A 131,634-nucleotide genomic window follows, 5' to 3' on the forward strand; every position below is an offset into this window, starting at 1 on the left:
AAAAGTCAATCCTAGTACTATTTACTTTACCCTTTATTTTATCCTTAGTGTTAAAACTCAAAATTTTCAAGCTATTTTCATTAGTTTTCCTTAAAATTAAAGTACACAAGGCTGAAATTCGAAAACATAGAGAAAAACAACCGGAATTTCAATCTCTGCTCCACAGCAAAGCTTGAATTGTCCAATTAATTCCTTCCTCATGCTCTCAGCTTCTCTCCCTCCCTGTATGTGTGTTGCGCAGGGAGATTCTCCGCAATTTGTGCCGCATATCCCTTTTTATATTATCTTCTTCTCTTCCTTTTGTCTCACGCAACAAGGAGATTAAACCAATTAATCCACACCAATTAAACCAATTCGCACCGCTTGACTGGGAACGGACCAGCCCAATTAGAGTAGGAAACATACAACCGTAGTGTGTTTTTCATATTTTCCCGTAAAATACATGTTTTTTTCTCTCAAATTATAATTTCTACCAAAATCGCACAAAACGCATTAAACCTAACAAAATTATGACTAAAATTAGGTAAAAGAGATACAACAAATATGTAAATATCAACCTAACAATATGCCATTAGGTTTGTAATTAGGATCGAAGAAGTTAACTACTTTTTTTCTTTTAATGGCTCTATTAAAGGTCTAGCAAGGCATTATGTTTAATCATTTCTAACTATGAAGAACTAAATTCATGAGCCCACTGATCGTGATGCAATAAAATTCAGTTCCATTTTACTTTTATTGTTCCGCATGATTAATCAAATTTCACATAAATGTGTGGAGTTAAATATTTGGTCTTTATGTTTTATGGAAGTTTGTACAACAAAATTTTTAAGATTGCACATGAGTTACATGTATGTAAATAGTATTGCTTACCGTATGTGTGTGTGTGTGTGTATTTATTTAGAATTTTCTACATGTTTCATACGGCTTTAAACTTCGCATCATCACGTGGACACCTTCGCTAGTAAAACATATGTCACAATGACAGATTATGTTAAGTCACCACATTAATATTTAATAATAAAGTAATAATCAATTTCAACATATCACAGCCCGTCCCGAAATAATTAGTTTCGACAGTGTGAAATGACGACTTTACCCTTAGACGTTGAGATTGTGATGTGTGTGTGGCATACTTTTGGGACATAGACTATTATGTTGAGTTCCTAAGTTTTGGACTCAATTAAAAGTTAAACTTTTGTTTGTTTTGGTTGGTGACCAAGTAAGGACACACACACACACACAAAAGCACCCCGTGCACTCTCTCTCTCTCTCCTTCTCTCGACCTTCCTACCATTTCGGTACAAAACGTATGGACGAACACCCAACTCACATTTCACGCACGGATCAACGTCAAGAAGGTAAGATTCGAACTCCTTGCAAGTCTCTAAGTTCATATATGCCATTTTTAGATTGTGAAACCCTCAAAACCTTGAGAAACCATCACCCCCGAGTTGAGTAATGTTCATGTGGTCATAATTATGGATGTTTTAGGGGATTTTAAGCTAGTAGGAAGCTTTAGGACGTTCTTACGAAGCTTGGAGAAGAAAAACCAAGCAAATTGGACATCGGGAAGTCGAGTTCAGAGAGTTTGAAATTTGGCCGGAATTATCGTGCCATCTCCAGCGAGATCCCATGATTTTTGGAGCTTGAAATTGGTAAGAATATGTTCTAATCGTTGTAAGCTTCAATTTGATTTAAGTTTCATGAATTTTGGTGCAAAAATGAAGAAGTTATAAGGATTTTTCGGTTTTCCATTTTCCGGGCGACGGTCGCCGGAGTTCGAAGGTAGGAGATGACGGAATATTCGGTCAATAACGGTGTTAGTTAATTTTAACGGAATATTCCTAACGGCCGTTAGGCCTCAGTTAAGGTTTGGCCGCGCGTGGGGGCGCGTAAGACCGTGTCCTTGCAGGCGCGTGATGGCGTGTGAGGGTTCCAAAAATTATTTTAAAATTTTGGGCGTGTTCGTGGAGTTGTGTAGGTCACGATAGTATATTTATATACCTCATTTGAGCAATGTATGAGAAGTTATTAGCTAGTATTGGTTATGTGCTTTAAATTAACGTTTTTATAGTTGTTTCGCATATAGGGGAGACTATCCTGAGGACGAGCGCAGTCAAGGACGACTCGGGGGCTACGACCCTTCGACCTACCAGTGAGTGGGCTTTTGGTTTTCAGTATATAATTATATACTTGATATTTTTCCCATAAAATGTGTTTAAATGAAAGTATGCTTTGAAATGTCATGCTAAATTTATATTCAGCATATGAATTAGTATATGATGCATAATATGAATTGGTGTTGTGGACGCTCAGGTAAGTTATGTTTGTTATATGAGATATTGATAATGTGATACATGATTGAGAGCTCATAAACTTGCACCCCGGGTGATTGTGATTTAGCCAGAGATATAGTACAAGCATATTTATAATGTCACCTCCCGCACCATATGCTCACATTGGATCCAATTTAGGTGCACAGTCTTGTCGTACAGACGATTATAGGTGGTTCCGACTTGTAGGTGACTAGCGATTTATTGCACAGCTATCATGAGAACATAGCATTGAGCATAACTATATTACACCCAGTCTTGTCATTCAGACCTTTGCAGTGGTTCCGACTCATGTGCAGTGTAGTGCCGTTTAGGTCACTTACAGTGACTCTGGTTAGATTGACTAATGAGCTATGAATTCAGCCGTACAGACTTCTGCAAGGGTTCCAGCTAATATGTTATTTATCCATGAATTTATTTTCACCTGAGTTAATTATTATGTGTTATGTTTTGGCATGGCATACTTATGAATATGGATATGTGAAGCATGATTTGAATATATATATATATATATATATATGTTTATATTCCATTTCTGGGAAAGTTATACATGTTTTACGGCGAGGGGTTAGAGCTTTTGATAAATGAAATGGTTTTGAAAAGCTTTATTTTTGCCCACTCACACTTTCTGTTTTGCGCCCCTCCAGGTTTTAGATAAGTTTGTTCGTTGGTGGCTCACGAGGATTAGTGGAGGTTCTGACAGACTATCACAATTGTAGGGCATCTTTGGGTGTCGTTTAATTAGTACTTATTTTTTGGATTGAACTTAGGCTACTTACGCTCTGATTGTGTATTCACACATATTCTAGCACTTGTCTTAACTAGTACTCTTATGGATTTGACTTTTATTTATTCGTATTCTCTATTATCATTATTGCTTCCACACTGTGCACATGGCTACGTCACTCTCACGTGACTGTCGGCATGCCACGATTTCAGTCGGGGTGTGTCACAACATGTTTAAAGTATGATCATTGTTGCATGTGGAAAAATTCACAAGTAGTAAATCCACCACCGGTTCGTTTTATTTTGAATTTATTATTATCAAAGGAAGGCAGATACTTTTCTTGTTTGCATATGGTGCAATATTATGCTGAATAGGGTGTTGGATTTCTACCCATGCGTCTCAGATTTGACCCCTCCCCTAAAATATTATAGTAGTCTTGAACTCTCTCCACATCCTAAAAAAGAAGAGGAAGAGGGTTTGACACTCTTACAATAATTTAGAAGATAAAGAAATTCTAAACCTAAAACACATGATGAGAACATTCTATCCATATAGTGAATTGCAACTGCATGTTTCTTTTGCTTGCGTGGTGTGCACTAGCTCCAATAGCAAATGCTTAGAGAATATGATAACATTATTTAAATTTGAATGTATTTACTTAACCACTTTATTACCAAGTAAATATGGATGACTTAATTCTACAAGTTTCATGTAACCCCTGCAATGTTTGACATGCTTCCCCTGAAATTCTACAAGTTTTATGTAACCCCTGCAATAATTGAATTGTTCCCCGAGCCAATAATTGATACGTTTGGTTAATCTAGAGTCTAAAGGTTTCAAATTCTGGAATAATTGACATGTTCACGATCTGCAATAATTGACATGTTTTTCTCGAGCCAATAATTGATAAACTTGGCCACTCTATAGGTTTCAAATTCTAGACCCTAACTTGCCACTTAGTACTACGGTCTAATAGTATTCATCTTTATTTGTACGTAAGAGGTCTTAGGTTTGATTCTATTCAAAGACGAATTTGAACCAATTTATGGCTAGCCAATTGTGAGGCTAAGATGTTCAATTCTAGTCAAAGACGAATTTGAAATATTTTATTGCTAGTCAATTATGAGGCTAAGCTCACTTCCTCCCCTTTAATCCCCTTTAATGTAAAAAAATATCATCTTATATATATATATATATATATATATATTCTAAACCCAACTTATTTTTATCCGTCATCCAACTCACTTTCACCACCTGCAATTATTGACATGTTTTCCCCGAGCCAATAATTGATAAGTTGGTTGCTCTAGAGGTTTTTCCAACTAATTTTTTCCATCGTCCAACTCACTTTCACCATTAGATTAACCAGAGTGGTTTGCACTGTGTACATGTATTAATTTATAAAGAGATATTTGTCGATTTCCTCCCAAACTTGTAAAGAGTTGCTAATTTTCTTTATGAATTTAATTTTAGCATATTACTCTCTCAACTTTTATAATTAGCTAATTTATTTTGGAATTTTCTATTCAATTTTCTATCTGTTTTGGTCATATGGCAAACGTTTGAGGGCAATAAAGTAACTTTATTCCTAACAGCATATTGCTTTTTTTATTCTTATTCTTAGTCAATTTTAGCCAATTACTCTCTCAACTTTTATAATTAGCTAATTTCCCCTGACAGATTTTGGAATTTTCTACCGATTTGGTCATATGACAAATGTTTGAGGGCAATAAACTAACTATATATGTTGATGCACAAAATCAACAAGGACCTTGGTACAATAGAAAGTGTTAAGTTTATGACCTTCGCTAGATTGCTCCGGTCACTAGTCTGGATAAGTATGTAACTGGATAGGGATAGGGAGGCAAACACAAGATGTACGTGGTTCACCCAAATTGGCTACGTCCACGGATTAGAGGAGTTCTCATTAATTATGAAGGGTTTACACAAGTACATAGGTTCAAGCTCTCCTTTAGTGAGTACTAGTGAATGATTTAGTACAAATGACATTAGGAAATATTGTGGGAGAATGATATCCTTTTATAGAAGAGTTTCTAGCTTTGTTCTGACATTGACACGTGTCGTGTTGTGATTGGCTTCTGATGTTGACACGTGTCGCACTGAGATTGGCTTCTGATGTCGACACGTGTCGCATTGTGATTGGCCTCCTAGTTGGAGGGAAACTCTTCTGGGTCATTGACGGTATAACGTTGACCGGTGCTCAGTAGTTTCGGGATTGGTCAAGTATGGTACAAACAGTGCTCCCCTAAGTTCCCGAGTGAGGGAAGCTCCTCGGTTGGGGACTTGCAAGATCCAAGCCGCTGAGTAATCACGAAACTTCTAAGTACCGAAATGTGGTATCGTCTTCACTTGCCTTATCTGTCTCATAGGTAGATGTGGCATCTTCTGTAGAAGTATTCTTTCTCCATCCAGGGGTGGTATCTTTAACCGGTGGAGATGCACAAGGTAATGTATCAATTTCACTTGAAGCTTACTTGTAGTTTCAGGCTTGGTCAAGCGCGATACAAACCATGTAGTAGGAGTCCCCCAAGTTGCCGAGCTAAGAGCTCTGTCGAAAAAGGTGATAGATAAGGTAAGCAATCAGAACTCTAAGCAATCAGTCCCAGATCAAAAGTTTGATTTCGAGTTCCGGCTGATTATTCTCATTCTCCCTATCTTGCAGGCAGCATGAATGATAAAGAGAAGAAAAAGGAGAATAGATTATATGAGGTACTTTTGCTTTTGAAAAAGTAACTTTCCACAAGCTTATTCTTGAACTGGGTTGGAGGGTTTTCTGGTTTCCTCCAGAGTATATGGCCGACTCAAGAATTTGAAGGTCAAAATAAGTCCATCAAATCTAAAGTACGTTCGACCATGATGATATGGGATACGTTTGATGTTGACAAAGTAGTGGATGTATCGGCACGTGTTCTGTTACGCTTGTCTCCACATGTTTCCTTGTATCATTCTCACTTGCCCTATCTGTTCCTCAAGCAGATGTGGTATCTTATCTGGAAGCATAAGATGTTGAAGATAAGTACTCGAGAGCAATGCCAAGTAAGTAATCAGGCAAGGGGTTCTAGGCAGTCAGTTCCTTACTAGAAGCTTGATTCCAAATGCTGACTGATTGCTCTCTTTCTCATTGTCTTGCAGGTAAGAACAAGGGTAAAGGAAAAGACAGGGAAAAAGCATGATATGGGATACTCTTGCTTTTAACCCTAATGATATGAGATACTCTTGCTTTGGTGTGGCTGGTTTGCATAGGTATTATTGGAGGGGGGGAAGAAAGTTGAGTATTTCGAAAGGTTTCGTTGGGAGTGCCCTCTCAGATATGAGGAAGGGTTGAGCATTTTTACAGGTCTGCCTGTCCGTGGAGGATGGAGATCGATATATATAGGAGTCTCTCTAACAACAAGTAGTAATGATATTCCTTTACCCTTCTTGGTCATAGCAATGTAGTGGGAGCTGCAAGCTTCACGTGTTTTAACTTTGTCAGAGCACTTTGAAAAAGTAGTATGTGGTATTTGGAAATCTGATGTTGCGTGTGAAGATTGCAGACAAGCTTTATCCAAGGAAATCTGGCTCTCGAAGTTCGGAGAGCGGTGCTTCTTCGGTTTTCAAACAAGCAATCCTGTCGGGGATCTGGCTTTCGAGATTCGGAGAACGGTGCCTCTTTGAGTTTTGAGAAAGCAATCCTGTTGGAAGTCTGGCTCTTGATATTCGGAAAGCGGTGTCTCTTTGATTTTTGAGAAAGTAATCATGTTGGGAGTCTGGCTCTTGAGATCCGGAGGGTGGTGCCTCTTCGATTTTTGAGCAAGTAATCTTGTTGGGAGTCTAGCTTTTGAGATTCGGAGAGCGGTGTCTCTTCGATTTTTGAGAAAGTAATCCTGTTGGGAGTCTGGCTCTTGAGATTCGAAGAGCGGTGTCTCTTCGATTTTTGAGTTGTTGGGAGTCTGGCTCTTGAGATTCGTAGGGCGGTGCCTCTTCGATTTTTGAGCAAGTAATCTTGCTGGGAGTCTGGCTCTCGAGATTCGAAGAGCGGTGCCTCTTCGATTTTTGAGCAAGCAATCTTGTTGGGAGTGTTTTCTCGAATGTGAGTAAAGGTTGGGCATTTTTTCCAATCTGCCTTGCCACGGAGCACAGAGGTTAACACACATAAGGACTTTCTAGTTATCAAGCAGTGGTGTTGTTCCTTTACCCTTGTGGGTAATAGTAGGGTAGTTGGACCTTTAAAATTTACATGTCTAAACTTTGTCAGAGATCTTTGGCAAAGTTATTTGTGGTACCCGAGGAGCTGATGTTGCATGTGGAAAGTGGTGCCTCCTCGAAATCCGGAGAGTGGTGCCTCTTCGATTTTTGAACCAACGGCCATGTTGCCTTTTCTTTTATAAGGGCACCAATTGTGTGCAAGAAGTACATTCAGAGAGTTATTGCTTGTAGGAATTTTCCCCTTATTTTTGTAATTCAGAGATTTATTAGACCTCATTTCTCCTTCATCATTTCTGAAAATGTCTGGCCCATCCGACAGTCGTTTTGACTTGAACTTTGGTGAAGAGGCAACTATGTCTCCTCAAGACAACATATGGCGCCCATCCTTCTTATCCCTTGCTGGTCCTATTACCGTTGGAGACTCTGTGATGAAGAATGATATGACCGCTACGGTGGTGACCAGGAACCTTCTCACTTCTAAAGATAACAGACTACTTTTCAAACGGTCTGATGAGTTGGCTATAAAAGATTCCCTGGCTTTCAGTGTTCAGTGTGCAGGTTCTATGTCTAATATGGCCCAACGCTTATTTGCTCGAACCTGCCAAGTTGAATCATTGGCGGCTGAAGTGATAAGTCTCAAATAGGAGATAAGAGGGCTCAAGCATGAGAATGAACAGTTGCACAGGCTTGCACATGACTATACTACAAACATGAAGAGGAAGTTTGACCAGATGCAGGAATCTGATGGTCAGATTTTACTTGATCATCAGAGGTTTGTGGGTTTGTTCCAAAGGCATTTATTGCCTTCGTCTTCTGGGGCTGTACCGCGTAATGAAGCTCCAAATGATCAACCTCTGATGCCTCCTCCTTCTGGGGTTCTGTCCAGTATTAAGGCTCCGAATGATGACCTTTCGGTGCCTTCTCTTTCTAGGACTCTGTCGATTGCTGAGATTTCTTCTAAGCAACCTTTGTGAATGCTCTCTCTTGTTTGTTTATTTTGACTCATGTATATGTACATATTTGTAACTTATCGGAGATATCAATAAATAAGTTTTGCTTCATTTCAACGTATTGTGTTAAATGCACCAAAGTTTTCTTCACTAAGTTCTTTGAATTTTTTTCTTTTGTTGAAGCATGTATGTTAAGCTTTGTGAGTGAAGCATGTAGGTTGAGGTAGTGTTCCCTTAATTTCCCGAGTGAGGAAAATTTCTCGGTTGGAGACTTGAAAAATCCAAGTCACTGAGTGGTCGTGAGACTTCCAAGTATCAAGATGTAGTAGCATATGGTAGGAGTCCCCCAAGTCTCCGGTCGAGGGAGTTGACAAAGGAGGTGTCTTGCTAGTAGCCAAGCTTCTAAAGTAACAAAACTTCACCATTTTCCTTTCTAAGTGGTAGCCCAAAACTCCTCCTTCATATATATTTGTTATGAAAGTTGTTAGGCCCAAAGAAAAGGAGGCCTAGGCAAATTATTTTTTTTTCGATTTTTCAAATTTTTGAATTTCTGAATTTTTGAATTTTTGAATTTTCGAATTTCCGAAAAAAAATATATATATATATTAAGCTTTGTAAGTGAAGCTTTGGTATTGAAGCTTTGTTGGGTACCATGAATTGATTTTGCTTCACATTATCTTGATCAAGAGTGTGTGAAGCTTTTGTGGGTGAAGTTTTTGTGAGTGAAGCTTTTGTAGGTGAAGCTTTTGTGGGTTAAGCTTTTGTGGGTTTTGTGGGTGAAGCTTTTGTGGGTTAAGCTTTGGAGTTGAAACTTTTGTTGGGTACCATGAATTGATTTTGCTTCACACTATCTTGATCAAGATAGTGTGAAGCTTTTGAGAATTTGTAGTTGTCCACCATTGATGAAGCTTTTGTGTTGAAGCTTTGTAGGGTACCATGAATTGATTTTGTTTCACACTATCTTGATCAAGATAGTGTGAAGCTTTTGAGAATTTGTAGTTGTCCTCCATTGATGAAGCTTTGTTGAATTTCCCTTTTTTTGTTTTTTTTTTGGGAAAATTAGAAATTTGAAAATGGGAGGGAGACAACATATACAAATTTTGCTTCCACATTGTTGAGCAAGAGATTGTAATGCAAGCCACAGTAGTCGAAGGTTTGAATGAACCATATAAATTGAATTTGCTTCGAACATTCATAATCAAGAGTGTGTGAAGCTTTCTACGAGTTGTAGTTGCCCTCTATTGATGAAGCTTTTGTTGGTGAAGCTTTTATGTTGAAGCTTTGTAGGGTACCATGAATTGATTTTGCTTCACACTATCTTGATCAAGATAGTGTGAAGCTTTTGTGTTGAAGCTTTGTAAGGTACCGTGAATTGATTTTGCTTCACACTATCTTGATCAAGATAATGTGAAGCCTTTGAGAATTTGTAGTTGTCCTCCATTGATGAAGCTTTGTTGAATTTCCCAATTTCCTTTTTTTTTTTTTTTGTTTGGGAAAATTAGAAATTTGAAAATGTGGGAGAGACAACATATACAAATTTTGTTTCCACATTATTGAGCAAGAGATTATGATGCAAGCCACACCTTATAATAGTCGAAGGTTTGGATGAACTATATAAATTAAATTTTCTTCGAACAGTCTTGATCAAGAGTGTGTGAAGCTTTCTACGATTTGTAGTTGTCCTCCATTGATGAAGCTTTTGTTGGCACCATAAATTGGTTTTGCTTCACACTGTCTTGATCAAGAGTGTGTGAAGCTTTTGAGAATTGTGGTTGAACTCCATTGATGAAGCTCTTGTTGACACCATAAATTGGTTTTGCTTCACACTGTCTTGATCAAGAATGTGTGAAGCTTTCTACGAGTTGTAGTGTTTGCATTGTTACAGATGAGAAATGTCTGAAGCAGATGCAAGAGGGCTGAATAGCTTGATCTTCGTATGCCATGCACTGAAGTTGTTGTTGGCTTACAATAAGACTTTGTTGGTGACTATAACTCTTGTTGGGCATAAGTGCTCCCCTAGTTAAGTTGTCAAGCTTGAAGGTTTTTGATTATTTGTGAATGCTAGGAGTTCACATGTACAAGTTGTACCATTCATCTTTTGGTAGGTGGAATGAATGGTGAGTTACTTTCATCACTTGGTTGGTGGTACGAAGGTGAGTTCCTTCATCACCTTTCATCACATTTCATCAATTGGTTGGTGGCACGAAAATGAGTTCCTTCTTCACTTAGTTGGTGGCATGAGTGGCAAGTTGCCAAATAATATTAGAGTACGGGTTGTATATTTCACCACTTGGTTGGTGGCATAAAGGAGAGTACGGGTTGTACATTTCATTACCTGGTTGGTGGCATGAAGATAAGTTCCTTCTTCACCTGGCTGGTGGCATGAGTGGCAAGTTGCCAAATAATGTTAGAGTACGGGTTGTACATTTCATCACCTTGTTGGTGCTATGAAGAAGAGTACGGGTTATACATTTCATCACCTGGTTTGTGGCATGAAGATGAGTTTTTTCTTCACATTTCATCACCTGGTTGGTGAGAATAAGGGCAAGGTGTCGAGGCACATTGTAGCAAGTGTCGAATGACACAAAGTATGTTGAACCCTTTCGAAGCACAGTTGGCTTATGTATGGATGTGTTGGAATGTATGATGTTTATGTATGAATGTGTTGAAATGTATGATGTTTATGTTGATTGATATGAGTAATGCTTATGAATGTTTTGCTATGCATGAAGGGATCCATGCTTTTGATATGTGAACCATGTTGGTTATAACACTTAGTATCACATAATTTGTGTCAAAGTACGCATGTTGAATCTCTGAGTTGGAGTATAAGGGTAGGTCAGCGTAGACCAAGTGTTCCAGTGCTAGGAACGCAAAAGACTCAAAAGAAGTTGTCTGAATTCCCTTTTCTTTAAATATTTTCCGAATGGCTTGTGTGACAAAAGATCTCAAACGGTTGAGAGTCAAAACATTTGTAATGTGTATGCCTTCTTATAATAGTATTTCCTTCAGTACCTAGTCCTCCACTTTGAAAGAGTGAGGCTTGGCCCCATAGTCATAATAGTCGACGGTACGTTCACCCCTGGTTGTCTTGATACGAACTTTTATCCCTATTATTGTAATGGGTTTGCTGAGAGTAAAAATCCTTCCTCTTACCAAGAGACAGATACGTTTGGTGACTTAGTGAGTAGCTAAATGAGGCAGGAGATGATGCAATGGGTGTCTGAATGGCCAAGATCTCCTCACTTGGTAGAACTTGACTTCCACTTCCCACTTGTTGATAGGGGTTAACCATATGGGGGTTCCTTTCGTATGTCCTTGCTTCGGCGGAGGTGTGGTTGTAAGCCTGTGCCATCACCTCAGAGTAAGTCTTCCAACTGTTGGCATTGATCATGTATTTGAAGAAACAATCATGTACGCCTGCCATGAAGGCCTTGAGGGCGGTCTTGTCATCTGCCTCAGCGCAACGAGAATACTCATGGCTAAAGCGACCGGCATACTCTCATAGTGACTCGTCCGGCTTCTGGCGAATAGTGTACAAGTCATCTGCAGAATGCAAGTGATCAGTCTGAAAGATGTGTTGAGAGACAAACAGTTTCCTCAGTTCCTCAAATGAGTCTACTGTCTCGCGTGTTTGAGTATGCCTAGTTTCATGGAGCTTCTCAAAGAGCTTCACACACTGCTCCTGGAGGACCTCATTCTTCATTGCTATCTTGTTGTTCTGAGCTTCTGGCTCATCAACTTTAGCTTGAAGAGCAACCCTCTTTCCTTCCTTCTTTCATTGCTTCGTACTAGGTGCAAAAGGGGTGTCATTCTGTGTGCTGTGGCTTCCTTCGCTCCCCATGTTGGAGAGGGATGCATGGTCAAAAGAGAGTGTATGAATGGTGGAAACCAGCTTGGCAAAGCTGAAGAGAGTAGGAATAAGTGTTGTTCCCACAGACGGCGTCAAATGTTGATGCATAAAATCAGTGAGGACTTTGGTACAACAGAAAGTGTTAAGCTTGTGACCTTCGCTAGATTGCTCCAGTCACTAGTGTGGATAAGTATGTAAATGGATAGGGACAGGGAAGCAAACACAAGATGTACGTGGTTCACCCAGATTGGCTACGTCCACGGAATAGAGAAGTTCTCATTAATTATGAAGGGTTTACACAAGTACATAGGTTCAAGCTCTCCTTTAGTGAGTACTAGTGAATGATTTAGTACAAATGACATTAGGAAATATTGTGGGAGAATGATCTCCTTTTATAGAAAAGTTTCTAGCTTTGTTCTGACATTGACACGTGTCGTGTTGTGATTGGCTTCTGATGTTGACACGTGTCGCGCTGTGATTGGCTTCTGATGTCGACACGTGTCGCATTGTGATTGGCCTCCTGGTTGGAGGGAAACTCTTCTGGGTCTTGACGGCATAACGTTGACCGATGTTCAGTAGTTTCAGGATTGGTCAAGTATGTTACAAACAATATATATACCCATGTTAACTTGGAATGAACCTATATCAATTTAAAATGTACCAACAGTAACTTGAAATGTACAATGTTATCCATTTCAACTTAAAACGTATAAATATATCGGCTTAAAACGTACCAAATACAAACTATCATTTAAAAGGAAATGTACCACTAAATTCTATTTTCCAAAGGTACCATGGTATGTGAAAAAAATGGAAAGGTGGGTAAAATATGTGCAAAAACAAAAAGCTCACCCTTAATTTGGTATCGATATTGATCAAAAGGTGTGTATAAAATAATGGTTAAACTGCTATTTGACCCCTTGAACTATTATCCCAGTTAGAATTGTCTCCTGAACCATTTTTTTTGGTAAATTAACCCCCTAAACTATTTGAAATTGGCCAATTACCCCCATGTCGGTAGATTCCATCAATTATTTCGTCAAATTCAAGGGCAACTTAGTCTTTCCATCAGCAATTCTTACTTGTCAACCATAACCACCAATAAAATTATGACATATGGACACAAAATAATGTGTAATGACAATGTGATGTAAACATTTTGTTTTTTTTTTTTTTATGTTTTACACATTATTTTGTGTCTATTTGTCATAATTTTATTAGTGGTTATCAATAACAAGAATTGATGATGAAATGACTAATTTGCCCTTGAATTTGACGGAATGGTGGACAAAATTTAACGGCAAGGGGTTAATTGACTGATTTTAAGTAGTGCAGAAGGTTAATTTACCAAAAAAAATATATAGTTCAAAGGGTCAGATTTAACTGAGGTAATAGTTTAGAGGTCAAACTGCATTTTATCCTAAAATAAAATATGAAAGAAATGAATACGACCGATAAGGGAGGATGGAAGAGGGTCAACTGACCGATTAATTGAGGAAAGCAATAGGGGCATTATAAAATTGCTAATGGTTGCAAAAGAAGATAGCAGAAACATATATCACGTTGGTTTGTAGGGCCCGACAATTAAAAAAAAAAGTCGCCAGACCAATTAAACGGCATGGACGGTTTGGTTTAGTTGGTTTTTTATTTTTCGGTGAGTAAACTGAACTGCACCGACTAAAGTCAGTTTGACAAGCGGTTCCTATAATTCTTGAACATTAGTTAACCAAACCGACCTGTGGTATAGTCATAACGTGTGGTACAGTGATTCATAATTAAAAATAATAATAAAGAAGGCGGGACACCAAATTTTACAAAATTTTAAACATCTTTGAAATTTGACAAATCCACTTCCTTCTCCATGCCCTCATCTCTTCCACTTTATCTTCCTTTCCCCTTTTTCAGTTCCTTAATTTTTGTCCTCTATTTTTCTCTCTCTCACAGTGACTTCCATATCTACTCTAATCCTATGTCCTCACAAGCACCCCTGTTTATACTTCCTCTCAAACCTTCTTCACGTTTCCCCATTCGTCCCTCTACTTATGCCAAAAGAACCCTTCTTCCTCCTCTAAGCCAACTTAGTGGAGATGGGACTCTATGCACCAGAATCTCTTCAAACCTGCCATCTAAAGCTTTGTTTTTGTAGCAATTTACCCCAATTTCGTTAAAAAGCCTTATAAATTCGGCCTTGGTTTCGCCCTCTTTCTCACCTCCGCCGCTCACTCCATTGATCTGTCTGTCCATTGCTCCGCTGTCACTCCATTGATCTGTCCGTCGCTCTGTCGAATCTTATCGCTTCGCCAACCAATAGGAAGAGTTTACATTTGGATGAATATTCCTTTTTTTTTTTTGTTGGGTAAGTTTGATTTTCATTTGTATCATTTTTTTTTTTTTGGATATTCCTTTATTAACGAGCCTTTGATAATAACTTGTCACAGTAATGTTTTTCTTGTTCAAAAACTACCCCTATGCTTATTCTCTCTTATGAATGATGGTGGATGACGATTGGGTTGCAGGGCAGTTTGCATTTGCTAGCCCTTCTCACTTTATGGCTTAGAAATTCGTATGCAAATTTTTGGACGGATTTTTAGGTTAGAGTTTTGAATTTGATTCTCTATATTCTCACTCAAATTTTGGAACTTTGCTCTTGTATTTTAATTTTGTATTATATTTGTTCTAATACTGTTGTAGTTGTTTTGTTGGTTTGATTGCGGCTTCCATTTTCTCCACTTAACTAGTTCAGGGGCCATCATATGGTTAGTAAATTGAAGATGTTTCCCTCAATTTCATTAAATAACTTAAGCTTGAATAAATCTTGGTAACCAATATATTTGAAATATGTCCATTGTGATAAAAAATCAGTGGGATTATCCACTTTGTTTCTTAGGTATGTGCATGAGTATGTCTTGTTTTGATTGAGATGTTAAGGGAAAAGCTCCAGTGTAATAAAGAATAGTTTGTACAAAGGTCTCTCTGTCTCTTGCCCGCTCTATCTATAATTGCATCAAATTACTTTGATGTAAATAAATGGCACTCCTAATTTCAAGTTGTTTTCTTATATGTTTTGGTTGTGGGTGTTTAATGAATGGAGACACAAATGGTGGCTATAAATGGTGCGACTCATGTTCATGGCTTCTCAGAAAATGTATTTGCCTTATCCATGTTCTTTGCCTATTCATTATATATTTTTTTGTTTTCTTCCTTTATGTGTATTTTGATGTGCACTCGAGTCTTTTCTCACACTATATTTTATTGCTTTATTTCAATCTTTTCTGCAATAATGATAGATTCCCTTGTTCAAGAAACTTGGTTGAAATGGTAATTCCCAACTTCAAGTAATTGTTTATTTAGTACAATGATTGCAAATATATTGACCGATAGGAGAATTCAGGTAATGCTTTTTCGTTAGTTTTGAGTATGTTTGTTGTTGTCGGTGCTTATTGATTTTCAATACTACTGAATGTTTGTGATTTACGTTGTTTATAATTTCAATTGTTCATAGGTTAACAACATGTTCATAGTATTAACTTTCAAAGACATTTGAAGGTGTTCAAGGAAAAGTGAAGCCTTTCAACCGACTTTCCTTGTTATTTGAGGCCTAGTTAATGATTCATGTGTAATTTGACATTTCATAGTATAAAATTAAATCAATGGTAGTGTTGTTAGCTTTGTACAATTTGTAATTCCTTATTAATATGTGATTATTTAGAAAAAAATTGTATATATAGTAAATTTCCAATTTTGTGGGTTTATATATATATATATATATATTTTTAGATTTTTTTTTAATAACGGGCATTACTTGTGGTAAATTAATAATCCACAACGACCATAGTACCCGTGGTGTTAAATTCCAATCTACAACGGGCACTGTCGGTGGTTACATTATATTTGACAACGGGCATAGCCCGTGGTCGAAACTGAGACTTTTTATCACATCCAGATTACTAACGGGTACGATGTCCGTGATGGATTGCAATCTATCATGAACATTCACCGTGGTAGATGAGCATTTTTCTTCTAGTGATCGTGAATCTCTCCAAGTGACAACTCTCTCTCCCACTCCGACGTCATCCACAAACCAAAAATTGATCCAAACCAACCCGCCATTATTGGTTAACCGACATGATTGGTTTTAGACCCAACTTGATCAGTTTTGGTTTGGAATTTTAGCTCCACTGACTAGGTCGGTTTGCTTTTGATTTTAGCCCAAAGCTGACCCAACCCAACCCAACCCGCACCCACCCCAAGTTAATTGTATGGTGTGGAGTTAGGAAGAAAATGTATGTTACAAGAGTAACTATATCAGGTTTGATGTGGTTTAAGATATTTAAAACTTTATTATATTTTAGGAGATTTAGGATATTAATATGTAGTTATTAATTAAGGGAATTGTTATTAGCACTTTAAAATTTTCATTCTACACTTGTTGACTCTAGAAACTACCAAGCCTACGTGGTGCGCAGGCCGAGTAATTAATAAGCTAACTACGTCCTTCGGTTGTGTGCGGGGCGTGCCAACTCGTCGGCCAGGGAGTAAAATGTGTTGACATAGCATTGGGCGCGTTGCTAACTTCTTGATCTTGCGACTGCGGCCCAGGAAGGAACACGTCTCGGCCTTCGGGTTCTAGAACCTGAAGACAAGGTTGCTAGTTCTACGAAGTTCAATATCAAATTCAGCTTCCAATGTGCCAAATATAGTAACATATAACACCTCACTTCGTCGAGAATGCTAATGAGATGACCTTTGCCAATAAAGATTCGAAAATCCTTCTCGACCGAGACTTGGATAGATAACCAGTCAACCTCGATGCAATGCTGTTTATCCAAACTGAAGGTGCTCCGCGGTTGGCTGATTATACGGCAACAGTGTTGTTTATCCAAACTGAAGATGTCACCGGTTGCCTTCACAATGCTGTTTATCCAAACTAAAGATGTGTTGGCGGAAAAAGACAATAAAAATCTCAAGGTTGTTGAGAGGTTTCGTGTAGAGCGAGGATTTGCGTAGGGCAATTTGTGTGTTGAATAGGAGGGGGCCTGAAATGTTGCACGGTGTCCTGTATTTATAGGGATGAGTATGCAGTTGATAATTTTGTGGACTCCAATTGCAACTCTACCACCTCCTCCCCGTGCTAATACGCGATATCACCGCCACATTTTAACTCTTGATAAGCCAATCCCTTTGCTAATAATTATCACAACCTAAATCGGTGCTAGCCAGGCTCAAAATTTCAAATACTTGACCACGTGCATGCATGATAATGACTCTGGGAAACAATTCCAATAATTCATTGTATGCCATCCTTATCTCCTACTCATCCCATGCATGATATAACTCACGTGGCATATCCCCATTTGACCGGCCAAGTGAAAATATTACAGACGCCTCCTCAAGTTGAACCCCATCGAGTCTATCATTAGTGAAATTTGACGGTTGGGAGATATGTCCACCTAAAGGCCTTGATTGCACGGGCCGATGATGTAATTTTGGGTCCAAACAACACTATTCACAAGTTTATTTTTCTTTCTAGTTATAGAGTTTAAAGTGCAAAATATAATTTTTGGAGTGCCAATAACAATTTCTTTAATTAATTGGTAATCTTGGATATAATAGCTTATGTTTGGCACGCTCAAAGTGTGTGAGAATAATTAGAAAGCAAATGACAGGCTTAAAGTGTGCGAGAAAGTATATAAACCGATCCACATGCCCCATGTATTCAAAATTAGTATAGCAAGAGAAGAATCAATTAAAACAATCACGAAACAGCATATTTACATATACATATGAGTTTGAGTAATGAAGTGGGTGCTACTAGCCATGAGCTTCTCGGAGCTCAAGCTCAGCTTTGGAACCACATATTCCAGTTCATAAACTCCATGTCACTCAAATGTGCAGTTCAACTAGGCATCGCAGACGTGATTCACAACCACGGCCAACCCATCTCTCTTTCCGAGCTCATGGCCGGGCTCAAGGTCCACCCTTCTAAAGCTCATTTTGTCTCACGCCTCATGCGCATCCTCGTTCACTCTAATTTCTTTGCACAACATCATCATGTTCATCATGATCGTGCCGATGTGGAGGAAGAAGAAACAGTTGTATTGTATAGCCTAACACCAGCTTCCAGGCTTCTTCTCAAAGACGGGTCATTAAACACCACACCATTTTTACTCATGATACTCGATCCGGTATGTAGTGTATATTCAATTTGGTAGATAACATTTATAGGGTAAATATTCTTTATGTATACATCACAAGTCCTGGGATTCAATGACAATGAATATAGAATTTCTAGGAAAGTATGAAAAACTAATTCACAATTAATTACAACAATGATCCTAACTAGGCTTTTATTCTATCAGGTAGTGACAACCCCATTTCACTTGATGGGAGCTTGGTTGAAGATAAACGGTGGTGATGATCCAGCTGCTACATGTACACCATTTGAAATGGAAAATGGAATGCCCTTTTGGGAATTGGGAGCTAGGGAACCAAGGTTCGGTAACTTGTTTAATGAAGCAATGGAGGCTGACTCCAAGCTTATCGGAAGGGTTGTGGTGGAAGAGTGTGGAGGAGTTTTTGAGGGTTTGAAGTCCCTAATGGATGTTGGAGGGGGATCAGGAACAATGGCCAAGGCCATTGCCAATGCATTCCCCAACATCAACTGCACTGTGTTTGACCAGCCACATGTGGTGGCTGGCTTGCAGGGGACGACCCACAATTTGGGTTTTATGGGAGGAGACATGTTTGAGGAAATACCTCCAGCCGATGCAATTTTGCTTAAGGTACGTAATATATATCACTCAATTGTTTATCTTATCTTGTTTTTGGTTCAATTTCCTAACTAATACCCTTTTGTTAGTAAAAACATCTCATCCATGTCTTTGCAAGTTCCAGCGAGCATAGTTTGTCCCATGTACATGGTAGGGTCCACCTCTATTAAAGAAAATAGAGTGAGTGTGTTTAAATAGAATATTGAATATAAAAGGCTCCGACTAGTAAGTGCATTTAAAGTAAATTGTAGCAATGGTTCCTCAACTTTAATTAAATTTGAGTAATGGTCCATCAACTAAAAATCTATTACCATTGGTCCCTCAACTTATCAAAATGTGTAACTATGGTCCTTTTCATCAATTTCGTTAGAATTTTGTCTAAATAAGTTATGTTTGAATGACCATTGCTACAATTGGGGTCCCTCAACTCATTAAAACATGTAGCTATAGTCTTTTTCGTCAACTTCGTCAGAATTTTGTCAAAATGAGTTATGTTGGAAGGATCATTGCTACAATTGGGTTAAAGTTGAGAAACCATTACTCTAATTGGGTTAAAGTTGATGGACTATTTCTCCAGTTGGATTAAAGTTGAGGGACCAATGGTAATGAATTTTTAGTGAGAGATCATAGCTGCACGTTTTGATGAGTTGAGGGACCAATAGTAATGGATTTTTAGTTCAAGAATTATTGCTCTAATTGAGTTAAAATTAAGGGACCATTGCTACAATTTACTCATGCATTTATATGCGTACATACATTGTTCATGTAGTTGTGTGTACCTCTCCTCCTTATATATATAGATTAAAGGCTCATTTGGAAGTGTTTTTAAAATGATGAAAAACGTTTTTGTTGAGAGTGCTTTTGAAACCAATCATCATTATAAAAAAAATGCAATTGTATCATGGAAAAGCACTGTTAAAAAAAACACATAACTAGTATTTCTTGTAGGAAGCACTTCAAGTATTTTTGGGAATCCAAAATTACTTTCATCACCAGCACTTTCAATCATTTAAAAAACACTTCCAAACGAGCCCTAATTATAGAAATATTGTGACAAATTGAGTAACGTATGAAATCAATTAATGATCTGTATCTCAGTGGATTATGCATGATTGGAACGATGAAGAAAGCGTGACAATATTGAAGAAGTGTAGAGAAGCAATATCTCTTAGCAAAAACGAGGGTGGGAATAAGAAGATTATCATCATAGACATAGTTGTGGGATATGTGGATAACAAGAAGAAGATGATGGATAAGAAATCAATTGAAACTCAGCTCATGTTCGATATGTTGATGATGTCCATCCTCCCTGGCAAAGAGCGTAGCAAATCAGAATGGGAGAAGATCTTTTTCGCTGCTGGATTCACTCACTATAACATCACTCATACACTCGGTTTTAGGTCTCTTATTGAAGTTTACCCTTGAACATAAACCTTCCTACTAGTAGTGTATCAATAAAATTATGTGGATACACGCTCTAGCTAATATAGGTGGCTGCACTATTATATTCCATATATCTAAAATAAAGAGTGTCATCAAGCGTCAATTTTATGTGACAAATAAATAACAAGTTAAGTGTGTTGGTATAAATGTTTTTATATTGTGTCTTCAAATAATATCACTTAATTATGCGCCATATGCATCTAATTTACAATATATACAATCAACTAGATGAATTGTCTTTTTTATCTGTTTCTTTGGGTGTGTTTGTGTGTGTGTGTTATTTTGGATGGATTTAGAATACAAGCTGGATGGATGAAGTGGAAGAGTGCATCTGGCGTGTTGTGTGACCGTCGTATGCCACTGAAGCTCAAGGGAAAATTTTATAGGACGGCAATAAGGCCGGCGATGCTGTATGGCACAGAATGTTGGGCGGTGAAGCATCAACACGTACACAAAATGGGTGTAGCGGAGATGAGGATGCTTCGTTGGATGTGTGGGCACACAAGAAAGGATAAGATTAGGAATGAGGATATCCGGGGTAAAGTAGGAGTAACCGAAATTGAAGGAAAGATGAGAGAAAATCGGTTACGGTGGTTTGGACATGTGTAAAGAAGGCCTACTGACGCTCCGATTAGAATATGCGACTATGGGACAGAGGTTCAGGGCCGAAAGGGTAGAGGAAGACCTAGGAAAACTTTGGAAGAGACTCTAAGAAAAGACTTAGAGTACTTGGATCTAACGGAGGACATGACACAGGACCGAGCACAATTGCGTTCAAAGATTCATATAGCCGATCTCACTCAGTGACTTGGATTTTCCAAGTCTCCAACCGAGAAGTTTTCCTCACTCGGGAAATTAAGGGAATACTACCTCAACCTACATGCTCCACTCACAAAGCTTCAACATACAAGCTTCAACAAAAGAAAATTCAGAGAACTTAGCGAAGAAGGCTTTGGTGTATTCAACACAATACGTTGAAATGAAGGAAAGCTATTTATTGATATCCCCGATAAGTCACAAATATGTACATATACATGAGTCAAAATAAACAAACAAGAGGGAGCCTTCACAAAGGTTGCTTAGGAGAAGTCTCAGCAGTCGGTAGAGTCCCAGAAAGAGCAGGCACTGGAGGGGGATCATTTGGAGCCTCAGTACTCGACAGAACCCTAGAATGAGGAGGCAGCAGAGGTTGATCATTTGGAGCTTCATTACGCGGTACAGCCCCAGAAGACGAAGGCAATAAATGCCTTTGGAACAAACCCATAAATCTCTGATGATCAAGTAAAACCTGACCATCAGATTCCTTCATCTGGTCAAGCTTCCTCTTCATGTTTGTAGCATAGTCATGTGCGAGCCGGTGCAACTGTTTATTCTCATGCTTGAGCCATCTAATCTCCTGTTTGAGACTCATCACTTCAGCCGCCAATGATTCAACTTGGCGGGTTCGAGCAAATAGGCGTTGGGCCATGTTAGACACAGAACCTGCACACTGAACACTGAGAGCCAGAGAATCCTTAACAGCCAACTCATCAGACCGTTTGGAAAGTAGTCTGTTATCTTTGGGAGTGAGAAGGTTCCTGGCCACTACCGCAGCGGTCATATCATTCTTCATCACGGAATCCCCAACAGTAAGAGGACCAGTAGGGGAGACGAAGGATGGGCGCCATATGTTATCTAGAGAAGGCGTGGTTGCCTCTTCAACAAGGTTCAAGTCAAAACGACGGTCGGAGGGGCCAGACATTTTCAAAGGTGTTGAAGAGTGAAGAGGTCGGACAAATCAAGATCTTAGAAGTGCAAGAATGGAGCTTCTACTGGTGGAGATTCAAGTGTGCTTTGGAACTTAATGCCAGGCTCTATAAAAATCTGCACTCGACGAAGCTTCAGAAATCGAAGAGGCGTTTGCTTTCTCAAAAGCTGGGCTGCTCAGAGACCACGAGGCGTTTGCTTTCTCAAAAGTTAGGCTGCTCAAAGACCACGAAGGCCGATCTCAGAAATCGAAGAGGCGCTTGCTTTCTCAAAAGCTAGGCTGCTCAGAGACCACGAGGGCCGATCTCAGAAATTGAAGAGGCACCTACTTTTCCAGCCTTGTCAGCACCTGTCAGCTTTGCGGAAATTATGGGCATTATGTCGAAGATTTCTGGTGAAGTAGAAAACACATGAATCTTAGTGTTCAATCACCCACTTCTCACACGCAACATTAGCTCATGGGTACCACAGATAACTTTGCCAAAGTTCTCTGACAAAGTTGAGACACGTGAAGCTTGCAACTCCCACTACACCGCTCTGACCAAGAAGGGTAAAAGAATAGCAAAGAAACAGCACTAACAAAGTTTAGACACATAAATTTTGAAGGTCTAGCTACCATATTATTACCCACAAGGGTAAAGGAACAGTACCACTGTTGGATAATTGGAAAGTCCCTGTGTGTCAACCTCTGTGCTTCGTGGCAAGATAGACTAGCAAACATGCCCAACCTTTTCTCACATTCGAGAAAACACTCCAACAAGATTGCTTGCTCCAAAATCGAAGAGGCACCGCCCTCCGAATCTCGAGAGCCAGACTCCCAACATGATTACTTTCTCAAAAATTAAAGAGACACCGCTCTCCGAATCTCGAGAGCCAGACCCCTAGCAGGATGGCTTTCTCAAAAATCGAAAAGGCATCGTTCTCCGAATCTCGAGAGCCAGATCTCCGACTGGATTGCTTGTTCGAAAACCGAAGAGGCACCACTTTCCCAACTTCAAGAGCCGGATCTCCTTGGATAAAGCTTGTCTGTAATCTTTACACGCAACATCAGCTTTCCAGATACCATAGACCACTTTTTCAAAGTGCTCTGACAAAGTTAAAACATGTGAAGCTGGCAGCTCCCACTATCGTGTTATGACCAAGCAGGGTAAAGGAATAGCATTACTACTTCTTGTTAGGGAGACTCCTATATATGTTGACCTCCATCCCCAACAGACAGGCAGACCTGCAAAAATGCTCAACCCTTCCTCATATCTGAGAGGGCACTCCCAAAGAAGCCTTTCGAAATATTCAGCTTTCTTTCCCCCCGATAATACCTCTGCAAACAAGCTATACTAGAGCAAGAATATCTCATATCATCAGGGTTAAAAGCAAGAGTATCCCATATCATGTTTTTTCCCTGTCTTTTCCTTTGGCCTTGTTCTTACCTACAAGACAAGGAGAAAGAGAGCAATCAGTCAGCACTTGGAATCAAGCTTCCAGTCAGGAACTGACTGCCTGGAACCCCTTACTTTATTACTTACCTGGCATTGCTCTCGAGTACTCATCTTCAACATCTTATGCTTCCAGGGAAGATACCGCATCTACCTGAGGAACATATAGGGCAAGTGAGAAGGATACAAGGAAGCATGTGGAGACAAGCGTAACAGCACACGTGCCGATACATCCACTACTCTGTCAAAAGCAAAAGTATCCCATATCAGCAGGGTCGAACGTACTATAGATTTGATGGACTTGTTTTGACCCTCAAATTCTTCAGTCGGCCTTATACTCTGGAGGAAACCAGAAAACCCTCCAGCCCAGTTCAAGAATAAGCCTGTGGAAAGTTACTTCTTCAAAAGCAAAAGTATCCCATATCATCTCTTCTCATTTTTCTTCTCTTTATCCTTCATACTGCCTGCAAGATAGGGAGAATGTGAACAATCAGCCGGAACTCGAAATCAAAGTTCTGATCTGGGACTGATTGCTTGGAGCTCTGATTGCTTACCTTGTCTGTCACCTCTTTCAGCAGATCCCCTAGCTCGGCGACTTGGAGGACTCCTACTACATGGTTTGTATCGCGCTTGACCAAGCCCGAAACTACAAGTAAGCTTCAAGTGAAATTGATACATTACCTTGTGCATCTCCACCAGTTAAAGATACCACCCCTGGATGGAGGAAGAGTACTTCCAGAGAAGATGCCACATCTACCTACGAGACAGATAAGGCAAGTCAAGACGATACCACACTCCGGAACTTAGAAGTTTCGTGATTACGAGATCATTCTCCCACAATATTTCCTAATGTCATTTGTACTAAATCATTCACTTGTACTCACTAAAAGAGAGCTTGAACCTATGTACTTGTGTAAACCCTTCACAATTAATGAGAACTCCTCTATTTCGTGGACGTAGCCAATATGGGTGAACCACGTACATCTGGTGTTTACTTTCCTATCTCTATCCATTTATATACTTATCCACACTAATGACCGGAGCAATCTAGCGACGATCACAAAAAGCGATCGTTTTCGCTACCTAGGATCTATCTTGCAAGAGAACGGAGAATTAGATGGAGATCTCAACCATAGAATACAAGCTGGATGGATGAAGTGTAAGAGTGCATCCGGCGTGTTGTGTGATCGTCGTAGGTCACTGAAGCTCAAGGGAAAATTTTATAGGACGGCAATAAGGTCAGCGATGTTGTATGGCACAGAATGTTGGGCGGTGAAGCATCAACACGTACACAAAATGGGTGTAGCGGAGATAAGGATGCTTCGTGGGATGTGTGGGCACACGAGAAAGGAGAAGATTATGAATGAGGATATCCGAGGTAAAGTAGGAGTAGCCAAAGTTGAAGGAAAGATGAGAGAAAATCGGTTACGGTGGTTTGGACATGTGCAAAGAAGGCCTACTGACGCTCCGGTTCGAAGATGTGACTACGGAACAGAGGTTCGGGGCCGAAGGGGTAGAGGAAGACCTAGGAAAACTTTGGAAGAGACCCTAAGAAAAGACTTAGAGTACTTGGATCTAACGGAAGACATGACACAAAACCGAGCGCAATGGCGTTCTAGGATTCATATAGCCGACCCCACTTAGTGGGAAAAGGCTTTGTTGTTGTTGTTGTTGTTTGTTCGTAACTTTTTAATTCATGTTTGATCCACCTCTTATGAAATGGTAAATTTAAACTTGAGGGGTGAGATTTGAATATTATAAATTTGTAAAACTAGTACCGTTAAACCGAGAAAATTTGTCCCAATTCGTCACACTTAACCATTGATCATATATGACACACCTTGTGATCCAAACATTAAAAAAATAAAAATAAAAATAAAAAAGCCTCAATGTCCTTTAATTATTTGGACAACTTCTGATTTTTTTTTCAAAAAGGTTTTGATTGCTAGACTTTTTGGTCAAGTTGAGGTGTGGGAAAGCAGTAGTGTGAGAACGTTAATTTAAAACTAAACTTCGAACGTAGCTTTGATTTCATATTCTACGCAAACAAAATTGGAAAGAGGCGGAGGGGTTCATGAATTTTTTTGATATAAAGACCTGATGATTCTCGAAATTACAAAGCCTTTGTGGGACCATGATTTTCCAGGGTCGGTGTAAGGCTGATCCGAATACTGTTATTTCAAAAGTCAAGTCATGGACTCACCAGTTTCGGGTAGAGTTGTATCAGACAGAGCAAGGTGCCATCATCACTCTACTTTGGGGCACTAGGCGGAGTCCTAGCGACTCTGCTTGATGACCATACTTGTTCTGCAAGACACATGATCTGATCCGGATATGGACACAATCAAATCGTAGAAGTCTTGGAGTCCCTACAATCAAGAGAGAGGCGTGTGCCGCAAGTAATCACAATTCTAAGAGGATGAAATATCTACTTATTAGATATCCTCTAGGACTCTCCCAGCTTAGAACGAGGATTATATTCTAAAAAAGTCTCTCTCCCATCTAATATTCATCTACGGTAACACAATCTATACAATTGATTTCTCTTGCCCACTGCTTAAGTCTCAAATCGTTCAATAACTTGACCATTGAAGAGCTTTTGGCCGGCACACCCACCCACCCCCCCCCACACACACAACACCCCAACCTAAGGTTTGCTTATAGTTGTTTGACTGTTTTGCAAGTTGCTCATGATTACACGAATTTGTGCTCAACTACCGCTCGTGGAGGTGCCTAAATTTGGTTCCAAGAATTGGTTCTTTCATTGGAAGAGAACCCATATTCTTTCCGACCAAACCACTCGACCAACAAACATGTGAGCTGAAGAAAGCTTGGTTAACGTCAACGTTAACCCATCTAACGAGGGGGCTTACCCTCTGATGCATCAAATTCACTTCCGTTTTTCTTTTGTTATTCCACATGATTTATTAAATTCCTCTTAAATGTGTGGAATTAAATATTTGCTCTTTATTTTTTATGGAAGTTTGTACGATTGACAACATCTTTTAAGCTTCCACATGAATTACATGTAGGGCTGGTTCGGTATGGGATACCGAACCAAAAATGGCATATCAAATCCCGAACCGAAAATTTTCGGGACGTAAATCTCATGACCGATCCCGAACCGAAATTTCAGGATTCCCGAAATATTTTCGGTATTTCGGAATTTCCCGAAACCGAACATCATCAGAATCCAAATCGTCTTAGATTAATATTGAAATCATCCGAACTTGCATTAAAAATCCAAATTGAAATCAGAGACATAGTGATAGTGAATCAGTGAAAGATTTATGGTCGAGAAAGAAGCAGAGTGAAGAGAGGGACCTCCTCCTGACCCGAGCCCCCAATTCGAAACCCTAAGCCCTAATTCAAAACCCTAACCTCAATTCGAAATCCCACACACACAGAGAATCACTGGAGAGAACCGGAGGTGGGGATGAAGCCATGAGGTGTGGTGGTGGCCGGAGTGGAGATAGTTCGTCGGAGTCAGATTGCTAGACGGTGGGTGGTTGCTAAGCTTCAAATCCGAGAAAGATAGGGAGAGTCTGAGACTGAGTGAAGGCAGATGAGAGGCGAAATGAAATGAGAGAGAGTGAGTAGGGATGTTTGGCTTGGTTTTGGATTGGGTGGAAGGAAAGGTTAGGTGGTTTCTGGGTTGTAGAGAGAGAGAGAGAGAGAGAATACGAGAGAGATGAGACAGAAAAAATGAGAGGGATAAAGGATTAGGTAGGTTATGAGTTGTAGAGAGAGACGAGACAGAAAAATAAGAGAGAGATGAAGGGTTAGGTTATGGGTTGTAGAGAAAGGGAGTCTGGGAAATAATCAAGAAGAGAGATGACTGATGAGACATAAAATAGGGAAGAGAAGAAAGCAAGCACCCTTGCCTTGCGTGACCCATCCTTTCCCATGTGCTTGATGCAACGTTTGTCAGCACCACACCACACACACACTGACACATATACATATATATATACACACACACACACACCGACACATATACATATATATACACACACACACACTGACGCATATACATATACACACACACACACACCGACACATATACATATATGGTTTTTGGGCAGGCCTTCTGGACCTCTCTGTGTGTGCAGAGAAATAGAGAGTCTGAGAGGGATGAAGATGAGAGTTGAGAGGATTAGAGGGAAAGGATGAGCTGGCAGCCAATGAGTGATGGAAGTGAGGTGAAGGAATATTTTAAAAAATAAAGTGAGATTGTCCCAAGAGATAAGGGACACGAGAGAGACGAGAAGGAATGGGGTGTTGGCCCCACGTGATACACAGCCCAAGGCCAAAAGACAAAATCAAATTATTTCCCTAAACATGAAATTACCAAAACGCCTTTTACAACCGTAGTTTCCTAAAATTTTAACCGTAGCTACAAATTCAATTCCACTTTCACCCACGCATTTGTAGTGATGAGCACTTGGAGGATACGCTAAAGGAATGTTTCATACGTCTCACAATACGTTGGTCAATGAAAGTCAACGTCCTTGCCTCTAGGGCATTTTTGTCAATTCCCTCATTTAAAATTAATATAATTGTCAAATTAGGGACGAGTTGTCACAATCTACCCACCTTAAAAAAAATTTCGTCCTCGAAATTTGAAATATTTTGTTATGCAAAAAATAGTGAAAAGACGGCATAAATATAAATATGTAAAGTAGATATCGAGTTAGAGAGGTTGCATGAAAGAGAATGCCATTACGTCGCGATCGAAGTGCAATGATTCCTCTTTCATGCCTCCAGACTTATACTTTCCTTCTCCATCAGTACAATACTATAAATAATACTTTTTATAAAAACATAACGTAAAAATACGTATATACAATAATGTAGAATTAAAATAGTTGTATTGAAATCAAAACTAAACATAGAAAAGTTTCACCTATGCAATTGTAGCGTCACGTACTCTAAAAATAAGTGTAGTATCTTAGTTCAAGCCCAAACAATTAATAGATAAATAAATAACTAAAATACTAACGTAGACGGGCCTACCTATCCACTTGCTTAACGACCCCAATGAACAAGTTATCAATATTATGGTCTGCAGCCTGCAATACCGACAACTCACTGTTGTCACAATATGCAAGCAATTAATTCCCAAGGGTGCAATATTACCATCATGCCCCTCATTGGGAAATACACATACAATGTCTGATCAAAGCCTTGATTGTACTCATGCACTTCCCTTTCGGGCAACATTGTCAATATCATAAAATTTTCCATATCATAATCTCGATCATTCAAATACCTGTTCGCAATACTCATTTGTCAAACATGTATTGCGCGTAAAATCTTTATACAACATCCCAAATGGTGCCAAACCAAGAATTGAAATAATACTTGCAGTTACATGCAACACTAATGGAGATAAGTGTTTATTACCATCATGCTAAAATTATAGAACGAATAAACACCACATGTCCACGAAAGTTTGGATATTTCATTTCGATTGGCTGTTAGTCTGAAGATGAAGTGTGGTATTGGACAACAACTTAGTACTCATAGCCTTCAAAAAGACTTCCCAAAACTTGGAAGTGAAATGCGCATCACAATAAAACACGGTAGTGACATGCACACCATGTAGTTGAATAATGTATCTCATAAATACCTTGGAGAGCAGATTCATTGTGAAATTCCCTTGGATTTAGCGAAAACTATGTCGAGAAGACTACCAGAACAATTAAGAATTTGAGGGTCAAAACATGTCCATCGAATCTAGGATACAAGGTAACTGGAATGAATGCATGATATCTCGTTACAACGGTAGCTTCTGAAATATTTAATCACCAACAATAACAATTCTTTTAGAAAAGTATTTGTTGGGAGATTGAGGAATTAATGTTCACAATTAAAATTTGAATATTCTAGTGATACTCCTAAACGGTTTGCCTACTTCAAAATTAATACAAAGTGCAGTAGGGTAGACATGTACTCAAGGTTCATTGGAATGCCTTCCAGCACAAGAAGTGAGTATGGAATCGCAATCAAAGTAGATGTTGATCGACACGTCAAAAAATTAGATAATTTCAAGAATGAGGAATTTTTACCAAATGGTCCAAAACGTAGTTCTTCTGGACCGACAAAAGGTGAGTTAACTTGTCAAGTTGATCAGTAATCATCAAAACATCATCATAATCTCCACATGTATAAGATATCTCGTATCGGGAGTTTACGGTGATATTTCCCCATCTCTATTTGGATACAAGAAGTGACTATAACCACTCAAACGATTTCTTGATAATTCAAAAATAACGTCAAATCGATGCATGTGAAGTCGGGCTAGAATGGGATAGGAAAGGCTGGAAATGTTCAAAGGTAGTTATATTTTTTGTAGTGGTAAACAATAACTATGTTTGCACAACTAGGATGATACACGATAGTGCAATCGTAGGCATTGATTTGGTTCTTCCATGATTGCTGTCAAAAATTTAGTTCCCTTCAAATGAAGATGTATTTGAGAGGTCTAAGGTTGATAAAGATTTTGAACACACTTCTCCACAGAGAAGTGTCACTCGGTTTCCAAATGAAGATGACAACTGTTAACTCTAGGTCATGAATAAGACGGTTCATTTCCAACGATTCTAACTGTTGGAAAATATAAGCGATTCTTCGTCATGCTGCCTCAGCACAGTTGAAACATCCAAAGAACACACCATCATGGATTTCCAAAATGATCAATGTCATCGAAAGGTGTAAAACAAAGGTAAGGTAAGACAACAGTCCAGTTGTCAGAAACTTTACTCATACTCAACATCGCAGCTAAACTAACTTTCCTCGGTCGTAAGTGAGGAAGGACACTATAGCTGAAAAATCACTAACAAAGTGTCGATAAATCGACAAGATCAAAGACATCTCGAATTTCACAACACCTTGTGAGAATTTCAACCTTCTTCCACTAAACCCTTTATTTGTATTTTTTTTGTTTTTTTTTTTGTTTTTTTTGGAAAAAGAAAATAATATCGTTTACTGAGATCACGTCTCCCAAGAAGAGTACCTATTTAAAGAAAACTAACGTTTGAGAAATTTGGTATAAAGCTGATTGTTGGGGTTTAAAGAATCTGGTCTTATTACCAAAGTGGATGAGAAAGTCAATGATAAGACTACTATGAATTCAATTGGCTACGAAAGAAAACTCAGGCTCAAGAAGTTGGTCGGAAAGACCATCAATTCAAAATAGGGGCTAACGATTTTTCGTCGTCACCTGATTGAGTCGCTAAAATCTAGATACGATCCCAAGGTTCGGCCTTTCGTCTTCACAGATAGGTCTGAGGTTCCCTAGATAAGGTGTTTGTTGGATAAATTCCTAATCCGTAAAATTTTGTAACTAAGTTCTCTCATTGATGTAGAAGTTGTTTGAAAAGATGCAAGGAAAGTTAGTGTGGTACGAGAAAGTGGATCGATGGTGTAACCAACTTCCCGCTTCAGTGGTACCTCAAGTAAAATTCTAAGAAATGACGCCAGAGATATGCATCCTCAAAACATACGATACTATTTCCTTCTCTACGACACGTGCTAATAGGTCTTCACAGCTTTCTCAATTTTCAATTCACTATAACAGTGAGAAACTAACCCGTACTTCGATTCTACTGTCTACCTGCGGAAGTGATCGAAGAGGTGGCTAGTCGGAAAGGTTCTGTTTATCTAGATAGGTGATAAGGTAAAAACAACTGTGAGTTTATCATCCTAATACAAAACCTGCTCCTAAGTTTCCACGATTTAGTTTCTTCGGCTCAAGTAGTCACTGTTAATAAATCTATTAGTCATGTCGCTAATAATGCATATATGATACTTTTGATATTTTTGATATTGTTCTTTACCTTCAAACTATGAACTGGTGTTCTGGCATAAGGGTATCACTCCCAGATACTAGTACATGTGCCCGGTATCAGAAATCATAACGCCTGAATACTAGTTGATAGTTTCTGGATATCAAACAGTATCGTCAATTAGTAATGCCACCATAGGTTGATTACAGATTAGAGCCCACTCGGGGTAGGTGGTTTCAGATGATTGGTAAGTAACGGGTCATGTGAGGTGGTTTCCTTGATTCTAGGGGAATTTGATGACTGCTTTTAGGATTTCTGCTACCCGAAAGTATAACAACTCAAACACATGTGCCTATGCTCGTCAAAATGATGAGTACATCACCAAAAGAAATTATGAAAACTAGTATTGGTTGGAACGTTCTAAAGCCGAAAAAATGAAGTTGCTATTAATCTACTTCAGAACAAACTTTAAACGAAAATCGATCTTTCTCCAGAAGATCTGAAATGATTACCAATGTGATTGAAAAGATTAGTGCTATTGGGGACCAAAAGTGGCTGTCCCCCAGATATTCTCCTATCAAGTGCTACCACTTTAGCACCAGTTTGTCGCTCAAGACAATTCTGGAATCTTGACGAAGTAAACTTCGTAGGAATTCTAATAGATGATATACTAACAGGTACTACCAAGGAAGCAAAACCATTTCTGGTTTCCTAACTCGAAAGGGTTGGAAGAAATCATTAAATGGTAGTGGGATTGATCAGTAGATCTTTAGTGGCACACAATTATTGATACATTAGCCCTGTTTTAAGGTCATCAACTTCTCTTCGTTCGAGATATTTTTTTCCTCGGTAGGGAGGTTCTTCATTTAAATCTAGAGGCGTCCACCAAAATGATGTTCTAAAATGTCGATAAGTCGTCTAAGTCACTCAAAACTTAGAAAAAGTTAACACATTTTCATATTCGACAAGGTGGTAAGATTCGATACTTAGGTTCAAGAACCAAGAATGCTTGCATCACGCGTGTGATGAATGCAATACTACTCAAACTTATCCTCTGATACCAAACTAACACACGCCAACGCAAAATGTCCATTACGACTCCAAATCAAGTTGTGTTGGTCAACACTTGGAAGATGACGAAGCCATAAAGTGTAGCGATGTGGAAAATGTGTATAAACTTAAACCTAAAAGTGCCTAGATGCATTGTGAGAGGGAACACGTGATGTCAGAGCATAAGTACAGTACAATAAGATAGGGTGAGAATTACACCATCAGGGGTAATCGCCTACACCAAGATTTGCCAAGAATCTTTGTTGACACAAAAGCTAAGATGCTAAAACCTGGAGGGGCACAAAACAAAGGTGAATGGGCCTGAAAATAAAGTTTTAATAAAAACCTTTTGAAAACATTATAACCCCTTGCCGTAAAACAAGTATAGTTTCCAAAATATACATACTATGTATAGTATAAAAATGCTTACCATAACCAACAATATTTCAAGGATGCCATACGTCACATTTTTTTGCCTAAATAAAAATATCACATCGAATGCTCATTGCTAAGTCATTTTCAGAGTTCTATATATGGATTTGAATCTAGGAATGAGAAGGAATGAAATGTACCAATTTGAGGTCTAAATGAGGCCTAAAGCAACCGAAAAAATGGCCTGATGGCCACGGTTCGATTTCTGGAAATCTGGGGAAAAACTTCCCCGAGGTATTTCTGCATCAATCTTTCTCCAAATCAATTACAAGGCTATAAAAGACATCAGATCATGATTAAAAAGAGAACATGAGGAATCCTAAGGTTTACCTTGGTCGAAATCTTGAAAAATCTCGCCGGAGTTGGCCTAGTTAGGTGACTATGCACTGTTGCTTTCTCCATACCAGTGGAGGTAGAAAGGATGAGAAAGCGACTGAGAGTTTGGAGAAAGGCTTAAGAGGAACAAGGATGTGGTGGTGGTCGAGTGAAACATCATCATTAGGGTTTGGTTTTTGGGCAAACCTTCTAGACCTCTCTGCGTGTGCAAAGGAAGAGAGAGTTTGAGAGGGATAAAGATGAGAGCTGAGAGGGTTAGAGGGAAAGGATGAGGTGGCAGCTAATGAGTGGTGGAAGTGAGGTGAGGGAATATTTAAAATAAAAATAAAGTGAGATTGTCCAGAAAGATAGGGGACACAGGTAAGAGGTAGAGGAATGAAGTGTGGGCCTCACGTATTACACAGCCCAAGGTCAAAAGATAAAATTAAATTATCTCCCGTAAACCTGAAATTACTAAAATGCCTTTTAGGACCGTAGTTCAATAAAATTTTAACCGTAGCTCTAAATTCGATTTCGTTTGTGCCCACCCGTTCATAGTGACGAGCACTATGAGGATACGCTAAAGGAATGTTTCATATGTCTTACTATACGCTGGTCAACGAAAGTCAACGTCCTTACCTCTAGGCATTTTTGTCAATTTCCTCCTTTGAAATTGATAAAATTGTCAAATTAGGGACGGGTTGTCACATACTTCAATTTCTGATGTTTACCAGTGGAGTGGAGCTGAGCAAAGGAATAACAAGTCGTCGAAAAAAAATGACTACTTTCGATTGATGCTCTACCAAAGGAATAATAATAATGTAGTTAATCAATCTCTTGGATTACGTGGAATTTCACGATATCCAACAAGATAAGGTTAACTAGCAATATTTGATTGGTAATGATAATAGTGCAATCATTGCACTCACGCAGGACATAACAGACTTGTCTTGTGGCACTGGAATTGTCGAGATGTTCCCGACTAAGGTACCATGTGATTGAAGTATTTGAACAAACAAAGATAATATGACTAACTGGTGGTTAATGTCGTTGTCCTAACTACAGGTTTGCTATTCTCTTACATGGCTTGCTCCTAAGTTTCTATGATTGTGGTTGTGTTGGCTCTAATTGTCTTGATAAGTGTGTATGTCAGTGGTGCCACTACCTAATGTTTTTATGGTATTCTAGTAATGTCTATCTCCAGGGAACAATGAACTAGTGTCCTGGCAATGGTATGATATCCATATACCACATTATATTTTCAATATAGAGAAATCATACTGCCTGAATACTAGATGATAGCTCCCAAATACAAGACAATCTCGTTTTGGTGACAATTACGTCACCTAGGTTGGCTACTACCTAGGGCACAGTCAGAAGAATAAGTAAGATTTTCTAGGAAGGCTGCTCCTATGAGGTGAAACTAGCCTAAGCTTGAGAATGGGAAATGTGGTTAACTTTATCTTAGAATGAGATTTATCGAAATTCGATCTTCCTCCAAAAGACCCGAAATCATAACTGCTATGTTTGAAAGATTGATGTTGTCGGGGACCAAATGTAACTATCCCCCAGATGTTCTCCCGTTAATTGCAACCAATTCTGCACTAAGATTGTCACTCAAGACATTTTCGGAAACATCAAGGTGAAGCAAAATCTCAAGGAAATTTTGGGAGGTGGCACAAAAATAAAAATTGCTAAGGATGAAAGAATTTGCAGTTTCCTAAAAAGAAGGGTTGGTAACGATGGTTAGGTTGTAGTTGGGATTGGTCAGTAAAATCTTCGGTGGTACACAATTATCAATATGGCTACCCTACTTCAGGGTCAACAAAACATCTCCATTTTAGGTCTTTCTTAGGCAAAGAGGTTCTTCACATAAAGTCTAGTCGTGGTCGCCCAAGTGTTCTTCTAAAAGGTCGATAAGTCGTCAGAAAAATGTCAACAATAGTCATTCCAAGTTGCCTAAAATTCGTGAAAAGCTGGCATATTTCGTGCCTGACGAGGTAGCATAATTATGACGTTAGAATTCAAGAACCAAGAATGCTTACATCACGTGTGTGATGATAGCGATACTACCTAACCTATGCTCTGATATCAAACTGACACACCTCAACCCGAAATGTCCACCTGGACACCCAAATTGCAATGTGTTAACCGACACCTGGAAGGTAACGAAGCCATAAAGTGTAGTGATGTGGAAATTTTGAATAAATTAAAACCTAAAAGTGACTAATTTAGAGTGCGCATGTGAGCGGGATTGAACCCATATCACACAAGTGATGTCAGAGCATAGATAAATTGCAATAAAATGAGAGTAAAGACATTTATACAGAAAGGAGAAGTCTCCTACATAACAGCTTTTACCATCAATATTCTTCACCATGAAACCTCTGCCACTAAAATCCTAGAAGGGCAAAAAATAAAGGTGAGTGGGCTTGAAAACAAAGTTTTGTAAAACCTTTTCGAAAAGTGTAACCCACTGTAAAACAAGTATATGGTTTCCCAAGAATATTATAATACTAGTATGTAATACGGTACCCTGCAACAAAAGTGAGTTGAAAGATGTATGGTATAACGACAGGTCTCCTTAACATTAAATCTCAAATCAATATCATAAGAAATCAAAGCTCATTAATTTATGTAGGCACACAAGTCCATTGCATAGATATTCAGACAATGGAACATGCTGGGTGTAGGTTTTACACTCTAGTACTACATCATGTGAGCTACGCTAGTTACATCACATACGAGTCCAACACATCAATGCAAATGGACAGGCTGGCACCTAACTCTGGATCCAAAGCGAATGTAAACAGTGCATGCGAAGCTAGTGCTTGGCCCAAGATAGTACAAATAACTAAAAGACACCATGCAAACATGTAATAATGAGCTAATAAAATGCAAGGATGTCATGCCAAAAGTTTATGCTCACAAATAATATTAAAAACATGTAGTGTACGAAACGTCTATTTGTAAAGCTAAACATGGCATGTCACATCACAATATATAAAAGCAGTTGTTGGAAAAAAATCACATATACATATATATCCGTAAAAACAAAAAAACTCACTCATGTAACCGTAACGCACTCGCCGTCAATGAGCCTTGTCATTTGTCGAATAAGCTTGTACCTATATCCAGTCACATTGACTTTAGCAAGGTACTTAAACATAAATCATACAAATGATGGACAGATTAACTATAATCTGTCCAAATTTTGCATTTTACAAAATTACCTCTAAAACTAGAGGTAATTGCAAAAATGCCCCCAACTTCTTAGAATTACCATACAACACTAAAGCTTTAACAAGTTTTTGCAGTTTGGTCCTTGTTGCAAAAAGAGTACAGCGACATCAATCTTTTCTAAAATTTCCTACCAAACAAGCATGTACTATATGAATTAGAAGTTGGGACAAGAGAAACATAAGTATACCAGAGGGTCTCAAGGTGGCCGGCGAAATCGAATTTGGCCAGAATCTCACGGACCTAAGAGGGTATTTCGTCGGACTTCGGTTAAATCGAGAACGATTTGAGCATGCAAGCTCGAATTCTGCTCCTTGTGATGATGGAGGTTAGAAACCAGAGCCTAGCTTCGCCTGAAATGGAGTATAATATGATTTTTCATTTATGTATGTAGGCAGTGCTATATACATCGATCCGCATACCCATGCATTCAAAATTAAAATAGCAAGAGAAGAATCAATCCAAATATTCTCGGAGCCACATACTTACATACACATATATACACACACATGGGTTTGAGTACTGGTGAAGTACGGGCTACTGGCCATGAGCTTCTCGAAGCTCAAGCTCAGATTTGGAACCACATATTCCAGTTCATAAACTCCATGTCACTCACATGTGCAGTTCAACTGGGCATCCCAAACATGATTCACAGCCACGGCCAACCCATCTCTCTTTCCGAGCTCATGGCGGGGCTCAATGCCCCCCTTCAAAAGCCCATTTCGTCGCACGCCTCATGCGCATACTTGTTCACTCCAATTTCTTTGCACAACATCATCATGTTCATCGTACGACCAGAAATCATTTCAAAATTTTGAAAATTAAAATTAAATATAAATTGTACCTAACAATTTCTGACCGAACGATGTACGATGAACGGTCACGATCACGGGATCCCTATGATTGGCAAAAAAGGATTTGACAATGATCATTTTCCAATTATTTGTACAATTTTTCAAAAAGGTTTCTATTGTAAGACTCTTTGGTAAGGACAAGGATTGTCTGCTCTCCCTTTTTCCATGTCCTTCCATGCCCTCTTGTTTTGTGTGGTCACAGTTAAGCCACGTTAACATTTTATATTATTTTTTTATAAAGATAATAAGACAAAAATGAATAGTAATATAAAATGTTAACGTGGCTTAACCATGATCACACAAACAGGAGGGCATGGAAGGGCATGGAAAAAAGGAGGGCAGACAATCATTGTCCCATTGGAATAGTGGTGGTGTAAGAAAGATATGGTGCGATTGAATTGGCGCCCACCCCTAGGCATTCAAAAACAATGGAGGTGGGATTAATCACCAGCCCATCCTTATTCAGACTTGCGAAGGGGAAGGGGGAGGGGGAGGGGAGGGTGGATGGGGATTACAGCCCATCCCTTGATCAATATTATTAGGTAGAACATTACATGTGATGTGCTACAGCGACCATGCAATGCATTAAAAGTAGATTGATATAAGGGAACTTTAACGAAAAGTCCTGGTATTATTCACTTTAATGAAAATCATATTTTTACACTAAAAAGTCAATCATGGTACTATTCACTTTATCCTTTATTTTGTCATTTTCGTTAAAATTCAAAATTTTCAAATTATTTTCATTAGTTTTCCTTTGATAAAATATAGATACAATGATAGTAGCCATTTGTTGTTGGCACGACCTGAATCCAGAAAACCTTCATATGTAATCTTTCCATAAAAATATAAATACAATGAAATAGCAAAATTCATTGTGCATCTGGATATTGTGTGTGTGACTAGCGCTCGGTGGATAACGATGCAATGCATTAAAAGTAGATTGATAAAATATAATTTAACACCACAAAATTCGTTCTGTATAGGGATATTGTGTGTGATTAGCACTTGGTGGATAACGATTTGGAAGGTATTTTCTTCGTTTTATTTTAAAAAAATATAAATTAGTTAAATTATATTGAAATTATGTTGTTATATTTATATTAAGTTGTTAAATTATATTTATTACAAAACAATTATGTTATAATTAAGTATAATGTTGAATTGTATATGAACAAATTTTTATGTGTGTACAAATGTGTTGTGATGTAAGGAGTTAATTGTAATTAACTTCGTACTTGTTTTTTTAGTAAACTTAGTTTAGTTTGAGGAATAGTTGGATGTCGCGTATGGTTGCGAAAGTATGATTGTGGTCCAATTGATTTTTGAATTGTCCCATTATTTGGACAGTTTGGGAATGCAAAGTTATGCCGCGTAGTTTACGGTTAAAGTATTAGGTTTCGGTCGTGGGGATTTTGATGTCATCTCTGTACGTTCTTCGAGTGGCACATAGGTATTTCATATCTATGTCGTGCACTTGAAGAACTGTACAAAGATGCTGCCGAAATTTATCCACGTCAAAATCTAATCTGAAGTAGGCATAAATTACGTGACATGATTTGCATTCCCGAATGGGATATGGCCATTACCAGACGCATAAGGTGGCAAGATCATGTAAAAATTATTGTGATTATTGTACTGTTATTGTGGTTGTAGGAATGATGGACAGAATGTGGATGCATAACCCAAATAGATGCCACCAACAAATCCGGCTTGTCGAAACACGTGCAACCCAGGTGCAACTAGAATCCAGTGTCCATGTAAAAGGTGTAACAACATGTTAAGGGAAACTATTGAAAATGTTCGATTGCATTTAATAAGGAATGGAATGGTAGAGACCTATAATATTTGGAACCTTTACGAGGAACAATTACACAATGCATCATCTTCAAACGTGACAAGTAGGCAATGTTGAATATAATATGGATCCTAATGAACAAGTCATGGAAATCTTAAATGATGTTTTTCCATTTGCGTTGACAAATACCAATTAGGAAGTGGAAGATGACGTGCCTACACTAATGGATAGTGGAGAATTCGAACAATATGAACAACCAAGACTTATACCCGGGCTATGAGGGATTTTCCATTCTCAGAGCTATTGTGCAACTAATGCACGGGAAAATAAAGTATCATATATCGAACTAGTGTTTTGATTATTTTTTGGGGGTTTTCAAGAAAATGCTACCAAAGGACAATTATTTGTCGAAAGACCATACAAACACTCAAAAGGTGTTGAATGGTCTCGGATTGAGTTACAAAAAAATTCATGCTTGCAAAAACAATTGTGTATTGTTTTATAAGGAGAATGAAGTATTGGATAAATGCCCTGTATGCAATGAGTCAAGGTTCAAAATGACATCTCAAAATAGATCGATGAAGATCCCACAAAAAGTCATGCTTTATTTGCCTTTGAAGTCGTTGCCACCGACATGAAAAGTAGGTAGATGACATTGTCCTAAGAGCAACTCCACCGTTGCTAAGGACCCTTAGGGCTATTCACTATTTAATCCACTCAGTGAACAGTAACTACGCTTAATGAATAGTAACTGCCTTTTGCATCTCCACCCCTACACTTAATAGCCCTGGCAATAGGCAATAAATTATTAGTAGTTTTTTTTTTATTTATAAAATAATACAAAACAATTTTATTTGTAATTTCGGGTAAGATTTTTAATTGTTCTCGTTGCGCCACATGTCAATATCCGAAAAGACAATTATTGGTGATAGATTTTGATAATTTTCTTTGTAATTTCGGATAAGATTTTCTTGTTGAAGTTGTTTACTAAGATTGTCTGGAATCGGAGTAGGAATGACATTAATCTATATAAATTGTTTACTAATTCACATGAATCGGAATGAAAAATAATGTAATTACTAAAGTACCCCTATTTTAACTAATTATGTTAATTATTTTAAGAAATTTTAGTCTTGAATTTTTTTTTTTTACTAAAGAGAATTTTATTTTTTTTTATAAAAAATTTATTCTTGATGTTGGAGAAGACTCTAGACGCATGTAGAAGACTCCTAATCACATGAATTAGTTCAAATTTGATATAAAAAAATTATTTATTATTTGCTTCTAACTTTTTAATCACCCTAAACCAAGTGAAACTAATGAAACATTTTACGTCCTTTTCTCTCTCCTCCCCTCTCTTCTGCATCTTTCTCTACAGCCGCTTAACCAAAATGCTCAACAAATTTCAACATCAAACTCTCGTCTACTCGAGGTTGCCCTAGCACATGTATCCACATCCAACCATCCAATGAGGCCACAACCTACCCCATCAACGAAAAAGTCCAATTTCACAGAGTGAAAGTGATAAGAAGTTCTTTCCTTCTATCCTGTTTAGGTCAAATCTCCTTCTTAATTGAATTTGTGAAATGACGATTTTGGCGTTCGTTGTTTCAGATAACGTTCGTCGTTGTGGCATCGTTCCTGATCTCGGGCAATCGTTGTTCCAGACTGTAGGCGTTCTTTGTTCCAGTCGTCGATTGGTAAACATGCTATTAATGGTTAAATTTTGTTCTTTTCGATGTGCATGCTTTCTGTTTTGTTTTTCCAGAATCCGAGGAAAAAATTCAGCGAGCTCCGTGACCAAACCCGACCAATCCGAGGAAAAAATTCAGCTCAACCGCAACAGCAGCAGCTGGTGGTGCAGAACTCTGCCGGAAGCCTCAGCTTCAATAGCAACATGTCGAAGGATGACGAGGAGATGTCAAGGTCGGCGCATGCACTGATGCCGCACATCAATCGCACGTCACACAACCCTCAAGCTCTCTGGCTGTCGATTCCCGCCTGGCCTCTCGCTCAGGCCTCCTTCAAGCCCCATCACCCGTATGGGCTGGAACTGCTAGCTGGGGCAATTGGGTTGGAGTAACAGCCGGTCTACCAGGCTATTGAATACGGTGAAGCTGCTATAAGGCATCCTACAGATAGAGAAGCGTGGAAAGAGTTTGAACGAACGTTCCCTGATTTTTCTACTGATCCTCGGAACATTAGATTGGGACTTGCCACTGACAGATTAAATTCGTTCGAGGTTCTAAACCAACATCATAATACTTGGCCGATTTTCATATTTCCATATAATTTTCCGCCATGGAAATTTATGAAAAAAGAATACATGACGATGACTCTATTGATAATTGAGGATCCTAGTTGGTCAATCGATGTATACATATTACCGTTAGTGAATGAGCTAAAAGATTTCTGGACACACAGTGTGCACACATACAATAAGTGTACAGGCAAGATGTTTACTTTGCGGGCAACAGTAATGAGGACTGTGAACGATTTCCCCGCATATGCAATGGTTTCTGCGTAGAGCACTAGGGGTTATATAGCTTGCCCTGTATGCAAGGAAGGCGTAACATCTAGTTGGCATGTCGGAAAAGTTTGTTACCTTGGTCATTGGAAATGGTTGCCATAGGACCACGAGTAGTGAGAGAATGATAAAGAGTTCGACGGGAAAAAAAAGCATCACCTCAGACCCAGAGAATGGTCCACTGATCAGATTTTGGAACAGCTTAACCGTTTGGATTTTGCTTGTTCGGGAGAAACGTCAGTAGGACCAAACCTTCTACACATATGAATTGGACGCACAAGTTTGTATTTTTTGAGCTCCCGTATTGGTCGAAACTAAAATTGAGGCACAACCTCAATGTTATGCATGTTGAGAAAAATGTATCTGACACATTGGTCGACACAATTCTAGATATCGAAGGCAAGACAAAGGACAAGATCAAAGCTCGTCTTGATTTGGAACGAATAGGAATACAACGGGGTTTATAGATGAATAGGGACAATGATAAAGTTATAAGGGATCTTACGTTCTTTTCCATGAAACCGAATGACAAAAAAGAATTTTTAAAGTTTTTATCGTCTGTAAAGTTTCTTGATGGATATGCTTCAAATATTGCACGTTGCATGAATGTTGACGGGTAAATTAGCTAGACTAAAGAGTCATGACTGCTATGTGGTTCTGCAATGCCTACTTCATGTTGGTATTCAACATCTCTTGCCAAATTACGTAGCGAAACCAATCATGTTGTTGTCCAGTTTTTTTTCGCAATTGACATTAAGATCGTTGCGAAAGACGGACGTTAATCAGTTGCGCCATGACATTGTGCAAGTTCTGTGCAAGTTGTGTGCAAGTTCTATGCAAATTTGAGATGATATTTCCTTCAGCTTTCTTCACAAGTATGATCCACATGATTGTTCACTTACCAAATGAGGCATTGCTTGCTGGACCAGTCAACTTTCGATGGATGTATCCAATAGAAAGGTCCAATAGAAAGGTATATAATCCTCGTCATTGTTATTAATCAATATCTTACGATTAGTAAAATTTGTATCGTATCATTTTATTTTGGCAGGCTTCTTGAAGACTTGAAGAAAAGTGTATGAAACAAAGCGAAGCCCGAAGGATCAATTATACAAGCTTGGGTGGCATATGAGACGCTTACATTTTGTGGAATGTATTTAAAAGATGTGGAGACAACTTTCAATCGTCCTCCTCCCAATAATGACGGGGGTGTGAGAAAGGAGAAACTTTCAGTTTTTGCAAATCGCTCGACCCTTCAAAGATTAGATACAAGGTGAGTCATTCCACAAAGGACATGGAGGTAGCACATTGGTTCGTACTCAACAATTGTGATGAGACATTGTCATACCTAGACGAGCATAAAGATATGATAAAGCAGGCACATCCTTCACATTTGTATGCCAAGAAACACCGTGAATTATTCTTGCAATGGTTTCTTGAATATGTAAGTTTGAAGTGTTTTGTATTGGACATATATATTATACCAATTATTTTGCTCAAACTAACAAATTTAAGTGTTTGTGTAATATTAGGTGAATCGATTGAAAGCATTGAATTCCCCAGCGTACAGTGAAGAGTTATATAACTTGGCTTTCAAACTGATTCAAGTTGAATTGTTCTCGGGTTACCATGTCAACAGCGTCAAGTTCTTAGGGGCTGCACGAGATGACAAGTTGTGTACGCAACACATCGATGTTCATGTCACAGGTGAAGGCAAAAGTACAGACATTGATTTCTATGGCAACCTAACAAGTGTCATGGAATTGCTTTACAAAAACTGATGCCAAGTGATCCTATTTAAGTGTCGATGGTTTGATACAAACCCAAATAGGTAGGGAAGTGTTAAAAAAGATCATGGATTACTATCAGTGAACACTACCAAAACTTGGTACGATGATGACCGTTACATTTTAGCAAACATGGAAAAACAAATTATGTATTTAGATGACCCTAAAGCCGGGAGGGGTTGGAAAATTGTTCAGAAGATGGATCATAGGAATGTGTATACTATACCAGAAAAAGACCCTACTGCCGATGACATCGACAATGCTGCTGACCAACGTCTAGAATCTTTTATGAAAATTGGTGCGGAAACACTCTGAGATACTAATCTTATCCAAGAACCATTTCAGATAGAAGGAGTATCTTCATTCGAAATACCGATTCAATCAATCACAATTGACCTTGGTAATCTTCCACAATACAATGGTCCAATGCACACAAAAGACGACGGTGGCATACCTATCGATAATGAAGAATGGGACACCGAAAATGATGATAGCGAAGAAAGTGAAAGTTATTATAGTTCGGATGAAGATTAATGCAATTTATTTGTAATTTTTGTTGTAAAACACATTAAATGGTTAATACATTTTATTTGGGATCCCATTTTATATGTGAATCACTTTGTAAATAATAAAATATTATTAATATTTTATAATAAATTTTAATCAAAATTCTAAAATAAAAATAAAAAAAAACCATTTTTAAACAAAATTGCGCGAAACATAACACTTTTTGGTCACACAAACATTTTAAATTTATGCGGGTAGATTGAATTTTTAGACACTTCCACGCAAAGGATATTTGCGCAATGAAATCTAGGTCTTCGTCGCACAAGTGCCTGAAAATTAAGGCGCTTTTTTTTTCGCAAAAATTTTAAAAAACATTGTGACGAAGTTTTTAACCTTGCGCGACAAAGTCTCTGTCGCACAAGCTTCTATGTTTTTATTCATGTGTATCATCTTCCTGCCATCACTTCTCTCTTCTTCCTTTTTCTTTCTCGATACCCTCTCTCTCCTTCATCGTTCTCTCCCGACACTCACCCTTAGTTTTTCTTCCCCGACAGACGTGAATATCCTCATACCCTCTCACTACCACTCTCTGTCGCTCACCTCATCTCTCCGTCCCTCTCTCCATCGCTCACCTCATCTCTCTGTCCCTCTCTCTGGCCGTCGCGTCGTCATCTCCAAGAGGTAATTTCCTCTTCTTTTTTTTTTTCAATTTTCTTTATTTACCATGTTAATTAGGGTTTATAGATGAAGGGTTTTTTTTTTCAAATTGGGGGTTAGAATTAGGGCAGTGGGGTTAGATTTAGGGTTCGTAAATTGGGGGGTTACATTTAGGTTCTTAAATTAGAGTTTTTAGGGTTCTTAATTGGGGTTTGATTTAGGTCTTAAATTAGGAAAACGATTTTGGGCAGTGAGGTTAGATTAGCTTTTCTTAAATTTGGGGTCAGATTTAGGGTGCTTCATTGGGGTTAGATTAGGGTTCTTACATTAGGGGTTTTTTAATTTCAAGTAAAGGGTTAGAATTAGCTAGGCCAATAGGTTAGATTAGCTTTTCTTAAATTGGGGGTTAGATTTAGAGTGCTTCATTGGGGTTAGATTAGGGTTCTTAAATTAGGGGTTTTTTTAATTTCAAGTAAAGGGTTAGAATTAGCTAGGCCAATTACAACATGGTAATCGATGCAATTTACTCCGCTCCTAGCTAGCCTCTTATTGTTCATCTTCATCTGTGCCAATCAAATCTGATTCTTGGCAGAATATATATATATATATATATATATATGTGTGTGTGTGTGTGTGTGTGATATGCGTTTTTGAAGTATATAGCTATTCCCATTTGGTTACCCTGATTTCATAGTGTCCATTATTGTTAAGACTTGAAGCCCACTTCCTATAACCAATTTCAAAACATGCATATAAATTTAGCATGTTTGATTTCTGCAAAAAAAAATTGTAACGAAGCTAGTAGAACTTTGGAAATTTATCTTGCAACCTAATCTATTGTCCTAACAACCATAATGCAGAGAAATTTGTGGTGACTTGTAACAAATTAAGTAGTGGAATAATAATCATGTACATTATTTTTTTCAATTCATGCTTCAGTACAGTTGCCTCTGTATGCATGGGTTTCTGTTTGTCTGGTGCTTCACCAAATTTGGTTGATCAAATTAAGGTGCCACTATTATTAATAGGAGAAGATACCCAGAGCATCAAGTTAGGAACATGATATGACAAGTCCTAGAATTATCGATATAATACACATACAGATAACCCTGCAGGCGAACATGGTTTTTAGTTGTTTCTGTTGCAAAACTTATTAATCTATAGCTTAATTAGCATGGAAGCGATAGAGTCGAAGACAAAATACCTAAATTTAAAAGCCATTTTTGAAGTTAAAGTTGAAATAAAAGAAACCAATTTGCCATTGAATATGAAAACATGTAAATAAGAAATTGAAAACAAACCTGAATTGGGTTTAGAATTAGGGTTTTTAAATTTGGGTTTTTAAATTTCGTTTAAATTTAAGTAGAATTTATTATGCATGTGTACGATAATTTTTATCTTTGTAATCTAACAAATTTATTTTCAATTTTGTAGATGTCACAGCTCATTAGAACCCGGAAGGTGATGATGACTACACCTCGTCCGACGACTAGACCTACTACTACCACCACTGCTCCGGCAGAGATTGACCATAGGCCGGTGAATCCGGTTGACCCGGTTGGTCCTCCAGTCCCACATGCACCAACATCTTCGACTTCTTCGGTGGCGCTACCTGTTAGCGCTCGACGTGCTCATTGACGCCCCTGCACTTTGGAGCAGATGTCGCCATCGGGATCCACAACCGATGCCTTGAGTCCACAGCCAAGTATACTATCCTAATTTACTCCCTCATTCCCATGTTAACTTAGTTTTGTTATTTTAGGTTCAGTTTGTTAAGTTATGTCATTTAAGGATTAAAAGTTATTATATATATATATTGTTGTCATCATACCAAACCCATTATTAAACAGTTGTGATCATTGTGTTGGATACATATTCAAGGTTTTGGAAAATGGTTTCATTATAGGGAGGTTCTGCCGAAATTTCGGTAGGATTTGTTATTGGTTTTAGGTTAACATTAATTTTTCATTTCTTTGCACACAAGAAAAAAACCCGAGGACCTTGTCGACAATTGAAGATGGCGAAAATCACCCAGGTCACCAATGGTCATATCACAGTTGGATACGATGGGCGACATCGAGCAACACCAACGGTGGAGCAGCATAGTGCATTGGTCCACGACATTGGGCACGTCGTGTTGACCTATTGCCCTATGCACTGGAAGTCTTGGAAGGCAATGCCGGAGGAGGTGAAAAACACGGTGCACAATCATTTGTCGGTAAGTATCATCGTCCTGTTAATGCTTTTCATGTAAAATTTATATATTTATATTTATTAATGTCTTTTATTACTAATACTTTCGTAATATTTGTTACATTGTAGACAAACTACCATTTCGATGACATCAACAAGGACATGTTGGTGTACCTCAATTGACTCTTCTCCAAATGCTACAAGCAGTGGAAGAGTGACCTGCGCCAGTATTTCAAGATGTTTGATGATCCACAGGTCGCTCTGGAGGAGGGTTGCCCGAATTAGTTCGAGGACCGACAAGATAGTTAGGTTTGGCTCTGCAATCATTTTCAGGGGCTGGGCTATGTGGTGAGTTTTTAATTAGAACTTCTTTCATTTTACTTTTTTTAATTTTTACTAATGTTTATTATGAATTTTTTTATTTTCTTTAAATATTACAACTAATACGTTTATTTTATGCATAGCAGAAGAAGGCGAACACAAACAAGATCAATCAGGAGAAGAAGACTCTTCTCCACCATTCGGGTTCGACTCATTTCTCATATAGGATGGAGGCATGACGGAAGGTATATATTAAAGCTTTCATTTCCAATTTTAAAATGTCGCTAATAATTTTTATTTTCTTTTTTGTTTCCATACTAACATTTTCTTTATCTTTTTCTATTTCATAAGGGTTCAAAATTCTCGAAGATCGACGCCTTTGCTGACGTTTATGTTCGGCATGGGGATAAGTTGGCCAAGTCCTTTCATGTAATTAATTTCTTATGCATTAAAGATTTATACTAATTATTTCAAATTGTTTGCTATTAATATTCCATGTTTTATTTCACAGGCGACTATGTTGGAGAAAGGTCAGTTGGTCCTTCTGGAGTTCGCCTTCTAGCTTCCCCCAGACATGCCGAACGAGTCTGTGGATCCCCTTGAGGATGCGAGGTTTCACATCCTTACAGAGACATTCGACCAAACTTTTGGTCGGAGGCCAAGGACATATTGTCGGGGTATAAGAAATGCCAGACAACGGGAAAGTGGAGCCTCTTCATTCTCTTAGTCGAAGGGCGAGGTTACGGCTTTAATGCAAGAAGTCGCTGGCCTAAGGAGTGAGCTCGCATCGTACAAGACTCAAATGTCATTGATTGTACAAGCCCTCAGTTCCTCCAGGATTCGTCCCCTAGATTTTCCTGCATCACCGCCGTCAGAGACCCTTCACACAGAGCATACACAGCAATCAGACCCGTTGACCTTCGACCCCGTTCCCAACCCCACCCTCTTCTAGCAGCAAGATTACCAAGCACTTCCAAACGACTTGCCCATAGATTATGCCTCATTTTTTTTTGTTTTTTTTTCCCGCTTTCTTTTTTAAACTTTGTATTTGTACGTACATGTTTATTTATATTATAAATAAATTGGTTTTCTATTTATTAATTTGTTTTTTTTTTCTTGTCAATTGTATGAAATATTTTTTTTTTTAATTAAAAATTACACTTGCGCAACGAAGATATGTAGTCGTGCAAAACCACGTGCGTCTTACATGCTTCGTCGTGCAAACATTTTCAAGGCGAATTATAGACATCCCTAGAAATTTCTCATCACAAAGCAAACTTGTACCCTTTTATATCGTGTGACAAAAACCTTTGTCTGTATACCTTTCTTGCAACGAGCAGTAAAGCATTGCGCAATCTTTTAGTTGCGTGACGAATGTGCACTCTTCGTCGCGCAAGGTCTTTCTTCACGACCTTTGAGCGACAAATTCTACACTACAATTTTTGCATCGCCATAGGTTTTGTGCGACCTGGAAATGCTTTGCGTGACAAATACTCCCTCGTCGCGCAAAATGTTTAACGTAATAGTGAATGAATATTATAATTTCTAGGAAAGTAAGAAAAACATTTACATTTAATTACCATACTTGTGGAAACAAGGAATCCTAACTAGGGTTTTATTCTATCAGGTAGTGACGACCCCATTTCACTTGATGGTAGCTTGGTTGCAGATGAACGGTGGGGATGATCCAGCTGCTGCATGTACACCATTGAAATGCAACACAGAATGCACTTTTGGAATTTGGGAGCTCAGGAACCAAGGTTCGGTAACTTGTTTAATGAAGCAATGGAGGCTGACTCCAAGCTTATCGAAAGGGCGGTAGTGGAAGAGTGTGGAGGAGTTTTTGAGGGTTTGAAATCCCTGGTGGATGTTGGAGGGGGAACAGGAGCCATGGCCAAGGCTTGCCAATGCATTCCCCAACATCAACTGCATTGTGTTTGATCAACCAGATGTGGTGGCTGAATTGCAAGGAACCACCCATAATTTGGGTTTTGTGGGAGGAGACATATTTGTGGAAATACAACCTGCAATTTTGCTCAAGGTACGTAATTTATAACACTCATTTATTTCCTAACTAACACCTTTTTGTTAGTAAAAACATTTCATCCTTGTCTTGTATAGTTCTAGTAGCAACTTAATTTCCTAACTAATACCTTTTTGTTAGTAAAAACATTTCATCCTTGTCTTGTATAGTTCTAGTAGCATCGTTTGTCCCACATACTTAGTAAGGCCGACCTCTACTAAAAAAATGGTAAATTTCAGTTTACTACCTTCAAGTTTCGTGGTTTTCAACATTTGTTACATGAAGTTTTTTTCATTCCAGAATCATATTATGGAACAATCTCGAGCATCCGTTAGTATAGTTGTGACATCCATGTGGATAATAACTGAACGTCAAGGATCATTAAAGGTCAACCTGGAAATTCAAAAAAAAAAAAAAAAACCCACTCGTCTTCTATCTCCCCCAACCCCCTCCCTCCCTTCTCCAACCCGTACCCTCCCTTTTCTCCGCTCCGAGGTCCTCACCCGCCACTCCGACCTCCTCACCCAGCTCTTTTCCCTCCACCATGCCCAGCTCTCTGCCCTCTCCAACGTCCGATCCTCTGTTGCCGCCCTCCAGTCATCCCTTCGCCACACCCGATCCGAGCTCTTCGACCCCCTCACCCTTACTATCTAGCTCCAAAATCTCCATGCCTCCTCCGATCTTCTCCACCACTCCAACAGAGCCCTCCGCCTCTCCCGTAAGCTCTGATCCCTCGCCTCCGACGACCCCGAGCGCATCGACCGCTGATAGGAGCATTTTTATGCGACTTAATTGGCTTGTTCTCATGCATTTATGTTGTTTTTCCTTAGTTAGTTTAGTGTTTAAAGTCATTTTCGTGCAATTTCAGGTTTTATTGTCAAAGTATGCAAAAAGGAGCATTTTGGAGCTTTTAGGAGCAAAATTGGGCTTGGAATGAAGTACATATGCATGGAGCAAGGAGTTTGGACGAATTTGAAGTCAAAACATCAAATGAACATGCTAAAAATCTGGTGAAACAAATACAAGTTGCAAGAAGGGATAGGTTTCTAGAAGGATTGACCAAAATTCCACTCAAAACCATGTTCACACCAAAAATCACATCCTTGCCGTGCATCCTTGATGCTTTCACACCAGAAAATTGAGTGAATGATTCAATACCTAACCAACTAGGAAATTGAATAAATGATTCATCCCTAAAATCACATGCTTGCCGTGCATTCTTGATGCTTTCACACCATAAAATTGAGTGAATGATTCAAGACCTAACCCACCATTATTCTCCACATGCTTGCCGTATATCCTTGTTGTTTTCACACCAGAAAATTGAATTAAACAAGTCCATCCTCTCCCTATAAATACCCATGGCAGCAGCCTCATTGAGGAGATCCAGAAATTAACCATTCTCCAACCTTGTGTTGCAACAAAGAAGAAAAGGAAAGTTCTTGTACGTGCTTGCTATCCAACATGGATCGTTGGAACGTTTAGGTGTTTTCTTTCTTTTGTTTTCAATGTATAATTCTATTTATCTTTGCTTTGTGAACATGAGGAACTAAACCCCTATTTAATTAGGGGGAAGTTTGAAGCCATGAACATGCTTGTGATATGAATTGATTTCTTCCAATTGTGATTTGATAAGTTGTGATTGCAATTCAATTATCTATTTTCTTCATAACTAATTCTTGTATGTTTATTAAGGATGCATACTTAGTTTTCATACATGAATTAGATGCTAGAATATAAATGAGTTTCACCTAATTGTTACAAGTTTATATTCATGAGTAGTGAAGGTTGCTTGTCACAATCGCGTTAATTGAATTCTTGGCAAACGTATCATGCATTCATAGTTACAATTGCCTCGTCAACACTTATGATTTTCATTGAACGTAATGATCTCTGATTGTATCTCTATTATGCATTCATATAGGGGACTTTTGGAGAATAATTTGGATTGTCGCATGCATTCATCCAATTCAATAAGTAAAGGAAAGTCTGAGGGTTAATTTGTGCATCACGGTCAATCTGGAGTGTTGAGCATCATAGTTTATTGAAAAGCAATTGGAAATCGATTCATGTACAAGTGTGTCATGTGTGAAGAACGGACCTCTAACTAATCCATCCACCATCTTATTTCTCAAATTCGTTTTATAATCTGCCTAGCTAAAAATCTATTTAAGTTTTAGTTTATTTGTTTTACTTTCAACTTCACCAACCCAAATCCCCCTTTTACTTTCTTGTTTTAAAGTCTTTTGTTTACATTTTTAACTTTGTTTCTTTTTGTTTTTGAGTCAGTTTAGAGGTTTTAGCAAACCCTCCTAATCCCCGGTTTAGAACGATCCCTACTTACATACTTTGCTACAATTGTCAAAAGAGGGTTTAATTTGTGTGCTTATATTATTCGCATCAACCGCACCAAGGCCGCTCAGCTCCTTTGCGAGATCTTAGCTCTCTATAATGAATACGACCTCGCTGTCATTGATGTGGTCGATTCCGAACTCGAGTGGGTCAAAGATACCGGAGACAAGTTGCGTACGGATGAGAGAAGGATGGAGGGTTTGAACCAGGCCGAGGTGGGGACTGGGCTGCAGGTGTTTTACAATTTGCGAAATGCATCGTCAACATTCAGTTCACCATAAAATTGGCTACCCTCTTGATAGTAACCCTTCCTGCAAGATTTATAAACATTTTAACTTCACTGCCTAGTGACTACTTTCCAAAACATCCATGACATTAAGTGAATTGGAGCAGGAGAATTACCCGCTGGAAGTTTTCTCATGAGTCCACCAGTGACCTGTGTTGAAGATGAGAACATCTGCATTTTTGTAGTTGTCAGAGGAGAGAGAGGATGGAGGATGGGTGGGGGTTGCAGAGGAGAGGAGGGAGGGTACGGGTTGCAGAGGAAAGAAGGGAGGGAGGGGGTTGTTGGTGGAGGTAGAAGACTGGTGTTTTTTTTTTTAAATAAAGGTTAAAAGACTTGTTCAATATTTAAATGAACACACATTATATGTTTGTATTCTATATTTTCATTATATTCTAATACTTCATTACATATATATATATATATATATATATATATATATGATTCTATTTTGTGTTTTAGTATGAAATTATATATTTTTTAAATATAAATAGACACTTAATTATACAAAATATAATAGAATTATTTAAATTCGACTAGTCCATCTAAGCGCTTGGCCCCTACCTGCAACCCGACTAGCACCTTTCGTCTTTTAAAACTTTTAAATAGAATTATTGATATTTAAAAGGTGCCAACAAGCAAGTATATTTGTATGCATACGCATTGTTGATATAGTTGTGTGTGCATATCCTCGTTTTACATATAGATTAATTTTGGAAATATAGTTGTTTGTTCGAAACTCTTTGACTCATGATTGATGTCACCTCTTATGAAATTAGTAAATTTAAACTGGAGGGGTGAGAATTGAATATTATAAATTTGAACCGTTAAACCGAGAAAATTTGTTCCAATTCTGTAAATTAAAAGTTCGGTAAAGTTATAAGACCCAATTCATGAGCCAGGATCTTGAAAAACATGATTTTCACAAACAATTAATGCGGAATACTTAAATTACATACCTCAACAATTGACCGTCAAAGCCTTCATCAGTGTACACATTAATGGGTATGTACACTCTCAATGGTGAAGCTAAGAATTGTCAAGGGGATGGGCAAAATTTAAAAGGAATTTTCATGAAAATGGCTTGAGCTAAGTTTATTTTAATAATAAAAAAAAACATGCTATAACTTTATTTAATGAAAAAGAATTAAATTTTAATGAAAAACCCTTAAATTTTAATAAAAATAATAGAAAAACTTAATTTTTAATGAAAATGACGCAATTAAAAAAATAACCCGACGCACGTAGGGACCTGTACACTGTTTATGAAACTGAACACTATTTATAAAATCGAACACTATTTAAGAAACTGAACAGTACTATACTATTTATTGGTCCAATTTCATAAATAGTGCCTAGTTTTTTGTTCACTTTCATAAATAGTGTCTAGTTCTTGATCATGTTTTATAAATAATGTCTAGTTATTAGGTCCAGTTTCATAAATAATGTATAGTAATTAGTACAGTTTCATTAATAGTGTCTCTTTCTTGGTCTGATTTCATAAATAGTGTCCACTTAATAGTCCACTTTCATAAATAGTGTCTAGTTCTTGGTCATATTTCATAAATATTGTCTAGTTTTTACTCTAGTTTCATAAATAGTTTCCACCTATTGGTTTAATTTTGGAAATAATGCCTAATTCTTATTTTCTTTCATAAATAATGTCTACTTATTGATCCAGTTTCATAAATAATATCTACTTATTGGTCTAGTTTCATGAATAGTGTCTACTTATTAGATCAGTTTCAATTCTTGGATCAGTTTCATAAGGTTTGAAACTTAGACCCTTTTGGTCCTGTAAAAGCACCCATTGAGTCAAAAAACGATGAACCCATAAGTGACTCTTTAGATCAAAACCTTGAGAATATTATATTCTTAGTAATTATATTTAAAAAACTATTTTCAATTACCAAATTAAAATTTCCTCACTTTTTTCATATACCTACAATAATAAATGTAGCTCTCCATCCAATTTATTAAGCTTAGGTGTCATTTGGGATACATTTTTCCTTGTGCCCATAACATAAATGGTATATCACGTGTTATTATATAAGTGGTGGAAAATTTTATTTTTTATGTTATTAATTTTTTAACACAAGAATATCACAACTTGTATAGAATGTACCACCCCGTGTTCTGGGCACATTGAAAGGTTTCTCGTCATCATGACTACTATTGGAAAACAACACCACAAAAATAAAATAGGAGAATATAATTCAATTCGAAGTATTTTTCTTATTCTAAGAAAGAAAAAATAACTATTAATGTAGCTGACGATGAGACAAAAAGGTGGGAGAAAAAAGTAGAGTGTTTGAAGTGTTTTTTTTGGGGGGGGGGGGGTATGCGCAAGTTGGGTTTGTTAGGGGTTTTTTTTTTAATTTAATTTAATTTAATTATTAGTCTTTTGTCTTTATTATTAAATAAAGTTAGTGAGTAGTTTTTTATTAAAATGTAAAGATTTGAAGCCCTTTTCATTAGTTTTCCTAAATTTAAAAGGGTAAAATGTTCCAATAAAATGGGGACACCCATTTGAGGTCTAAGTCCAAGGTTGGCAAAAAGACTATGTGGACTACCTAGAATATTCGACGAATGATTTGGACTAACCGAAATATTCAAAAGAGGACTTGGGCTGCCTGAAAAATTCGAAGGAGGATTTAAACTAACATTATTATTTGAAAGAGGATTTAAGCATTGTTTCTTGTTGTAAAATTTCGTTACATAACTATATAATGAACAAAGTTCTAAAGGACACTAAGAGCTAGTTGGGCAGCAAACATGTTCTAATGCTTAGGCATGGATTTTGGCGGCTAGATGTTTAAATAAATTTATTATAATATTTTTTGAATAAGTGTCTATTTATTACATAGTATATAGTATCTAAAAATATTGATTATAGAACATAATGTATAAAAATATTTGATATATGTTATTTATTACTTTATTGAATTTGATGGTAAGAAATAAAAATTGAAATGATTATGAGTTCGTAGTACTTTAAAAAATATTTTGAAAAGAAAAAAAATAGCATGTGCGCAGCCTGCGCTGCACAACAGTATGGAGTCCTCACAGAATTACAGGTTTTCCGACCGACCAGAGGGGTGGCAACACATCAAATCAATACTTCTGGCCTTGTTTTTTTGGTGAGAGGAGGGGCGGCAACCCCTCTCTGCCCCTTAGTAGCTTCGCCACTATGCACTCTTATAGGCAAAGAAGGGATCATTTCCTAATTAAGCTTATCATCAATTACCACCCATCACGATAATAAAAAAGAAACCAATTCTCATAAGTTGACCAATCGGATGCTTCCAAAACAATATTCATTAAAGCGAATTTATCACACATGGACCATGTCATGTGGGTCATACTAGAATATTGAAATATCCTTACATTCTCCAACTTGGCCCATATGATACATATGCTTACATGCTAGTCATTACATTTTTAAATCTATATGCGACTTAATTCCTTCTATTAACTCACCAATTATATGTAATCACGTACAAATTACAACAAAACACAAAGAAGCAAGCATAGTTTAAGGATCAACAAGCTTATCAAGGCGATGATCAATATATGGGTTCACGTCCAAGAGTATTTATAATAATATTAACTATATTTTTGTTATTACTAGCAAACGATCAAAATGTTAATTTGACTAGCTATCACTTCAGCAATACTAGCTATCTTAAATTAAGTAATATATTTTAATATTATTTTTTTCTAAACTTAATAATCCAAACTCCTTTTTCTTCTCTTCAATCCACGACAATGCAATTTTATAGTTTTTAGGGTTTTGCAAAATTAACTTTTTCTCTCCACACTAATGTAGCTTTTTTTTTTTTTTTTGAATGGAGAGACGATAATCATTAAAACAAAACAGAACAAACAAAGTTCGAACAGACTGAGGATAGTGTGCAAAGTGGGCCTCGATAAAAACCTTGTCGGGCAAACAACCCGATCGAAGGAAAAAAGTGTCCCGCACACCGAAAGAACTATCCTCAAATGAACAATAGCAAACAAATTACATTCCGTCCTCAAGTAAAACATCTTGAATCAAATCCGGGGGCTCCTCAAACCACTAAATGTAGCTAATTAGTATTCACGAAATTAAGATAACTAGTCAATGACCTAGCTTATTAGAAACTCGGTTTTCTGCCTTAACTTATCAAGGCAAAGATCATTAGCTGGTGTGAGAGGGCTATCAGCTACACTTGGAGGAGTTCAGATCTACTATTCTCAAACTCCCACTGCCTGCTTTGTGCTATTGACTAGTGTCATATTACTTTACACCAAATTATGAACGTTAACATCTTAAAAGAAAATTGTTATTAGCATTCGAAATTTTTTTTCTTACACTTCTCACAAATGTATTATTTTTTCTAATTATAAAAAATAAATAACGCAAAATGAAATGTTTGGAAATGCCAATAATAATTTTCTCTTAAAATATGGAAAATAAAAATATTACTTCAAAACAACCCCATCTCACCAGACAAAGCTCCCCCATCGATATTCTGTCGGCCAACCGATCTGCACCTCACTGTTGGCCAGTGACCACCAACTTCTCCCGTCGCTCCCCACCCAATTGCACTTCACCCAGTCACCCACCTCGAGTTGATACAAAAGTCAAATGGTTCTCACTTCCTCACCGAATCCGGAACCCATTTATTAATTTCACTTCGATTCGATCTCTCCGCTTCCGCTTCGTTGTGGGTATATCGGTATTTCTCTCGAAACCCCGCAGAAGAAGCAGCCGCCGCCACCACCATTGGGATTAGAAGAAGATCAAGCCCAAGGGGATACTTGAAGTCAAACATTGGGTTTGTCTGCAAATAAAATCCATTGCTGCTAAATCATAGGAGTCGGAAGGAGAGGGAGAAGATGAAGCGTGGATTTTACATAAATAGAAGACCTGTTAACTCAGAAGACAGACGTCACAAGAAGAATGCAGGCAGAGATGGTGATTAGTTTTCGATGTCATTTACTAATGATTAATTATTTTCCATTGATTGAAGCATATAAGGATGACTGAAAGTACATATATACTGCATACACATTACAAACATATCTATTGCTCGCTCTAGCCTCGAAGGAGTCAATTAAAAGTCTCTTGGTCTCTCTCTTCACAACTCGGTTTGGGGCTACTATTCCCATCATTTTCAGGAGTGCAGCTCCCACTGCTGCTGCCATCAATTGTTTTTCGTCCTTCATCACACTCATTATTGCTCATACTACTACTTACTCCACCAGTACTAGTACCACCTTCTTTGCTACCGCCTTCCTCGAGAAGACGATCGCCTCTCTCAACCAAGACAAGAGCTAAGTGAAGCTGATCATCGTTGCAAGTCAAGTGATCGTGATCACCATGATCACCATCCTTAATTTTGTACTTAGGATTTGTAGCCCGAAATGACCAAACTTGGACCACATCACCTACACCTAGACTATGTCTTTCAACAATGCCAAACCATGTAGATTTCAGCACATAGGTTTTTTGAGATTTGCTTGACATTGTCCACAATCCTAGGGATACCTTGTCAGGTTCAAGCTTTGGGCCAATCAAAGGAACCATCAGGAGGCTAGTTTTATCTAGTTCCTCCTTTTCGTTGGGTTTGAGAAAATTCTTGGATTCGGTTTGCATTCGAGGCAGTGACAACCTGCCTTGGTCTTTGTTTATGTCAGTGTTGTACAAACTCTTTTGTGCCAACATTTGCAGCTTTGTCCCATTCATTTCTCCTAAGATCAAGCTCTTGAATTCTTCAGGCAAGTCAGGGGCTGGCATACCACTAGCAAATTTTACCTTATTTTTACCCTTCTTCACCACCTTATTTGTTGCGTTCAAGTTGTTGTTGAAGACAAACTTGACCTTCTTCTTCTTCTCATTCAGATGTGCAGGCCCCACATGATCTTCACCATCATCAACGTCGATGTATTTTCTTTTCAAATTATCCTTATCACCAATCATTGTTTGTGCTTCATGAACATAATCAAGTTCAGTACCACTAGCTCTAGTACTGACAGGGATGTCGGTTGCTATAGTTAACTCTTTTCCGAACAAGATAATACTTTTAGCTTTAGTGGGCGACCTTGGTTTCTTAGGATGTGGACAACATTCTTCAAGTAAACTGTGACACAAAATTAAACACGTAATTAATTAGTACGCGGTGATAAACAAGGTTATATATGTGACAAATTAGTTAATCAATTTGGTGGCAGTAATTGTTAATACTTTAGAAAACTGATTTCCCATACCCTTTTATCCTTTTGTCCATTTATCCTCTTTTGATATTAACATGAGTTTACAAAGAGAGAAAAGCAGTGTGTAATAATCTCTTCCCTAATATACTTACTGATAACATAATTGAATTAGCTAGCTACGGTTTGAGACAGAGAGAGAGAAAACATACTCTGGGATTTCTTGGATGTTCGAATGGGAGCATTTCTTATTGGGAAGTAGAGGTTGATGTTCTTCTTCTTGTTGGTTCCCTGACTTTTCTTCTTCCTCATGACTTCCAGACCCAACCTGACCACTAGAACTCTCCAATATATGGCCTTTTTCTCTCACGATCACTAATCCGTTTCCTTCTTTCTGCAACGTATTAGTTAATTAAGTAACATTATTAACGTAAAAGAATAATAAACAAATAACTAAGCACACTAGAAAGATTAAAGAAGATATGAAAGCTTTTACTTACAGGAGAATTAGGGTTTGTGTTGGTATTGCTAGCGGTAGGGCTAGGGCTAGGCATAATATTTAAGAAATCAAAGTAGCTTCGTCTCTTCTTCAAAGGCAAGTCCGAATTCTCTTGTGTCTCTTGCAGCAGCTTGATTTTTCTGGAAGCGATGGTGCAAATCGCCTTCGCCAACATATCGAAAGGGGACAAGCCATCATCGTCGTCCAAATCTTCCGTACGCCGCAAACTCCGCGAACTCATCAACATTATCTTCTTGTTCTTCTGTTTCTCCTTTTTCTCCAAGTGCTTTTTCAGTGAATAAAGCGAAAGAACAAACACAGAAGTGCGTTAATGTTCTTATATAGATAGTCTCTTATGGGGTAGAAATCCTTAATCTGACCGGACATAGAAAAGTTTGGGCTTCAAGTAAATAATAATCCCTAGCTAATTGGCTAGCCTAAGTTTTAATTTCAATCCAACGGTTCAGGACCAAAGTCAACAAAATATGACTGTATCCAAGGAGGAATCGGATGCGCAGAAGATTTAGGAAAGTATATACGAGTAGGTAGTATTTGTCAGGGAGAAGGGGAACTTTAATTGGTCTCCAATGAATCTTTCCTCAATCAAAATTGATGCCCCAAGTCCCAAAGCTTTTGGGTTTTCTATTTTAAAAATTGTATTTTCAGTTGCCCCATTTTGGAAGATTTTGTTATTGGCATGGTTTGATTCCGATTTCCCGTGGGTTTTAATATATCTTTAATTTGGTGTGATCAATTGTAAGATAGTTTTTTTTTCCTTTTAATTTTTATCAATAACCAATTAATTGATACACAAATACAAAAATGTGACCCGAACCTTCTATTTTTGGGTGCCCTCGTTGAAAATCTTGTATACAAAGTATTAGAGCTAGCCATTTATTGCCTCAAGCATCTAAGCGATTTCAACATTTGAATTTAATAAAAAAGAAAGAAATCGCATAAATCCAAAACGCCGTTGTTTTGGACATGATTTTTATCAAATTCATGCTAATTTTATATTTCTAACTTAGTTTCTATTAGTTTATTATGACTTTATCACGTGAGTTAGAAAAATAATAATAATAGTCCAGTATTTGATTGCTTAACATGCTTACTTGATTGTTTAAAATGCCATGTTATGTATATTAAGTATTAAAAGTTTTAGTTTAGGCTATCGCCTCGTGCCTCGAGGCTATCACCCAAACGAGCTTGTTATAAAACGCTTTGGCTCATTTCTCCCTTTTAAAACATTGGTCTTGAATTCGAATTGCTAGTTCGATACTCTTCAACTTCATTTTATTTGGCCTTGAAAAAAACTGGGAAAATAAACCGTACAAATACTACCTACCTTCCAACTGCCAAGAACACCCACCCGCCACCACCCCTACAAAACCCAAATCGCCACCATTTCCAATTTCCACATCAAGAGAGAATCTGTGATTTCATGACGAGTAAGAAGAGAGTGCTGGTAGTTGGAGGCACAGGTTGCTTAGGCCAGCATGTACTGCAATGGTTCTCAGAGATTGAAGGGATCACAGCAACCACCCCTTTCGGTCTGGCGCTTACCCACCACTCCAGTCCTCCTCCCCAAGCATTGCTCGACGCATTTCCCCAGTTGCTGCATTTCCATATCGATTTGAAGACCGGCCATGGATTTCAAGCCATTTCTCAGACGTTTGCCGGGTCAGGTCCCATCCCAATACTCCACTTCTGTAAAATACTAAATATTTTCTTTTTTCATTGATTTAATTATACTGATTTTGATTGGTGGTGTTCAAGTTATAATCTGTGGAATCTTTAATTTGGAGTAGTGGGTTTTCTGGAACATGCACTCTGAATTATTTTTATTGAGAATTTTAACGAAAAGCTTTCATACCGTTTATTTTAACGAAAAATCATATTTTAACACTAAAAAGTCAATTCTGATATTATTCGCTTTACCTTTTATTTTATCCTTATCGTTAAAACTCAAAGTTTTCAGACTTTTTTCATTAGATTTCCTATTTATTTTTATTTTTTTCAAGCTGAAAGGCAATGTGGTTTACTTAATGGGTTTTTCCTGTTGTACGTTTTTTCATTTTTTCTGTTATGGGGTCTTTGGTTTTTTGAGATAATTGCTTAGGACTCTTGTTTAGCCATGTGCAAGCAATTAGTTCTTTAGGGGAACTTACATTGTGTAAAAGCTCGAACAGTTGTCTTTGCGTATACACTTTTATATAGTTGTTGAATGAATTTGGGGGGGTGGGGGTTAGGATTTCAAGTACTTAACTTAAATAGTGAAGAACCTTTAAGTGCTGAGAAGTGTATTGGTTGAATTTGCAGCCTGATGTGGTTGTAAACTGAGCTGCACTGCACTCTCCGTTCCTCGTGCCTGTGAAATGGATCCTGCTGCTGCTATGTCTGTGAATGTTCCATCTTCTCTTGTGAATTGGTTATCAAGCTTTGAAGAGAGTAGTTCTCTTCTGATGCATTTGTCAACTGATCAAGGTTAAGTCCCTCTTAGCCATTACTGTGGTAGATTTTTTATCCATTTACATATCTATTTGAGTACAAATGGCTCAACAAAACTAGAGAAGAGAAAAATAAGAAAAGAAAATGGCAATGGACGAACAATAATAGCAGATACTACCAACGTAACAACTTTCTTAAAATCATTCTTAAAAATCTAGATGACACTTTGATTGTCCCCAGTCGTGAAAATGTTGTATTCTGAGACTGTTGTGGTTTGTCGGCTGAGGCAGACAATGTCTAGAAAATTAGGATAGATATTGTTGGCTTAAAGCATAGAGTATTATGTAATCTTAGGACTTCTATCAAGTATGAACTTCTTCCTGTACTAGATGGAGAATAGGAAAGGGGAGGGGTTACTTTCGATGAATTTGATAAAATTTTATAAAAGCTTCATTGTTTAAAATCAATGCTCAAATGTCCTCAAGTAAGGAAATGGATCCTGCATATTGAACATCATAAATATCCATGTCTGATGAGTATGACTTTCCAATGATTGACTTTCCCAGCCTCCGTAAGCATGACAAAAGGACTCTTTGGTACCTGAAATTGTTCATTTCGTGAATTAATCAATTATTGGAATGGAAGAACCTTTTAATTATGGAAGATTTCATCCACTTTCTATTCTATTGGTTAGGTTTGATGACCTCGGCGGCTTATTTCAGTACGAGAACATTTAAAATGCAGGAGCTTTTCAAGCATTCTACTCACGGTCTGGTATTTCTGGTATTTCTCTTTGTTATTTCAGCATGAATGCATCCATATTTAAGATATCAGTTTTTCTATTTGAACCACTTATCTTTGTATTATACCTTTATGCTCATGGGAGTCATATCTATTCCTAGTTCGTGATTCATGACTGATGTAATTTTCCATCAGTTCATGAAGGGGTGAAGTCCTTTTACAAGGAAGATGATGAAACCGCTCATGTAAATGTATATGGGAAATCGAAAGTGGCAGCAGAGCAGTTCATAACTGAAAAATGCTCCAACCTTGCAATTTTGAGAAGCAGTATCATCTTTGGGCCACAGACAATCTCACCGGTTCCAAAATCTCTTCCAATCCAGGTATACAGAAGACAGTCCCTCGGTTGAATTTTTGCTAATTTGTTGGTGAAGTTTACGAGCCCACCTAATAAATTCCAATCAGAGAATCAAATTAATATAAAGATGATAAAGACAACTTAATAAGTATATCATAGGTTATGTTTGAGTCTAATCAATGATTTTCATGTGAATGTAGTGGATAGATGGTGTCCTCCCCAAAGGAAATACAAGCGAGTTTTTTCATGACGAGTTCTGGTGTCCTGTATATGTAAAAGACGTTGTAGCTGTCATATTAGCTCTGTCCAAGAGATGGATATCTGGTATGAAGTTCCCAACTCTCTTGCTTTTGTACTTGTTGAATCACCAAAAGTTGTGGACCTATAAAATGTTTCTCTGGTGTTTTTACTTTCTATTATCTCTGGAGCTTTTACTTTTGTCTTCATGGTAAATCTGCAGATAGTAAGCAAACAAAGGTTCTACTAAATGTCGGTGGATCAGATAGGGTATCCCGCCTTCAAATGGCTGAGACTGTTGCCGATGTTAGAAGATACAGCCCCTCATTAATCAAATCAGTGTCTGCATCATCAGTACGTAGACCTTATACCATTTGTTTTTGCTATGTGTGAGTTACGTAGTCATCAGCACGTTCATTAGATCACTTTCTGAATAACAAATATATGGCCAATCAGTTTCAAGTTGCATTCTTATGACGAGATTTCCACAATGCCTTGTGTTGACAACTCCGATAACATTAAAACACACATTTATACTGTCCAGCCATTTGCTTTCTCCTCTTTCTGCAAATTTACAGGATAGCCGTATATTGCATTTGTAATTTCAGGTCGATCGTGGAGTAATGTCCCCTGCCTGACATATCCATGGATATCACCAAGTTGGTTCGGACACTTGGTATTGCTCCAACTTCATTTAGAGACGGTGTCAGATTGACGCTTGAAACTGAGGCAAAGCCGTCCCAACGGCCTGAAGATAATGTAAATTGCTTACTACTTGTGTAACACTAAGGAATAATCGTCCCTTTCTGTCATACATGATTGGAAAAGAAATGTTGTTTAAATTGTTCAAAGAGCAACCACTATTGAACCCAATAAGCTTCAAATGTCCTACTACCAATTTATTAGTACTGAAATTTCTACTTCACAAGATACACGGATCGATCAAACAACAAAACATAACGAAGTTGAGTTGTTATCAAGTTATTTGACACATTAATCGAATATATTAAGTTAGAAGTGATTAGTTTTAATCTAATGTTACTTTTCTTCCCAATACAAGTCGCTTCGATTTAATACATGTTTAGGTCTGTCACAAATTTTTTGGGTCACTAAAGACAACATATGCCTAGTTGAAGAGGTCTCAAGTTCGAAAACCTCCACCTTCATTGACAAAGAAAAAAACAGTCAGAGGTTAATAGTTGGGGAAATAATTTCTACACACTAATCTTCATTCACATCCTGTTTATTTTTGAGCTTTGGATCAAATAAAGCAAATGTGACTCAAGGTACAATTTTAGGGATCGTTTGGAAGGATTTTTAAAATGACTGTAAGTGTTTTTGATGAAATTGATTTTGAGTTCCAAAAATACTTTAAAAACATTTTCAGTTATTTTAAAAGTACTTACAAACGAGCTTTTAAACAGGGATTTGCACAAAGAGAAAAAGAGTGTTACGAAATCATTTTCGTATTAGTTCTGAACGAGAATAAACACGACATGACACAACTCGATCGCAACCCTAACCCATTTGGGCCTGAAAGAACCAAACATATGGGCCTTGAAAGCCTCAAAGAAATTTGGGCCTTAAAAGCCTTAAAGACATTTGGGCCATAAAAGCCCTAAACGCTGAGACTGAACAGCCAAACGCAGCTCTTTGTCATCATCTTCTTTTTCACCTGAATCGAACTCCACAACCCTTTCACTTAGGTTCGTTTACTTTCAACCAAAACCCCCAATCCTTCAATTCGCACACACAATCTATACATACATTTATATATATATACATACATTTATATATATATATATATATATATATATATATTTTAGCTGATTAGAGTTTCAATTGTTTGCTGCTATTTGATTTTTCTGATCCATTTTCCTGCAATTGCGCAACAGAGAAAGAGAGAGAGAGGAGAGTATCTGTGATCGAGCATGGGAGGAGGTGAGCACGCACACGGAGATGGAGCCCACGGCGGCGATTTCAGGGCTAAGGTGTGGAGTATGAGTGGTGGGCCGTACTGTAGGCCCAAGCACTGGAAGCGCAACACCGCCATCGCCATGGCCGGCATCTTCCTTGTCTGTATTCCTATCGCCATGAAATCTGCCGAGCTCGAGGTCTTTCTCAATCACCTCAACTCATCGCAATCTGTTTCTGTTTTTCTATTTTATCCGTCAAAATTTTAGATTTCTGTTTGGTTCCTGAGAAAATGTAGGAAACCTAAGGAAGGTGAAGTTTTGGATCTTGGATTGTCAAATTGTTGGGACCCGAATGCACTCTTGACTGAACTGAGGCTCTCATGAATTGTTTGGATTTAGTAGAGGTTTAGATTTTCACCTTGTGAAATTAAGCACACCTTTCCGGTAGATTTGAGAAATTGTCAGCTGATTTTGTTTCCCATGGTTATAGTGGATTGTGTACGACATGTATCGGATTGTGAGCATTACTGATTCGAATGAGGGTCGAAGATCGCCATTGTGATTTAGGATTGTAGGTTTGTCAATTTGTAGCTGGGAGGCTCTTGGTTTAAAATGTTGAGTGGTTGACTTGACTTGGGAACATTGAGAAAACAGTAAACTTAGGTTAATGTAAGGGAGTTTAGTAGATACAGATTGTTACGAGAAGAGAGTTTTGAATGATTTAGAAGATGCTGGCACAGGTTGTGATGAAGGATTCAGAAATTGACGATGCTCGAACATGAAGGAAAACCCATGAAACCCAGGGTTTAATATAATTTAGAGAATTCGATTAAGATCTGCTTGATAGGATTACCTAGTTTTGTCTTGACTTTCATTGATGCTTGGTTAAAGTTTTTGGCTATTAAATGCCTTTCATTGATGCACTGGTGTAGCTTCGCTATCCTCTTTTCATTTTTGTTTCTCAAAAAAAATCTGAGCAGGGTTGGAAGTTTAAATGTGACAAATTTGGGGTCCTTAAGCTTTGGTTAGTATGCTAAACTTTTGAAAACTCAAATACAAAACCTTGCTAATACTAATTACGAGGCTTGTTTTATACTCTCAGTTATTGAAAATTAGGGCAAAAGTGCACGTTTCATTGTAATGGGAGTAAAGCTTAGGTGGTGCTCTAGACTGCCAGTCAATAATAAATAGGGCATTCAAGCTGAAGCCCATAAGCTAAGGATGCAAGCTGATACATGGCCTTTTTGAAGTGTGACAAGATGTATCCATGTTTGCATTCAGATTTTTAGTGCCTCAGATATAGCGGGATGGAAGGAATTGTTACTTACTTAGTTAGCTATGTCATACTTTTTATATGTCATGAAACTTTATGCAACTAACGGAGATCACGTGTTTTCATTTTGACATTTTATTTCCTTGAGATATTGATAAAAGGATATGTTATTTACTTGTCTGTTAGCTTTTTTAAGTTCCTTTGTATCATGAAAAATTTGTCTTTGTTTTATAATTTCTTTCGGATGCTTCTTATTCTAAATTAATATTCATTAATATTGCTACTATTCTAAAAGATATTCCTTGACAGTGCATGAATGTGGGCTGAAATTTTTTAATTACTTGTTCAAAAAGGCAAAGCGTTCTGGTGGGGATTAGATGCTGTTCTTCTTGAATTGATTTGTGCCACTCCCTTTGTATGGCCGATGACTAAAATTTGCATAAACTGGTCATGATTAGTTCTAAGAGGACTTATATTTTAATTGCAGCAACGGCCACATAATCCTGTTCGCCCGATTCCTTCACAACTCTGGTGCAAGAACTTTGGAAAGAAAGACTACTGAGTTTATTTAGGACCATCCGGTGAAGAAGTACCTGTGGAGGTTAGGAATGCGAATTATTCCTTGTAGATGTTTGTGGAGAATATGAGCTGCCTTTTAAGACATTTGTGCTCGTGTTTCCATAGTATTGAGTCCATGGCTCATTGATTGCGAGGTATTTGCTTGCTAAACTATCAATCACCATAATAAATTGTCAGACTCCTTTTGTAGCGATTCATTGAATATTTGATTTCGGTCATGCTTGTTTTGCTGATGTTGTTCCATCCTTGTGTCCCTCTAATTGATGTATGGCTTAGCATTATCATTACATTATATAATTGAAGAATGTTATGATGTGCCTCTGTCGGCCTCCTACATGCCAAATCCAATGGTGCGAAATAATTCAAAAAAGGAGAAGATTACACAATTTCTGGTTGCCACAGCGGTCGAAATATGCTGAAAGATTTTGTTCCAGGCAAAGAGAGAGGAAGTCCTTTCTTCTGCTTGAAGCAGACAAATGGAATCAAATTCCAATTTTGTTGACTCTGTTCATTGGAATTGCTCATACAACTGTGCTTTCTAGAAAAGTATTTGTAAGGTACTTCCACTAAACGCTTTTATGAACCAGAAAAACTTCTAACAGAATAACACTTCCATAAGCAAGTGGAAACATGTGTTCTAATTCTATTGACTCGTGACTCACGAAGATAGCAAGAAAGTTCGATTTGACATTTCTCCCTTCCTTCCTCGTCATCATTCAACTCTTGTAAATTGTATTTGCCGACACAAACATGCGTTACAACTTGCTTCTAGTAATTTTACAAAGAACAACATTGGCATTTTTATACCTTTTGACTATCATCGATGCCATATAAAAACATCGAAAAGTTGTTCAAATTACTCCTCAATTGAGGAAAAAGTAAATAAGAGAAATGGTTCATGAATTAGGATTCAATTCGAGTTTTGATTCTAGCCATTGTTATTAGTTTTTCGTCTAAACTATGCACGTGAGAAGTGTGTGGTCATTTCTATGTTGCTTGATAATCGTATTTTTTGAATTATCTAAGTATTTGAGAATGTTTTGTCATTTAGTACTACGGTCTAATGGTATTCTCTTCACTTGCAAGTGAGAGGTTATGTTTGATTCTTATCAAATGCGAATTTGAATCACATTATTGCTAGTATATTGTGAGGTTTAGCCGCTCCCCACCCATTAGTGTAGATAATATCATTTGTTAAAAAAAAAAAAAAAGTATTTGAGAAATTTTTAATAATCTTACACAATTTTTTTAATTCTTCTTTCTAAGGAGGTGCTTATGAAAAAAAAAAAAGAAACAAATCAATCATAATTGAACAAGAAAATCTAAATCCACAAGATAAAAAAATCTAGGTATTATTTCATAATAAAGACTTACTTAGGAGATAATTTAGGATATAAAATATAACACTATAATTGATCAAATCTTAAAACACTCTGAATTATTTCATCATCCAACATTTTGATACAAATTATGCTACCAATCTCGTGCACTATATCATGACTATAGAATTCATCGTGAGACTCATATCAATCAACATACGTGAAAACATCATGCGGCGTAGATGCTATCCTATTGTCACAGGAGGTATTCATCAATTTACCCCTTAAACTTGTAAGATTTGGCCAATTTCCCCCTCAACTCTCATAATTAGTCAATTTACACCCTACTGTTAAATTTTTTAATTTTTCATCCATTCTTCCGTTATCTTCTTCATTTTCTCTTAACTTTCTCTTCTTCTTCCTTTTCTCCAAGTCGAGCCCATGCTGGTTCCACCGGCATGATTTTCCCAGCGAACACCAAAAGAAACAGCCGGAAGGATCTAAGCTCGTAGATCTGCTTTCACTTCTGGAGATCCATCCACTCCTCAATTTTTGACGAAGGTGAGGGAGAAAGAGGGGTCACCCCAACAACTCCCTTGGTCCTTAACGTACTCAATCAGTCCCCCGAGGCCGGACGTACGGTTTTAGGGTTTAACCAGTGGCTTAAGCGTAGCACGAGCTCGCCTTGGAGAAAAGGAAGAAGAAGAGAAAGTTCAGAGAAAAGGAATAAGATAACAGAAGCATAGATGACAAATTCAAAAATTTAACCGTAGATGCAAATTGACTAATTATGAGAGTTGAGTGGAGAAATTATCCAAAATTAAAGTTTAGGAGGGAAATTGGATAATGTTTACAAGTTCATGGGTAAATTGATGAATATCTTTTGTCACAGATACTCAATGGTAAATGTAATAGCCACGTGGCAAAATCCAAACATGGAAATCACCAATGATCAGCGGTCCAAAAGCGCCAGAACCTGTTAACCAGTTCCCCCTTTCCCACTGGTCAAAATCGTCCACTTGCATGCCTACCCCACATTCGCGTATATATACCCTTAGCTGCCCAGGTCCACCTGGGCAGCTTTCCCTCCTCTTCCGCGGCCACTCACAATCGTGCTTCCGCGTATTCTCCCCGCTGCCCGAAAATCCCGGTCAGCCACGGTCCAGCGCTCACATTCTCCTCTTTCAAGAGCTTCAACTGCTTCTTTTTTCACAGACAAAAAAGGAAAGAAAAAAACAATTAAATCGAAAAAAAATTTACAAAAAGTAAATTAAAATTTGCGATCCTATAAATTGATCCGAAGTCACAGTCAGTAGAAAGAAAGCGTCGGTTTTGGTCGTTTCGCAGAATGTGGAGGGCAGCGCGATTCGCCGCGTCGCGGCGGCTGAGCAACCGGTCGACGAGGCCGTTCTCGACTGCGATTCCCGGCCCCTGTATGGTTCACAAGCGCGGCGCCGATATTCTCCATGATCCATGGTTCAACAAGGTTGGTCCGATTCACCCTTTTTTATTTTTTTGTTTTCTGCAGTGTGATTTGAGTTGATTTTTTTTTAAAAAGAAATAATTTTAGTTGATGTAAACGATAGAACTGTACAAGGAGTGAATTTGTACTGCTTTTCTTGAATCTTGAATCTTTAAGCATACATTGTGATGATTTTATAAAGTGAAGGTGGAGTTTTTCGTCGCGGTTCGAAGAAATTTTAGTTCTGGATAGTGATGTAGAACTTATATGGATCGAAAGGATACTTTTTTTTTCAATTTTTGAAGTGGATGGTGCTTGAAATTTGCTGAATTTGTTTGAACTGTAAAATTTGATGAATTTTTTGTTTTTGTTTTTGTTTTTTACTTGTTTAATTCTCTGTTCTGAATGTTTGTTTTCATCAAGAGCAGGACACTGGATTTCCGTTGACTGAAAGAGATCGACTAGGACTTCGCGGTCTCCTTCCCCCTCGTGTCATATCGTTCGAGCAGCAGTATGCTCGTTTCAGTGAGTTTCTTACATAATTTCTCCAAGTAGAACATATTTGTACATTGTTTGACTATGAAACTTATGTCCTAGCAAGGAGATGTTTTGTGATTGTTTTTTTAGCATTGGCATTGAGGGTTTATGCAATGACATTTTCGTGTGGTTTAACTTTTTAGTGGAGTCTTATCGGTCACTAGAGAAAAATACTAAGGGCCAGCCAGAAGGTGTTGTGGCCTTGGCTAAATGGAGGATTTTAAATAGACTGCATGACAGGAACGAGACCTTATACTACCGAGTAAGTTTGGTTTTGAATTTGTACATATCAACAACTTTATGTAATCTATCGTCTTCTGATGTGGTTTTGGATGACGCTCATTCCCAGGCCCTTATTGACAACATCCAAGATTTTGCTCCCATAATCTACACTCCTACAGTAGGATTAGTATGTCAAAATTATTCTGGGTTATTTAGGCGCCCTCGTGGAATGTACTTCAGTGCAAAGGATAAAGGGGAGATGATGTCTATGATCTACAACTGGCCAGCTCATCAGGTAAATGCTACCAGCTTTTATTTTTCTCCAGGTTTTGAGCCCCATTCTGATAACTTCTATTGATCTATATTTTTAACTCCTTAATCCTTAATCCTTAATCTTCTTGTTCTTATAGAGGACTTAAAACACCCTCACATAAACTCTGTCTCTCTTTTTGTCAAAATGCAGCATATCTTGATGGCTTCTCTGTTGGGATTATTTTTTATTTTGTAGACTCCAAAATAATAACTTTCTGTTCTACTCCCTATGTTTCTAGTCCTTTCGGTTTGTAGTTGGTATTCATTTTCACTCTATATTGCAGGTAGACATGATTGTCCTCACAGATGGCAGTCGTATTCTTGGCCTAGGTGACCTTGGAGTTCAGGGAATTGGAATTCCGATAGGAAAACTTGATATGTATGTTGCTGCAGCTGGTATTAATCCACAAAGAGTATGTTTTCTCTCTTTCTCTCTCTTGGAGTCCACATCTTATGTTTCTACTAATATTCATGTTACACTTGTGTTGGTAAAATAAATTATTCCGGTAGATCTTCTGTCGCTTAACCTATGTACCTCTATGACAGATACTACCAGTTATGCTAGATGTTGGTACTAACAATCAAAAGCTACTTGAAGACCGTCTTTGTAAGTAATATATGAATTCAAAATTTTCTGTTAATTATACTCAACCAAACACAACAGTGCCACAGTGTTTACAAAGCATTTTAGTTCCTGTAAGGAAAAGTTGTAATGACAGTGACTGTTTACTGTCTTTTTCTCGAGCATGACTTTACCCTATTAAAAGTTATACTACCAAAATATGAATCAGAATAAATATGCAGTTTGACTACATATTACAGTTTAATAAAAAAAATTTAAATTTTAATAAATTTCTGTTAATTATATTATGTTATACAACTTTTCGAATTTATTCTTGGCTTCTTTTCCATCTTTACATTGAATGACTGGACTTAATGCTTCAAAACTTTCCAGTTTACATCATGAGGATGCCTTTTCTCATGATTTTAATTTGATAGATTTAGGACTTCGACAACCTAGGTTGGAAGGAGAAGAGTACATATCAATTGTTGATGAATTCATGGAAGCTGTTCATACACGTTGGCCCAAGGCCATTGTGCAGGTCTACTTTTGAGATGCATTAACCTTTTATATCAGTTTGGTTTCTCCTTCCATATTAACTTGATTGTTTTTACTTTCATCAGTTCGAGGATTTTCAAATGAAGTGGGCTTTTGAAACACTGCAACGCTATCGTAGAAGGTTTTGCACGTTCAATGATGATATACAGGTGATAGTGTGGCTTTCTGTCTTTTATGGATTTGAAAGGTATATGCAGTGGAATACAGATTTCTGCTAAACTGAAATAAGTACCTCTGATAGTTGTGCTTCCATGTATTTTAGGGAACTGCCGGTGTTGCACTTGCAGGACTACTAGGAGCTGTAAGAGCGCAAGGTCGACCATTGAGTGACTTTGCTAAACAAAAGATAGTTGTTGTGGGAGCTGGCAGGTACTTTACATGCTCATTCACTCTGAACAATTCATATATAGGCTATTCACTGGTTGCCTGTGCATGTTATTGGCACTTTGTTCATCCTTTTAATTCACTCTTTTTTGCCTTTCAGTGCGGGACTTGGTGTTCTTAACATGGCTGTACAGGCTGTTGCAAGAATGTCAGGGAACGGTGAAGCTGCTGCAAAAAATAACTTTTTCCTGATTGATAAAGATGTATGGCTTTATGTTTTTTCTTTAAGATTCACCACCATTATGTTAAACGGATTACATACATGTGCAGCAAATTAATTCTATAACGACCTTATGGTTTTGTCAACTATTTACTGTAGTTACACACATCTTTATTGATATTGCTACCCTCCTGGTGTAAGGAAAAGAGACATGGAATCAGCTGTGTTCTCAAAACTATTTTGGCCCTTGATGTATGTTTCTAAGTTTATCTGAAGAATCACTAAGAAAAGTTGTTTGGGTGCAGGGTCTAGTTACAAAAGAGAGGAATAAGATTGACCCCATGGCTGCACCTTTTGCTAAAGATCCAGGAGCAATTGATGGGCTTAGGGAGGGAGCTAGTCTACTTGAAGTGGTAAATCTCAAAGGACTTGACTGTACCATCTATCACAGAAAGTGGAATGATTTTAATATAAGAGAATCGAATCACCTTGCTTAGTACTAGTTATCCTCTCGATTTATATATCATAATATAAACATCAAATGTTTCGCACTCAATTTCGTGCAGGTTAAGAAGGTCAAGCCTCATGTGCTTCTTGGTTTGTCTGGTGTTGGCGGTGTTTTCAATCATGAGGTGGATACTTTCTCAATAACATTTGGTTATATTTATAATCATCTCTTAAACTAGATCACTTTACTGAAGATGATTTGATTCTGTTAATGTTTGTTTGTCTGGTGTGGCCTTTTGCTAATTGGTATGTTGTTAGTAAACCATATGGGTTTTTGTGTCAGCAACTAGCATTCACGCATAATGTTTAAACAATTCTTTTGGAATGAATATAAGATTTGCCAAGAGAGATAAGCCTGTATATGTACATGCCATAGATTTATAAGAATATCCATGAGAGACAAACCAAATCAGACTTTGATTTTCAGTGTTACTGATTCAGATTACATGATTTATGATTTGATAACTCAGTTTATCTTTTTTTAAATATAATATGTGTACGCTCAATGTATATATTAAAAAATTTAGGTCCTGTGAGGCTTAGCCTCACGCCTTGCCCGGGCTATCCCTCGGACGTCTCGCCCACGCCTCACGCTTTTAATACATTGACCATGATTCAGATACATTGATAATTTAGGTTCATATTATAGAGCATTTGAAAAATTCATTGCTCTTCCCTATTTGTTTACAGAAAATATTGTGTTTCCTTTTCTTTTAAGATGGTTTCTTATAGTTGTTGGTTGGTATTCATATAGGTACTTAAAGCGATGCGAGAATCTGATTCAGCTAAACCTGCGATTTTTGCTATGTCAAATCCAACCATGAACGGTTTGTTCCTCTGCGCCTCATCAAACCACACAATTACCTTATGGCACCTAGATTTGTCTCTGACTCTTTTTTCCCTTTAACATTGGAACAGCTGAATGCACTGCTGAAGATGCTTTTAAGCATGCTGGTGAAAACATAGTCTTTGGAAGTGGAAGCCCTTTTGATAATGTTGATCTTGGTATTTTCCTTGTTAACAATGTCTTTATGGTACCGCAACTTCTGAAGTTTTTTTTCTACCTGAGTAGTTTGACCTTTAACTGTTCTAATTATGTTGGCAGGCAATGGAAAAGTAGGCCATGTAAATCAAGCAAATAACATGTACCTTTTTCCAGGGTTAGTTTCCTATATCTTAAGATTTGAACTAACTATGCTTATACTTCAAAATACTAATATGGTTTTTTGGCTGCCTTCAATCCAGGATTGGTTTAGGAGCACTTCTCTCAGGAGCTCGTATTATATCAGATGGCATGTTACAAGCAGCTTCTGAATGGTAATCACATAAAACTTGGTTATTTCCTTGCTCAAACCTACAGTTGGCATGTTACAAGGAGCTTCTGCACTCTCTTTTCTTCCATGTTTACAATGTCCTATCTGACTGAGTCCAAGATCACATAAAACAGTGGTTTTGAAGATTTGTTTATGTGTTCTTGTTACATTCTTTAAGACAGAGTAATTCTTTACCGGTTAAAGCAATTAAAATGCCTTTAGTTCTCTACACCCTAACAGCTGGGATGGGATTAGTTTTCTACTAGCCAAGTGATATGGAACTTTCACAGGCAGTATATATCGTATACATACGATTTTGGTTATATGACTTTTGCCATCTCATTACATGTTGCACCTAATTAATTCCCATAGGCTGTAACGTGGGAAGGTCTGTCAATTTGGGGGTGGCTTGTAATGTTTTATTCCTTATCTTGTTAATTTGCATGCATTGAGGAAACTCATTTTTACCGCGTCATGAAATAATAGTAATATGATACCTCACATTACAAATTTATTGTCACTGCAATAAGAAATGTTAAATGAGAACATCATTTGAGCTCAATTTTGCAATGAACTTCATTCAAGCTCAATTTTCCAATTAGTTTCTGACACAATGATTCTATCCAGCCTCGCTTCATACATAACAGATGAAGATATCCAGAAGGGCATCTTGTACCCATCTATTGATTGGTAATATTTCTCACCTTCCTTGCGCATTTCATTTTATTAGTCTAGCATACCAAACAGGATTGGAAATTTGTCTGACTATTCCTGTTGTATATGGTGCAGTATCCGGGATATAACTGTGGAGGTTGGAGCTGCTGTCCTCCAGGCAGCTGTTGCAGAAGAACTTGCAGAGGGACACTGTGAAGTCGGGCCCAAAGAGCTCATGAACATGTGCAAAGTAAGAACGTATCTACTATCTTTTACAAATTCAAAAGACCTTATACAAAAAGTTGCACAATGGAAAGTGAGTTTAGATTTAGAAAGCAAACTCGAAAATGTTGCACTACTTTAGCATAGAGAAAGGAGGACACCGTTTTAGGGGGAAACACACATTCGGATAATGCTACTCTAATAAGCATCTAATAGAACAACCATAACCGAGTACCTTAGCATGTAGGGTCCTAAACCCTCATTGCCTTCAGTATATCTTTATTTGAACCATCTCCGTCAAGTCACTGCTCACAACCTTAAAAAAATTAAAATTTCTCTGTTGAAGTCAAAGGAATTATCGGAATCATAGAACTAGGGAGCTGTCAATCTATATGGATAATTGAATGGCTAGTACATATTCATACAAGCTTTTGTTAGTACCAATGCTAATTTCGAATTCAAGTTCTAAAGTCTCTTGAATCTTTTGTTTTTATCTATTCCACGTAGGAGGAGATTGTGGAGTATGTGACTCGCAGTATGTGGTTCCCGGTTTACAGCCCTCTAGTTCATGAAAAATGAGGCTTTGGTGCTGTACCGCGCCCGATACAGTGCGGTCAGATGCTATATTTTTTGCAGCTCAGGCATCAATAGTTCTGCAGTCAAGCAACTTATTTCTTGGCCTGTCTTTATAAATTATTACAAGCTCGGAGAATTAGAGGACATTGAAGGGAACAGAAATAAGGCCCGCCCTTTTCTAAATTGATAAGAAAGTAGCAATTAGAAACCCATTTGTTTGAACAACGCACTGATTTATGTGATCAAAATTATTAGTGGTCTTTGTTTCCAAACATCTTTCGACATGTTACTTCAATTTGATGTTAAAACATTTTTTATTTTCTGGACTAAATTTTTTTTTCCTCCTCTTTCCATATCCTTCTTTCTTTTCCTCTCACATTTTTTATTTTGTCATTCTCTTTCTATATAAAATTAATCTAATATGTTGACGTGACTTAACTGTGATCATTCAAATAGAATAGGAGAAAAGAGGAGGAAGAAGAAAAAAGGAGAATCCTACTCCTTATTTTCTCGAGTGGTTGAATATTCTATGAAACATCTTTGACATGTTACGTCAATTTAATGTTCAAACATCTTTTTTCTCTCGAGTGGTTGAAGATTCTCATAGAATAGTAGGTGGTAGGGATTTTATTCTGGTCCTTTAATTTCATTGACCTTAAATGGAACGGACTGTAATGGTACGTTCCACTCAAAAATACATGTTTTTTTTTAAAAAAAAAAAAAATCTAGTCGTTGATTTTTAATCACATTCAATGGTAAGAAAAATGTAAAGTTTTATAAAAATTTTAAGGTTCATTTTCATGTGGAAGTTCAGATGAAGGTCCATCTTCCACCCACCACCAAAGCGACTAACTTGCAACTTTATCTTTATGCAAAATTACAACAAAAATGTTATTATTATCATTTATTTGTACCATCTCGCTAAGGGACTCACATGTGTTAGTGAGTCATACATCTATTTGAGAGATGATATAAATTGATGGTAAGTTAGACGGCTAGTTACAATTCCTATTAATCTCTAGGCATTTGAAAATTAAAAAATGACACATAGACCTTTTTAGGTGTTCACCTAGCCTGCCCAGGTGCTCGCTTAGCCCCCTAGACTAGCACAGGTGCTCGCTTAGCCCCCTAGACTAGCATAGGTGCTCGCTTAGGCTGCAACTCTTACTTAAAAAGAAAATTGATAACTTTCATTTTGGATTTTATTTTTGCTCAATAAATTAAAAGACTTATTGAATACTTGGATGAACTTTCATTACACGCTTGTTCCCCATATTTTCAATATGTTATAATACTTTAATCTATATAACATTTTATTTTGCAATTTATATATACCAATACAACTAAGTAGTCTTATAAGTATAAGTAGGCACATATTTCTACGATGTATAATAAAATTACTAAATCTTCCTAGTCTGCCTAGACCCTGCATAGCCGCCTAGGCGCTAAACCCTAACTCACCACTCGACTAGCTTCTAGTATCCTTTAGTAGGCACATATTTCTACGGTGTATAATAAAATTACTAAATCTAGTCTACCTAGGCCCCGCATAGCCGCCTAGGCGCTAGACCCTAACCTACCACTCGACTAGCTTCTAGTATCTTTTAGAACCTTACTCAAATTACAATTACCATTTGAAAGTACTTCAAATGCCAAAGAATTTTAGACTCATTTGTTAAAATTACATTGTAAGAATACTACTAACCAATGAATTACTGAAGTGCTAAAAAAACTACGACGTAAACACTGAAAATGATCTACAAATACACCAAACAAAAGGAATGTGACATTCAAGACCCTCAATGTGATTTTTGCAATACATTGCTAACAAGTTTAGCCTCATTTGTATGAAACTTTTATCCAAACATAGGGTAATGTTTGAGTTGAGCCACCCAGATGATGAAAGAGGGTACGACAATGAGTTAGAGTTATAATAGGTCCATAATTTCCTCCAATGTAAGAAAAATTATAATAAACGATAATATACAAATAGTGTTGTTATTGACATTCTAAAAAATGTGATGTTACACTCCTTGGTATACAAATTTTTTGTTAAATTTTTAAATTTAAAGTGCATGATTTTTTTTTTTTTTTTTTTTTGCGCCAATAACAGCTGATTGGAAAAATAGCAAAGGAGACATTGTTACTGTACATATTATGTGGCCACCTTTTTGTTGCGGAATTAAGTGGCCACCTTTTTGTTGCTTCTGCCATTTGATGATAAATCGATGAGGGATGATGTCTGAGACTGAGGTAACAGTTTGAGGCTTCATTTATAATGTGTGAGTTTTGACTTGTACTTTTTGATAAAATTAGAAGAAAATTGTTGATTGCTTTCTTCTATTCTAACTATTTTTGGAGGGTCTGCCGGCTACAGCTGGCCTCGCAGACCTCCCAACATTTTTGCACGTGCCTCTGCCTATGCCACCCATGCCTACTGCCAACTTGCAACTGCATCTGCATTGTGGACACGTCATCTCGTTCTTTTGTTTGTTAGTCTAATTTTTTATGACTTGTCTATGTTGCTTCGGCAATTGATTTGTGCCGCTTTTGCGATTTGGTAACCTCGCTGTCTAGCGAGGGTTTTGGTGAGGGTCTCGGTACTTGTTATGTCACGTCTTGTTTATGAGACATATCAATCTCGGGATTTCTTGTTGTTACATTGTGATCGCACGATATACGATGAACGATCATAATCACATAATTCTTAAAATTCCTATGAAAAGAATCCGGCAAGGATCCTTAGGAAAAGAATCCGACGATGATCCTTTTCCATGTACTAGCTAGGCATTAAATTGAACACCTCCATATTAAAAAATTTCTATTTAAGCAAATTTTCTGTTCTAGATTGACTTGAGTTATGCCACCACAAAATTATAAAGATAACGTGGGTATTTGTGTCACCTCGAATTATTTCCTTTCTATTAGCCTTCATGCACGCGCTCAAGCGTGTGTAGAAGGAATTTTTTGAATCACGGTTATTACGCATGATTTACACGTTTTAAATGTATTTATATACGTAAATTGACAAAAATAAAGTCAAATATTTGAAGTAAATGAATAATCTTAGATCAAATATCGTTTGTTAAAAAAAACAATCATTTGACAACTAATTTAATCACATTATTATCCGCGTGGGAAATATCTTTTTTATAACCAGCGAATCACATTATTATCCGCGTGTAAAATACTTTTTTTATAACCGGCATTACACGCCTCTTAAGATGTTTTGAATGTATTTAAAATAGAGAAAATAATATTTCATGAACATTTAATTGAATCCATGGTACAAAATGCCGATAATATCGGCGATATATCGCCGATATTATCGGTTTTTAGGGGAACCGATTTTTTTTTCAATATCCAAATGGTTTTCGAGATAATATCACGATATTATCGAAATTATTGATAATATCGCGAGATAATACCACAAAATACTTAAAAATGCTGAGAAGTCTCAACACATACTGCACTTGATCATAGCCCAAAGGCCGTGCAAGACATGCTTTTCTCAGCTTGGGAATGTGGCTTTTATAGGCCTTCTTGCTTGCTCATTGCCCTCACGTGGGCGATATGGGACTCGACCCAATGGGAGAGAAAATCAGAATTTCAGCCGGAAATCCACACCCATTTTAAACGGCCATAACTTTGTCAAAACTCAACAAAATCAAGCAAGACAAAAACGAAAGTTGTAGCCCTTGAAGAGACAAAGATAATGGTACCTCACACGACGTCTTACTCGTCGTGGTTTGGCCGGAAAATGCCTCGAAAGCCATTGAGGTCGTCGGAAACTGGGTAAGATTCAAATGAGTATAACTTTTTCAATACTCAACGAAATTGAGTGAAACAAAAAGGAAAGTTGTACTACTCGACGAGACGAAGAGATTGATACCTTGCACGCCGGCCAACTCGCCGTGGTTTGGCTGGAAAACCAAAACGTTTTGCCTCAAGGGCTGGTACATGTGAACTTGTGACTCCAACTAGGTAAGACCCAGATCTAATTTGGGGCCTTCTATCCTATATTTGTGGACAACCATCAAATGCTAAAGATTAAACAAACATAATATGTTCTACTGCTTAGCAAAAAAAGCTACAAACCCTTTGCTTATCAACAAAAAAAAGACAAGTCCTTGCACTAGATATACTTTCAAATTACGTTGAGTAGCAACCTGATATATGTATTCGGACAAATTATAAAGCAATTGACACACTCCTGGCTTCCAAAATTCAATTCTTTTACTTTATATAAACTTGAAAAAACATAATCGGCATCCAAATTAAAGTTCAGTCTTATTCAACGTATTGATTTTCAATCGTTAATTGATATACTATAATTTGGAACTTCAACGCCTAGACGCATGCTTATGTGTAAGAAATTTAAAGTGTCAAATTCGGCACATTATTCTTCATCATTTTATTCAATTCCTTTTTTTTTAATATCCTAAATAAAACCTCCCAATATTGTACTAATTAATTATATATAAATGATTATGATGTGTTTAAATTTCTTTCATTAATTACTACATATTTTCTACACTCACAATGTTTGCCAGCTCGCTATATAATCAACTTAAATCAGTTAAATCCATCATGCAATGCATTTCCTTCCAATTTTTTGTGATAAACTAATAGATAATTGACTAAATAAACATCCTGCAAAGTTTCATTAAAAATTTCCACGTTTTTCTTACAATTTCCGTGGTTTCCATGTAATTTTTATCGATATCGATATTATCCCGATATTTCCGTGTTTTCGGACTACCGATATTTCCGATATTACCGATATTTTCTTCCTTGCTCTCAACACATCTATTTTATTTTTATATTTTGTCAATCTGCACCTCTAAGTTAGAATATTGTTCAAATAAAATTTATGTCATTGAATTGAAATTGGTTTCGTTAGAGGAGAGAAAATGTGAACCACAGAAAAATGGCATTTGAAAGTGAAAATATAAAAGCCCAAATGGTATTTGGACTAAAAAGTAGATTCAGTTTGCTTTTTGACTAACCGGTTTCACACATGGATGAAGACGAGAGAAATCCTTGGGTTTTATTTTATTTTTTAGAACATAAGAATCTTCGTATAACTATCATAGACAATATATGACACGATCCTCAGTGCAATTTACAAGATTTTCCGTCTACTCAAGCCTTTTGGTGTGTCATCATACCTAGAGAAGTCGAAAGAAGTCAAACCTATCTAGGAATTCGTTGATAAAATATATTAGTCATACCCGAGAAAGATAAGACCAAATTCAATTCTGTGCTAAATTCTATTTTTTAGGTTTTATTTCATTTCCAAACTCAACTCAATCCATGCTAAATGTATGGGTTAAAAGTCAAACAAAAGTTAAATTCCTCCCAAGATTTAGCCCAAAAAATGGTATGGGCACCACCAGCGGGACCCACCTACATATGCATGTCTTCCAGGATTTATTGAATTCAACGGTTAAGATCGAATATAATCAAATCTAACAGTAAAAAAAAAAAATATAATGGCCCAAATTTAAATCCAACGGCTAAAATAATTCAAAAAATTATTTAACTCAAAATTCACCCAAATTTAATGATTTTTCAATATTTATCGGAATTTAAAAATTTTTAGGTAAAAATGTTTATAAAATTAAATTATGATAGTGTACATAATTTTTTTTTAAAAAAATTACTTTAAAAGAAAAAATTAGCCTAAATTTATTCTTTAATAATCTTAGGCTAAAAAATTTAGGTCAGAAGGGTTGAAGCAGAAAAACTGTTTTTGGGCTAAAACCTAAATTTTTTGGGTTAAAAATTTTAGGTTTTAATCCAAAGGTTGCAGATAGTCTAAGTGGCTGGACTTTAAGGGTGCGTTTGTTGCACTGGATTGTCTCGGACTAGACTAGCTTCAGGGATTAAGTTGGACTGACTTAGACTAGACTAAGATGGATTAGCTTAGTGAAACGTTTGATGCAGTGTCAGACTAAATTATGGACTAAATTATTTTTTGAATCCAAGTTAGTTTTTTATCATTTTTTAATTTACTTTTGCCTTCAAAACGAAAAACAAACAAATATTATGGTTATAAAATATTATTTTGTAGCTATTCAACTTTTAGAAACCTAATTAATGTTTCATCCAAAAGCTTGCAGAGGCTTTAAGAAGAGAACCAGATATTTTGCAAATCTCTCTCTTCCTCGTCACTGCAAATCTCTCTCTTCCTCTTCTATTCCTCTCACAAAATCCCTTGCAAATCTTAAAATCAAAGGTGAGAGATGGGGTTGAATCTGCTTTCGGTTTTTGAGTTTTCTGGGTTTTTGACTTTTTTGGGTTTTCTGGGTCTTTGATTTTTTGGGTTTTCTAGTTTTCTTAGTTGAAATTTTGGGAGTTGGATATGGTATTGAAAAGGGAAAGGCTGCAGAAATCCACGAAATGGGTTTCTCAGAGAAAGATTTTCTGACCACAGATCCATGGTGGCTTCGCTGGAAGAGGAGTCTTATGGGAGAAAAATAGCAGTCGGGAGGGGGAAAGCAAAGAACTGACGAAGAGTGAAGCGGAAAGGGGTGAAGGAGAGCTGGTCTTAGCAATCCGCCCAATTTTGGGGGGCCTCGCTAAGACCGCCTAGTGAGGCGTTTAGTCTAGGCGAGTCCCTTTAGTCTCATTAAACACTGTCCCCACTGCTAACAAACATGGGATTTCACTCACTGTTAATCCTAACCAGTCCAGTGACACTTAGTGAGGGAAAACAAACGCCCCCTAAGGGTTTGACAAAGTAGCACACCTTTGGGCGCTTTGAAGGGCATATGGTTTTGTGGTTACTTAAGAACCCCAAAGGATCTACCAAACTTACCTTTTTATTTGCATTTTCTATAATTTCTTACTTTTTAATTGCTTGTGTGACTGAAAAAGGAAATATTGAAAGAGTTGGGCTCTGCACAGGTGAACAATGCAGGGATTATGGGAGCCACCATAGTAGATACCGATGCTTATAAAGCTGCAACAGCTTCTGTTATTCCGGTAAGTCTTTGACATAATTTTTCTCACAAGGCCACTTTCGGTGCCTACTATTGAATTAAATTGGATAACTTACTAGCCTTTTAAAGGAAAATGATCTGTGTAATGTCATTCGGAACGATATTTTCACTGTGATAGTTTGATGCCTCATGACTGATGTGCATGTGAACCTGTAATTAACAAATTTTTTGTTTGGGGTGGGTGTCTGATGCAGGAAGGAACTGATTGGAAGAAAATTATGACTCAAAATTATGAGTTAGCAGAAGAATGCGTGCACACAAACTATTATGGTGCTAAACGAACAACTGAAGCGCTTATTCCACTCCTCCAATTATCTGATTCACCGAGAATGGTTAACGTTTCATCTTCCTGGGGCAAGTTAAACTATATACCTAGTGACTGGGCTAAAGGAGTTTTTAGTTAACCTAACAGGAGCGAATGTTGACTCAGTTTCTAAAAGACTTCAAGGAGGGCTCAATTGAAAGCAAAGGCTGGCCAGCTTTTACGCCCGGCTATATACTCTCAAAAGCAGCAGTGAACGCATATACGCGGGTTCTAGCGAAGAAGTACCCCGATTTTCGCATCAATTGTCTCTGCCCCGGATTTATCAAAACAGATCTGAACTTCAATGCTGGTAACGTGCCTGTCGAAGAAGGTGCTGCAAAGGTTCTGAAGTTAGCATTTCTGCCCAATGATGGTCCTTCTGGCTTCTTCTTTGTTGAGTCTGAAGTAACAGGTTTTTGATTGAAGATGATCTGTATTATATATGCAAATGTTGCCAATGTATGTGCTTTATTTGGGCAGTACCTTGAATATATTCGGAACATTCTTTCTTTCTGTAACTAAGTACTTTATAATGTTTTTTCTACATTGAATCTATATTCGATCAGTCGTGCAATATTGAATTACAGAATTCTCATTTAAAGTCTGCAGGATGTTGTTTCTTTGTATCCGATATCTGTCAGTCATTGGTACGTTTTGAAATCTTATTTTTTTGACATGAAATATGTATGTGTATATTTTGAATGTGTTTATGTACCAAAATAATGGTTCATATCAAATTTTAACATTTGATACGTACCATAATACTAGTACATACCCTAATTAGCATTTCATAACGCACCAAAATACTAGTACGATTTCCAGTTAGCATTTCACCTTGTTGGTCGGTATGTTTATTACCGATTATGGTATATTAATATGATTTCTTTGACATGGTTTATCGGTACTTTTATATTGTTGTCAATCCTATTTGCTTATAATATATTAATTGTTGCGGCTTATTTTGGTCATACTTCATCTTACGAATTTGTTGCAATGTCAAACCTCTGTCAATTTATCTGTCAATTTTTCTGTTAAATGCTAACGTGGCTTGAGATGAGATCTACTCCCTCGTCCAAATGGATAAAAATATTAATAAATTAAAGATAAAATTATAGAAATATTTTTGTAAAAACATGTGGGACCCACCATTTCTCTCTCCCCTCACATCTAATATGTCTCTCTCACATTCTCTCTCTCTCTCTCCTCTTTCTCCCTCACATCCAATTTCCTACGATTCTTTATTCCTCCATTCTTCACTTTCATTCTCCAAATTTCACTAATCCATTTCATCTTTCCCCGAAATTTAAATCGGACCAGAGAAAAAAAATTCACCACTCTCCTCTTTCTCTAGAAAAAATCCACCTTCATCCTCCGAATTTCACCATTCTCCTTCTCTCTCCCCCAAAAAATAAAAAAGAATAAATAAAAAAAGAATAAATTTTGGACCAAAAAAATCCCAATTTTTTTTTTTTTGCAAGCGGCTCCATTGGACTTGGGGACGGTCAAAGTGGGTGACTCAATGATGATGAGGGGATAAAAATTGAGGTTGTTCTCGATTCCGAATGATGAGGAAGCCATCGTCCGAAATGGGCGACCCGAAAGTTATCTTGCTATTGTTGAGCGAAATTGGGACGCCAAAGGGTGGCTTGGTGACAGAGAAGGAGTGTTCGAAGAGTAAAGTCAGGATCTTGGTGCCAGCGCGAAGGGATTTGAGGTTTTGGATTGGGGAAGATGGATGAGGGTGATGGGTTTATAAGGGGTGGGTTCAGCGGTTGGAATTTGGTGGAGGAGGACGAGGAGGGGGAGGAGTTCCATGGGAGGGAGGTGCAGATGGATGAGGACATTGGAACATATCAGACGAAAGGGGGAGAAGAGAGAGAATTATAGGGGTGGGTCCCACATTTTTTATAAAAATATTTAAATAATATATATTTAAATTTATTAATATTTAATTAATATTTTTATCCAAGTGAGGAAGAGAGTGGGTCCCACTCCAAGCCACGTCAGCATTTAACAGAAAAATTAACAGACAAACTGACGGAGGTCTAACATTGCAACAAATTCGTAAAATGAGGTATGCCATTGTATTTTTTAAAACATGAGGTATGAGATTGTGATTCGACCTATAGTTGAGGTAGTTTTGTGTAATTTACCCTACAAAATTCAATAGGAAAGGATACAATATCTCATAGGATTCCTAATCATAATCTACATAAGATTACACAATCACACACTTGCCAGTATTCTTACTACAACACTTTCCCTTACGTGTGTAAAATACTCAAGTAGCAAACATGAGACAGTTGATGAAGTCGTCTCATCTAAGTCAATACAAGTAGCAAACATGAGGCTGGCCAACTCTGTATTGAAGCAAGCTCATTTTCTACCTTAGTGATTTGTGTTTCTACACCTATTTCCCAATTCCAAATGGACCTTTCATTAAAGATCACTCCTTAAAATCACAATTTCTTTTGTTTTCAAGTTATGGCCCCTGTAGTCTTTTTCACAGCTACCATAAAACAAAAATGCATTTGTTAGCAACTTTATCCAGCTTTTGTCTAAAGTGTGTGAAACATGTGATTAACAAATCGATCCAAATATTCTTAGGTGTTTCACACCTAGTTTCCTCCCATTGTGAGCTTCAAAAGTAGTCTTGTTTGCTATTGCTTTGGTAGGACATCTGACACGCCCCAATCCGATGTCCGGGGGACAGCGAGATGGTCACGTGCTGGCCGACACCCGAGGGTGATGCAAGCCATTTAATGAATGCATATGCCGAGAACATGTGAAACATGCATTTAAATTTTGCACGAACTATGCAATATAATATTCAATCGTGAGTGAAAAGATAGTGATAATGCATGACATGTTCAGAGCATACATCTAATTCAGAATACAAGCGGAAGGTGTGACAGAAAGTGCTATTACAAGTGATGTCAAAAGCAGAGATGATGGCACGATATCACTGGTAGGGGAATGCCTCGTAGCTCAGATCGTATGCCTCATTCATAAGTCTTGAAGGGGCGCAAAACAAACATGAGTATACCAAGTTGATATATAAGTAGTACTAACATAGTTATTCAACAATGTACTAACCCCAAAGTTTATGAAAACTCATATAACATAATAAGTAATAGGTTTTCCGAAAAGCCTAGCATGTCATAAAACCTTTCATAAAACATATATCGTATATAATGTGCTAAATAGTGGTATCATAATCGACTGAAGCCACTACATCACCCGACTGAAGCCAAATATATGAATATCTTTCGACCTATAGGCCACTACATCACTTGGCCGAAGCCAAAATAAATATCTTCCGACCCGTAGGCCGCTACATCACCTAGCCAAAGCCAATATAAGTATCATCGCCCGTAGGCAGAATAGTGACCACTAGATAAGCACAAAAACATTGAATATAATCTTTCCAACATAAGTACATACATCTCAAGGAGCTCAGTAGCTCAAACATCATATCTTAAAATATCTTCATAATATATGGTCATCAATCATATATACTACAAAGAACGCAAAAATCGATAAAGTATGGTATTCCAAAATATTCTTAGTAAAGCATGATATCTCATAAAGTGTAAATCTAGTTTACTTGTAAAACGTTTCATAAAACGTAACCATTAAATCATGATTTTCATGTATGCATTTCTAATAATAAAATATGCATTTTAGAAGGGTCCACTCACAGATACTCTGTCATCGAAGAGCAGTGTGAACTAGGAGGGACGTAAACGCCTTTAATAATCGCACATAAGCACATACAGGGTCCAATTAATAAAATGCTACCATAATGATTGAATTTCAAAAAACGAACGTCATAAATGGATTCAGGACATCAAAAAACATAAGAGGGGACCTCAGGTACTCCCACGCGCCGCCGCAAGATGGCGACCTCGACGGCTAAGCGCTGAGAATAGGTCGCTGGAAAGTTGGCTAGAAAAGTCGTCGGCGACGTCGTGATCGTAGCCGTGGACGGCGGTGAAGCACAGTACTTCCGGCAGAGGCACGTGTGCTCCATGCACCGGCACATGCGACCCTTTATACACTCCCATGCGTAGGCCCACGGGCCACTCATGCGCGGCCTGGGTTCAAAGTTGGGCCGGTTCTATTTGGGTTTGGGCCTGAGTTAGGTTTGGGCTCCCTAAGGTTTGGGCCCGAGTTAGGTTTGGGCTCCCTAGGGTTTAGGCCTGAGGTTCATTGGGCCAAAGGCCCGAATTGCACGGTCCAAAGGCCTAGTTTGGGTCTCATGTTTAATGGGTTGGCTTTTGGGCTAATGGGTTGGGCTTTTAGGTTAATGGCTAGCCAATTAGGCCAGTTCCATGGCCCAACAAGTTGGGTTGGTTAGGTTCGACCCATTTTCAGGCCAAGGTTTAGCCGGTTTCTGGGCACAACTTCAAACGCCTATAACTTCTCCGATATTTAACCAAATCAAGTGATTCAAAAACCAAAGTTGTAGTCGTTAACAAGATGAAGAGAACGGTACCTTGCACGACGGCTAACTCATCGTGTTTTGGCCGAAAAATGCCTCGAAAGTGGCGGTGCTTGCCGAAAAATTAGGAAAAGCTACTCTAAGCTATTTTCTGCGATTAACACGTATGTACATCTTAAAACAAGCTTCGATCTATCCTTAAAATGCATCCCAAGAGTTTCTAGAAGCTTACCAATGTTGGAAAATCACGAAACAAGTTAGGAAAGATGATGAATAGTGACAACGTCGTTAGAGGGTTCATTGGCTTGGCACGGGGTTCCGAAGCCTCTCCGTCCACGTGGTGGTGGTTTGGGGTTGCTCTGTGTGTGTGTGTGTCAGAAAGGAGAGGGAGAGTTGCAGAGAGAGGGCACGGGGAGAAGGAAGGGATAGAGAGAAAGAGAGAATTGAGAAAGTGATGGGGGAAAGAAAGAGTTACAAAATCAGAAAAAGAAAAATGAGGGGAGGGGGATCATGGATGGGAAAGAAAAGAGGAGACATGTGGGCCTAGTGGCTCACAAAATGAGTTCACTAAAGATGAAATACGAAAATATCCGAAAACGTTTGACGTTTCAAACGTAAAATCTTCGTTATAAATCCGAATTCGAATCCGTTTACACCTACGTGTTCATGGCAATAAGTACTTTAAGAATCTTTTAATAAAATTAAAACTACGCGTTTCGATGAGACAGTCAAACAAAGTCAACTCAAGGGTAAAAGGTAATTTTATAAGTCCAACAATATGAAAATACACTTAAATTAGGACGGGGTTTCACAACATCAATTTAGGAAGTAAACAGTTGTGTTCACATCTTCACCCTAAAAATAATAAGGCATTTTCTTCTCATGGATCATTGCCTTAGCTATTTCAATGATGGTTCTGTTTTTCCTCTGAGCAATTCCATTTTGTTAATGTGAATATGCTACTGTAAGTTGCCTTTCTAGTCCTATATCCTCAAAGAAATTTAGGAACTCATAAAATGTGTACTCTCCTTCTCTATCACTTTCCTCAGTTTGTTAATTAGGTCTCCAATTTTCAATTCCTCCATGGCTTTACACTTTTTGAATAGTACAAATATTTCTGACGTCATGTTTATGAAATAAACCGAACACATTTTAGTACAATCATGTATAAAGGTTAAAACAACCTATTTTCTCCCATGGTTGCAGTTGCGTTGGATCACATACAACTGAGTGCATGAGTTCTGATGGACGTTTTACCACGAGCACGCTAGTGACCCGCCTGTCACATAGGTGACCTAGGTTTGATCCTCTGTAGAGACGTCAATTTCTTGATAGGATTTTTATCACCTGCAAAAGTAAGGATAAAAAAATTAAAATATTTGCAAGAGAATAAGGTAATCGTAGTATAAATGGCTAAAGTAAGGTCGTTTTCCATAAGGATTGATATGAATAAATTGTATTTCTTAGCTAACTATTTAGGACAAGATTTGGAAAAGATTTGAAATTGTGAATTTAATTAAAGAAAAATAAAATAAAATAATTTGAATTAACTTTTAATTGAAATGCAGCAAAGAGAAAAAGAAAATCTTTTTAGGAAGAAAAATCAAATGTAAAAGTCACTAGGGTTTAGCTGTCACCATTAATAATCCTATGTAGTTTTACCAATTATGATTTAACACATGCAACTTTGAAGGTTAAGTTTTCCTAATGCATATTCTACTTGTGGCATTCAAGTTAGAACGTATATCTATCATGCAATCCGTCTGTGGCATTCCGATCAAATCTAAACATGCAAGACTCATTATGTTTTGTGAGAACCTTTTCAAAGAAACCGTGCAACCTTTAAGATGTGGCATTCGCCTTAAGTGAGATTACAATTATTAATGACAAGAAGCTTTACTCAATTCCAGGGTGGCAATCGAACATAAATTGGATCAACTTACTTGTCTAGATATCCTAATTGTGGCCAATTATCAAGACATATAGATAGTTTAAACGCAGTGATTAATAATTTAAAGTATACATGCATAACATAATAAGTAAATTTAAAAGAAACTACATATTCATACTAAGGCTCATGACCTCAACCTAACAAAAGGAATTTAGTTTTGCATATTCATAATTAAAAAGCAAAATATAATTAGAATAAGGGATAGAGAATGCCTGGTATTGAAGTACAAAATCCAAAAGCTATGCCGAGTTCTCTAAAGTAGTGTGTAGAGAATCCTAATGCACATGTATGCTTTATTTATAATACTACAATCAAAATCCTTCCTAGAAAAGGTCTTTAAATTAAACTAGAAAACTAAATAAATCAAGATAACTTGGGAAACACATTCCTAATCAATTATGGTGAATCTGCCCGTTCAAAGATTCATCACGTTTCTAGACCAAAACAGCTCCAAATCAGGCCTAGAAGATTTTGTTTTAGAGATCATGTCGTCCACTACAACTTTGTAGAAGGGCCAAACTTCAGAAAACGCCATCTTCATGCCCAAAGCTCATAACTAAGCCTAAAACGTCAATTTACAAGCACTGTGCGCCGGTCCTTTATTAATCTATCATAATTCAATGGCTCGACATAAAAATATGGAACTTTGATATGAACAACTTGAAAGACTCGCTAACCTGCTTCAATTGAAATTACGCTAAAATTCGTTCGTTTGATCACTTTTTGCTCATATAGATTCGCATGTCCTTCAATAGAAATGTAAACCAAATTATCAAAGTTCTCACATAATAACTCACAAATTAATACTAAGAATAGGGTAAAATATAGAATAATATCGACTCATCAAGTCCTAATGGTGTAGATGCTTTCCATACTATATCTCAATCAAATGCTTCTCTATGTTGCTTCCGTACAGCACAACCTTCACATGATTCATGTATCTCCTTAGTCTCAAGCAGTCTACATACCAAATCTTGATGCTGTAGTGCCTTAAACTCTTGAAATTTAAAGGACCAAACCTCTTGTACCATGCCCATGCATTTCCTTCCACTGTTGTACTTCTTGCAATTGGATTCACATAGTCCAGTGATAAAAGAAAACATCTATTTTCTGTCAGTAATACTCTGACCACTAAATTCTCAATCTACGATCATCAAATATCTCCACAAAGCAGTTGCCAAACAATAAAAAATATCCATATTCAATCATCTATCCTACACTGAGCAAATTTTCTTCTAATCCAAGTATGAACATGACAGCCTTTATGTATCTTTCATGTGACTTTAACCAACTCTCTAGTGCCCGTTCTTACTTTTGCAGTAATAGGTTTATCAACATTGATAGGATTCATGTGGTGGTTGCTACAACCACTATCCACATACTTAACCTTGTTTACAGAAGCTACATGGCAGACATAGAACATGGTACCTTCTTCTTCTGGGATAAACTGGAAGGGAAGCCGTACTTTTATCACTATGGTTCTCGACACCCCACTTACATGGTCGAGGAATAACGTGTAAAGGGTTCACTTTTTCCGGAAGTCGAGGCTTGGAGGGATACGCATGCCAATTATGGCAACCAGGTGATTCACAAATGTCTAGGTTGCAGATGACTTTCCCATCGCCATTTTCTTTTTGACAGAGCGACTTTCGATGGTCACGAACTTCGTAGTTATTTTAGCACTGGTCCTACCAAAATGTTGACCTTAAAAATTACAAAGGCTACATGACGCGTAGGTCGAGTAACTATAAGCTAACTACGTCTTTGTGAATGCGGGCATGCCAACTTGCAACCGAATTCGGTCAGGCAAGTAGAATGAAGATGGGGGTGGTGGTGTTGCATACAATGCTGACTTCTGCACCGAAACTATTTCGACCAAGGAAGGAACATGTCTTGGCCTTGGGTTCTAGAACTTGAAGACAAAAGTTACTAGATCACTGTGAAGTTCAATAATTGGTTTGGCATTCATTGTGCCAAACAGAAAGTGACTTGGGAACACCTGATTTCGTCGAAGCTGACGAGATGACCTCTTAAGACGAAAAAAAATAAAGAATTCTTTGTTCGCCCAGACTTAGACATATAACCAACTAACCAGTTGCAGTTCTGTTCACTGGTCTGAATTGAATGTGTTATTGAATCACTTGGTTTTACGGTCCCAGTGTTGTTACTCCAAACTGAAGAAGTCGTCAGTTATCAACACGATGTTGTTCTCTTGTCCAAACTAAAGATGTGTTGATGGAAGGGTTAAGTTAGTGTTTTCTCAAGGGGTTGAGAAAGGGTTCGTGTAGAGCAAGGATTTTCATAGAGCATTTGAGTTGTTTGTCGAGTTGAAGGAGACTTCATCTATTGTAGAACATTCTCTATATATGAATGAATGGATGAAGCCTTTGCTATAAATAAGCCTGCCGAGGCAGAGTCTTGATGGGACTATATCTGTGCGGCATCTCCTTGAATATTCCCCTTATCCTTTAGTGGCTATAACTTCATTTCCAACCAGCCTCAGCCTTTTTACTTCAATAGGGATTCTGATTTTGATCTCATTATGAGACTTATTCATTTTTATTCAATTACATGGGCATTTTGATACTCAGGATAATTCATATTAATTCAAGGTTTTATCTCCTGGCAATTTAACTTGTATATGACTTGACTGAGCCCTCTAACTAATCTTTTCAAAAGTCCTTTTTTCTTCATAAGGACCCGGTCGCAACAACCCTAATTGTGGGCTAAAGTTGGCCTCAAGCATGTCCATTGGGCCGAGGTTCACGATTCTTGGATCGGCCGTCCTCCGCCTAAACTATCATTTCAGGCCCAAATAGTATCAAAATTAGGATAACACAACATACTATTAGCTTGGTACGTACCAAAACAAGAATTACATAATGTACCAAAATACTAATACGTACCTAAATGAAGATTACATAACGTACCAATATTGTACCAAATGATTGGTACGTATAGTGATCTACATATATGAGAGTCACTCGATTAAGAAGATGTCATAGGATTGGGATAATTTGACACCATATATAGAATGGCCATGAATAATTGTAAAACTTTTGTTGTTAAAAAAAAGAAGGGTAAATTACATTTTACCACCTCAATTTTGGGTTATATAACAAACTCATACCTCATCTTTTGAACATGTAACTGTCATAATCAACTTACGAATTTGTTGAAATATCATACCTCCGTCTCCTTGTCCGTCAATTTGTCTATTAACTATTGACGTGGTAGGCGCATGGTCTACTTCCTTGCACAACTGAATCGAGAAATTAATTAAATATTAGTAAATTAAGGAACTTTTTTTTTTTTTTGTCTGAACAAAATTAAATTAATGAAATAAATTCTCTCCCTTCACGGTGAGCTTTCGGGTCGGCCTGCTTGACGCCAGGCATGCTGAAAGCAGAGAGCATGTCGAGGGTCTCTCTTTGTTGCAGGGAAATTTGTGATGCGATACCTTTGTCAAATTCAACGCAAAGTTGATTTTCTTGTGGCGATTAACCTTGTGGTCAACTCCGCCGTGTAAGTTTATCTTACATTGCCGGTCCCAAGCCCGGATAAAGGAGGAGGGGGAGGGCGTCAGGTAGTCGACAGCCGGCACTCCATTATTACGTCGAATCCTTATGAAAATGAATCCAGAACGAAATCGCGCTAAAGCTAGGGCGTCACCTGTAAGTGGCGCACTGTGTGGCCCGAGCACAGTGATAAGTGAGCAAGGGTCGCTGTATCTCCATCGGCACTCGGGGCAGTGTTAAATGAGCAAGGGGGCTATAGAAACTTCTTTTCGAACGACTCCACTCAAAGTTGTTTGGGAGCATATGCTCCTATCAACTTTACACGGGACACACAAAAGAAGTACTTTGATCCGATTAGACGGGGAAGGGTGAAGAAGCTAGGACAGAAGGGTAGAGTTTAAGAGAGCAAAATGCGTTTAGGAACGTGGAATATAGGAACCTTGACGGGAAAATCTATGGAAGTAGTAGAAGTTATGGTTAGGAGAAGGATAAATATTATGTGCCTACAAGAAACTAAGTGGGTTGGTCGTAAGGCAAATGATCTAGAAAACTCAGGGTTTAAAATATGGTATTCGGGCACAAATAGAACGAGAAACGGTGTTGGCATCATCGTGGACAAGACCTTGACACAAGATGTTGTAGATGTCAAAAGGGTAGGAGATAGAATCATGGCAATCAAGATTGTAATAGGACAAGAACTTATCAATGTGATTAGTGCGTACGCACCTTAAGTAGGGTTGGATACGAGTTCGAAGGAGAAATTTTGGGAAGACCTTGGAGACTTGGTGCAAGGAATTGCTCAGACGGAGAAGTTATTTATAGGAGGATATTTAAATGGACACGTGGGCAGGGAGACAGGCAACTATGGAGGTTTTCATGGTGGCCATGGTTTTGGGGAGAGAAACGAGGATGGGGAAGCTATCTTGGATTTTGCAATGGCATATGATCTCTTCTTAGCCAACACCTTCTTTAAGAAGAGAGAAGAACATGTGATCACCTACAAGAGTGGGTCGTTAAAAACACAAATAGATTTTCTTCTAATGAGGATATGGGATCGTATAACTTGTAAGGATTACAAAGTTATACCAGGAAAGAGCGTGGCTAATCAACATCGCTTGTTGGTGATGGATGTACATATCAAAAGAGTGAGAAAAAAGAACAAGACTTGGAAGTGCCCAAGGACTAGATGGTGGAATCTAAAAGAAGAAAAACAAGCCATTTTCAAAGAGAAAGTAATCACCCAGTGTGTGTGGGATAGAGAGGGGGAAGCTAACCAAATGTGAGATTCCATGGCTAGTTGTATCCGAAAAGTAGCAAAAAAGGTATTAGGAGAGTCCAAGGGCTTTGCCCCACACCAAAAGGAATCTTGGTGGTGGAATGAGGAGGTACAAACAAAGGTGAAGGCTAAGAAGGAATGTTGTAAAGCCTTATACAAGGATAGGACCGATGAAAATGGTGAAAGGTTTAGAAAAGCGAAGCAAGAGGCGAAGAAAGCTGTGAGAGAAGCTAAGTTAGCGGCTTATGACGATATGTATAAGCGACTAGATACCAAAGAAGGAGAGTTGGATATCTATAAACTAGCTAGAGCAAGGGAAAAGAAGACAAGGGACCTAAACCAAGTGAGGTGCATCAAGGATGAGGATGGAAAGGTTCTTGCTATAGAGAACGCGGTTAAAGACAGATGGAAAGGTTATTTTCATAATCTTTTCAATGAAGGACATGAAAGGAGTGCTTCTTTAGGGGAGTTGAGTAACTCAGAAGAGTGTAGAAACTACTCTTTTTATCGTAGAATCCGGAAGGAAGAAGTGGTTGTAGCTTTGAAGAAGATGAAGCATAGAAAAGCAGTAGGCCCAGACGATATACCAATCGAAGTGTGGAAAGTTTTGGGAGAGACAGGTAGAACATGGCTCACTGACCTTTTCAATAGGATTTTGAAAACGAAGAAGATGCCAAATGAGTGGCGAACGAGCACTTTGGTGCCTATCTACAAGAATAAGGGCGATGTACAAAATTGCATGAACTATAGGGGTATTAAGCTAATGAGTCATACAATGAAGCTCTGGGAGAGAGTCATTGAGCATAGATTGAGGCAAGAGACACGGGTTTCGGACAACCAATTCGGGTTCATGCCAGGGCGCTCAACCATGGAGGCAATTTATCTCTTACGAAGATTGATGGAAAGATATAGAGATGGGAAAAAGGATTTACACATGGTCTTTATAGATTTGGAAAAAGCGTATGATAAGGTCCCAAGAGACATTCTTTGGAGGATTTTAGAGAAGAAAGGAGTACGAGTAGCATATATCCAAGCTATACAGGATATGTATGAAGGAGCAAAGACTGCCGTAAGAACTCATGAAGGACAAACCGAAAGCTTTCCCATAACTGTAGGATTACATCAAGGCTCATCCTTAAGTCCTTACCTTTTTGCGTTGGTAATGGATGAGTTAACAGGACATATTCAAGATGATATTCCTTGGTGTATGCTTTTCGCAGACGATATAGTGTTGATAGATGAAACTCAGGAAGGGGTAAATGCAAAGCTTAACCTTTGGAGAGAAGTGTTGGAATCTAAAGGTCTTCGCCTAAGCCGATCAAAGACAGAATATATGGAGTGCAAGTTCAGTGCAAATGGAGGCCAAAACGAGTTAGGGGTGAGGATCGGAGATCAAGAAATACCAAAGAGCGACCGTTTTCGTTACCTAGGATCTATCTTGCAAAAGAACGGAGAATTAGATGGAGATCTCAACCATAGAATACAAGCTGGATGGATGAAGTGGAAGAGTGCATCCGGCGTGTTGTGTGACCGTCGTATGCCACTGAAGCTCAAGGAAAAATTTTATAGGACGGCAATAAGGCCGGCGATGTTGTATGGCACAGAATGTTGGGCGGTGAAGCATCAACACGTACACAAAATGGGTGTAGCGGAGATGAGGATGCTTCGTTGGATGTGTGGGCACACGAGAAATGATAAGATTAGGAATGAGGATATCCGGGGTAAAGTAGGAGTAGCCGAAATTGAAGGAAAGATGAGAGAAAATCGGTTACGGTGGTTTGGACATGTGCAAAGAAGGCCTCCTGACGCTCCGATTAGAAGATGCGACTATGGGACAGAGGTTCAGGGCCGAACGGGTAGAGGAAGACCTAGGAAAACTTTGGAAGAGACCCTAAGAAAAGACTTAGAGTACTTGGATCTAACGGAGGACATGACACAGGACAGAACACAATGGCGTTCTAAGATTCATATAGCCGATCCCACTCAGTGACTTGGATTTTCCAAGTCTCCAACCGAGAAGTTTTCCTCACTCGGGAAATTAAGGGAACACTACCTCAACCTACATGCTCCACTCACAAAGCTTCAACATACAAGCTTCAACAAAAGAAAATTCAAAGAACCTAGCGAAGAAGGCTATGGTGTATTTAACACAATACGTTGAAATGAAGGAAAGCTTATTTATTGATATCCCCGATAAGTTACAAATATGTACATATACTTGAGTCAAAATAAACAAACAAGAGGGAGCCTTCACAAAGGTTGCTTAGGAGAAGTCTCAGTAGTCGGTAGAGCCCCAGAAAGAGAAGGCACCGGAGGGGGATCATTCGGAGCCTCAGTACTGGACAGAACCCTAGAAGGAGGAGGCATCAGAGGTTGATCATTTGGAGCTTCATTACGCGGTACAGCCCCAGAAGATGAAGGCAATAAATGCCTTTGGAACAAACCCACAAATCTCTGATGATCAAGTAAAACCTGACCATCAGATTCCTTCATCTGGTCAAGCTTCCTCTTCATGTTTGTAGCATAGTCATGTGCGAGCCGGTGCAACTGTTTATTCTCATGCTTGAGCCCTCTAATCTCCTGTTTGAGACTCATCACTTCAGCCGCCAATGATTCAACTTGGCGGGTTCGAGCAAATAGGCGTTGGGCCATATTAGACACAGAACCTGCACACTGAACACTGAGAGCCAGAGAATCCTTAACAACCAATTCATCAGACCGTTTGGAAAGTAGTCTGTTATCTTTGGGAGTGAGAAGGTTCCTGGCCACTACCGCAGCGGTCATATCATTCTTCATCACGGAATCCCCAACGGTAAGAGGACCAGTAGGGGAGACGAAGGATGGGCGCCATATGTTGTCTGGAGAAGGCGGGGCTGTCTCTTCAACAAGGTTCAAGTCAAAACGACGGTCGGAGGGGCCAGACATTTTCAAAGGTGTTGAAGAGAGAAGAGGTCGGACAAATCAAGATCTTAGAAATGCAAGAATGGAGCTTCTACTGGTGGATATTCAAGTGTGCTTTGGAACTTAATGTCAGCCCCTATAAAAATCTGCACTCGACGAAGCTTCAGAAATCGAAGAGGCGCCTGCTCAGAAATCGAAGAGGCGTTTGCTTTCTCAAAAGCTGGGCTGCTCAGAGGCCACGAGGGTCGATCTCAGAAATCGAAGAGGCGTTTGCTTTCTCAAAAGCTGGGCTGTTCAAAGACCACGAAGGCCGATCTTAGAAATCGAAGAGGCTTGCTTTCTCAAAAGCACGGCTGCTCAGAGACCACGAGGGCCGATCTCAGAAATTGAAGAGGCACCTACATTTCCAGCCTTATCAGCACCTGTCACACGCACACTCAGCTTTGCGAAAATTATGGGCATTCTATCGAAGATTTCTGGCGAAGTAGAAAGTACATGAATCGTACTGTTCAATCACCCACTTCCCACACGCAACAGTAGCTCATGGGTACCACAGATAACTTTGCCAAAGTTCTCTGACAAAGTTGAGACACGTGAAGCTTGCAGCTCCCACTACATCGCTCTGACCAAGAAGGGTAAAAGAATAGCAAAGAAACAACACTAACAAAGTTTAGACACATAAATTTTGAAGGTCTAGCTACCATATTATTACCCACAAGAGTAAAGGAACAGTACCACTGCTGGATAATTGGAAAGTCCTGGTGTGTCAACCTCTGTGCTTCGTGGCAAGGTAGACTAGCAAACATGCCCAACCTTTACTCACATTCGAGAAAACACTCCCAACAAGATTGCTTGCTCCAAAATCGAAGAGGCACCGCCCTCCGAATCTCGAGAGCCAGACTCCTAACATGATTACTTTCTAAAAAATCGAAGAGAGGGTAAAGGAACAGTACCACTGCTGGATAATTGGAAAGTCCCTGTATGTCAACCTCTGTGCTTCGTGGCAAGGTAGACTAGTAAACATGCCCAACCTTTACTCACATTCGAGAAAACACTCCCAACAAGATTGCTTGCTCCAAAATCGAAGAGGCACCGCCCTTTGAATCTCGAGAGCCAGACTCCCAACATGATTACTTTCTAAAAAATCGTAGAGAGGGTAAAGGAACAGTACCACTGCTGGATAATTGGAAAGTCCCTGTGTGTCAACCTCTGTGCTTCGTGGCAAGGTAGACTAGCAAACATGCCCAACCTTTACTCACATTCGAGAAAACACTCCCAACAAGATTGCTTGCTCCAAAATCGAAGAGGCACCGCCCTCAGAATCTCGAGAGCCAGACTCCCAACATGATTACTTTCTCAAAAATCGAAGAGACACTGCTCTTCGAATCTCGAGAGTCAGACCCCTAGCAGGATTGCTTTCTCAAAAATCGAAGAGGCATCGTTCTCCGAATCTCGAGAGCCAGATCCCCGACAGGATTGCTTGTTCGAAAACCGAAGAGGCACCACTTTCCCAACTTCAAGAGCTGGATCTCCTTGGATAATGCTTGTCTGTAATCTTCACACGCAACATCAGCTTTCCAGATACCACATACCACTTTTTCAAAGTGCCCTGACAGAGTTAAAACATGTGAAGCTGGCAGCTCCCACTACCGTGCTATGACCAAGCAGGGTAAAGGAATAGCATTATTACTTGATGTTAGGGAGACTCCTATATATGTCGACCTCCATCCCCAACGGACAGGCAGACCTGCAAAAATGCTCAACCCTTCCTCTTATCTGAGAGGGCACTCCAAACGAAGCCTTTCGAAATATTCAGCTTTCTTTCCCCCCGATAATACCTTTGTAAACAAGCTATACTAGAGCAAGAATATCCCATATCATCAGGGTTAAAAGCAAGAGTATCCCATATCATGCTTTTTCCCTGTCTTTTCCTTTGGCCTTGTTCTTACCTGCAAGACAAGGAGAAAGAGAGCAATCAGTCAGCACTTGGAATCAAGCTTCCAGCCAGGAACTGACTGCCTGGAACCCCTTACCTGATTACTTACCTGGCATTGCTCTCGAGTACTCATTTTCAACATCTTATGCTTCCAGGGAAGATACCGCATTTGCCTGAGGAACAGATAGGGCAAGTGAGAAGGATACAAGGAAGCATGTGGAGACAAGCGTAACAGCACACGCCGATACATCCACTACTCTGTCAAAAGCAAAAGTATCCCATATCAGCAGGGTCGAACGTACTCTAGATTTGATGGACTTGTTTTGACCCTCAAATTCTTCAGTCGGCCTTATACTCTGGAGGAAACCAGAAAACCCTCCAGCCCAGTTCAAGAATAAGCCTGTGGAAAGTTACTTCTTCAAAAGCAAAAGTATCCCATATCATCTCTTCTCATTTTTCTTCTCTTTATCCTTCATGCTGCCTGCAAGATAGGGAGAATGTGAACAATCAGCCGGAGATCTGATTGCTTACCTTGTCTGTCACCTCTTTCAGCAGATCCCCTAGCTCGGCGACTTGGGGGACTCCTACTACATGGTTTGTATCGCGCTTGACCAAGCCTGAAACTACAAGTAAGCTTCAAGTGAAATTGATACATTACCTTGTGCATCTCCACCAGTTACAGGTACCACCCCTGGATGGAGGAAGAGTACTTCCAGAGAAGATGCCACATCTACCTATGAGACAGATAAGGCAAGTCAAGACGATACCACACTCCGGTACTTAGAAGTTTCGTGGTTACGAGATCATTCTCCCACAATATTTCCTAATGTCATTTGTACTAAATCATTCACTTGTACTCACTAAAGGAGAGCTTGAACCTATGTACTTGTGTAAACCCTTCACAATTAATGAGAACTCCTCTATTCCGTGGACGTAGCCAATCTGGGTGAACCACGTACATCTTGTGTTTGCTTTCCTATCTCTATCCATTTATATACTTATCCACACTAATGACCGGAGCAATCTAGCGAAGATCACAAAAAGTGACCGATTTCGCTACCTAGGATCTATCTTGCAAGAGAACGGAGAATTAGATGGAGATCTCAACCATAGAATACAAGCTGGATGGATGAAGTGTAAGAGTGCATCCGGCGTGTTGTGTGACCGTCGTAGGCCACTGAAGCTCAAGGGAAAATTTTATAGGACGGCAATAAGGCCAGCGATGTTGTATGGCACAGAATGTTGGGCGGTGAAGCATCAACACGTACACAAAATGGGTGTAGCGGAGATGAGGATGCTTCGTGGGATGTATGGGCACACGAGAAAGGATAAGATTGGGAATGAGGATATCCGAGGTAAAGTAGGAGTAGCCAAAATTGAAGAAAATATGAGAGAAAATCGGTTCCGGTGGTTTGGACATGTGCAAAGAAGGCCTACTGACGCTCCGGTTCGAAAATGTGACTACGGGACAGAGGTTCAGGGTCGAAGGGGTAGAGGAAGACCTAGGAAAACTTTGGAAGAGACCCTAAGAAAAGACTTGAGTACTTGGATCTAACGGAGGACATGACACAAAACCGAGCGCAATGGCGTTCTAGGATTCATATAGCCGACCTCACTTAGTGGGAAAAGGCTTTGTTGTTGTTGTTGTTGTTGGTTAACCTTGTGGTCGCTGGCTACGTGTTTGTGTTCACGGCAGCGGCAAATTTCTGCCTTGCCGGATATGATTTAGGGTTTTTTTTTTTTTTTTTTTTTTTTTTTAAATATACTGTTCTGAACTTTGGTGTTGTTTGGGCGTTGGCTATCCCCATTTTTATTGGGCTTATCTGTTGTAATTGGTATTGAGCCATTATCTTTCAATGAAATCTTTGCTTTTCGACCAAAAAGAAGAAGCATAACCAAGTACCTTAGCATGTAGGGTCCCAAACCCTCATTGCGTTCAATCAATATATCTTGATTCGGACTATCGTTGTCGAGCCACTGCTCACGACCTTAAAGTTTTAAAATTTCTCTGTTGAAATCAAAGGAATTGTCGGAATCATAGAACTCGGGAGCGGGCAATCTAGATGGAAAATTTAATGCCTAGTACATATTCATACAAGCTTTTGTTAGTACCGATGCTGATTTGGGAGTTCAAGTTCTAAAGTCCCTTGCATCTATTTGTTTATCTTTTCCGCGCAGGAGACTGTAAAGTATGCGACTCGCAGTATGTGGTTCCCGGTTTACAGCCCTCTAGTTCATGAAAAATGAGGCTTTGGTGCTGTACCACGCATGATAAGTTGCAGTCAGATGCTATATTTTTTGCAGCTCAGGCATCAATAGTTCTGCAGTAAAGCAACTTATTCTTGGTCTGTCTTTGTAAATTCATAATTTACAAGCTCGGAGATATAGTAGACATTGAGGGAACAAAAATAAGGCCCTCCTTTTACTAAATTGACTAGCCTTCATGCAAGGACGGAGCTAGTGTAGGCCTAGGGGGACGGATGCCCTCACTCATTTAAAAAAAATGTATGGTTGCGTTCCAATTCTCAATAACCAGCCCTAATTAAACTACAATTAAAAAAAATGGTAGGCAACTAAACTAGTCTACCGTTTTGGATACCAAATGCCCTACCTAATGACAATTTAATTAACAATTAATTTAATTGTGCGTCCCCATTTTTCTAACCCTAGTTCATTAATCCATACAAAACTCATCCCACCACGTACGGCAATGCAATTCCATTCCTCAACTTCTCCAGATTTTTCCTCCCCTTTCATTCAACCAAAACTCAATTGAATTTGGTGTTATAGGCAGTTGGAGTTCAAGTAATCAATTATCAAAATTCAACACAAAAATTTTACTCCACAAGGTATTTTATACGACTTTACTTCATTAATTTGTTTTTGGCATTTCAATTTAGAATTTAGCTTTCTAATTTAGAGATCAATGGATGAATTATAACATGATTATTTTTATATAAAGAGATATTTAATGGTATTGGTAATGATATTGTTATGCAACACTTTCAAAATATGAAAACGATTCGAGGAATATTGTAATATGTTGTATGAAAAACTTTATGGATTAATATATTAGTGTTTTGTTCAATAAATTCTTGAGATTTTTAATTGTGACTTTGTTGTTTGAGGATGCCTCCGCTCATACAAATCTCTGGCTTCGTCCCTGCTTTCATACACTCGTTTAAGCGCGTGTAGAAGACATTTTTTGAATCACGGCATGCTACGCGTAACTTACATGTTTTAAATGTATTTAGTGTAAATTGACAAAAGGAAAGTCAAATATTTGAAGTAAATGAATAATCTTAGATCATGCTAAAAGAAAGTCCTCATAAACCAATTAAAGCAGTTGAATTCATATAATAACATCGATCTCTATAGAAATTACATTAAGAATAGAGAAAATAATATTTAATAAACAATTGATTGAATCACATTATTGCTAGCCCATTGTGAGGCTAAGCCCACCCCCTCTCCCCTTTAGTGTAGATAATATCATTTGTTAAAAAAAAAAATCATTTGACAACTAATTTAATTACATTATTATCCGCGTGCGAAAGACCTTTTTTATAACCAGCATTACACGCCTCTTAAGATGTTTTGAACGTGTTTAAAAATAGATAAAATAATATTTAATAAAAAACTTATTGAATCACAATATTGTTAGCCTATTGTGAGGCAAAGCTCATCCCCCTCCCCTTTAATATAGATAATATCGTTTGTTAAAAAAAAATCATTTGACAACTAATTTAATCACATTATTATCTGCGAAAGACCTTTTTTATAACGAGCATTACATGCCTCTTAAGATGTTTTGAACGTGTTAAAAAATAGAGAAATTGAATCACGTTATTGCTAGCCTATTGTGAGGCACTAATTATAAAAATTAAAAAAAAAAGCACAAAAAAATTAATTATTAAAAAAAATACTGTTAAAATGACGAAAATGCCTCTGCCTTATTTGATGCATTATTTTGGGATGCCTTTGAAGTTTTTTGTCTTGGGGCATTTTTGTCCAAATATTTTTGTTGAAGCTTGGTTACGCCAAAATCACTATTCACTTCCATTGGCTTTATATGTAGACTAGCCTTCATGCACGCGCTCACGCGCGTGCAGAGGCATTTTTTAAATCACGGCGTGCTACTTGCAACTTATACGTTTTAAATATATTTATATGCGTAAATTCACAAAAGGAAAGTCAAATATTTGAAGTAAATGAATAATTTTAGATCACGCTAGAAGAAACCCCTCATAAACCAATTAAAGCAGCTGAATTCACATAATAAAATCGGTCTCTATAGAATTTACATTAAGAATAGAGAAAATAATATTTAATAAACAATTGATTTATTGGGAGACTTTAGATGCGGTCCCTAGCTATGAATATTCTTTGATTGAAACCTTGTTGGTTTTCAATTTTTGATCGAAGTCCCTGAAATTAATATGATAATTTATTTCTATGTACATTACTATATTTTTTAAATTAAAAATTAAAAATTTTAGTTGTTTATATAAATGAGATTTTAAATAAAAACCATAATTTGTGGGATTAAAAATATTAAAATATAAATATACTATTGTGTGTGTGTGTGTGTGTGGGTAAACATGGGTACATTCATCAAAATTAACCAAAAAATTATTGTATCAAAACATGGGTACATTCTTCAAAATCACCAAAAAAAAAAAAAAAAGAAGATATTAGGCTTAATTACATTAGTAAATTTCTCTCAATTAAACTTGATATGGATACATTTTAAAATCAAAGAAAAGAGTATGTACCCATAAAAGTTTAAAAATGGATTAGAAAAAAATTGAATAGATTTTATATATAAAAAAAGGGTACATTTTACATATAACAAATTGGTATATATAAGAATGAGTACATTTTAAGATTAAAAATTTGAAAAAAATTACATGAATGGGTACATATAATTAGCATGGTACAACAACAACAACAACAACAACAAAGCCTTTTCCCACTAAGTGGGGTCGGCTATATGAATCCTAGAACGCCATTGCGCTCGGTTTTGTGTCATGTCCTCCGTTAGATCCAAGTACTCTAAGTCTTTTCTTAGAGTCTCTTCCAAAGTTTTCTTAGGTCTTCCTCTACCCCTTCGGCCCTGAACCTCTGTCCCGTAGTCACATCTTCGAACCGGAGCGTCAGTCGGCCTTCTTTGCACATGTCCAAATCACCGGAGCCGATTTTCTCTCATCTTTCCTACAATTTCGGCTACTCCTACTTTACCTCGGATATCCTCATTCTCAATCTTATCCTTTCTCGTGTGCCCACACATCCCACGAAGCATCCTCATCTCCGCTACACCCATTTTGTGTACGTGTTGATGCTTCACCGCCCAACATTCTGTGCCATACAACATCGCTGGCCTTATTGCGGTCCTATAAAATTTTCCCTTGAGCTTCAGTGGCCTACGACGGTCACACAACACGCCGGATGCGCTCTTACACTTCATCCATCCAGCTCGTATTCTATGGTTGAGATCTCCATCTAATTCTCCGTTCTCTTGCAAGATAGATCCTAGGTAGCGAAAACGGTCACTTTTTGTGATCTTCGCTAGATTGCTCCGGTCATTAGTGTGGATAAGTATATAAATGGATAGAGATAGGAAAGCAAACACAAGATGTACGTGGTTCACCCAGATTGGCTACGTCCACGGAATAGAAGAGTTCTCATTAATTGTGAAGGGTTTACACAAGTACATAGGTTCAAGCTCTCCTTTAGTGAGTACAAGTGAATGATTTAGTACAAATGACATTAGGAAATATTGTGGGAGAATGATCTCGTAATCACGAAACTTCTAAGTATCGGAGTGTGGTGTCGTCTTGACTTGCCTTAATAGTCTCATAGGTAGATGTGGCATCTTCTCTGGAAGTACTTTTCCTCCATCCAGGGGTGGTATCTTTAACTGGTGGAGATGCACAAGGTAATGTATCGATTTCACTTGAAGCTTACTTGTAGTTTCAGGCTTGGTCAAGCGCGATACAAACCATGTAGTAGGAGTCCCCCAAGTCGCCGAGCTAGGGGGTCTGCTGAAAGAGGTGACAGACAAGGTAAGCAATCAGAGCTCCGACTGATTGTTCACCTTCTCCCCATCTTGCAACAGCATGAAGGATAAAGAGAAGAAAAATGAGAAGAGATGATATGAGATACTTTTGCTTTTGAAGAAGTAACTTTCCACAGGCTTATTCTTGAACTGAGCTGGAGGGTTTTCTGGTTTCCTCCAGAGTATAAGGCCGACTGAAGAATTTGAGGGTCAAAACAAGTCCATCAAATCTAGAGTACGTTCCACCCTGCTGATATGGGATACTTTTGCTTTTGACAGAGTAATGGATGTATCGGCACGTGTGCTGTTACGCTTGTCTCCACATGCTTCCTTGTATCCTTCGCACTTGCCCTATCTGTTCCTCAAGCAGATGCGGAATCTTCCCTGGAAACATAAGATGTTGAAGATGAGTACTCGAGAGCAATGCCATGTAAGTAATCAGGTAAGGGGTTCCAGGCAGTCAGTTCCTGGCTGGAAGCTTGATTCCAAGTGCTGACTGATTGCTCTCTTTCTCCTTGTCTTGCAGGTAAAAACAAGGCCAAAGGAAAAGACAGGGAAAAAGCATGATATGGGATACTCTTGCTTTTAACCCTGATGATATGAGATATTCTTGCTCTAGTATAGCTTGTTTGCAGAGGTATTATCGGGGGGAAAGAAAGCTGAATATTTCGAAAGGCTTCGTTGGGAGTGCCCTCTCAGATATGATGAAGGGTTGAGCATTTTTGCAGGTCTGCCTGTCCGTTGGGGATGGAGGTCGACATATATAGGAGTCTCCCTAACAACAAGTAGTAATGATATTCCTTTACCCTGCTTGGTCATAGCACGGTAGTGGGAGCTGTCAGTTTCACATGTTTTAACTCTGTCAGAGCACTTTGAAAAAGTGGTCTGTGGTATCTGGCTCTCGAGATTCGGAGAACGATGCCTCTTCGATTTTTGAGAAAGCAATCATGCTGGGGGTCTGGCTCTCGAGATTCGGAGAGCAGTGTCTCTTCGATTTTTGAGGAAGTAATCATGTTGGGAGTCTGGCTCTCGAGATTCGGATGGCGGTGCCTCTTCGATTTTGGAGCAAGCAATCTTGTTGGGAGTGTTGTCTCGAATGTGAGTAAAGGTTGGGCATGTTTGCTAGTCTACCTTGCCACGAAGCACAAAGGTTGACACACAGGGACTTTCCAATTATCCAGCAATGGTACTGTTCCTTTACCCTCTCTTCGATTTTGAGAAAGTAGTCATGTTGGGAGTCTGGCTCTCGAGATTCGGAGGACGGTGCCTCTTCGATTTTGGAGCAAGCAATCTTGTTGGGAGTGTTTTCTCGAATGTGAGTAAAGGTTGGGCATGTTTGCTAGTCTACCTTGCCACGAAGTAGAGAGGTTGACACACAGGGACTTTCCAATTATCCAGCAGTGGTACTGTTCCTTTACCCTTGTGGGTAATAATATGGTAGCTAGACCTTCAAAATTTATGTGTCTAAACTTTGTTAGTGCTGTTTCTTTGCTATTCTTTTACCTTTCTTGGTCAGAGCGATTTAGTGGGAGCTGCAAGCTTCACGTGCTCAACTTTGGCAGAGAACTTTGGCAAAGTTATCTGTGGTACCCATGAGCTATTGTTGCGTGTGGGAAGTGGGTAATTGAACAGTAAGATTCATGTGCTTTCTACTTCACCAGAAATCTTCGACAGAATGCCCATAATTTCTGCAAAGCTGAGTGTGCGTGTGACAGGTGCTGACAAGGCTAGAAAAGTAGGTGCCTCTTCGATTTCTGAGATCGGCCCTCGTGGTCTCTGAGCAGCCCAGCTTTTGAGAAAGCGAGCGCCTCTTCGATTGATTCGGAGAACGATGCCTCATCGATTTTTGAAAAAGCAATCATGCTGGGGGTCTGGCTCTCGAAGATTCGGGGAGCAGTGTCTCTTCGATTTTTGAGAAAGTAATCATGTTGGGAGTCTGGCTCTCGAGATTCGGAAGGCGGTGCCTCTTCGATTTTGGAGCAAGCAATCTTGTTGGGAGTGTTTTCTCGAATGTGAGTAAAGGTTGGGCATGTTTGCTAGTCTACCTTGCCACGAAGCACAGAGGTTGACACACAGGGACTTTCCAATTATCCAGCAATGGTACTGTTCCTTTACCCTCTCTTCGATTTTTAATAAAGTAGTCATGTTGGGAGTCTGGCTCTCGAGATTCGGAGGACGGTGCCTCTTCGATTTTGGAGCAAGCAATCTTATTGGGAGTGTTTTCTCGAATGTGAGTAAAGGTTGGGCATGTTTGCTAGTCTACCTTGCCACGAAGCACAGAGGTTGACACACAGGGACTTTCCAATTATCCAGCAGTGGTACTGTTCCTTTACCCTTGTGGGTAATAATATGGTAGCTAGACCTTCAAAATTTATGTGTCTAAACTTTGTTAGTGCTGTTTCTTTGCTATTCTTTTACCCTTCTTGGTCAGAGCGATGTAGTGGGAGCTGCAAGCTTCACGTGCTCAACTTTGGCAGAGAACTTTGGCAAAGTTATCTGTGGTACCCATGAGCTATTGTTGCGTGTAGGAAGTGGGTGATTGAACAGTAAGATTCATGTGTTTTCTACTTCCCCAGAAGTCTTCGACAGAATGCCCATAATTTCCGCAAAGCTGAGTGTGCGTGTGACAGGTGCTGACAAGGCTGGAAAAGTAGGTGCCTCTTCGATTTTTGAGATCGGCCCTCGTGATCTCTGGGGAGCCCAGCTTTTGAGAAAGCGAGCGCCTCTTCGATTTCTGAGATCGGCCTTCGTGGTCTTTGAGCAGCCCAACTTTTGAGAAAGCAAACGCCTCTTCGATTTCTGAGATCAACCCTCGTGATCTCTAAGCAGCTCAGCTTTTGAGAAAGCAAACGCCTCTTCGATTTCTGAGCAGGCGCCTCTTCGATTTCTGAAGCTCCGTCGAGTGCAGATTTTTATAGGGGCTGGCATTAAGTTCCAAAGCACACTTGAATCTCCACCAGTAGAAGCTTCATTCTTGCACTTCTAAGATCTTGATTTGTCCGACCTCTTCTCTCTTCAACACCTTTGAAAATGTCTGGCCCCTCCGACCGTCGTTTTGACTTGAACCTTGTTGAAGAGGCAGCCCCGCCTTCTCCAGACAACATATGGCGCCCATCCTTCGTCTCCCCTACTGGTCCTCTTACCGTTGGGGATTCCGTGATGAAGAATGATATGACCGCTACGGTGGTGGCCAGGAACCTTCTCACTCCCAAAGATAACAGACTACTTTCCAAACGGTCTGATGAGTTAGCTGTTAAGGATTCGCTGGCTCTCAGTGTTCAGTGTGCAGGTTCTGTGTCTAATATGGCCCAACGCCTATTTGCTCGAACCCGCCAAGTTGAATCATTGGCGGCTGAAGTGATGAGTCTCAAACAGGAGATTAGAGGGCTCAAGCATGAGAATAAACAGTTGCACCGGCTCGCACATGACTATGCTACAAACATGAAGAGGAAGCTTGACCAGATGAAGGAAACTGATGGTCAGGTTTTACTTGATCATCAGAGATTTGTGGGTTTGTTCCAAAGGCATTTATTGCCTTCGTCTTCTGGGGCTGTACCGCGTAATGAAGCTCCAAATGATCAACCTCTGATGCCTCCTCCTTCTAGGGTTCTGTCCAGTACTGAGACTCCAAATGATCCCCCTCCGGTGCCTTCTCTTTCTGGGCCTCTACCGACTGCTGAGACTTCTCCTAAGCAACCTTTGTGAAGGCTCCCTCTTGTGTGTTTATTTTGACTCATGTATATGTACATATTTGTAGCTTATCGAGGATATCAATAAATAAGCTTGCCTTCATTTCAACGTATTATGTTAAATACACCAAAGCCTTCTTCGCTAAGTTCTTTGAATTTTCTTTTGTTGAAGCTTGTATGTTGAAGCTTTCTGAGTGGAGCATGTAGGTTGGGGTAGTGTTCCCTTAATTTCCCGAGTGAGGAAAACTTCTCAGTTGGAGACTTGGAAAATCCAAGTCACTGAGTGGGATCGGCTATATGAATCTTAGAACGCCATTGTGCTCGATCCTGTGTCATGTCATTCGTTAGATCCAAGTACTCTAAGTCTTTTCTTAGAGTCTCTTCCAAAGTTTTCCTAGGTCTTCCTCTACCCCTTCGGCCCTGAACCTCTGTCCCATAGTCGCATCTTCTAATCGGAGCGTCAGTAGGCTTTCTTTGCACATGTCCAAACCACCGTAACCGATTTTCTCTCATCTTTCCTTCAATTTCGGCTACTCCTACTTTACCCCGGATATCCTCATTCCTAATCTTATCCTTTCTCGTGTGCCCACACATCCAACGAAGCATCCTCATCTCCGATACACCCATTTTGTGTACGTGTTGATGTTTCACCGCCCAACATTCTGTGCCATACAGCATCGCCGGCCTTATTGCCGTCCTATAAAATTTTCCCTTGAGCTTCAGTGGCATACGGCGGTCACACAACACGCCGGATGCACTCTTCCACTTCATCCATCCAGCTTGTATTCTATGGTTGAGATCTCCATCTAATTCTCCGTTCTTTTGCAAGATAGATCCTAGGTAACGAAAACGGTCGCTCTTTGGTATTTCTTGATCTCCGATCCTCACCCCTAACTCGTTTTGGCCTCCATTTGCACTGAACTTGCACTCCATATATTCTGTCTTTGATCGGCTTAGGCGAAGACCTTTAGATTCCAACACTTCTCTCCAAAGGTTAAGCTTTGCATTTACCCCTTCCTGAGTTTCATCTATCAACACTATATCGTCTGCGAAAAGCATACACCAAGGAATATCATCTTGAATATGTCCTGTTAACTCATCCATTACCAACGCAAAAAGGTAAGGACTTAAGGATGAGCCTTGATGTAATCCTACAGTTATGGGAAAGCTTTCGGTTTGTCCTTCATGAGTTCTTACGGCAGTCTTTGCTCCTTCATACATATCCTTTATAGCTTGGATATATGCTACTCGTACTCCTTTCTTCTCTAAAATCCTCCAAAGAATGTCTCTTGGGACCCTATCATACGCTTTTTCCAAATCTATAAAGACCATGTGTAAATCCTTTTTCCCATCTCTATATCTTTCCATCAATCTTCGTAAGAGATAGATTGCCTCCATGGTTGAGCGCCCTGGCATGAACCCGAATTGGTTGTCCGAAACCCGTGTCTCTTGCCTCAATCTATGCTCAATGACTCTCTCCCAGAGCTTCATTGTATGACTCATTAGCTTAATACCCCTCTAGTTCATGCAATTTTGTACGTCGCCCTTATTCTTGTAGATAGGCACCAAAGTGCTCGTTCGCCACTCATTTGGCATCTTCTTCGTTTTCAAAATCCTATTGAAAAGGTCAGTGAGCCATGTTATACCTGTCTCTCCCAAAAGTTTCCACACTTCGATTGGTATATCGTCTGGGCCTATTGCTTTTTTATGCTTCATCTTCTTCAAAGCTACAACCACTTCTTCCTTCCGGATTCGACGATAAAAAGAGTAGTTTCTACACTCTTCTGAGTTACTCAACTCCCCTAAAGAAGCACTCATTTCATGTCCTTCATTGAAAAGATTATGAAAATAACCTCTCCATCTGTCTTTAACCGCGTTCTCTGTAGCAAGAACCTTTCCATCCTCATCCTTGATGCACCTCACTTAGTTTAGGTCCCTTGTCTTCTTTTCCCTTGCTCTAGATAGTTTATAGATATCCAACTCTCCTTCTTTGGTATCTAGTCGTTTATACATATCGTCGTAAGCCGCTAACTTAGCTTCTCTGACAGCTTTCTTCGCCTCTTGCTTCGCTTTTCTATACCTTTCACCATTTTCATCGGTCCTCTCCTTGTATAAGGCTTTACAACATTCCTTCTTAGCCTTCACCTTCGTTTGTACCTCCTCATTCCACCACCAAGATTCCTTTTGGTGTGGGGCAAAGCCCTTGGACTCTCCTAATACCTCTTTTGCTACTTTTCGGATACAACTAGCCATGGAATCCCACATTTGGCTAGCTTCCCCCTCTCTATCCCACACACATTGGGTGATTACCTTCTCTTTGAAAATGGCTTGTTTTTCTTCTTTTAGATTCCACCATCTAGTCCTTGGGCACTTCCAAGTCTTGTTCTTTTGTCTTACTCTTTTGATATGTACATCCATCACCAACAAGCGATGTTGATTAGCCACGCTCTCTCCTGGTATAACTTTGCAATCCTTACAAGTTATACGATCCCCTTTCCTCATTAGAAGAAAATCTATTTGTGTTTTTGACGACCCACTCTTGTAGGTGATCACATGTTCTTCTCTCTTCTTAAAGAAGGTGTTGGCTAAGAAGAGATCATATGCCATTGCAAAATCCAAGATAGCTTCCCCATCCTCGTTTCTCTCCCCAAAACCATGGCCACCATGAAAACCTCCATAGTTGCCTGTCTCCCTGCCCACGTGTCCATTTAAATCTCCTCCTATAAATAATTTCTCCGTCTGAGCAATTCCTTGCACCAAGTCTCCAAGATCTTCCCAAAATTTCTCCTTCGAACTCGTATCCAACCCTACTTGAGGTGCGTACGCACTAATCACATTGATAAGTTCTTGTCCTATTACAATCTTGATTGCCATGATTCTATCTCCTACTCTCTTGACATCTACAACATCTTGTACCAAGGTCTTGTCCACAATGATGCCAACACCGTTTCTCGTTCTATTTGTGCCCGAATACCAAAGTTTAAACCCTGAGTTTTCTAGATCCTTTGCCTTACTACCAACCCACTTAGTTTCTTGTAGGCACATAATATTTATCCTTCTCCTCACCATAACTTCCACTACTTCCATAGATTTTCCCGTTAAGGTTCCTATATTCCACGTTCCTAAACGCATTTTGCTCTCTTGAACTCTACCCTTCTGTCCTAGCTTCTTCACCCTCCCCCGTCTAATAGGATCAAAGTACTTCTTTTGTGTGTCCCAGGTAAAGTTGATAGGAGCATATGCTCCCAAACAACTTTGAGTGGAGTCGTTCGAAAAGAAGTTTCTATGGCCCCCTTGCTCATTTAACACTGCATCCGGGTGCCGATGGAGATACAGCGACCCTTACTCACTTATCACTGTGCTCGGGCCACACAGCGCGCCACTTACGGGAGACGCCCTAGCTTTAGCGCGATTTTGTTCTGGATTCATTTTCATAAGGATTCGACGTGATCATGGAGTGCCGGCTGTCGACTACCTGACGCCCTCCCCCTCCTCCTTTATCCGGGCTTGGGACCGGCCATGTAAGACATATGCGGAGTTATAATTAGCATGGTACATTTGGCAAAATAAAAAATGGGTACAAATACAAATAAAACTTTAAAAAATATGGGCACAAAAAGAAATTAATATATGGGTTCAAATTACATAATACCCCATCAGGTTTGAGGTATATTACAATCTCATACAACATCTTTAAAACATTTCACTTTCATACCTCACTTATCATTTTATTTCAATATAGTACATCCGTTACATTTTCCATCAATTAATCCGTTAAAAGCTGACGTGGCTGCCATAGTTATGCCACGTGGCTACCAAAATTGTGCCACGTGGCAAAAAAAATTTATTCATTTAAAAATAATTAATTAAAAAAAGTTATTTAGAGAGGAAAAAAAAAACCCATAACCCATCTTCTTCCCCGACCCTTCCCCATTCCCTACAACCTAAAGCCCCCACCCCCACCTTCCCCCACCCACCTTCTCCCCTCTCCTCCACTCTCTTCATCTCCCCTCATATCCAAAAAACCCACTGGAACCTCATCCGTCTCCGTCTCTCTCTTCCTCACCTCAACACCCTTTGGCTGCTCACCCTGAATCTCTTCAACCTCCGCCTTTGTCCCCTTCTTCCTCACCTCAACACTCTTCGACTGCTCACTCCCCACCTAGTCCTTGGACCAAATCGGAGACTTGGACTTCGACTCTGATTTCGACCTCACATCCTTCAACCCCTTCCCTCCTCTCTCCTCGAACTCCTTCCCGAACCTCCGCCACGACAACACTCCGCTCCCGTTGCCTTCACACCTGTACACGTGTCCTCCGCCGCTTCAACACACCATCTGCAAAGACATCTAAATACTCCAAGCTCCTCTCGAAGAACTCACTTTTTAGTTCTCTTTGCAACTCTCTCAGAGTTTTCGAAGCTCCGTTTCAAAGGTGGATGCAAACCCTAACCGAAAATGCAGCGACAATAGCAGTACCAGGTCGATGATGAACCCGTGGGTTCTCCATTTCCAGAAACTGGGTCTCGAGCTCAAGTGCCCCCTCTGGTTCGATTCACACCCCTAAATTCCATTTCTTTATTCAAGTTTTTGAATTTTCAAATTTTATGTTGATTTATTTGGAGCAAACAGGCTTCTGAAATGGGTTTTGTATTTTTGTGTGTTTATTGGTGGGTTCAACTTGAATTTGCTTAATCAACCGACCTTGAAGAGAGTGTAGGAGAGGGGAGAAGATGGGTTGGGGAAGATGGGTTTTAGGGATTGGGAGGGGTGGTGCCCTGATGGTTATGGAGAGTGGAAGAGATGGAGGGGTCGGGTGGAAGACGAAGGAGGTTCGGTGGGAGGGGGGTTGCGGGGGAGGTGGGGGTGGGGTGGGGTGGGGTGGGATGGGCGGTTTAGGTTGCAAGGAAGGGGGAAGGGTCGAGGAAGAAGATGGGTTATGGGTTTTTTTTTTTTTTTTTTTTTTTTTTTTTTTTTTTCTAAATAACTTTTTTTAATTAATTATTTTTAAATGAATAAAAAATTATTATTTTTACCACGTGACATAAATTTGGCAGCCACGTGGCACAATTGTGGTAGCCATGTCAGCTCTTAACGGATCAATGGATCGAAAATGTAACGGATGTACTATATTGAAATAAAATAGTAGGTGACATATGAAAGTGAAATATTTTAAAGATGTTGTATGGGGTTGTAATAAACCTCAAACCTAAGGGGTATTATGTAATTTACCCTAAAAATAAGGAAGCACCAAAAAGTAAATTATTAAAAAAATACTGTTAAAATGACAAAAATACCCCTATTTAATTTGATGCATTATTTTGGGATGCCTTTGAAGTTTTTTGTTTTGAAGGCATTTTTGTCCAAATCTTTTTGTTGAAGCATGGTGACACCAAATCACTATTCACATTTTCTATTCTCTTTATATATAATAGAATAGATAGATATAGACATAGATATAGATAGATAAGAAAGTAGAAATTAGAAACCCATTTGTTTGAACAACGCATTCATTCATGTGATAAAAAAAATATTAGTGCAGTGTCTTTGTTTCCAAACATTTTTCGACATGTTACGTCTAACTTAGAGTAATATTAGGAAGACAAAATTTATAGACAAAATTTATAAACTAAATGATGTGTCACAAATAGGAAATAAGCACGTTTTCAACGCTTAAGTAATAATCAAATTATAAACTTTCATGTCATAGAATAGTAACTGATTGAAAATTTTATTCTGGATTCTTAAATTTCATTGACATTTGAATAAATAGGTCAGTCAACAATGGTACGTATGACTCAGTCATATAGGTTTTAAGCAAGATTTAATTGTTGTAAGGGTCTATTAGATCCTTATATATAAGATTTAACTGTTAATTTTTGAATCATAAGTAGTACGTAACAAATAACAGAAAAATTGTAAAGTTGATAGAATGCTTTAGGGTTCATTCTACAGTGAGGAGGATGTTCAGATGAAAAGTTTGAACGATGAATCATGGACTAAGGTGTAAACAAAATCATTTTGACATTTCCACTCACCACCAAAAGCGACTAACTTGCAACTTTATCTTTGTGCAAAGTTACAATTACCTTCTGGACGAGGACCAAGTGCCAAGAAATTTTAGACTCAATCGTCAAAAAATCTTTATATATAAAGTCAAGTCAAGGGTCCAATAAATAATGTTTTTTGGTGTCACAAGCTTCACAAAAATAATTGGACAAAAATGCCCCTCAAACAAAAAATTTCAAAAACAACCCAAAATAATGCATCAAATGTGATAGGAGTATTTTTGTCATTTTAATAGTGTTTTTTTTAATAATTAATTTTTTTTTGTACTTTTTTTTAATAATTAGTACCTCACAATAGGCTAACAATAATATGATTCAATCAATTATTCATTAAATATTATTTTCTCTATTTTTAAACACATTCAAAATATCTTAAGAGGCGTATAATGCAGCTTATAAAAAATGTATTTCACACGTGGTTAACAACGTAATTAAATTAGTTGTCAAATGATTTTTTTTTTTAACATACGATATTATTTACACTAAGGGGAAGGGGGTCGGCTTAGCCTCACAATGTGCTAGCAATAGTGTGATTCAATTAGTTATTTATTAAATATTATTTTCTCTATTCTTAATATAAATTCAATAGTGACCGATTTTATTATATGGATTCAACTGTTTTAATTGGTTTATGAGGGGTTTCTTCTAGCATGATCTAAGATTATTCATTTACTTTAAATATTTGACTTTTCTTTTGTCAATTTATGCATATAAATACATTTAAAACGTGTAAGTCACACATAGCACGCCTTGATTCAAAAAATGTCATCTGCGCGTGCATGAGCACGTGCATGAAGGCTAGTATGTAATAAGAATTGGGTTATGACGGGTCCACAAAAAAGTCTTCTATGCATCTTGTATTAGAGGATTATACAAATAATGAAATAATGTTGTCTGGTACTCCAAAAGATGTCTTTATGCAGTCTTCATATATATATATATATATATATATATATATATACACATTTTTTTGTGATATTTTTAGATGGAAGTGCAAAATTATTTTTTTGGTGTACCAATAACAGCTTCGAAAAAATAACAAAGAATACATCAATAGACATATTGTGCATTAGGCAATAAATTAAACACTTACATTCTGTTTAATCAAATTTTATGTTGTGATTGAGTTGAGCTACCACAAATTTTTTTAGATAACGTTGGCAATTGCGTCACCCCGAGTTCTTTTTACACCTAATGTATAAGAAAATTCCAAAGAGAAAATGTAGGCTCCTCAATTTTTTTTTCTAATTTTTATCCAAAATAAAAGTCTTCCTCCGTAAAGTAGCCGTAAAGTAGTTTAGAAGAAAACAATCCACAATTTTCTTATAATTTTTATCTAAACAGACAAGTCAAAACTCAAACATTATAAATGAATCCTTAAACTGTTATCTCAGTTCTCAACATCATCCCACATTCATTTCCCACCAAATGGCAGAAGCAACAAAGAGGTGGCCACTTAATTCCATAACAATTTCTCACTTTTGTATTTTGTTTCTTACTTTTGTTTTGTTTCTGATTTGTAGTTTCTGTGAATATTTTTCAGGTATGCAGTTGTTACAGGCGCAAACAAAGGATTAGGATTAGGGATTGTCAAGCAGTTGGCATCAGATGGAATCACTGTGGTCTTAACTGCCAGAGATGAGAAGAGGGGTCTTGAAGCTGTTGAGAAACTCAAACAGTCTGGCTTGGCAGGTCAAGTGGTATTTCATCAACTTGATGTGGCTAACCCTGCTACCATTCTACCTTTGGCAGAATATATCAAAACCCAGTTCGGGAAACTCGATATCTTGGTATGATAAAAACTGGTTTCTTAAAAAGTTTACGTCTTTGCAGACTTGGGCATACCGAGTTGGCTAGCGCAGCCTGCTCCCCTGTGTGCACCTCTAAGTTAGATTACTCCCCTTCTATAGGGGTGAGAGACTGGGTTAAGTCTCACACTGGGTTAATTATAGTAATTTGATTCGAATTCACTTTTAGTGAGAATCGAAGCTAAGACCTCTCACTTAATACAAAAGAAATCTGTTGTATTATATTATTTTTTTTAACAAACGATATTATCTACATTAAAGGGAAGAGGGTGGACTTAGCCTTACAATGTGCTAACAATAATGTGGTTCAAATTCACATGTGGCAAGAATCGAACCTAAGACCTCTCACTTACAAAAGAATCTTCATATAACTATCACTACCTTACCATACATGAAGTTTTTTGAATAAAAGTAATTTGCATTAGACTGTAAATTTGTCATTGTCTGTTGTGTACCCTATCCCATATATGATCCGATCCTCTGTACAATTTGCAAGATTTTCCCACTACTCGAGCCTTTCAGTCTGTCATTATACCTGGGAAGTCAATAGAATATATTCGTCATACCCGAAAAAGATTAGTTGTTGGACTTTAGGGTTTGACAAAGCACACCCTTGGGCGCTTTGAAGGGCATTGGCTTTTGTTGCAAGAACACCAAAGGATCTACCAAACCTTTCATTTTCATTCTCTATAATTTCTTACTTTTTAATTGCTTGTGTGACTGAAATAAGCAATATTGAAAGAGTTGGACTCTGCACAGGTGAACAATGCAGGAATTATGGGAGCCGCCATTGTAGATACCGATGCTTTTAAAGCTGCAGCAGCTTCTGGTATTCCGGTAAGTCTTTGACCTAATTTTTTTCACAAGGCCACTTTTGGTGCCTGCTATTGGATTGAATTGGATAACTTACTAGCCTTTAAAGGAAAATGATCTGTGTAATGTTCCCAACAATATTTTCACTGTGATAGTTTGATGACTGCTGTGCATGTGAACCTGTAATTAACAATATATTTTTTTTTTTTTTTGGGTGGGTATCTTATGCAGGAAGGAACTGATTGGAAGAAAATGATGACTCAAAATTATGAGTTAGCAGAAGAATGCGTGCAAATAAACTATTATGGTGCTAAACGAACAACTGAAGCGCTTATTCCACTCCTCCAATTATCTGATTCACCGAGAATAGTTAACATTTCATCTTCCTGGGGCAAGTTAAACAATATACCTAGTGACTGGGCTAAAGGAGTTTTCAGTGATGCTGAAAATGGAACAGAAGAGCGAATAGATGAGGTGTTGACTCAGTTTCTAAAAGACTTCAAGGAGGGTTCAATTGAAAGCAAAGGCTGGCCTTCTTTTATGGCTGGCTATATACTCTCAAAGGCTGCAATGAATGCACATACACGTGTCCTAGCCAAGAAGTACCCCGATTTTCGCATCAATTGTCTCTGCCCCGGAATTGTCAAAACAGATATAAACTTCAATGCTGGTAACGTGCCTGTCGAAGAAAGTGCTGCAAGGGTTCTGAAGTTAGCATTTCTTCCCGATGATGGCCCTTCTGGCTTCTTCTTTGTTGAGTCTGAAGTAACAGGTTTTTGATTGAAAATGATTTATATTATATGCAAATGTTGCCAATGCATGCAATAAAAGTCACTCGGTGTCGTATAACATGCTCTATCTCACATTCCAGTATGATGGAAGTTTAGAATTTTCATTTAAAGTCTGGATTTTGTCCTTTGTACCACATATTCTATCAGCAGTTATGTTTTTATTTAAATATTTTAAATATATTTATGATTTGTTTTATTACAAACATTGAATATAAAACGTAAATTGTTATTAACCTTATAAATTGTTATTAACTTTATTATCTGATCAGGATCATTAATTCATTAGAAACATGAGAAAGCTTCTCACCTTAAAGATGGGATTCTTTCTCTGAATAAAAAAAAAAAAGATCAAATCTATTTTTACATAATTTTTTATTCCGTTGTGATTTGGACGTTTTGATTTAGTCCATTTTGTTTTCTTCTGCATTGATTACTTGCAGCTTTCTTTCCCTTAAATCATTTACATCCCCCAACGTCTCTTTTATTATATATAAAAGTCCGAGGATCCAAAAAAAAAAGTATAATAAGAAAAAAAAGACAAGTTTTACAAATATTGAGTTAATAGCAACATATCGAAAAGGTGTGAGTTAGAAGGTTTTTCCGTTGTGCAAGGAAGAACCTTATCAGAAGAAGGTTTTGGGCTGTTTTATCATGGGGACGACGTGGTGTTTGTGAATTGCTTGCACACTTTGGGCAGAGCCGCGAAACGTCTTTAATGAAATTGAGGTTCCACCATAAAACCAATTAGCAAGATGGAGAGTAGCCCAAGACCATATAAGCACATAGCAAACCTTGTCCCTCACCGATGTGGGACAACTCTCAACACACCCCCGCACGTGTGGCGGATTTTTAAGCCTACATGTGAACAACGACTGGGTGACGTGGAGCGCGTGTGGCCGTCTGGCTTCACACAAGGACAACCCGCTTTGATACCATGTGGAAATTTTCAGGTCGACGGGCCGAGGGCCCACTCTAACAACATCGCTTAACCACCTGCACAATCCTCAAGTGTGGAGTTTTATCACAAAAGGCCTCGATATTAGTTAGAGTGGGGTAATTCTATTTAAAGTACTCTTTCTCCTTCCCTCTGTCCGATGTGGGACAATTGGTTTCAACACTCCCTCGCACGTGAGACCCCATTTATGGGTCACACGTGAAATTCCACACATCGACAACCATGTGGAGCCATGTTGGGACTCACCCAATCGCACGGGGTCATTGGGGACCCACCCAAACACGTGGCATCTTTGGCCTACGTGGACAATCACGCGGGGCCAATGGGGACCCACCCAATCACATGGCAATACGAGCTCGTCCCCTGGCTCTGAAACCATGTGGAATTTTCAGGTTGACGGGCCGAGGGCCCACTCTAACAACACCGATACTGTCCCTACTTAACCACCTGCACAATCCTCAGGTGTGGAGTTTTATCACAAAAAGCCTCGATATTAGTTAGAGTGGGGTAATTCTATTTAAAGTACTCTTTCTCCTTCCCTCTGTCCGATATGGGACAATTGGTTTCAACACTCCCTCGCACGTGAGACCCCATTTATGGGTCACACGTGAAATTCCATACATCGGCAACCATGTGGAGCCATGTTGGGACTCACCCAATCGCGTAAGGTCATTGGGAACCCACCCAAACACGTGGCATCTTTGGCCTACTTGGACAATCACGCAGGGCCAATGGGTTTAAAGTATTCTTCCTCCTTCCCTCTGTCCGTTGTGGGACAATTGGTTTCAACAGTCTTAAAGAGAGCAAATTAGTCCGCGACTCATCCCAAGAATCATTCACCACTCAAGGCTTCTACATTTTTTGGGTAACTTCGTTCCTTTCTATTTCGGAATCAACAATTTTAAGACGTTTTCAATCTGCCATGCATTATAAGGCAAACTCTGTTTCTCAGGCAAATATTGTTGAAAAGCAACTGCTTGCAATGATATCAGAAATCAACGTAGTTGATGGATCCAAGGGATGGTGGGTGGACACTGGCGCTTCTCGCCATGTTTGCTATGATCGTTCCCTTTTCAAGACCTAATCTGTGGCTGAGGGAAGGAAGGTGTTGTTGGGTGATTCATACTCAACTGATGTTGTTGGTATTGGAAATGTGGAGCTGAGGTTCACCTCTGGAAAAACCATGATACTAAAAGATTTGATGCACACTCTAGAGATAAGGAAGAATCTGGTCTTAGGCTTTCTTCTCAACAAGGTTGGATTCACTCAAACCATTGGAGCAGATACGTATACTCTCACTAAAATGGGGTTTTTGTGCGAAAGCGATATGCTACTGATGGGATGTTTAAATTGAATGTTGATGAAATGTCTAATTCTACTTACATGTTGTCTTCTTTTAATACTTGGCATGCTAGACTTTGTCATGTTAACAAACGCTTGGTTAAGAACATGAGTAACTTAGGTTTTTTACCTAACTTATCATTGAATGATTTTGAAAAATGTGAATATTGTAGTCAAGCTAAAATCACTAGAACTTCAAATAAATCTGTCAATAGAGAATCTGAACCACTTGATTTAATTCACTTTGATATATGTGATGAGTAGATTTTATATTATATATTTTACCCCAATCTTAGTATATTTTGGTTAATATTTTGGAAGAATTTTGATACTTTGAATTGTATTTTCCATATAGGACTTTCGACTTCCTCTGGAGCAAAACAGGATCAAATGGACGAATTTTGGAGTAATTCCAGTTGGAGAACGTTCGTGAGTCACTTAGCTTGATCGTATCAAAATTTGGGATTTTTCCACCAAGCGGTTATTTTCTGGCAATGAAATAAAGAAGCAGTGCGCATTGCTGGAAAATGACGTTTTTGGGCTTAAATTGCGTTTTTGGAGCCCAAGATGACCTCGGATGGGTTCGTGGCCTTTTGGAAAAGTGTTCAGAATATTCCAAACATTAAATCCAGCTATATTGGGCCAGTTTTGGAGCAGCTTATGGGTCCAAAACGTGGCTGTTCAGATTTTAGGCGAATTTTACCATTTAATTTAGGGTTATGTTTTCTATTTCATGGGATTATTAATTTCAGGTTTTTAGGGTTTGTGTGGGAGGCTTAGCAGATATATTGCTTGGCCGTCTACCATATTTCTTTACGCTTCTTTTATGCAATTTTGGAGACAGAGAGAATTGTTAGGGTTTTGAAGATTTTTTTTTACTTGAAGGTGCTTTCAATCATTTTCTTGAATATATTTTCTATGATTTCAATTATGAGTATGCGGAACTAATTTCTTTTTCTAGGGCGAAGCCTTGAGCCTTAGCATGAATATGTGATTTTTATTTAATTGCTTATGATTGAGTGCATGCATACATTGAATTGTTAATCACCGGGATAAAAATTATCTAATTGTCTTAATGCCTGATCACCATTAGTATCTTTAGAAAAGTAATTTGATGCAATTTTGGTCGGAAGGTTCCCTGAAATTGACGTTGGCTTCTTGTGATTAATAATTGTAATTTCACTTAGGATGAATATCACGTCTTAAGGATTGCATGGTTTTTCAAAGGATTTTCATAAAGCATAATGAGTCTTTCATGTTCAGATTTGATCCGAACGTCCGGACGGGTTGCATGTTAGATATACGTTCTATGTTGGAGGTTCCAAGTAGAACATGAATTAGGAAAATCTAACCTTCAAAGTGGCATGTGTAGATTATAAGTAATTGGTAAAAATTCATAGGATTGCTAGGTGATGGTGGAACCCTAGTGCTTTCTTAATTTTATTCTCCCAAAACTGTTTTCTTCTCTCTAGCTTTAATATTGCAGATTGTTTATTTTAATTCATTAATTTCATTTTTATTTTAATTAGGTTATAAAATCAATCACCTAAACTTCTACTTTACAATAATTAAATGGACTCTGATTAGTTTCGAATTATTTAATAGTCCTTGTGGAGACGACCTTGTGAGATCCGTTTATACTACAATAACCTTGTGATTCTTGCAAATAAAATAGGAGATTTAAGCCCGTTCACATGAGTAGTAAAAATCCTATCAAGAAAATGGCGCCGTTGCCGGGGATTATTTAAAATAATTCATACGAATCAGGTTTTCAATTAGTTATTGCTGTTTATACATATAAAAAAAATTTAATTTTTGTTTTTATTTTATTTGTACAGATTACAACAGTACAGCAGTGCAGATTTCAGAAATCTGTGCATGGTCAGCACCCGTTCAACAGTGCAGAAATTGATTCCACTTGATCCAGAACTTGAGCAGAATTTAAGGAGGAAACGCAGGGAGCAAACTTTGCAGAGGGTTCGTCCTCTGCAGGAGACTTTTCTACAATCATTCTTTTCTGGGGACCTGCACAACAAAGATAAAATGGCATTTGTAATTCCAGAGGCAGGTCTGCCCATGGGTGATTCACTGACAGCCCATACCACAAATATACCAAGTTGCATCACTTATCCGGCAGTGGAGGAAGGGTCTGCATTTGAAATAAAGCAGCACATATTGAATATTCTACCTACGTTTCATGGGTTATCATCTGATGATCCTAACATGCACATTGCATAATTTTTAATGGGGTGCAAAAACATTTTGGTGAGGGGATTTTCAGCCGAATCTATTAAGCTCCGTTTATTTCCTTACACTCTAAAAGATCAAGCAAGGAGATGGCTCCTCACACTCCCATCTGGAAGCATTAGTACTTGGGCCCAACTCAGTGAAATTTTTTTAAACAAGTATTATCCGGCTTCTAAGACTCTTGACATGAAAACTCAGATTTTATCGTTTGCCCAAAAACCAAATGAAGAGTTTCATGAGGCGTGGGAGCGGTTTAAAGAGTTGATGAGAAAATGTCCACATTCGGGTATTAACACTACTGATCAAATGCACATATTTTTCAGAGGGTTGAATATGACTACAAAAACTCTTGTCAACGTATCTTGCGGAGGTTCGTACAAGGATAAAAATGCACAAGAGGCCTGTTTGTTATTTGAAAAAATGGCAGCGGATACACAACAGTGGGCAGTTGAGCAGCCGCAACCTAAGTCTGTTTTTGAGATGTCTAACGGCTCTCCATATGTTACAGCACAAATTGAAAAAATGGAGAAAAGGCTTGATGCAAAATTTGACATGTTATTACAGAGAATACCAGGTTCACAGGTTGCTGTACAGCAGCCCATACAAGCTGCCTGCAGCATTTGCAATATGACAACTCACGATTTTATGAGCTGCCCACATAAAGATGTTTCTCCAGATTTTACAGCAGAGCAGGTTAATGCATTTAACATTTTCCAGCGTCCCCGATATGACCCGTATTCTAATTTCTACAACCCAGGTTGGAGGGATCATCCTAATCTAAGGTGGGACAAAGAACAGCACACTAGGCATCAATTTCAACAGCAGGTACAACAACCTGCTGCACCTAAGGTTGCTTGGGAGGTTGCAATTGAAAAATTGGCAAATACTACAACTCAAGAAATTCAAAATCTACAGGCAACAGTGAAAAACATGGAAAAACAGATGGGGCAGATTGCTTTGCAGGTTTCTGGAAGGGCACCGGGTACATTTCCTAGCCAAACCGAACCAAATCCAAGAGGATTGCAAGGCAGTTAGAGTTCTACATTCTGGCAAAAGTTTTGATAACAGGGATGAAAATTGCGTTCCAAATTCGCGGGTGGCTTCACAGCCAAAAACAAATTCAAGAACTGTTGAAAAATCTGACAATTTGAAAGATTTAGAATAGCCCATTAACAGTTCCGAAAATGGTGCAGGTATTGTTGTGGATCGTGTTTATGAGCCACCTATGCCTTATCCCGAACGGTTGAAGCCTAAAGTCAAATATCAACAATTGATAGATTTTATGAAGACTTTGTCTAAGGTTCAGATTAATCTACCATTAATTGATGCCATCAAGAACATTCCGCCTTATGCCAAGTTTTTGAAGGATGTTTGCACAAAGAAAAAGAAGCTCGTTGATTTTGAGAAAGTGATTCTTACATAACAGTGCAGCGCTGTCCTGCTACACAAGTTGCCCCTGAATAAACAAGACCCAGGGAGTTTCACAATTTCATGCACAATTGGAAATTCTCATTTTAAACATGCTTTAATTGATTTAGGTGCTAGTATTAATTTAATGCCTTTTTCTGTTTTTCAGAGACTGGGACAAGGAGAAATCAAGCCTACATCAGTTATTCTACAACTAGCGGACCATTCAGTTGCTTATCCTAGGGTAATTATTGAAGACCTAATTATTAAAGTGGATAATCTCTACCTTCCTACAGATTTTGTAATTTTGGATATGGATGAAGATATGCAAACACCGATTATTTTGGGACGTCCTTTCATGGCAACAGCTAGAACGTTAATTGATGTAGAGGCTGGAACACTTACACTTCGAGTGCAAGATCAATATGTTGTGTTTAGTTTATTTGAAGCTACTAAAAGGCCAGGTGATGTGCATGATTGTATGCGTGTTGATGTGCTTGACAGCTTATTACATGCTGAAATTATGCCACATTTGACATCTGATCCATTGTTAAATGTGTTGCATGGGTTTGAGAATAAAAATACAGAAGATGAAGAGGTTTTTGGGTATGTTTCAACTTTGGAAAGTGTTCCATTTCAACCCCCACGTTGGAGGCATGTTTATGAGAGTTTGGGGGAACCCAAAAAGCTGTTGCAGCCTTCTAGGGTACAGTCACCTAAACTGGAGTTAAAGGTGCTTCCAGAACACTTGAAATATGCTTATTTGGGTGCAGATTCTTCGCTGCCAGTTATTATTGCTGTTGATTTATCATCAACAGAAGAAGATAAACTGTTACGCATTTTAAAGAGTTATCAAGATGCAATTGGCTGGACTATAGCTGACATTAAAGAGACCAGCCCTACAATTTGTATGCACAAAATTTTGATGGAAGATGGAGTAAAGCCTGCCATTAACGCTCAACGTCGTTTGAATCCAATTATGAAAGAAGTTGTTCGTAATAAAGTTATGAAGCTTTTAGATGCTGGGATGATCTACCCCATTTCAGATAGTAAGTGGATTAGTCCAACTCAAGTGGTGCCAAAGCGTTCTGGTATTACAGTTGTGAAGAATGATAATAATGAACTTGTGCCTACTCGTTTGATTACTGGGTGGCGTATGTGTGTTGATTATAGAAAGATCAATGCAGGTACTAGAAAAACCATGATACTAAAAGATTTGATGCACACTCTAGAGATAAGGAATAATCTGGTCTTAGGCTTTCTTCTCAACAAGGCTGGATTCACTCAAACCATTGGAGCAGATACGTATACTCTCACTAAAAATGGGGTTTTTGTGCGAAAGCGATATGCTACTGATGGGATGTTTAAATTGAATGTTGATGAAATGTCTAATTCTACTTACATGTTGTCTTCTTTTAATACTTGGCATGCTAGACTTTGTCATGTTAACAAACGCTTGGTTAAGAACATGAGTAACTTAGGTTTTTTACCTAACTTATCATTGAATGATTTTGAAAAATGTGAATATTGTAGTCAAGCTAAAATCACTAGAACTTCAAATAAATCTGTCAATAGAGAATCTGAACCACTTGATTTAATTCACTTTGATATATGTGAATTTGATAGAGTGCTAACTAGAAATGGAAAACGTTATTTTATTACCTTTATTGATGATTGTTTGAATTATTGTTTTGTCTATCTTATGAAAAATAAAAGTGGAGCTATTGACATGTTCAAAACTTTCTTGACTGAAGTTGAAAATCAATTTAATCGTAAGATTAAAAGATTTCGTAGTGATAGAGGACAAGAATATGAATCTACTGAATTTGTTAATTTGTTTAAGTCTCATGGAATTATTCATGAAACTACTGCTCCTTATTCTCTTGAAATGAATGGTAAAGTGGAAAGAAAAAATCGAACTTTTGTGAATTGACTGTTGCTACTTTGCTTAGTTCTAGAGCTGATTCTTATTGGTTGGGTGAAATTGTGTTGACTGTATGTTATGTGTTAAATAGAAAAAAAATTAATTCGAAATTAAAACTAATTGATCAGATTAACTTTAATTCTTAGGCCCCTTGTCTTGATTAATTAATATTTTCTCCTTACGAAATTTGGAAAAATAGGAAACCAAATGTGTTGTATTTCAGAACTTGGGGTTGTTTAGCTTATGTTCGTAAACCTGAACCAAAAAGATCGAAATTGGCTAGTAGAGCATATGAATGTGTTTTTATTGGTTATGCATGTAATAGCAAAGCATATATATTTTATGATTTGAAAAACCATGTCATAATTGAGTCACTTGATGTTGATTTTTATGAGAATAAATTTCCTTTTAATCTTCGAAATAGTGGGGGTTCTAATTCTTCTAAAACTTATGAACCTACTATTGTAGAACATAGTCAATCTGCATTAGAACCTAGGAAAAGTAAAAGAGCTCGAATAGCTAATGATTTTGGGCTTGATTTTCATGTATATAACTTACAAGAAGATCCTAATACAATTCAAGAAGCTTTAACTTCTTTAGATGCAGATTTGTGGTAAGAAGCTATAAATGATGAAATGGACTCCTTGGAGTCAAATCAAACTTGGCATTTGGTGGATCTTCCACCTGGTTGCAAAATAATAGGTTGCAAATGGATTCTTAAAAGAAAATTAAAACATGACGGTTCAGCTGAAAAATTTAAAGCCCGACTTGTTGCCAAAGGCTATAGACAAAGAGAAAATATTGATTTCTTTGATACTTATTTACCTGTGACTAGAATAACTTCTATTCGTGTATTGTTTGCTTTAGCTTCTATTCATGATCTTGTTGTGCACCAAATGGATGTTAAAACAGCTTTCTTAAATGGTGAATTAGAGGAAGAAATATATATAGATCAACCAGAGGGTTTTATTATTCCAAGACAAGAAAATAAAGTTTGCAAGTTAGATAAGTCACTTTATGGATTGAAACAGGCTCCTAAACAATGGCATGCGAGATTTGATAGTTTGGTTACTTCGAAAGGTTTTAAAATAAATGAAAGTGATAAATGCATCTATTATAAGTTTGAAAATAATATATGCACTATAATATGCCTATATGTGGATGATCTGCTTATTTTTTGTTCGAATATTTATGTTATAAATAATGTCAAAACTTTGTTATGTGCTAATTTTGATATGAAAGACTTGGGTGAAGCTAGTGTAATACTTGGTTTGAAAATAACTAGGTCCGAACATGGGTTCTCTTTAGATCAATCTCACTACATGGAAAAAATTTTAAGAAAGTATAATTATTTTGATTGTAAACCAGCATGTACTCCTTATGATCCTAGTGTAAAATTGTTCAAGAACACTGGTGACAGTATTAAACAATTTGAGTATGCGAGCATTATTGGTAGTCTTCGTTATGCTACTGATTGCATTAGGCCTAATATATCTTATGTCGTAGGAGTTTTATGTAGGTTTACGAGACCCAGTTTGGAGCATTGGCATGCTATAGAGAGGCTTATGAGATACCTTAAAAGGACGATGAATTTCATATTACACTATGAGAAGTTTCCCGCTGTCCTAGAAGGTTACAGCGACGCTAATTGGAATACCCTTTCAGATGACTCTAAAGCCACTAGTGGATATATTTTTAGTATTGGTGGCGGGGCTGTGTCATGGAAGTTGAAGAAACAAACTATCTTGGCTTAGTCTACTATGGAATCAGAATTAATAGCGCTAGCTACGGCAAGCGATGAAGCAGGATGGTTGAGAAACCTACTATCAAATACCCCTTTATGGGAGAAACCGATTCCAGCAATTTTGATCCATTGTGATAGCACATCGGCAATAGCTAAAGTGCAAAACCGTTATTATAACGAGAAAAGGCAAGAAATACGCCGTAAGCACAGCACTGTAAGAGATTACCTCTCAAAAAAGAGCTGTAATAGTGGATCATATACGGTCTGAGGAAAACTTGGCTAATCCTTTGACGAAAGGACTAGCACGAGAAAATGTTTGGAAAACCTCGAAAGGGATGGGACTAAAGCCTGTAGAAAATTGAGTTATTTGTGATAGCAACCCAACCTATAGACTGGAGATCCCAAGAAATAGGTTCAAAGGGTAATAACAAGTTACAAGTGATATGAGTGAAGTCTTGCTAATTTTAATTTGGAAATTATTTCATGTCCATCCCTAAGAAGCATGACATCCTGAAGTGTTTTTAGGTTGAGATTTTTTCTCTTAGTAAGATCTATACTCTATGTTGAGTGGGATATCTAGCTACAGGAATATCCTTGATAGTCTTACCTATGTGAATGTGGAAGTGAGGCCGCTTCCTATGAAATATTGGGCAAGTTTTTAGAGCGTTCACTATACTAGGATACAAGCAAATGGCCGTAATGTGCTGGCTTTTTGAACTTCACCTTAATAAAGTTATGTGTGTGGTGTTGTCAGAGATAAAATTCAAAACTATTAGTTACTCTAGTATAATCTGGATCACGAACACTATGTACAGGTTCAAGTTGAGAAACACCTTTACTTATGCATAGCTTTATGATATGTTGCTTGATATATATTTTAAATAAAAACAAGTGGGGGATTGTTAGAGTAGTTATGTTTTTATTTAAATATTTTAAATATATTTATGATTTTTTTTATTACAAACATTGAATATAAAACGTAAATTGTTATTAACCTTATAAATTGTCATTAACCTTATAAATTGTCATTAACTTTATTATCTGATCAGGATCATTAATTCACTAGAAACTTGACAAAGCTTCTCACCTTAAAGATGGGATTCTTTCTCTGAATAGAAAAAAAGATCAAATCTATTTTTACATAATTTTTTATTCCGCTGTGATTTGGACGTTTTGATTTAGTCCGTTTTGTTTTCTTCTGCATTGATTACTTGCAGCTTTCTTTCCCTTAAATCATTTACATCCCCCAACGTCTCTTTTATTATAGATATATATAAGTCCGGAGGATCAAAAAAAAAAGTATAAGAAGAAAAAAAGACAAGTTTTAAAATATTGAGTTAATAGCAACATATCGAAAGGGTGTGAGTTAGAAGGTTTTTTCGTTGTGCAAGGATAGACCTTATCAGAAGAAGGTTTTGGGTTGTTTTATCCTAGGGACGACGTGGTGTTTGTGAACTGCTTGCACACTTTGGGCAGAGCCGCGAAACGTCTTAAAGAGAGCGAATTAGTCCGCGACTCATCCCAAGAATCATTCACCACTCAAGGCTTCTACATTTTTCAGGTAACTTTGTTCCTTTCTATTTCAGATTCAACAAGTCCATTGCTACGTTTTGATAATCTAATTTTTTTACATTAAAATCAATATGTATCCCGTGTATTTAGTAGACTTTTGTTGACTTTTTAAAGTGATAGACTTTTGTATATACAGTAGACTTTTACTGGCTATTATAAACTCCATAAAATTGCGTATAGACTTTTAATGATATACTTTTGTGGAAAATAAAGGAGTTAAATGATAGACTTTTGTAGACCTCTAGAGAATTCAATGCTAGAATTTTATAGAATTCTGTGATTTGTCATGAAATTTTTATAACCTATTTATTAATAAGAATTATTACTTTAAGTTTTCATTCTTGAATTGGTGATAATGATCATGACAAAGTGGTCTTATGAGGTAGTGGTGGCAATAATGGTGGTGGAAGTGTCACATGGTGATTGTTGGCAAGAAGATGGTAGAAAAGTTAGTGCCTTTGGTGATTATGGTGGCGGGATGTTGTTGAGGTAATGGAGTAGGGATGGGGGTGTTGGTGACGAGGTAGTGATGATGGTGGTAGAGGTGGTGTTGGTGGTGTTGGTGTCGGTGGTGGTCATAATAGGAGTGATGATTGTGGGACCATGTTTTTCTGGGACCATGTTTTTCTGGGTCCATGACATGTGGCTTTCAAGGTGGTTAGAATGGTCAGAAATCATTCAAAGCGAGATCGAAGTTACATGAGTGTTTCAAATCAGATTACCACATGCCAAGGTAGTCAAGCACATCTCTATTATCTCCACGCCCATTAAAGATATTACTTATCTCCCAAGTAAGGAAACCTTAATTCATGTCAAATTAGGATATCTTGGGGATTAGACAACATAATCTTAATCCTAGGAGGATTGGATATCTTATCTTAGATTCCTTCCTAGATAGCCACATGGTTTAATTGAGATTGCTATCTCAAGATCTCTAAAAATACCCTAGCTTGGGTATTTATCAAGGGACTTCTCTCTAAGTCTCTTATGATCCAAGACTCTTTACCAAGAATTAGATATTCTCTACAAGACTACAATACACAAATTCCGTCTATGCGTAGACTTGGAGAAACATATCGTACATGCCCCGCCATAAACTATTCGTCAATGATGATTCACAATGTTGCACACATCACATCATTCCTTCTTTACTACAACGATGATTTGATTCTCCATTCTCGAAGATTTGCAGGTAGTCCAATCTGGCAATCACACCCCCCAATCAACACCATTCTCCCTTCATTGGAGATCATGGGTGGTTCCGACTGGACTTCACCTCCGTCCGCTGTTGTGTGTGAATTTTGTTCCAACAATTGGTGGTTTCATTTAGAGATGAACTCATATTTCTCGACCAATGACATCTACCCTGAGTGATGACGAAAGCCAAAAATTACCAACGGAACTTTGATTGTTGCTCCAAGAAACGAAGCAAGGTCTCTCTCTTCTCATATAACGTTCTGCAAAGAATCAGAGCTAAATAATTTTTGTTTTACGTAGTATGATTTAAGAAGTTTATGGCTTGGGTCCTGTGCCTAGACGAGCAAGTTCTTTATTTATTCAACCAAATACTTCTATTTTCTTTAAGAGGATCTTTTGGTGCACAGAAATTGAATGACAAAAGCTAGGAGATCCCAGGCTCTCGGGCCATCAAGATTGGAGGTGAATGCAAGTTTGGCCCCGCGTAGACTAACACTTTATCACAAATTCAACTTGTACACCTCTCGCCTAAAGTCTACAATCTAAAGGAGATTTGAAACTGAAATATAGTACTCGAATTGTGTAAGCTCAACTCGATAAATGAGTGAGTGTTCATTCATTCATATATATATATATATATAGAGAGAGAGAGAGAGAGAGAGAGAGAGAGAGAGAGTTACAATGGATCAGTTTGTTACACTTGAAAAATAAATACAAATATTTGAAAATGTATACAGAAGTATTTGAAAGTATTGATAATATCATATAGGAAAGAGTTGTGTGGATGATGGACTGTGTCGCTACAATGTGTTGGAGATGAAACCAAACTCTTTTGTTGTAGATTGCAGCGGGAAGAATCAGTTTGAATTGGTGCTGACGTGGACTGATGTTTAGGGTTTTGTGAAATATCTGAAGTAGGCTTATCACAATCAACTTTTCATGCAACTCAGTTGAATCCATCAACACTTCGATTGGGGCAAGTGCTCGCAGAGCTCTGGGGTAAGGCGGTCATGCCTTAAAAACCCATTTTGCACACTTTAATGATCTTTTACAAAAACAGATGCTCTAGATGAATTAATGCACGCCCAGTTGGAAAATAAGGTTAAGGTACTGAAAATCATCGTGTCAAGTTTCTAGACCATAAGGTGATAATCTTGAAAATAAAACAAAATTCCTATAATTCAATCAAGTGGAAATTAGGATCCTGTCCTTGGCCATTCAATGTCTTTGACTGAAATCTTATGTATTTTTCAATTTTGATTGAAATCCTTCATCCTTTTATTGCATTTAAACTGATGATTATGTTCCTGAAATCCCAGGAATCAATCCGGAAATATTGGCTCTGGCTTTTGCTCCATTATACTGTTATACAAACTTGATTCCCGTATTAGTTTTTTGAATTTGTTCTTCACAAATCCATAAACAATTGCAGTACTGCTGTCGAAGAGAAAGAGAGAGGATAGAAACAATGTGTTACAACTTACACGTGCATCACACTTTTTATATTTATTTTAAATACAAACAACACAACCTGTGTGAATACTAGGGAGTAACAAATAAAATCGACCTTTGTGGAGATGCTGATAAAATTGTCGGCATTTCTTACAATATTTAGTTTGTGTCATGCGTGACAATTTTCTATTTTGTACCATGTAGTTTTTTTATTGGCAAATTATTTTATCAAGGAGCGCTTGTTTTCATTTTTTCATATTTGTGATACTTTCCGGGCAGCATATTTTCTACAAAATGCTGCATTTCTGATATTCAAGTTGTTTTTGGATTGCCTTTGCCTTTCTTTGACTATCACTTGTATCTATTAGGAAAACTGTTTCATAGATTAATAATTAGAGTACATCATTGGTTTATATAGAGCTATACATTTGCCAACTAAGCAGCTATACACTTGCCAACTAAGCACAACAATCCTATCTGTCCTACAACTAATTACAAGAGAATTATAACAAAAAATCAAGATAAACTATCCTTAATATGCCCCCTCAAACTGAACGTAGGCAAACGAAGTGATAGTTTGTCTCTGAGAAGTAAAAACTGAGAAGT

The 131,634-nt window shown here is 38.1% G+C and overlaps 5 protein-coding genes, 1 long non-coding RNA gene, 1 other non-coding gene and 2 pseudogenes across 9 annotated transcripts; 7 read left to right on the forward strand and 2 right to left on the reverse strand.

Annotated features, from left to right (window-relative positions):
- Window positions 1–17,775: 17,775 nt before the first annotated feature.
- Window positions 17,776–20,386, forward strand: LOC103426312 (trans-resveratrol di-O-methyltransferase-like). Its single transcript, NM_001328875.1, is given in 3 exon segments — window positions 17,776–18,257; window positions 18,432–18,854; window positions 19,941–20,386. Coding segments are annotated over 3 exon segments (1,152 nt in total). The 5' UTR covers window positions 17,776–17,855; the 3' UTR covers window positions 20,268–20,386.
- Window positions 20,387–45,092: 24,706 nt separating this feature from the next.
- LOC114826555 (uncharacterized) lies at window positions 45,093–47,983 on the forward strand. 2 transcript variants are annotated; one of them, XR_011577720.1, is made up of 6 exons: window positions 45,093–46,126; window positions 46,406–46,639; window positions 46,744–46,962; window positions 47,079–47,180; window positions 47,287–47,364; window positions 47,447–47,983. It is a non-coding gene; the product is annotated as an uncharacterized lncRNA (long non-coding RNA). The 2 variants fall into 2 exon arrangements; XR_011577717.1 differs by having other exon boundaries at window positions 47,082–47,180.
- Window positions 47,984–56,573: 8,590 nt separating this feature from the next.
- LOC114826556 (uncharacterized) lies at window positions 56,574–58,960 on the reverse strand. Its single transcript, XM_029107074.2, has 3 exons — window positions 58,289–58,960; window positions 58,001–58,182; window positions 56,574–57,718 (listed from the first exon to the last, which is right to left on the reverse strand). Exons 1-3 carry the CDS (start codon window positions 58,532–58,534, stop codon window positions 56,689–56,691), a joined length of 1,458 nt encoding a protein of 485 aa, XP_028962907.2. The 5' UTR covers window positions 58,535–58,960; the 3' UTR covers window positions 56,574–56,688.
- A 593-nt stretch (window positions 58,961–59,553) lies between these two features.
- LOC103403211 (uncharacterized) lies at window positions 59,554–62,922 on the forward strand (annotated as a pseudogene).
- Window positions 62,923–63,696: 774 nt separating this feature from the next.
- On the forward strand, window positions 63,697–66,082 carry LOC103400976 (uncharacterized). Of its 2 annotated transcripts, XM_008339776.4 has the most exons (3): window positions 63,697–63,777; window positions 63,967–64,185; window positions 65,748–66,082. In XM_008339776.4, exons 2-3 carry the CDS (start codon window positions 64,003–64,005, stop codon window positions 65,820–65,822), a joined length of 258 nt encoding a protein of 85 aa, XP_008337998.1. In that variant the 5' UTR covers window positions 63,697–63,777; window positions 63,967–64,002; the 3' UTR covers window positions 65,823–66,082. The 2 variants fall into 2 exon arrangements, with proteins under 2 accessions (XP_008337998.1, XP_070672692.1); XM_070816591.1 differs by lacking the exon at window positions 63,697–63,777 and having other exon boundaries at window positions 63,793–64,185.
- A 2,148-nt stretch (window positions 66,083–68,230) lies between these two features.
- Window positions 68,231–74,958, forward strand: LOC103426311 (NAD-dependent malic enzyme 59 kDa isoform, mitochondrial). Its single transcript, XM_008364400.4, has 19 exons — window positions 68,231–68,644; window positions 69,049–69,145; window positions 69,301–69,419; window positions 69,507–69,674; window positions 69,976–70,104; window positions 70,238–70,298; window positions 70,691–70,794; window positions 70,877–70,960; window positions 71,074–71,180; window positions 71,296–71,398; window positions 71,661–71,768; window positions 71,922–71,987; window positions 72,617–72,689; window positions 72,781–72,867; window positions 72,968–73,022; window positions 73,108–73,179; window positions 73,803–73,865; window positions 73,965–74,079; window positions 74,559–74,958. The coding sequence occupies exons 1-19, from the start codon at window positions 68,507–68,509 to the stop codon at window positions 74,628–74,630; spliced, it is 1,821 nt and encodes a 606-aa protein (XP_008362622.2). The 5' UTR covers window positions 68,231–68,506; the 3' UTR covers window positions 74,631–74,958.
- Window positions 74,959–80,737: 5,779 nt separating this feature from the next.
- Window positions 80,738–82,519, forward strand: LOC103400893 ((+)-neomenthol dehydrogenase-like; annotated as a pseudogene).
- A 32,561-nt stretch (window positions 82,520–115,080) lies between these two features.
- On the forward strand, window positions 115,081–117,369 carry LOC103401547 ((+)-neomenthol dehydrogenase-like). The gene is made up of 4 exons (XM_029093012.2): window positions 115,081–115,225; window positions 115,321–115,567; window positions 116,345–116,422; window positions 116,630–117,369. The coding sequence occupies exons 1-4, from the start codon at window positions 115,206–115,208 to the stop codon at window positions 117,176–117,178; spliced, it is 894 nt and encodes a 297-aa protein (XP_028948845.1). The 5' UTR covers window positions 115,081–115,205; the 3' UTR covers window positions 117,179–117,369.
- Window positions 117,370–121,915: 4,546 nt separating this feature from the next.
- On the reverse strand, window positions 121,916–122,020 carry LOC139198500 (small nucleolar RNA R71). The gene has a single exon (XR_011584025.1). It is a non-coding gene; the product is annotated as a small nucleolar RNA R71 (small nucleolar RNA).
- Between the last annotated feature and the right edge of the window lie 9,614 nt (window positions 122,021–131,634).

This window comes from Malus domestica, chromosome 01 (assembly GCF_042453785.1).
Source record: "Malus domestica chromosome 01, GDT2T_hap1".
NCBI classification, from domain to species: Eukaryota; Viridiplantae; Streptophyta; class Magnoliopsida; order Rosales; family Rosaceae; genus Malus; species Malus domestica.

Bases quoted from the DNA above. Each gene is read 5' to 3' on its own strand.
- LOC114826556 (XM_029107074.2), bottom strand. From the start codon at position 58,534: ATGTTGATGAGTTCGCGGAGTTTGCGGCGTACGGAAGATTTGGACGAC. The intron at 58,183-58,288 runs GTAAGTAAAAGC...AATACGTTGCAG, and splicing joins ACACAAACCCTAATTCTCCT to AAAGAAGGAAACGGATTAGT. The intron at 57,719-58,000 runs GTATGTTTTCTC...TTTGTGTCACAG, and splicing joins AACATCCAAGAAATCCCAGA to TTTACTTGAAGAATGTTGTC.
- LOC103400976 (XM_008339776.4), top strand. From the start codon at position 64,003: ATGGGAGGAGGTGAGCACGCACACGGAGATGGAGCCCACGGCGGCGAT. The intron at 64,186-65,747 runs GTCTTTCTCAAT...TTTTAATTGCAG, and splicing joins TGAAATCTGCCGAGCTCGAG to CAACGGCCACATAATCCTGT.
- LOC103401547 (XM_029093012.2), top strand. From the start codon at position 115,206: ATGGCAGAAGCAACAAAGAG. The intron at 115,226-115,320 runs GTGGCCACTTAA...AATATTTTTCAG, and splicing joins ATGGCAGAAGCAACAAAGAG to GTATGCAGTTGTTACAGGCG. The intron at 115,568-116,344 runs GTATGATAAAAA...GACTCTGCACAG, and splicing joins TCGGGAAACTCGATATCTTG to GTGAACAATGCAGGAATTAT.
- LOC103426311 (XM_008364400.4), top strand. From the start codon at position 68,507: ATGTGGAGGGCAGCGCGATTCGCCGCGTCGCGGCGGCTGAGCAACCGG. The intron at 71,988-72,616 runs GTGGATACTTTC...GTATTCATATAG, and splicing joins GCGGTGTTTTCAATCATGAG to GTACTTAAAGCGATGCGAGA. The intron at 73,866-73,964 runs GTAATATTTCTC...TATATGGTGCAG, and splicing joins TTGTACCCATCTATTGATTG to TATCCGGGATATAACTGTGG.